General features: G+C 35.5%; 8 protein-coding genes across 8 annotated transcripts; 5 read left to right on the forward strand and 3 right to left on the reverse strand.

The window, feature by feature from the left end:
• Positions 1-1,638: 1,638 nt before the first annotated feature.
• Positions 1,639-36,171, forward strand: LOC124542267. The gene is made up of 10 exons (XM_047120227.1): positions 1,639-1,783; positions 6,480-6,588; positions 7,840-8,013; positions 9,526-9,598; positions 11,151-11,254; positions 26,668-26,734; positions 27,463-27,597; positions 29,169-29,242; positions 30,976-31,021; positions 32,683-36,171. Exons 2-10 carry the CDS (start codon positions 6,482-6,484, stop codon positions 35,911-35,913), a joined length of 4,011 nt encoding a protein of 1,336 aa, XP_046976183.1. The 5' UTR covers positions 1,639-1,783; positions 6,480-6,481; the 3' UTR covers positions 35,914-36,171.
• A 4,357-nt stretch (positions 36,172-40,528) lies between these two features.
• On the forward strand, positions 40,529-60,692 carry LOC124542094. Its single transcript, XM_047120026.1, has 13 exons — positions 40,529-40,728; positions 47,718-47,850; positions 49,597-49,720; positions 50,931-51,129; positions 51,903-52,088; positions 52,492-52,663; positions 52,992-53,024; positions 54,242-54,398; positions 55,605-55,769; positions 56,871-57,005; positions 57,398-57,570; positions 58,886-59,033; positions 60,457-60,692. Exons 1-13 carry the CDS (start codon positions 40,529-40,531, stop codon positions 60,690-60,692), a joined length of 2,061 nt encoding a protein of 686 aa, XP_046975982.1.
• Positions 58,891-67,475, forward strand: LOC124542095 (tudor domain-containing protein 1-like). Its single transcript, XM_047120027.1, has 5 exons — positions 58,891-59,033; positions 60,002-60,620; positions 62,789-62,873; positions 64,474-64,644; positions 67,312-67,475. The coding sequence occupies exons 3-5, from the start codon at positions 62,789-62,791 to the stop codon at positions 67,473-67,475; spliced, it is 420 nt and encodes a 139-aa protein (XP_046975983.1). The 5' UTR covers positions 58,891-59,033; positions 60,002-60,620.
• Positions 67,476-85,886: 18,411 nt separating this feature from the next.
• Positions 85,887-87,643, reverse strand: LOC124542096. Its single transcript, XM_047120028.1, has 2 exons — positions 87,274-87,643; positions 85,887-86,785 (listed from the first exon to the last, which is right to left on the reverse strand). Exons 1-2 carry the CDS (start codon positions 87,641-87,643, stop codon positions 86,154-86,156), a joined length of 1,002 nt encoding a protein of 333 aa, XP_046975984.1. The 3' UTR covers positions 85,887-86,153.
• A 428-nt stretch (positions 87,644-88,071) lies between these two features.
• On the forward strand, positions 88,072-90,797 carry LOC124542288. The gene is made up of 2 exons (XM_047120251.1): positions 88,072-88,269; positions 89,290-90,797. The coding sequence occupies exons 1-2, from the start codon at positions 88,107-88,109 to the stop codon at positions 90,693-90,695; spliced, it is 1,569 nt and encodes a 522-aa protein (XP_046976207.1). The 5' UTR covers positions 88,072-88,106; the 3' UTR covers positions 90,696-90,797.
• Positions 90,798-97,589: 6,792 nt separating this feature from the next.
• Positions 97,590-99,140, reverse strand: LOC124542224. Its single transcript, XM_047120171.1, has one exon. The coding sequence runs from the start codon at positions 99,124-99,126 to the stop codon at positions 97,864-97,866; it is 1,263 nt and encodes a 420-aa protein (XP_046976127.1). The 5' UTR covers positions 99,127-99,140; the 3' UTR covers positions 97,590-97,863.
• Positions 99,141-99,578: 438 nt separating this feature from the next.
• On the forward strand, positions 99,579-104,068 carry LOC124542230. Its single transcript, XM_047120178.1, has 4 exons — positions 99,579-99,827; positions 100,755-100,938; positions 102,627-102,815; positions 103,875-104,068. The coding sequence occupies exons 1-4, from the start codon at positions 99,644-99,646 to the stop codon at positions 104,041-104,043; spliced, it is 726 nt and encodes a 241-aa protein (XP_046976134.1). The 5' UTR covers positions 99,579-99,643; the 3' UTR covers positions 104,044-104,068.
• A 3,259-nt stretch (positions 104,069-107,327) lies between these two features.
• LOC124542352 (L-dopachrome tautomerase yellow-f2-like) lies at positions 107,328-115,807 on the reverse strand. Its single transcript, XM_047120322.1, has 8 exons — positions 115,715-115,807; positions 114,852-115,025; positions 113,085-113,201; positions 111,636-111,809; positions 110,894-111,072; positions 109,998-110,181; positions 109,135-109,237; positions 107,328-107,411 (listed from the first exon to the last, which is right to left on the reverse strand). Exons 1-8 carry the CDS (start codon positions 115,770-115,772, stop codon positions 107,333-107,335), a joined length of 1,068 nt encoding a protein of 355 aa, XP_046976278.1. The 5' UTR covers positions 115,773-115,807; the 3' UTR covers positions 107,328-107,332.
• Between the last annotated feature and the right edge of the window lie 28,372 nt (positions 115,808-144,179).

The raw sequence follows: 144,179 nt of genomic DNA on the forward strand, positions 1-144,179 counted from the left end.
GTAGGGAAACTGCCTTTGGATCTCTATTTCGGGTGCCGCCTATATATGGGTCCATTCCAACGAGATCACAAATATCTAAGTATCGTAAAATTATAATAATGTTATTATTATTTTTTTATTTAACGGAACAATACAAACACGGTCATTGCTACGGTCATAGCCTGTGCTTTTTTATGAGTCTTTAACGCATTTGGCGCTTATATTTTACATTTACAGACACAATATAAGTAGATATTCGCTGGACTTCAGACTAATCGTTTTCTTGGAACATCAGGCCCACACCGACTTTTTTTTATTTTATACATGTACTTTTGTTAAATGATTTCAGCTAAGTCATAATAGGAAAGATGCGATATTTTTATTCTTGTGTTTATTTTAAAGAACTCCATACAGGATAAACCGCAAGTATCATAAAAATTTAAAACACTGTAATTTACTGCAAAAAATGCGGTATCAAAATTTCAATTTCAATTTTCCGACGTCATTGCTATTTGTCACTACCCCTCTGATCGTACATGTCCGCGCTGGCTTAAATACTTTTGTATTTTTTCTCGACATTTGAAATACGTTTTTGTAAAATTTTGAAGCGGATTATCGATAAGAAAGCTTTGCTGACGTATGTTTTGTGCCAATTCGTTAATCTACTTCGATAAAGTTTTCAAATAAATGATTTTTGATTGGACCTTCAGATACAAAACTGAGATAAAAGTGGTTTCAAACTAAAAATAGGAATCTAGAGTCTGTTTTGACCAACCCAACTTCGCAATTAATTTCGTTTCAATGTTAATTTTTTTACAACTACAACCTCAAATAAGTAGTCATAACAGGAGTGACGTCACTGAACGCTATATTACTGCCTGGCCACGGGAAATTCGCCGACGCGACGCGGTGCGAACGGCGAAGCATGTACATTGCTATGCGTTTGTCTCATTCGCAAGACGCTTCGTTTCGCTTCGTAAACGGCATTATTGAAATACGTTCCGTACCACGATACTTTAGTTCGTAAATATTGTTAAAAAACACAATTATATATAAACCTGGCAGTGGCAAATTTTTCATAAATATTATATTTTCATGTTCCTTATACTCTGTCTAACTGTGGAAAATCAATGAATGAGTCACTTTTATTTTTTTAAATTACAATTTAAGAAAGGCTACATACATAATATTTAAAGTTATATAAGAAATTAAGATATAGCACCTACTTCGATAATTGTTTATAATAATACCATACTACCTTTAAAAAGAGAATTATAGCAGAATAAAGAACATTACGAATTAAGAAATTAGAACTAAAAATAAAAGAGAAGAAGAATTTTTTAAAGAAGATTTAGTACGAATCTACGTGGGAATTCTTTAAATATTTACAATAAAATCGAGTTTCATTATTTTCAAATAGGTTTACGATTATATTTAAGTTGTTTAAAACGTAAAACAATATTAAGGTTATTAAGCATATGCCAAATATCATCGTAATTAAAACTGACAATTTTATTTCCATTGGGAAAAATCGAATAAATCGAGATAATCGAGAGATGACATCTCTAATAATTTTGCAGTCCGTTTAGTGCTAAAATATCCTTACTAGTGTATACCATATACTCTTTGGTGTATACTCGTATACTCTATGAACACAATTTGAAAGGACGTGTTTTCGTATTTTCGCTCGGATCCGGTCGGCCGGCGAAGCGTTTTTTATCATAATTTTGATCTATTCTTTTGTGTCAGAGAATATCTTCTCTGTCAGTGTTCCATTGTTTTACGTGTTTTATAAATTTTACTGGTAAGTACAAAAATAATTATTAAATAATTCATTTGTTGTGACGACTTTTAAAGTTATTTCTTATAGAGAATAAATTTTCCACATGTGTTAACGTTTTTGTGAATTCAAAATTTTCAAATGTTTAGGACTTATGGATAAAGCATTGGTTTTTTTTTGGTTTGATGTTATATGTACACTTATTTAATTATGAAGTTGGAGTAATATCAAAGTCACTCTAATAATTTATTATTACCAGTACATACAATAATTACGATAATAAATATTATAGGTTTTGTTTTATATTTTTGTGTTATTATATTACTTATTACTATTATCTCTCACCTATATTAAATGTAGTCTTCGGCAAATATTTAACAAATTAAAAAAAAAAGTTGATTGTTTTTTTTTATTCATAGATTTTTATATTTCCGATACATTTTTAATTTTGATAATCACTATTTCAGTAGGATCTTAACTGGTGATAAAAAAATCATAATTATAAAAGTATTTATATTACTTCTTTTACCAATTTAGTAGCTTCAATCAACTTTAATTACATTAATACATATTTCTAGCTATTATTCATGAATGAGAATTAAATTCTCAAAAGATTAATTAGTGAAGGGTGGAGGGGAACAAGAAAAGGGGTGTGTAAGGAGGATTATGAGAGGGATGAATGTGAATGATCAAATGATGAATCATAGAGGAGAATGGGTAGAAAAATCATGATTTGCCGAACCCAAATAGATTGGGACATGAGCGGGAAATGAACTAATTCCTATTTTTTTTTAAATTAAATTCTTGAATGGCAAATGATGGCTCAAGTTAGGGCTTATCTATCAAGGGTTCCACATTGTGCTTATATTAGTTGTTTGTTTGACATACTTTAGAAGGAGATTCTATATTTCTGTTTGGATGTTTAAATATATCTCATTTGTATTTGTGGACTTTTTTTAAAATTTTTACTTAAAGCATTTAAATTAACTAACTAAACAAACTTTTTAATAAATTCATTTTAATCTAGTATAAAAATTAAATTTTAATAAATATTACTTATATTTATTAAAATTTAATTTTTCAGCCGTCATAATTTCAATACAATTTATTATAATAATGATTTCATTGCTTTTAAATTTAGATATTTTTTTATAAATTAAGATTAAGACATTGCGAATTGATTGCCTTGCAAGTGAATTTTGTAGGTATTCTTATGCTGAGCTTTTTCATGCATCGGTAATCACACTCAATGCCTCATAAATCTTATGTTAGGTGTAAGTAACAAAAAAAATATGACATTATTTGAATATAACGCCCCTGTTTACATCTTAGTAGCATATATGTGTGCACTGATAATTGTTTTAAAATTATATAATTTTCAATATTATTACACTGAGATAATGGCTTTGCATCTTTCTAACATATAATAGTTTTTGATCTATTCTTCTTGTTTATGCAGAAATTAGTTAAATAATGTTGTTGTCTTCTAACATATGTAAAATCCATCATATCAGAAAGAAACACAAGAAATTAACTGAAAAATTTCTGAATAATGCTTATAAGTAAGTTAAATTAATAATATGTAATAATAAATCCCTTTTTTTATTTCCTTAACATACATAAAAAGTAATAAAAATACATAAGAAATTTTCTCTAACAGAAAAATTCTAAATGTGTCTTGAAATTGAATTAAAATTGAAAAGATTTTAATTTAATTAAGTTGCTCGCTTTAGCAATTAGTAATAGATAATGTCAAAACCGAAGGAAAAGGGTACAATGAGACTAACATACGTGTTTTATGCATACATAATATTAATTTTTTACTGTAATTATAGTTGTGCACCAGTGTTGTTGTGTTGTTGTTATGTAATCTAGCAAGCAGAAATAATTGGTACTGCTGGTGTTATACTAAAGACTTGGACAGTGTTTTTATATGCGTGAGAGACATCATTTGTTGTTGTTCATGATTAAAATATTTTGAAAATTTTTAATAGAAAATAATTTTTTTTAATTTTTATTCCTCTTATAACCTGGGTGCCTTCAAACGAGGCGCGAAGAGGCATATTACGGGCCGGCATGGCGAAGGTGACTAGTGCAGCTCATTCTTGTGCGTACTAGTCTTCTTCGCGTTTGGATTCCATTTCCACTTACCATCAGGTGGAGTGGAGTCATATGCCTAACCGGATACTATAAAAAAGAAAAAAATAATAATAATTTATTAATAATAAATGATTTCTTTGGTCAAGTGTAAGCTACTAGGCCAGTAAGGAAACTGATAAGTTGGTGTTGATTCTTCACAAAAAAAGGATATAATTTGAGTTATACTCCAAATATATTTAATCTATAACAGATCATATTAAAATGGAGAAAACTTTTTTTTTCCTTTTATTTAAAATTAAAATATCTTCTCACGTTAAACTTAAATTATGAATGGTCATATGGGTATTGTACAAGAGGGAGGGGATGGGGAGGGGATGGGCTTAGGATGTTTCCCTTAAACCCCTTGTCCAGGTATATGGAGGGTTTACAGCCACCCTCTATTTACCAGTTCATCCTCTTGTTGTTATATATCACCTTTTGGACCTAGGTCAGTTTTCAATATTTTACTTTTTTTCGTTCGTTTCTGATCGGTTAGAGAACTGGATAAGAAAAAAAAAGAAAAAAGCGAGCAAAATTAAACTAAATTGCCGTCGAGAAATTCCAATTTTAACTGAACTAATGGGCATTTCTAATGTTTGACATTAAAAAAGGTTACATCATTTTGGCGCCAAATGTCACTTAGATTTTATAATGATAGCAAAACCTGTCTTAGTGTTTAGCGGGAAACCCACTGTTGATTTAAATTATCATTAAAGTATAATTATCATAAAGAATAGAGAAAACATACTATACACATAAACGGAAATCTCGTATTGGGTAAAAGTATAAGTTAAACGCAGACGTTCAGAAATATGATGAAATTTTCGAAGCAAAAATCAAATCAAATAGATATGTTTAAAATTTTTATAAATAAAAAAAACCGCCTTCAAAAATGAACTAAAAAGAAAAAAATAATCAGTTACATCCATATCCAATTTACGATTTTTTAATCACCTCTCAAAGTCGGTGCCAACATTGCTATATATGCATATAGGTACATAATACATACATACAAAAACTAAATCTATTTATTGTATAGATGACACCATTAGACAAACCTTACTATCGATACAAATTAAATGATTTCAATATACGAATTTATTTACTTTGTTGGCACCGCCTTCAAAAGGTGATTAAAAAATCGTAAATTGGATATGGATGTAACTGATTATTTTTTTCTTTTTAGTTCATTTTTGAAGGCGGTTTTTTTTTATTTATAAAAATTTATTTACTGCTTTTCAGTGTTGTTTTGTTATTTATAATTACAATTGGTCATTTGGGTTTGTCATTCACTTTAATGCCGTTAATCATTGAGGAGTTCTCCTGGTAGTCCACCATCAGCTAGACTTCATCATAGGCATGTTTACTAACATCAATTGCTTGACGACTATCTTAAAGAAATAGAACTTAGCCCATAAAATAGTTACTTACTAATAGGTTCTGATTACTAGTTGTGGTCTTCATCATCAGTTCCACTTCATTAAATGTCACTTTTCGTGAGCATATGACCAAGGGACTTTGAATAAAACCGAAATCACTATAGGTTTGCCTATAAAATTTGAGGAGTTCCCTCGATTTCTCTAGGATCCCATCATCAGATCCTGATCTCCTGACAATGGGACCACCTGTAAAACATGCCCTTTCAAACAAAAAAGGAATTGTCAAAATCGGCCCAGCCGTCTTCGAGTAATTCGGTAACATACATAAAAAATAAAAAAAAAAAAAAAGGCCCCGACGAATTGAGAACCTCCTCCTTTTTTTGAAGTCGGTTAAAAAAAGGGCCTATTTACTGGCTGATAGAGAGTATACTTTTTAATTTTAGTGAGCTCAGGATAGCATGCATACAGCCTAAGCTAAAATTAGAAATACGAGATTAATTGTTTTTTTAACTAACATTCTGACAAATGAGACACGAAATAAAAATAAATATGATGATTTGGCATTAATAAAACAGGCGTACAATTTCGGAAACTAACGCTACATAGCTATCTCTTCCAGGCAACGGAGATATTTGACGTTTTGAATTTAGTCAAAGATAAAGCAAGGAAGTTGAAAAAAACGTTTCTTTTTTTTAAGTTACACTCCTTAAGCGCGTTATGAAAAGATGTTTTTTTTTATTTATAATGTGCGCGCACTGAAAGACATAAAAATTAAGAAAAAAAAAAATCTTTTTCTTTTATTTATTTTATTCAAATAGACTATATATAGCAATGATGTTGTAGTAAACAGATATGTTATTAACACGCAAAAAGTGAAGACTAGAAAACGTCCTAATTGGGACGTTTGCCTTTTGTTGTTTTACGTAGTAATACGTTATAATACATCATAATTACGTAGTAATTAATACGTTTTGAGTAATTAAAACATCTAGTTATCCCTTTTACTTATTGTTTTTATCAAGCTATCCTTTTTTTTTACTTTTAACGAAATGTAAAAATAAACTAAAATAAACGGTCCCCGGCGCGGCACACTTTTTTCTGTTGTTTAGTATGGATATAACATATCTGTTTATTAGAATATCATTGCTATATATAGTATTCTTGAATCGTAGTGTTATTATAAATGTATCTTTTGTTATCAGAGATGTACCAACGCAATCGAAGTCAGAACCATTCCCAGGACTGGGATCCAATGAGGGAAGAATATGAGAATTCGACGTACGCGCCGCAATACCACGACGACGATACAAAGTAAGTGATCTGAATAAAAATATATTTATTTATTTATTTAATACTTTATTGCACACACAATGAAAGGACATACAAATAAAGAGGACAATTACAACAAAGAAAAGAAAATAAGAGCCTGCAAAGGCGGTCTTATTGCTAAAGCAATCTCTAACAGACAACCTTTGGTGAAAGGATTTGCAAAAGCAGAAGCAGGATAGTGCAAAAAATAATACAGGGTTATTGGTAACTCGACGTATATCCGTTAGGAGGTGATATGGGTGACTATTTGCAATATTTTGAACCCCCATATGCATGATCCAAATTTACACTACATAAAACACAAGTGCTTTAGCTGCTTACATTGGGATCAGAGTAATGTATGTGATGTTGTCTGATATTTATTTAAGCTCCATATATAATATTATACTACTTGGTGTTAGGGCTTTGTGCGAGTTCGACTGGGTAGGTACCACCCACTCATCAGTTATTCTACCGCCAAATAACAGTACTCAGTATACTCAGTTGTTCCGGTTTGAAGGGTGAGTGAGCTGTAACTACAGGCACAAGGGACATAGTATCTTAGTTCCCAAGGTTAGTGGCGCATTGACGATGTAAGGTATGGTTAATATTTCTTACAGCGTCATTGTCTATGGGTGTTGGTGATGACTTAGTGGCTGTTCTCACAATCAGACATTATGTGTGGGCGTCATGCGTGTGCGGTTAATTAATAAAAGATCCGTAATCACTCAAACGATTTACTTGAAGACACTTTTAAATTTCAATGATAACGACGAGTCGTAAGACAGTTACCAGACGAGTTGTCTGTACGGCGGCTGGCACTGAAGTGGTGTGTCGCCGACTCGCACAAACCCATCTAGACTCCGTCGAAGCGTTATAAATAAATAAATAAATAAACAAATTGTTTATTGGTTCTCAAATTTCTGTTACAATCATAAGGCAGAGACCTTTTAAGTTTAAAACCTGTGTCAGAAGGACTCGCTCTTCCCATAAACATACAATATTAATTATAAAAATTCAAATTAATAAGATAACAATAAAATAAAATAGAAAAAGAACATGCAAAAAATGCGGAGTGTGTGTGTGTGTGTGTGTGTGTGTGTGTGTGTACGTGCGTGTAAGATTACAATGCAATGCTGACAACGCTTGCGATTCGTCAAATCACCTTCCGTATTATTGACATCTCCGACATATATAGTATCAGCTTTTCTCTGTGATGTGTATCTAACTTAAAAAATCTCTCTGTAATCACAGTACAGATAGCGGCGTACAGCTGGACCATTGCAAGCTGTACGTGACGAACATACCGAAGACTCTGAAACAAGAGGGCCTTCGAAACCTATTCTCGAAATACGGGAATTGTCTCAAGATATTTCTCAGCAACGATCCGTCAAAGAGATATGCCCTAATCTGGTACGAGACACCGAGGTGAGTGGATTGTTTTTTGAAGTTATTTTATCCCACCAAACACATTAAATGTCATAAAATGCCAAGCCTCTCCCTGCAGTCTTTCCATCGTAAGTTTTGAGATCTCATAGAAGCCATACAACAACAACAACAGCCTGTAAATTGACACTGTTGGGCTAAAGGCCTCCTCTCCCTTTGAGGAGAAGGTTTGGAACATATTCCACCACGCTGTTCCAATGCGAGTTGGTGGAATACACATGTGGCAGAATTTCTATGAAATTTGTCAAATGCAGGTTTCCTCGCGATGTTTTCCTTCACCGCAGAGCACGAGATGAATTATAAAGACAAATAAAGCACATGAATCAGCGGTGCTTGCCTGGGTTTGAACCCGCAGTCATCGGTTAAGATGCTCGCGTTCTAATCACTGGGCCATCTCGACTCATAGAAGCCATGTCCTATTCAAATTATTTTGTAGTTATAAATTAACTTTTAGTAATTGTATCAATAGTTTTCTTTGTATTATGATTATTGTGATTTGGCAATGAGAACAAACGGCCGGCCCGTTTTGCTCGAGACTTGGCTGGGGCAATGCCGTGCCCCCAGATACTAGAAGTAGCAGGGGCTGCGCTCGCGTTTCAGGGTGTTAGTTGACATGTGTCAGGCAAAAAAGTAGCCTATGTCCATTCTTTGAGTTCAAGTTTACTTCATGCGAAATTTCGTCAAATTCGGTTCAGCATTTGGTCGTGAAAGTGCGACAGACACACAGTTACTTTCACATTTATAATATTACATATAATATATATTTATTTAGCTGACCTTTTTTTTCTCGCTGGAAAACGCCTTACGCGCTTCCCCACGTGATGGAAAGTGGGGGGGTGTAAGGCTCCCCGGTTCCCTGGACAAGTGCGCCCAAGTACGCCGGGCTAACCCACTAAAAAACCAGCGGGTACCCTCTCCGTCTTTCGACGGGCGCCACGGGATCGCTTAAGCATGCTAACGTGACGTAATTTAGCTAACCCTGGAAATTTGGCGTTTTAAGCTTATCCTTATGATTACGAATAATGATTTTATCACTGATTCCATAAACGTGAAATCAACATCAAAATATGCTTTGTTCAAGTGGGCTTTTACAAGCACTTTTGAATCGTCATTTTACAATTAAGTGAAGCTACCGCCGCGCCGGTTCGGAAAGTAGATTTTACCGAGAAGAACCAGCCGGCAATAGTTAGGATTTAACAACATTTAAAAATACAGTCATGTTGGTTAAATACAATTATATATTATATTACATACATAATATGTATGTAATATATCCTGCTTGGAAGTCAACAGGTATCAAATTTATTATACCTAATATTTTTGTATTTGTAAAGTCGTCTGTTTATTCCGGCTAATCTCTGGAACGGTTGGACCGATTTTGACGGGACTTTCACAGGCAGATAGTATATCTAATAAGAAGTAACTTAGAACAATATCGTCGTCGAAGTCGCGGGCACAGCTAGTTTTATTATAAGTTTATAACAATTGTTACAGTGAAGCTAAGTTGGCAATGATGAAATTAAACAAGACAGACCCCCTCCAGCTGAATATCAACTTAGCGCATAAGGTACGTACAACTACTACTATTCAAGGATATCATACAATAATTAGGGACAAAAAATTATGATAAAACCTCTTTTATTGTTTTTTTTTTAAAGTAGCAACACTGCACAGCTTTGTATGGGTGTAATAAGTTAAAGAAAGCTTCACCGTTTTTTTTTAAAAGTGGCAACACTATCCGTCTTTGCGTGGATGTAATAAGGTTCTACATATATAGAACTAGCGACCGCCCCGGCTTCGCACGGGTGCAATGTGAAACGGTAGAAACATCTAAAATTATCAGTGTTTCTTCACTAAATTGTCCATGTATTATTTTATTTTATTTTGCTTTATTAAGGCACAAATAGTTCACAATACACTTAAATTATAAATAAAATTACAAAAACATACACCAATGAAGCTGCCACAAATAAAATAAAAACAAACAAATAGTTACAATAGTTATAAAAATCAACGAACGTCGCATTGTTATCTTACTTACGGAAAAGGAATACATATTAAGTAATAAATTAGGAAAATTTATTTTTGGGTTTCAAACAACATTTTTTTAAATAACTGTAAGGAAACATTAAACATATCAATATGACTATAACTTTCATTATATTTTATGCAAGCTCTAATGATAAATGAGTTTTGAGCGAAATATGTTTTAACTTTAGGAATATAAAATAATGGAGCAATTCTTCGGGTGGCTATTTTTCGAGGGCAGTTGATATTAATTTTGCTTGTAAGGTAAATTGTGTCAATTCTATTGTTTAAAATCTTAAATACAAAAACGAGATGTAAAGATGAAAGATGGTCCGCTCGAGTGACATCGTGGTAGGGCCTAACGGGCAAGCCGAGGTAGACCACTAACTAGATGGGAAGATGATGGGATGATGGCCCAAACTGGACTGTCTTAGCAAGAGATAGAGATGTATGGGCATCTTTGGAGGTGGCCTACACCCAAAACGGGGTTCTTGCTGACTAAATCTACTAATACTGTAAAAATAACACGATTTCTTTTTGTAAAAGCTAGAAACAAAACTAAACTTTTAAATACTTACTACAATTAGAACTACTAACCAAATACATACATACATTATACTTTTTCTTATATAGATTTAGATACTTTCAAAATTCATTTAAACTTGTAATATTTTATATGAAAGAGCAAGAAATAATAACTTATTATTTTTATTATTATAAAAATAATAAGTTATTATCTCAAAATGTTATTATTATGCAAAAACCTTCATCTCGAATAATTCTATCTACATCTGAGCACACGAAAATAGATCTTAAGGTGACGAACCTATTCTTATCCCGACTGTACAAACATACGACCTCCGTGGTCGAGTGGTGTGTACACCGGTTTTCATGGGTACGCCACTCTGAGGTCCCGGGTTCGATTCCCGGCCGAGTCGATGTAGACTACCATTAGTTTTCTATGTTGTCTTCGGTCTGGGTGTTTGTACCGTCGTTACTTCTGATCTTCCACAACACAAGTGCGTTAGCTACTTACATTGGGATCAGAGTAACGTATGTGATGTTGTCTCATATTTTTAAATTTTAAACAGAAGACTTATCAAGAACCTCAAAACCAGAGGAGCAGCCACAACCAGAAGAGTACGATGAACTACCGTGATGATGGAAGCGTCAGCAGCAAGAGCCGGTACAGCAGGTGAGTTCAGCTTTTGTATACCACCTTCCCAGTATGGGAACAGGGGCAGACCCCTCTTTCCCATTGGGCACTTGCCTTGGGCCCCCCGACCGATGGGGGCCCCAGGCATATAAATAGTGATTGTTGAAAAAATATATAACCTTGTTTATCTACGTTATCTATTCTGAAAAAAATGGTGTTCTGTCAAAGTCATATGGGGCCCCATTGACCTAATATGTCCAGGGCCTCGCATAGGTTACCTCGTGTTAATGTGAAGTTTTATAATCGCTTGTGTAGTTTAGACTGGAAAATGGGACAATCAAAGGAATTAATAAATTTGTCCTTGATTTGACGTTTGGACAGTTTTCTAGATTTAAAATAATAGTTTTTTTTGAGTAAGTTAAAAGATTCTGTGAATGACAATGTAGGTGCTTATCTTCTTGTTGTGAAATATTCTAGAAGATTCTGGAAACATTGTAAGTAAAAAAAAGAAATTAAACTAATAAGTTGTCTATTGTAAATAATAATAGCTATCAGCGGTTTGGAAAGTAGATTCTACTGAGAGGATCCGGCAAGAAGTTCAGTAGTTTACTCTTTTCGACATTTGAAAATACAGTCATGTTAGTTAAATACAATTTTCAACCGACTTCCAAAAGGAGAAGGTTATCAATTCGTCTGTATTTTTTTATTTTTTTTATGTTTGTTACCTCATAACTTTTCACTGGGTGGACCGATTTTGATAATTTTTTTTTTGTTTGAAAGGTAGTGCTTCCCGTGGGGTCCCATTTTTTTTTATTTTTTCCGATGATGGTATCCATATGAAAACGACATAAGTCTTAAATTTGCATTATGTATATGCGCGACAAATAGGTGAATAACTGAAAATCACGTTAACCAATTTTGATAATTCTTTTTTTATTATAAAATTTATACTTCAAGGGTAATTTGGTGAAAGTTTGGTAAGGTTCTGAGCACAGGATCCATGACAAAGTAACGGAACGGAAGAGAACGGAACAATTCTGAGGAGCACGTTAGCGATACTCAGTCGAATCTTTTTTTTATAGGTTATTTGGATATTTGATTCACCTTCCGTAATGTGGTTATGTTTATGTAATTATCATAGTCGAATATTATAATCAACTAGCTACCCACCCCGGCTTCGCACGGGTGCAATACTGATACTAAATATACTACAGAATTTGTTTATTTACGATATCACATCGCAAACTTCTAAAATTATCAGTGTTTCTTTACTATATTGTTCATGTTTTATACACACAAACCTTCCCCTTGAATCACACTATCTTTTAAAAAAAACCGCATCAAAATCCGTTGCGTAGATTTAAAGATATAGGGACAGAGAAAGCGACTTTGTTTTATACTATGTAGTGATGGAACTCCTATACGGCTCGCAGTTAGGGTGCGATATGGGGCAGAATTTCTTACTATCTTTAATCAAATTTTGTGTATGTGATGTGATGTCATATGATATAGGAAATATAGTTGGTCTTTTTCAAAGCTTTTTTGCTGAGTTCGATTACAGCTCTCTCGAGGGATCCTTGTAGTTTACGCCGCGTGACGTATTAAATCCGCGTTTTCGAAAGTCTATTTTTGCTTTATTCGCAAGTTTCCTTTGAAATTGTCCTCGAAGTAGTTTCTGACTCATATAAACGGAACGCTTAATCTATCCATATTAAAAAAAATTACTTAGTCAACATCAGCTTCACTTAAAATCAAAAAATAAATAAAAATTTTTACAAAAAGAAAAACCGACTTCAAACAAAACACTATTTTAAAACAAATGAATATGCACGAAAAAGTAATAAAAATAATTGCGTATTCAACATATTTTTTAGAGTCTTCCTAAGTTAAATGAAATGAAAAATATTAGACTACTTAAAAGTCGATTAACGATTATATCATGTAGTTATAATTATTGTTATATTTGGAGTCGGTGTCAGCCAATAAAACCCTACAGTATATCTATCAAAAAACAATACGAGAATACTTTAACAAATATGTTTTTTACAAATAACCTTTTACACAATAATATACTGGATCAATCAAGGGGCTCGTATCGCTTCTTTCTTTTGATTGTTGGGGCAAAGGCACCGTGGCTGACACCGGCTCCAAATATACCAATAACTATAACTACATGATATAATCGTTAATCGACTTTTAAGTAGTCTAATATTTTTCATTTCATTTAACTTAAGAAGACTCTAAAAAATATGTTGAATACGCAATTATTTTTATTACTTTTTCGTGCATATTCATTTGTTTTAAAATAGTGTTTTGTTTGAAGTCGGTTTTTCTTTTTGTTAAAATTTTTATTTATATATGTATGTAATATATCCTGCCTGGAAGTCAACAGGTATTAAATCCACGCTTTTTTATCATCTACAAAATCTTGTATCGAATAATATGCCTTCTTGACCAATGTATTTTTTGTAAACGATTGGAATTTACGAAACGGCAAAGTTAAAAATGTTTGCGGAATTTTATTATAGAAGCGCATACCTTGCCCCAAGAAGGTCTTATTGACTTTGCGGAGTCGCAAACTTGGCGTTATAAGCTTATCCTAACTCCTAGTGCATATACAATGATTATCACTGATTTTATCAAAGTGATCAATGTTACTATGAATAAACATAATGTTGTTGTAAATCTGTACGTATAAATTCTATACAATGCATATCTTTTTGACATCGGCAATTTTTTCAAACATTCACACTATTTGATGTTCGCTGACGATAAAAAAGTGTACTTTAAAATAAGATCATTCAAGGATTACCTTAAATTACAAGATGATTTAAATACCCTGACAAAATACTACGCGAAAAACAGAATTACAGTAAACGTTAAGAAATGTCATCATATAACTCTGACTCGTAAAAAAACAAAAATTAATTTCGACTATAAAATCAATGACGCGACCATTGCTAAAAAATCTACCGTTACAGATCTAGGTATTAAAATTGACACTAAAGTTTCAATGATTGAACATATTGACGCAGTAACAAATAAGGCGTATAAACAACTTGGTTTTATTAAGCGAGCAACGCAATCATTTAATAATATTGAATGCATAAAAATACTCTACTCTGCATACGTTCGAAGTATCTTGGAATATGCAAGTAGTATATGGTTACCTCTATATAAAAATCATATTCAGAGACTCGAATCTATACAATATAAATTTCTCAAATACTTAGCGTACAAAGATTTTAAAAAATTTGACACTTATGAAGAAGCCTGTATTTATTATAAACTAGATTCGCTAGAGCAAAGACGAAACCAAAAGGATATGCTGTTACTACAAGTAATTTTAACTGGTACGATGGATTGTCCCAGTTTGGTGTCAGCATTCTCTCTAAATGCCTCCTCATTTAGATCGCGTAACCCCCACCTACTAGTTGTTCCAAAATGTAATACAAATTATGCAAAAAGCTCTATAAGTGTACGTCTAGCAAGAATATACAACAAATTATTTTCTCATTTAGACCTGTTTCACTTATCCAAAAAACAATTGAAGAATCAAATAACACTATCTTACCGCCAAAAATAGACACGCACACACACACACACCCACACGCACACACACACCCGCACGCACACACACACCCGCACGCACACATACACACAGAAAAACACACACGCATGCACAATCACACATCCAAATACCCATACACTTGTGAATATTCTCTTGTCACAAACGTCAACAACTTTCTTTAGACCTACTTTCTTTTTGTTATCCACTTTGTTAAATATATTTATTATATTAAACATTTTATATTGTAATCTTTGTGGCCATAGTCTTCATGTAATTTAAAAAAACAGTACAAATATAATCTGTATACACTGTTGATTACAAATAAATAAATAAATAAATAAATAATAAAATTGGAGTGTCTGTTTGTAATAAACCTTTATTACTCAATGCATATGTATACAAAGTATACCAAAATATTTTTTTTTTACAATTTTTGTCTGTCTGTTTGCTCCGGCTAATCTTTGGAACGGCTGGACCGATTTTGACGGGACTTTCAATGGCAGATAGCTGATATATTAAGGAGTAAGGCTGCATTTTTTTTTTGTTAAATTCAAACGCATACAAGGTCGCGGCACGTCTAGTATATTATATATCCTACTTTGTTGAAGTGGTCACCATCACACATAGACAATGACGCTGTAAGAAATATTAACTATTCCTTACATCGTCAATGCGCCACCAACCTTGGGAGCTAAGATGTTATGTCCCTTGTGCCTGTAGTTACACTGGCACAACCTACCCAGAAATATCGAAAGATTTGACAAACGGTTGATTTACATACGAGAGATAAATCAACCCCTGTTGATAGGGTGTAGTTATTAATATACATCAAAGGCCAGACAGCAAAAGGGTGGTGGTACAGGTGGGTGGCACAGAGGGTGGATGCTACAAATCTAAAATCAATAAGTGGCTGTTAGGGGATGCGTTTCATTGTGATATCGTTTATGTAAATTCATATGTTGTACACAGATATGGTATGTTAATTAGTGTTATGTTTTTTACTATATTGTCCATGTGTTATATACAAAAACCTTGCTCTCGAATCACTCTATCTATTAAAACCGCATCAAAATCCGTTGCGCAGTTCTAAAGATTTAAGCATACAAAGTGATATAGGGACAGAGAATGCGACTCTTGTTTTATAGTAGTGTTAATTAAATAAATAAATAAATAAATATGAGACAACATCACATACATTACTCTGATCCCAATGTAAGTAGCTGAAGCACTTGTGTTATGGAAATCAGAAGTAACGACGATACCACAAACACCCAGACCCAAGACAACATAGAAAACTAATGGTAATCTACATCGACTCGGCCGGGAATCGAACCCGGGACCTCAGAGTGGCGTACCCATGAAAACCGGTGTACACACCACTCGACCGTGGAGGTCGTCAAAATTATAACTATATTAATATTATATACAACAACAACAGCCTGTAAATTCCCACTGCTGGGCTAAAGGCCTCCTCTCCCTTTTAGAAGTTTTGGAACATATTCCACCACGCTGTTCCAATGCGGGTTGGTCGCAGAATTTCTATGAAGTTTGTCCCTATGTATGCCTTGTCCCTATGTATGCTTAGATCTTTGAAACTAAAAGAAAGTAGCATGTCTTTTCTTGGAGTTCAAGTTTGCTTCAAATGTTCATTGGTGCCTCCTCTCCCATTAAGGAGACTTAATGGGAGAGGAGGCCTTAGCCCAGCAGTGGGTAATTTCCAGACTGTAACCTATATATCTGAATGAAAAGGTTGGACCGATTTCGATTGTATCTGATATATTTTACGTTACATTACGTTAACGTGTAAATTTCCCACTGCTGGGCTAAGGCCTCCTCTCCCTTTTATTGGAAGCATTGGAACACATTTAACCACGGTATTCCATTCCTGGTTCGTGGAATACACATGTGGCAGAATTTCGATGAAATGAGTCACAATACTCTCCTTCACCGAGCACGAGATGAATTATGAACATAAATTAAGCACATGTTTATTCAGTGGTGCTTGCTTGGGTTTGAAGCAATCGTTGGCTGAATTATTGCAGTTTGAAAATATTGCACTAATATATTATTCGACCAATAGTATGTACACTGGCAGTGACGTAAATAGGGCGGTGCCTAGGCACAGGGCGTAGACTCTCGGGGGCGCAAGAATAGACTGGGCAGGACTATTGTTATTTAGTTTTGCTCTTGTTAAGATTCCGCTGAGCCCCTAATACTCGATTCCAATACAAACGTACTCACATGCTAGTATCATTAAAAACATACATCGCGCTCATATTTTTGGCAGCGCACGCACACACGCACGCACGCACGCACGCACGCACGCACGCACGCACGCATGCATTTAGTGTTTGTCGTTAATGGGCAACGCATTTGCAGTAGTAAACCTGCGTTTAAGTTTTAGTGAGTGAGACGATAAAATAGGCAAAGGGTCTGCTTAAATAGGGCGCAGTTATAGAAGCTCGCACAGGGCGCTGAAAAGGCTATTTACGGCACTGTACACCGGTTCTCATGGGTACGCCACTCTGAGGTCCCGGGTTCGATTGCTGTGTCGATGTAGATTATCATTAGTTGTCTATGTCGTCTCGGGTCTGGGTGTTTGTACCGTCGTTACTTCTGATTTCCCATAACACAAGTGCTTTAGCTACTCACATTGGGATCAGAGTAACGTATGTGATGTTGTCTCATATTTATTTAATTCAAATACGAATGAAATATTCATTAAATGATAGCATTTAAATATGAGACAACATCATGTACATTACTCTGATCCCAATGTAAGTAGCTGAAGCACTTGTGTTGTGGAAGATCAGAAGTAACGACGGTACCACAAACACCCAGACCCAAGACAACATAGAAAACTAATGGTAATCTACATCGACTCGGCCGGGAATCGAACCCGGGACCTCAGAGTGGCGTACCCATGAAAACCGGTGTACACACTCAACCACGGAGGTCGTCAGTCGTCGTCGTCAGTATCTGTCGGGTCAGTTTAAACTAGCTCTTAGTTAGACATGGAATAATTCTAGAATTTCATACATCAATAGAACTCCCACCGTGTTCCCGGTAAAGTTCAACCCTCGTCCCCCACACACGAATCGATATAGGTTGCCTAGGATTCCTGTCATGAGCACTGGAGTCCTTTATTATTGATTTAGTACATCGAATCGCCGCTTGGCGAGATTTACCGTTCGCCCTCATTCATCATCCAGACGTCGAGGGCACACGTCGTGTTTGTTGCCGGAGACTCGCTGAATCAACTATGGCTAAGTGTACGCGAACTGTCGGCTTCGATGGTAAGTTTTATTTACCGTTTCGAATATGTCGTTTGACAGATATCGATCGTGTTTTTTTTATCTGTGGTAATGTTTTAATGGATTACAGATATGATATGATTGAAATTTTTATTTGTTTTTTTTTTTTAAGTTGCTTTGTGCAAGCGTTGTGTGTAGGACAGGCTTTGGGCAATTTCCCGGGTCGATCTGACTCCACCCTAATCTGACCCTGCGTGGGAGATCGTATTAAATAGTACTTACATTATTATTATTTCCGTCGTGTTTTTTTTATCTGTGGTAATGTTTTAATGGATTACAGATTATTTGCGTTTTTTTTTTGTTATTCAAATTTGGAACGATTGAAATTTTTATTTAGATTTTTTTATTTGTTTTTTTTTTTTTAAGTTACGTTGCGCAAGCGTTTTGTGTAGGGCAGGCTTTGGGCAATTGCACGGGTCGAGCTGACTCCCCTAATCAGACCCTACGTTTGACTTTCTTATCTGTGCTAATTTTCAAAATTATTACAGATATGATTTGCAGTTTTTTTTTTAATTTAAATTTGGATTGATTCAATAATTTTTTTGTATCGCGTTGCGCAAGCGTTTTGAGTAGGCTTTGAACAATTGCCCGGCTCGATCTGACTCCACCCTAATCTGACCCTAGATGGGAGATGGTATTAAATGTTACTTAGATTATTATTATTATTTACAATTTTGCAGTATGCGTTTTGATTGATTTTTCTATTGTTTTTTGTACGTGTATGCTATGCGCAAGCGCGAGGCCTTGTAGCCCGGGGCGTGTTCCTGGGAGAAGCTCCGCCCTATAAATGATAGCAATATAAACAGGCCATCATATAAATAGTGGCGGTTTTACAAATTTGCCTCTAGTAGGCTATTAAAGTTTTGCCGCCCCTACTGACTTTTGAAATTCATATTAATTACATTTATTCTGAAATTGCAACATTTATGATTTGTGTTCTATCGTCCTCATTACATCGGCTTTTTCCCGTTATTAGTATGATTATGAACTAGGTGATATTTCTGTCAGTTACTAGATTATTTTTCTCAACCCGCTATGTAGTGACGAGTACATGGATTATGGACGTAATGTGTTTACATATAGTTATAAGTTTTTTTTTAATTCGGACTAAATCTGCCGCCCTAGGCTCCAGTCTACTTAGCCTATTGGTAAATTCGCCATTGCATATAAACCTATTGTATATGAGTTATTCTTGGTTCATTATTATTATTATGTATCAACTCCCCCAATAATCATTATTTTTAAGTGGCAACAAATTATACGATTTGTTGCTTGGGTTTAAGGGTGTCTTATAGTTTATAAAGATCTTAAATGTCAAGATGGTGGAATTATAAACGGTTCATGATTTACGTTTTTAAATTGTCTAAGCACAAGGGTTACCATTGACCGTCTGTCAGAATAGGTCATATTACTAAAAATTAGTGTTGCCATCATTTAAAAACGAAAAATTGTAGTACAGTAGTTTCCGATGTAATTAAGGTAATATCATGATGTGTTTTTTATTAATTGTTTTATGATTAAATAAAGTAATATATCGAAGCGTTCTAAAGCCTGATGTGTAGGCGTTGGGTGTGCGTTTCTATGTAGATATGCCACCATTTTGTTGCACAGTTGATATTATGTAGTTGACCAAAATGGCGGACGAATTGAAGTGTTAGTAAGGTTCTGATTTTTTTGCGACTCATTATTGATGCTAGTTGTGGATTTCTAGAATGGTACTAATGTTGCCATTTTATAATACTGAAATATATTCATAAACTATGAGAATCGTGTTTCTAGAAAATGTCTTCAAGTTGCGCGGGCGTATTCGAGTCGTGGGGCGTAGTGCGCATGCGCCCGCTGTGCACAAGTGCCGCCATTTTGTTTCAGGATTATTCTCGGTTTTCAAGTGTGTCCGTTGCGCAGGCGTCAGCCACGCGATTCTCGAAACTTTATATTCGTCGCCATTTTGTTAATAATTGTCTTACCATATAAAAAAATATTAAATTACTAGTACAATAATATGTGCAAAGTACTAGCAATCTTTAAGCGTATAATCTTCGTAAATTGTCAAAAGACTTTTGAATAGAAAACTTGATTGAAATATTCCTCCATAACATTTCATTTGTCAAATTAATTTGTGAACTGTCTATATTTATTATTATTATTTATTATTATTAAGATACACCATCGACTTATCATAATAACGAACACAATATTATAATGTATTAAATATACAATCCAGTATGATTTGCCTTTACAGGTGTATACAACATTGTTGGCATTTGTTTGTGTGCGATTACATGATGCTATTAAAGTATCAACTAAATAGTATAAAACTAAAACAAAATAAAAATAAAAGCTAGGTGTAAATAAAGTTAATAATTAAACTAATAACAATATTAATCCACTTTATCTAGGTGAGATAGAGAAGTAAAGTGCAACAAATAATTATTAACTATTACTAAAATCATATTTCGTCACAAATAACATCTAAACACTTTCCAACAAATTTGGCACAATCTTGAGGGTGAAAGATATCGATATCACCCTTAGATGAAAATTCGTTATATGTTGCCATGAGTCTGTTCAAAGGATGTATGTTGTGCTTTACAAGCTTCTATTTATTTTGAAAAATGTGTATGAACGCGTGTAGTCTTCTTAGTCTAGAAGCAAATGTCTTGAAATTATGTATACACGTTCAGTTTTAATGACAAATATGTGATGTCGTTCTAAATCCAACATGGCGGCATACCCAATATGGCGGACCAAGTATTTTTAATGTTCTATTTCAATATGATTATCAAAGACTTACTAAGTCCAAAATAACTGTGACCTAACTCTTAATTCAATATGGCGGACTCATCAAGCTTGCAAATCAATTTTGATCAGATATCTTTAAACGATTTTGCTTGAAATTTTTGTATATAATTGTTCTTAAAAAGTTGAAAGTACAGTGTTGCTAGTAGACAAAATTAAAGCCGTATACTCAATCGCTCAGCTCATCAGAAAAGCTAAAGCAATTTGAAATCAGCGTATTTTGATAATTTACTAAATTGTATCATATTAAAATATATCAATAATAAATAAAGTATTGTTATTAATAATATTACAGTTTAAAATTATTAAATTGTCGTTTTCCAATTTTTTGAAAAACATCATAGACAACAAATGTCAAATAAAAAAGTGCATCTCGTATTCTTTTATTTAAAAATACTTTTTAATTACTCTATGGTAAATTTCTATACTAAATGTCGTCTTCAATTTACAGTCTTTGACTTACATTTGATTTTGGAACGTGATTTAACAACTTTTTAAATTAATATCCAATGCGTTAAAAATTTGATACAAATCTTTAAAATCAATGATATTCTAATAAACTTTACTAGAACATCATTGTTTAAAAATCAAAATAAACTTTATTCAAGTGGGCCTTTACAAGCACTTTTGAATCGTCATTTAACAATTAAGTGAAGCTACCACCGGTTCGGAAAGTAGATTCCACCGAGAAGAACCGCCAAGAAACTCAGTAGTTACTCTTTTTCAACATTTAAAAAATACAAAGTCATGTTAGTTAAATACAGTTATTTAAATAAATATATCCTGATTTGAACTCAACAGGTATTAACTCCACGCTTTTTTATCATCTACAAAATCTTGTATCGAATAATATGCCTTTTTTACCAATGTATTTTTATAAACGATTGGAATTTAGGAAACGGCAAACTTAAAAATGTTTGCGGAATTATTGATTTATTGACTAGATGTAGATTTACATAATGTAATAAATCCAATAAACATTAAGTAATAAATCCCCAATTTAATTGTGGGGATTTATTACTTAATGTTGGCATCATTTTATAATATAAATACAATAGGTATCTTGGATTTAACCCTTTACGAACTTTCAAATCTCAGTATGTTATAGTCAGCGTTGTATTGGGTCACGTGGGGTAGCTATCATAGGGCCAGGTGGTGTAGTGCACCGGGGCCCCGGAGTTCAGGGGGCCTTCCAATACTAAACCTTTAGCTTTTGAAGCTAAAAAAACACGACCCTGCACACTAGATTTCTTATTTGGTATCTATAATTTTAAAGTGTTATTTTATTAGTTAAAGAGGCGAGGGCCTGATTGTTTTTCTATGCACCGGGGCCCTTCCTCATCTAGCTACGCCACTGATTGGTTCTTAATGTTGATAGGTACCTAATTAAAAAAATGATGATTACGTATAAAATATATTTGTAATTGAAATATTTTTTTCCTCATATCTTAAAGACTTAATAATTAAGTTAAGTAAAATGTTTATTAGGTTTACGATTTCTATTTTTATCAATACATTCTAAAGTAATAAATTTTATTTATTTAGGTTTATTTTCAATAGATTCAAAAGGTCGAATATTTTTGTGGAAATAACTAACTTATATTTGGCTCCGTACAATGATGTTGTAGTAAACAGATATGTTATTAACGCGCAAAAATTGAAGACTAGAAAACGTCCTAATTGGGACGTTTGTCTGTAGTTGTCAACCGACTTCCAAAAGGAGGAGGTTATCAATTCGTCTGTATTTTTTTTTTTTTTTTATGTTTGTTACCTCATAACTTTTAACTGGGTGGACCGATTTTGATAATTTTTTTTTGTTTGAAAGGTAGTGCTTTCCGTGGGGTCCCATTTTTTTAAAATTTTTTTCCGATGATGGTATCCGTATGAAAACGACATAAGTCTTAAATTTGCATTATGTATATGCGCGACAAATAGGTGAATAACTCAAAATCACGTTAACCAATTTTGATGATTCTTTTTTTATTATAAAGGATATACTTAAAGGGTAGTTTGGTGAAAGTTTGGTAAGATTCTGAGCACAGGATCCATGACAAATTAAGGGAACGGGAGGGAACGGAACAATTCTGAGGAGCACGTTAGCAATACTCGGTCGAATCTTTTATTTATGGGTTACTTGGATATTTGAATCACCTTCCGGAACGTGGTTATGTTCATGTAATTGTCATAATCGAATATTATAATCAACTAGCGACCCGCCCCGACTTCTCACGGGTGCAATACTGATACTAAATATACTAAAGAATTTGTTTATTTACGACATCATATTGCAAACTTCTAAAATTGTCAGTGTTTCTTTACTATATTATTCATTTATTATATACACAAACCTTCCCCTTGAATCACACTATCTATTTAAAAAAACCGCATCAAAATCCGTTGCGTAGTTTTAAAGATATAGGGACAGAGAAAGCGACTTTGTTTTATACTATGTATTGACGGAACTCCTAAACGGCTTACAGTTAGGATGCGATTTGGGGCAGAATTTCTTTCTGTCTTTAATCAAATTTTGTGTATATGATGTGATGTCATATGATTTACGACATAGCATACGAATAGCTCTTTTGCAAAGTTTTTTTACTGAGGTCGATTACAGCTCATTCGAGGGTGGTAGCTTGTAGTTTATGCCGCATGACGTATTAAAGCCGCATTTTCGAAAGTCTATTTTTGCTTTATTCGAAAGTTTCTTTTGAAATTGTCCCTGAAGTAGTTTCTGATTCATATAAACGGCACGCTTAATCTATCCATATTAAGAAAAAAATGTTAGTCTACATCAGCTTCACTTAAAATCAAAAAATAAATAAAATTTTAACAAAAAGAAAAACCGACTTCAAACAAAACAGTATTTTAAAACAAATTAAAATGCACTAAAAAATAATAAAAATAATTGCATATTTAACACATTTTTGAGAGTCCTCCTAGGTAAAATGAAATGAAAAATATTAGACTACTTAAAAGTCGATTTACGATTATATAACGTAGCTATAGTTATTGTTATATTTGGAGCCGGTGTCAGCCACGGGCACACGCTTCATCAATCAAAAGAAAGAGGCGATACGAGCCTCTTGATTGACCCAGTGTAATATCGTATAAAAGGAAATTTGTAAGAAACATTTCTTAAAGTATTCTCGTATTGTTTTTTGATAGGTATAGTATAGGGTTGGCTGACACCGACTCCAAATATAGCAATAATTATAACTACATTATATAATCGTAAATCGACTTTTAAGTAGTCTAATATTTTTCATTTCATTTTACCTAGGAGGACTCTCAAAAATATGTTAAATATGCAATTATTTTTATTATTTTTTAGTGCATTTTAATTTGTTTTAAAATACTGTTTTGTTTGAAGTCGGTTTTTCTTTTTGTTAAAATTTTATTTATTTTACGTAGTAATACGTTATAATACATCATAATTACGTAGTAATTCGTTTTGCGTAATTAAAACATCTTTCCCCTTTATCCTAATCCCTTTTACTTATTGTTTTTGTCAAGCTATCCTTTTTACTTTTAACGAAATATATAGTAAAATAAACGGTCTCCGGCGCGGCACACTTTTTTCTCTTGTTTAGTATGGATATAACATATCTGTTTATTAGAATATCATTGGCTCCGTTATAATGCTCTTAATAACAAAAAAGTATATTTTGACTTGTTAATTCATAACAAACAGACATAATACATCCGTCATCCGTGTTAATATTTATTTATTTATTTATTAAAACAATTCATAATAGTATCATATCACTGTAAGTAATATACATTGTTTCCTATCGACAAACAAATTAAGTACCAACAAAATTACAACAACAAAACTGAAATGGAGCTTAAATAAATAATTATTACGGACCTATAACGAACTCTTTCATATTATCATTATCAAAAAATCGACCAATCATAATGCAATGTTTTATTCATAACACGCTTAAAGCGCTTTACTTTTTATGTTCTGGAATAACCGTTCAATGATTATGTAGCTTCGAAGCACTTAAAGCGCTGAAAATCAACAAGTTTTGCTTACTTTAAAATTTGAAAGAGTTGTCGTTCATGTTTTGCGTTTCGAGAAGTTTATAATTGTTTTAATATAGTTTAGTGATATAAGGAAATAAAATCGTTTTCTTCTGACGAAATAAAAATTGTGTTTGAAGTTAATCGTGAATAGTTTTTACTTCGATATGCTTCTAAACAAATACTTTGCTTCTATGCAAGAAGTAAAAACGTGAGTACTTTTTATTAAACACATTATTAGTAATAAAGTATATAATAGGCGTGTTTTTTTCTAAACTTAAAGTTTGTACGTAAGTTGAAAATAGTTATTACCGTAGTTGTTACATTAAACTTTTTATAATTTGCGAATTCGTAATAATAAATATGGCGGGTATAAGTTAATTTTGTAATTCTCGAATATTTAAGTTGATATTTCTTTTGTTATAACTATATAAGTGTCTTAATCAGTTTTTATATTTACATCTAGAAGTTAACTAAATATATACTTATAAATTTTTTTATTAAATCTTATTGGTTTTGAAGTTTGAAATGCATTTACTTTCACTCTTTACGAAAATTTATCACAATGAAAAATATACATGGACTCTCTTTGGTAGAACTTATAACTATAGAACTAATCTTTCTTACACCCTAAACTCTAAGAAAATACTCTAAAAGAAGTATGTTATAAGGAAATATAACATTACTTACCTTTGAACCATAGATCAACAATTAGAATTAAAATAATTATTATACAGTATAATTATACACTTTGATATTAAAGGTTTATGTAGGCCTTCATTTTTATATGTAATAAATAACATATAACAACAAATAGGCTAGTACTAAGCACTTTATGTGTAATTTTACAAGGTAAATTATATTTAAAGTTAACATTGCTTTGAAATGTAGATATTACCGGAGAAAGCAACATAGTTACACATGATAATTATGAGTACTGTGTAAACCATTCAAAATAATTTTAGATTTTTGTATGATGTGTAATACCTAATTTTAATAAAACATAATGTTGCCTTATGTAAACATTATTTACTCTATGTTAATTGATGTAATACTTCTATGGTACATTTGTTTTTGTTTAAATTCATTTTATTCAATATTAATCTCTTTGACGTTGCCTCCTGTAGTCGAAGGAGCTGGTACATTTTGAAATAGTATTCTATATAATGGACTCGGCAAATGTTTGTATCCTTTGATGGAGGTCCTTAACAAATACATTGATAATTTGAGAGATACTTCAACGTAAAGGTGTACTGTGATTTTGATAACCGGGCTTGTGGAGAATACACTGGATAGATTCACATCGGCAAAATGCAGGTTGCCTTGTTTTGTTTTCTTTTACTTTAGAGATGAGGAAATTGAAAGATGAGATGATAAATATTGTTATATGTTATTATTATTATTACATTTTTACTTGGCAGTAGGGCTTTGTGCAAGCTTGTCTGGGTACCATCCACTCATCAGATATTAGACATTATAACATCAACAATGGTACTCAATACTAACTACAGGCACAAGGGACAGAACATCTTAGTTCCCAAGGTTGGTGGCGCATTGACGATGTAAGGAATAGTTAATATTTCTTACAGCGTCATTGTCTATGGGTGATGGTGACTTACCATCAGGTGTCAAGGTATTTCATAAAAAAAAATACGCTTTCTCACCACTGGGCCGTATTGTTTCTTGTATGTTATAGTACTTTGGACTAATAGATTTTAATATATTGTCGTCCATTGTTGCAGAAAGCTGGAGGAGGTATCGAACGGCGAAAACAACAATGATGATGATATCGTAATCGACGATGACATGGTGAGTTATCAGTATTATACCAATGATGTTGTAGTAAACAGATATGTTATTAACGCGCAAAAAGTGAAGACTAGAAAACGTCCTAATTGGGACGTTTGCCTTTAGTCGTTTTACGTAGTAATACGTTATAATACATCATAATTACGTAGTAATACGTTTTGCGTAATTAAAACATCTAGTTATCGCTTTTACTTATTGTTTTTATCAAGCTATCCTTTTTACTTGTAACGATATGTAAAAATAAACTAACATAAACTGTCCCCGGCGCGGCACACTTTTTTCTGTTGTTTAGTATGGGTATAACATATCTGTTTATTAGAATATCATTGGTTTGAAATATCATATATATATATCAATATCATAAGTATTATATATTAACGATTATTTTGAATAAAACGTCATACTGACGTCGCATGTAAGTGTAAGTGCGGTAAATAAAATCCTTATAAAACTTTTTGACGCTCCAAAAAAACATGGTAAATGTCCCCGTATTAAATAACTAATAATAAAAGTTGTTAACGCTCGGAGTTAACAATAAAAAGGGCGAATTAAATGGTATGCTCTTTACTTCGAAGATGGTTCGTATCGTAATAATCGTTACAATTTTTTTTATTGTTGGAATAGCGTAGAATGAAGGACCAATCGCAGTCGTCGACGTCAGTTTGCGTTTTGTGAATGCTCGAAGTTGAGTTTACTCTTGAACAAAGTTAGTATTCTTTTGTCCACAGGGTCTAATAGACGAAGGTCTCGACACGAATCTCGTGCTGGAGATTGAGGAGTTGAAGCTGAAACACCTGAAGCTCCAAGAGGCTCAGATACAGTGCAAGCAGAGGATGTTGCTACTCAATCGTATCGGGAAGACTGTGAGTATGATATTGATGTATAGACTGACCAATCACGAATCGAGTATTTTGAAATACGTTACGTTTCACGTTAGTTTAATTCGCAATTATTGTTAAAAAAACAAATTATATCAAATATAAGCATTTCAGTGGCATTTTTTTTATGTTTTTTTTAACATTTTAATAGCAAATGTTTCATAAATACTATATGTACATGTTCCCTAGAGTATGATATCCTTGAATAGTAGTAGAAGTCGAGATGGCCCAGTGGTTAGAAAGCGTGCGTCTTAATCGATGTTTGAGGGTGCAAACCTAGGCAAGCACAACTATATATATATGTGTTTAATTTGCGTTTGTAATTCATCTCGTGCTCGGTGAAGGAAAACATCGTGAGGAAACTTGCATGTAATGTTGTCTTAGATTTTCGCGATTATTGCACATTGAAATGAAAATAATTTTTAACGGATTTAAATCGCATAGTCTACCAATCGGGTAGTTAACTCGTGATCACGAACGCTGTAAAGTCCTCGAAACGTTGGGATGATAAAATAATAATAATTAATATACGCGATTCAAATCCGTTATAACTAGTTTTATTTCAATAAACCTGCATGTGTCTAATTCTGTAAAGAGCCATATTGATTTGTATTAAATTTAAGATACATAATTGGATAAGGATTAATGCTGTTACTTAAAAGCCATCAGTGGCGTAGCTATCGTAGGGCCAGGTGGTACAGTGCACCAGGGCCCTCGTGGTCAGGGGGCCCTCTTAACTAAACCTTAAGCTTCTGAAGCTAGAAAATCACAACCATGTTTACAAGATTTCTTATTTGGTATCTATTATAAAAGATAATTATTAGTTAAAGGGGGATGGGAAGGAGGTGAGGGCCCGGTTCTTTTTCTATGCACCGGGGCCCTTCCTCACCTAGCTACGCCACTGATTGGTTTTAATGTTGATAGGTACCTTTTTAAAAAATGATGATTAGGTATAAAATAAATTCGTAATTAAAATAATTTTTTCCTCATATCTTAAAGACTTAATAATTAAGTTAAGTAAAATGTTTATTCAGTTTAAGCCATCATTTCTCGTAAAATGTAAAGGATTAAAAAGAGATAGACATATACCATTAATGACTTTTATACATTGAAGACCTTTTTATGGAATACAATACAGTATTACATTATTTTGATCTATCTCGTATATATCAGCCAGCGTTTGAAATGAAAATATGTGCTTATTTACGACATCACATTGGAAACCTCTCAAATTTGGTCAAAAATACTATCTGTATGATATTTTTTTACAAATCCATTACATATAATAAAATTGGAGTGTCTGTTTGTAATATTAAAATAGCCATTTTTTACTCAATGCATGTGTATGTATACACGGTACATATAAAACAATTAACATTTATTACAATTTTTGTCGGTCTGTTTGTACCGGCTAATCTCTGAAACGCTTGGACCGATTTTCACTGGTATAACTTTGGCTACAATAATATTTTTTTTGCTATATTTAAACGCGTACAAGGTTGCGTGCACAGTTAGTTAAATTATATATGATTTGAATGAATGTCTTTTTGTTACAGACGACCCAGAAACCAGCAGTCAATCGGTGCATGTTGCCTGATGGAAGGATTGTTGTTCGCAACACGAACGATAGGTATGACATTCCTTTTATAATTTGACTAGCTACCTAGGTGTCTAGGTTTTATAGGAGTCAATGGCATGAGAGTTTTTAAAGTGGTAAGTGGTAATCACAACACGTGTGCTCTGTAAGGGATATTAACCATTCCCTACATCGCCTATGCGCCCTTAACCTTGGGAATTAAGATGTTGTCTTTTGTTACTTACTCAGTAAATCTTGAAGTCAACCCAACAGTACTTAGTTACTTAGTTTAGAGGTGAGATATCTGTTGGATAGGATGGATGGGTACCTACTAAAGATCTGCTTTAGAGTACCTGCATATATTGCATGTAGATGCTAAAAGATCTTCGATACCTTGGTGATCGATTACTTGGTGGTAGGGCTTTGTGCAAGCCCGTCTGGGTAGGTACCAACTACTCATCAGTTATTCTACTGCCAAATAACAGTACTCAGTATTGTTGTGTTCCGGTCTGAAGGGTGAGTGAGCCAGTGTAACTACAGACACAAGGGACATAATATCTCAGTTCCCAAGGTTGGTGGCACATTGACGAATTGGAGAATAGTTATATTTCTTACAGCGTCATTGTCTATGGGCGATGGTGACCACTTGATGAGGTGGCCCATATGCTCGCCCGCCAACCTATACCATAAAAAAAAAAAGTTTTTAAAGTGGTAAGTGGTAATCACAACACGTGTGCTCTGTAAGGGATATTAACCGTTCCCTACATCGCCTATGCGCCCTTAACCTTGGGAATTAAGATGTTGTCTCTTGTTACTTACTCAGTAAATCTTGAAGTCAACCCAACAGTACTTAGTTAATTACTTGGTTTAGAGGTGGGATATCTGATGGGTGGGATGGAACCTAAGTAGGTACCCAACCTACTTAAGATCTGCTTTAGAATACTTGCATATATTGCATGTAGACGTTGAAAGATCTTTGATACCATTTGTATCAGATTCCATAGTGGCCTTGTTACTGTACTCGTGTACCCTTTCAGCCAATGCTTTTTGCAATTCGGTCATATGCAAGTTCAATCAATGTACAAAATATTATACTTTTGATTCGGTTTATATAGTGTTAACTACAGGCTGCCTCGCGGGGTAAAGAGTGCCTCGCGCCTCACATCTGAAAATAAATTTGAAAAAGTATGGCCCACCAAATGAATAAGATCACAGCAATGTACGTGATTTTGTCAAAAAAAATGGGCTTTTCAAAATACATTAAGTTTAAATCACCAATAATACACCAATTTTGTTAAGTATATTGCGATTTTGACCTTTACATCAAATCACATCAGCCCGTTTTTGTCCACTGCGCATCCAGCTCCTGCCTGCCGCCTTGCGTATATCGTCACTCCACCGTGCCCGAGGGCGTCCTACACTACGTTTGCCGAGACGCGGTCTCCACTCTAGAACACGTTTTCTCCAGCGGTTGTCGGTTCTGCGACAAATATGGCCAACCCACTGCCACTTCAGCTCACTAATCCGGTGGGCTATGTCGATGACTTTGGTTCTTTGACGGATCACCTCATTTCTGATGCTATCCCTCAAAGAAACTCCGAGCATAGCCCTTTCCATAGCACGCTGAGCGACTTTAAGCTGGTGGACCAGCCTTGCCGTGAGTGTCCACGTTTCGGCTCCGTATGTCATGACGGGTAGGACGCACTGATTGAAGACTTTAGTCTTGAGGCACTGTGGGATCGACGATGTAAAGATTTCGACCTTAATTTTGTCTATTCCTTTCGCAGGACGGAAAACCAGGATGTAGCGTTTAGTTCAGCGGCTGGTGACTCGGTAAGTAAAAATAATGTTCTTTTATTTACTTTTAACCATACTGTATTGTAACACCACAAATATATGCACACTTAAACTTATACCATATCGTGTAAAAGCAATTTCTCTCAAAGAACTTGAGGTCAGGTGAGGCTGCTGAAATTAGCTATATAAACAGTAATTATTACATCAGATTACTTGATGTATGACAGTATTGTCTTACGTTGACCTCGATGAGTGCAGGTGCACTGTTTAATATAGTACGATACAACGTAGATGTAGCATCGGTAAATTCAATAAAACCGATTACTGCCGATTTATACAACCAATAGAAACAGCTCCCAATCGCGCCACTCGATGCTATTCGTCGCTATAGATTCCCGCGTCAGTTCGACCCGAGACAGCGAGTGCGTGTAAAGCGACGCGTCGAATTGACGAATATATTAGGTCGTGTGATATTACAAGTTGTTACGTTTGTGTAAAGATCATATTCACATAAGAAATAGATATTGATAATTTGGGATGGCGTGCTCACTTCGGATGTGATCGGTTTTACGAATTTTGCCGATGCTACGTCTAAATTGTGCGTACTATACCTTAAACTTTGAATTCTTACTCTTAAAAGGAGAGTTTCGTTATAATATTGAATCGTTTGAAATAAGCAAGCAAGACTTGGTATATAGTTGAATATTTTCTTCCAGATGTTGGTAAATAAGGTTGACTTTTGAATCATTAAAATTGTTTTTTTTTCTTAATTTGACACGAAATGACATTTGTAAATGTGTAGTCTATTTTTAAACTTTTAAAACGATTTTTCGATCGCAAGAAACCTTGAGCTCTGACGATAATATGAATGACAATGCGATAAATTAAGTGTTAATTATTGTAATCCGTATATATTATGACTTTAAAAACGGCTAATTACTAACGATAGATGAATATAATATTTTAATTAAAAAATCTATTAATATTTTCTCCATATTATTATTTATTATATTCTTTATTCCATTTCTCCAATGTTTGTCACGTGACACAAAACGCCCCTGATTGGTCGGGTTTATGATGACATCACTTGCTTGTTAAACTCGTTTGCCTTTTATATGTACCACAGATTACAATACAGGCAAGTGGCGTCACCGACCCCATTGCAGCGCCATATTGTCGACGTAGCGTTTTAGCGCGCTATTTGAATATGAATATATTTTTCTTGGGTAAACCACTCAGAGGTCCCGGGTTCGATTCCCGGCCGTGTCTATGTAGATTATCATCAGTTTCTACGTTGTCCTGGGTCGGGGTGTTTGTTATATTTTTTTTTATATCATAGGGAGCAAACGAGCAGGAGGCTCATCTGATGGAAAGTGATCACCACCGCCCATGGACATCTGCAACACAAGGGGTCTCGCAGGTGCGTTGCCGGCCTTTAATGAAGGAGCACGCTCTTTTTTTGAAGGTTCCCAAATCGTATCGGTTCGGTAAAACCTCCGGCGAAAGCTGGTTCCACAGATTGGTTGTTTCTTTTGATTTTCCATAATACAAGTGCTTTAGCTACTTACATCGGGATCATAGTAGTGTATGTGATGTTGTCCAATATTTATAGAGAAAGAAATAAAAAATACAACCTATATTGGGTTCCTTAACCTAAAAACCAGTCAAATAGCCTATAGTAGACGATTTGTCGGCAGAGGGCGATGAGCTGCTCCTGTGAACACAATCCCTGGAACGAACCCGGGACGTCCGAAAGTTCCACGCCCTCTACATGCGTCCTGTGTTCGAACGAAAAGGACAAAAAAGATAAGTCTGATTTGGACTTTGATAGATACGTTAAATCAGTTAATTCAGCCACAAGATCAATAGTCAGTCAGAAAACAGATAAGATGAAAGTGAAGGACGATGCCAAAACAGCTCCAGGCACTGATTGTACTAAGAAAAGTGATCGATCAGATGATAAGAAAGATGTGAAATTAGTCAAAAGAAGCGATTTAACATGTAACATTGTTTGTGATAGTGATGACGATTTCGATGAAACAGATAGACTTATACAGTTGAGGGATTTCGATTATGTAAATATAGTAGACGATAGTATGAGAATAGTTATAGCGTTATCTGGTTATCCTAAGTCGAAAATGCAGCTCAAACAAATGGAAAGGTTCCAGAGATCTCTGAACGATGTTATGGATATGCAGCTTAAAGCTGGTCTCTTGAAGAAGACGCCCACTTTTCTCGACTATTATTTAAATCGTGGAGCGATCGTTTGTATATGTAAGAACGTCGATAGTAGGGATTGGGTGGTGAGGATAATACCCGGTCTACAAGAGCGCATGGGCAGTAATCTGGTATTGTTGAAAGCAAAAGTGAAGAGGTTGTGTCTGGGTGTGATAAAAACTCCCAAGTCCTGTTGGCCGGCAACCGCCCAGGATGCATTTAAACTCTTGCAGTATTTCAATCCGAATTTGAAAACGCATTTGTGGAAGATATACTCGCAGAAAATTATCGACGATGTGGAAAGTACGTCTTTCGTTATAGACAGGGTGTCTGGTGAATTTATACGCGGTCCGAGTTTTAAAAATGTCATCGATTACAATCAAATGGTTTTCGAACTGATGGGTAATACTGAAATTTATTATGACAGCTATCTATCAGATATGAACGAGGATTTGTCGAGTGTAGCGTCTAGGGTTAAACTTTTGCAAGAAATTAAGTCTAACGATTCGACGCCAAGGAATCTTGAAATAAAAGGCGATGACGTTGAGGAGCTAGGAGGTAATGATTATCCGGATGACGCAAGCGATAGGAATGAACAGACGTTCGATATCAAAAGGACATCCGATGATCAGAATAAGGATGTCGATTCGAATAAAGAATTAGATGTAACTGTGACGAAATATACATCGGATAACCAAAGCGCCAATCAAGATGATATTTGGATCACAGACGCTGATAATTTGAATTGTAACAAGACTGGTAATGAGTCTAAAGAGATTGAAGTCATCGATGCCAGTACATCAACTATAGCAATTTCAGAGCAGACTGAATCGTTCGCTGAGAGTTTTGAGAATGTTACAGTTAAGAATAGTAATTTAAACATCGATAGTAGTAGAGGCATTGCGTATAACAGACGTACGAATTATTTACACGTGGAGAATGAACTTAAAATCTCGCTAGTTTTGGACGGCTATCCCCAAAATAAGCTGGAGGGTACCCACATCAGACGATTAAAACATTTATTCAAAGATTACCTCCACAAAGATATGAAATTGCAACGATTTTGCAATATGATCATACCCAAGTTCCATGATGTATATTTGTCCAATGGCGCCGTTATATACATCTGTGATAGTCTGGAAAGTCGTGACTATTTGATGGAACTGTTACCCAAGTTCATAGCATCGACGGGTTTGAAACTGAATTTCCGAGACGTTAACAACTTGGTAAGATACACGAGGATCATAATGAAACTACCCCAAGAGCTCTCCAACGTCGAATCACACGATATACTGTACGCCCTAAAAACTAAGTATCCGAAATTGAATCCGGATGGTTGGAAGTATTATTCCGATGTCGCTGGTAAGCAGAAGAGGCAATTCGGCGTCGATCCGATATCACTGGAGGTTATCAAGTGTCCGAATTTCGATCCGGTGTACGATGGGAAAACGATCGGTTTTCGAATAATCGACAGACAGAAACGCGACAGTACGAAAAGCGACTGTGACCTCAAAGATAATGAATTCGAAAATGACGATACAAAGAAATTGAAGCAGGAATTGCTCCACGCGATGTACTGTCCCATAGAATCTGATATCATGAATGTGTCTTTGACTCGTATTCGGACTAATCACTATTCGGATTTGGTGGCAGACGATTTGAAACTATACGTAGGTCCCGCTAATTATCCCGAGACGCGTATCGATGAAACTGAATTTGGTTCAATAAAAAAAGCAATGGAGAATATTGTGTTTACTAATTTTGATGGACGTTTCGATCTGGTGCCGAGATTTCGTGACATATACCTTTTCGATGGCGTCATATTCATTATATGTCAGAATATGAGCTCGAGACATTGGGTGGAAGAAAATGTAGGTAACATAAATTCTCAGATGCAAATTAATCTGAAAGTAACGGAATTTCGAGGCGCAGTAGGTATTATAAGTATGGTCGTTAAAACTGATAGGGATGCTGATGAGGTGATATCGGTACTGCAACAACAAAATCCAAGATTGAGGACAAAGTTTTGGAGGAAAATCAACACGGTACACACTCGGACGAAACTTGACATTGTCTTGCAGATCGATAAACTATCCGCTCAGATAATAACGGACAAAGATTTCGATGGTACCATCGATGGTAATAGCGTGGAGTTCAAATTGGGACATTTGAAGTCGATGCTCAAACCGAAAATTGGTATTCACGATAACCCCAATAATGTAACACGTAACTCATCTTCGAATCACGTTTTAGCTGAGACTAACCCCAATATCAAAGATGAAAACGTGAATTTGGTGCAGGATAAGTTTAATTCCACGTTCTTCGATAAGGGTAACGAGGAAAATTCCCCGAGATCGATCAGGAATCTCGGCTTCAGGGAGAGCAATGTGTTCTTCTACTCTGACATCGACAGGAATTCGGACAGGGATTCCGGGAAGAGTTTCCGTAGTAACGCCCAAGGTCCGTGCAAGATGGTCCTGAAGGTACCGATGAATATACTTCCCGAATCGAAGGACGGTCTGGAAGTTATCCTCGATCTTTTGGAGGATAAGAATCCGGGACTGAATACGGAAATGTGGAAGGTCGAAAGGATATCACAGAGTAATCGAGGTAAATTTAACATTTTGATTGACAAACATTCGGCGTCTATTATAAAAGGGGAGGGTTTCGATCCGACGATTGGAGGGGAGAGACTGAAGTTCCTACTCTAAGCATGTATATGTCACAGTGTCATATGTTACTTGGGGGGGGGGGGGCGCAATAGTCATCCCTTCTATTACTTCTTAGTTTTAACGATGAATTTATTGTAATGAAGTTTTCTCTTGATTTTGTAAGTTATTGATTCTAATTAGCTTAGGGAATTTAATTAAGGGTGCCATATGATGACGTAGTATTAAATTATCGTCTAATAAAATCCTAGTTAGCTAGTATATTCTTGATAAAACGAAAAGTCATATGTGATAGAAAAGAAGCAAAAAGCGTTTGGGTGTTTGTTATAAGACCTTTTAGCGCCAGACCATAAAGTGGATTCTTTAAAAGAGTCTCAATGTGATATTATTATAATCTAATTATACTATACTGTAATAAATTCGAAAGCAATCACTGGGCAGATTTCGATGAAATTTCCATTAGGCTGTAGGCTTTTCATGTTTGTAGACGCGATCGAAAAAGTGCCCATAAATTTTCTTACATACAAATATTTTTGTTATTTATTTTGACACTCTTTTTAAGCGTATTCTTTCTCTTTCTTTCTATATTCTCTCGCGCTTTCTGTCATTAATCTATTAAATCTGCTTTCTTACTTCTTCTATGATAATTGTGATTTATTTACATTCCATTATATTAATCTATGGTATTTAATCAGTGGTTCCATCACGGGTATACCATAGCTGTTACCAACTAAATGTTTGTTGAGGATTAAATTCAGTACAAATCAACTACTGCATAATACAACATAATACAGATTTCTAGACTACAATATTTATCAATCCAAAATAAATATTCGTTACAAAAAGTCAAAAACCAAAATATACTTTATTCGAGTAGGCTTTTACAAGCACTTTTTAATCGTCATTTAGCAACTATATTACGTGGAGTTACTGGTTCATAATGACACCGACAAGAAATGGTATATAGTTTGGCGGACGAGCATATGGGCCACCTGATGGTTAGTGGTCACAATCACCCATAGACAATGACGCTGTAAGAAATATTAACTATTCCTTGCATCGTCAATGTGCCACCAACCTTGGGAACTAAGATGTTATGTCCCTTGTGCGTGTAGTTACATCGAAGCTAATTAGTTACTCTTTTTAAATTAAAAGTACAGTCATGTTAGTGAAATACAATTATATATGTATGTAATATATCCTGCTTGGAAGTTCACTAGTATTAGGCTGCACGCTTTTGTCATCGTCTGTATAATATTGTATCGAATAATATGCCTTCTTTACCGATGTATTTTATACGAACGATTTGAATTTATGAATCTGTACAGTTGGGTTGTAACCGTAAGGACATCACTGGTAATTAATTATGAATTTGACTTATATTTTATATTATTTTAATTTACGACGCGAATAATTGTTATGAAACTATCGGAAGGCAGGTCCAAATTTTAAGGAAAGTTCTCAATTATGAAGTAATGAGGTCTTATGGGTGTATAAATATATCTTTAATTTGTCTTAATGATCTCCGTTAACGGCTGGACCGATTATGTTTAAACTTCTAAATGTTTTAATAAGCCTAGTAGAGGTTGGGTTAGGTTAGGTTATTTTAAACGAAACAAATTAATAATAATGTAATTACTAATGATCAAATAATTGGTAGGAATCCATGATAATACGTCATGACAATAATGTAACCCCCCCTGCCTTGCTCCCACCAAAACAGTTTACCACCGATACATGACCTACGATAACTTTTTTTTTGTTTATTCAATTTACATTAGTTTCTTAGGTTAAGTTATTTTTATTTATGATTGTCTGCATTTAGTTATATTTATAATGTTATCGATTTGTTGTACCGTGTTAATTTTTAATTATTAATATTGCATGTTATTTTTTTTGAGTATTATTAATAAATAGTTTTTGAGTAATTCGTTTTTCTTTTATTTTTTTTTATTTTGACACGTTTGTGCTATCATCTGGAAGAAAATCTTGCTATGATAAATAAGGCTTATTTCATTTTTCTGTTAATGATATTTTTATTAGTGTCACTGGTTAATGCGTAATTATAGAGTATATGGACACCAACAATGTATACTACGCTAAATCGAGAGTGTGCGCACACTCCGCCTTTAGTGAGCGTTGTATAAAATTTGTAAATCGTTAATTTTGTATTTTTCTTCACGTATAAAATATGTTTTAAGCAACTTTGCATGAGATAATAGTAGTAGTAGTATACAATGTTAGCGATCCTGTGGCGTCCGCCGAAAGACTGAGAGGGTACTGCTGGTTTTTTAGTGGGTAAACCCGGTGGACCTGGGCGCACTCGGCGTCCAGGAAACCGGGGAGTCCCCACACGACCCCCCCACTTTCCATCACATGGGGGAAGAAGTATACAAAGCTGGTGTCGATTTGTCTGTTACACAGGAAAAACCATTCATTGTTATGTAAGCACGACATCTAATCAACTGTTTAATCTTTCTTTCAATATAGTTTAATGTAATTTCAGTAGTTCGGGATGGCCAAAATAATATTGTCGTTTTACAATGATGCCCCAACCTTTTGTTACAATGCCACGCTATCGTCCAATTATTTTCCAATGACAGTTCAATCATATTTAAAATAAGAAATAGTGTTACCAGTATTAAATGCTTTGCCATGTAAAATAATATTCATTACAATTTTACAAATTATTGATCAATTAATCACAATAATAATTGTATATAAAGTAAATTCTGCTGTGCTATATTCATAATATGCAATAGTAATGTGATATAAATTATGATGTAGAATCAATTGTCATAACATCGTATTGAAGGCTAGGGTAACTATAAAAGTATATTCCCAATTATATACACGTAACCGCTTATGTGTAATACTTGTGTTCGCTACGTATTAACGACGTATAGTACGACACAACTTAGATGTCGCATCGGCAAAATTTTTAAAACCGATCACATCCGAATTGAGTACGCTATCCCAAATTATCAATATTTATTTCTCATGCGAATATGATCTTTGCACAATCGTAATAACTTGTATTATCATATGACCTAATATATTCGTCGATTTGACGCGTCGATTTACATGCACTTGCTTTCTCTGACGCGAGAATCTATAGCGACGAATAGCGTCGAATGGCGCGATAGGGAGCTGTTTCTATTGGTTGGGTGAATCGTCAGTAATCGGTTTTATTTTCATTCTATTTCATTTTCCGATGCTACATCTAATTTGTGTCGTACTTTACGTCTCAGCACTGTATACAGGGTTATTGGTAACTCGACGTATATCCGTTAGGAGGTAATAGGGGTAAACTATTTGCAATAATTTTTACCCCCATATGTTTCTAAATTTTATTTTAAATTTATATTAAGTATGTCAGTTTAGTAAGTAAGTTTTTTTCATTGGTTGTTATTTTTAGTTTGAATTTTAAAGAGCGACCTTTAGTACGAATTCGTTCATGTTCGAATACGAATGTCCTTCAGCGTCCTTTCTGGTGATTTTATTTCGATTGATTTGATATAATTTCCTTCTCTTTATACAATTTTGAAAAGCTAAGAAAACGGTAATGTTTTTAAAATAATCTGCAGGCCAAGTTTCATACAGAATTTGAGGCCTTTTTGAGAAAAAAAATTCAAAAAATATTGAAATAAATTCGTTTTCCGTCTCCCATTTTTAAACTTGGACCGATAATTATTATTTAAATATTGACAAATATCCAGTGTTTAATCGTTTTTTTATAAAACAAAAGAAAAAATAGATTTTAATTGAAACTTTTTTAAAAATAAATTTTTGAAGTTTCGTTTTTGACAAATTTAAAAAAAAAACTAAAATACGTGATAACTCAAAATTGGTTCACTTTTGGATTATGCATATGGGGGTTAAAATTACTGCAAATAGTCACCCCTATCACCTAACGGATATACGTCGAGTTACCAATAACCCTGTATATATTATTCACAACAACAAATGACACTAGAAAGACACCACACGTAAACCTCAAAATACTATCCATTAGCTAAATACTTGCTCTCGAAATTTCGTTTTTATTAACATTACATACAACAGCCTGTAAATTTCTGACTGCTGGTCTAAGGCCTCTCCTTTGAAGATACGGTTCGGAACTGATTCCACCACGTTGTTCCATTGCGGGTTGGAATACAGATTTGTCTATGAAATTAGACATATGCAGGTGAAGGGTATATTTGAAGGGTGTGCCAGTGTAACTACAGGCACAAGGGACATAGCATCGCATTGACGATGTAAGGAATACTTAATATTTCTTGCAGCGTCATTGTCTATGGGTGATGTTGACCGCTTACCACCAGGTGGCCCGTCAACCTATACCATAAAAAAAAAGGTTTCGCCACGATGTTTTTCTTCACCGCCGTAAACACAAATTAGGCACATGATTATTCAGTGATTTGTACCCGTAATCATCGGTTTTGTCTTTATAATTCATCTCGTGCTCAGCGGTGAAGGAAAACATCGTGAGGAAACCTGCACGTGACAAAATTTTATAGAAATTCTGCCACATGTGTATATGTTCCAAACCTTCGCCACAAAGGGAGAGGAGGCCTTTAGCCCAGCAGTGGGAATTTACGGGCTGTTATTGTTGTTGTTTCTAACCACTGGGCCATCTCGGCTCCACCAACATGACATGACACGCTATACATGGGTCGCTGCGTCGCAGTTAACGCTTCCCGCGCTGCAGCGTGTCTCGTCGCGCGCGTGCCTCTCGTGCGGCCAGCCCGCTGACTCGTACTGCTCACGCTGCGGCCTGGCGCCGTACTGCGGCCTTCGATGCCAGACCGTCGACTGGGTACGTCGTCATCGTTCGGTCTGCCATAATTTGGCACGGTGAGTACATTTATTTATTCATTAAATAATTCTAATTCAGCTGTTCTTCTCAGGCCAGGGTGTTTTCTTTTCCGAACCGGTGGTAGTACAGATAGATAGATAAATAGGAAAACGACTAAACACGGTTACGTTTCGATTCCGTTACGACATAGTTAGACTTTTTTGATAGAATTGGTCCTAATCTAAATCATATATCATAAACTTTCTTCAGGTGGGCTTTTACAAGCACTTTTGAATCGTCATGTTACAATTTAGCGAAGCTACCATCGATTCGGAAAGTAGACTCTACCGAGAAGAACCGTTAAGAAACTCAGTAGTTGCTCTTTTTCATCATTTAAAAAAATACAGTTGTGCTTGTTAATACGATTATTTAAATTGATATATCCTGCCTGGAAGTCACTAGGAGATGATCTAGGGAGCTAGTTTGTGTCCTGTAGTTTTCACGAAAGCTTGTCACGAAAGATGTATTACCAACAAAAAAAGTGACACGTTACGTTATGTTTTAATTATTGCTTTTAATGTTTTGTTTAGTAGTGCCTTTTGTATTTATTTTTTTTTTATTTGCAATGTTATTTGTTTTTTTTTTTAGTTTAAACGAAAGTACAGACAACGCGAAAGACGTAGAAGTTGAACCAGTGTGAGTATCTTTATTTATTTTATTTTTTATATTATTTTTTGGAAAAGACTTTCATAGGGATTCCTTGTGTAGCAAGAAACAAATGAAACTCAAGTGATGTTCTGCTAAGGTTTCACGTCATAGGGCTTTGTACAGTCGGGGTAAGAAAAGGTTCGTCCTTAAGATCTATTTTCGTGTGCTCAGTATGAGCGATAATCTGCTTTACCGATCGAGTGACATATTGCGTCGCGTCGTGATGTTTAGATTCAAAAGGTACTAAGAGTTTAAGACTTGATTATACAATAATATATACATAATTAGATAAACATATAAAATGATTATTAAAACATCAAATAAGAACGATCACAAAAATATTTACAACTTAATTTTATTACGCTCAATATATTTACATAAAAATTTACAAAGTGGACTAAACACACACATTAACAAACATTCAACATTAATAGGGCGAGGAACTTTGGGAGGGAGAACGTCGTATACAGGATGGAGGAGTTTGGGGCAAGAAAACAGTATATGGGATAAGGAACCTTCGTCAAGGCCACATTCACACAAAGAGTGATCTCTTACTCTAATTTTACAAAGATGAACGGGCGTACATGCATGTCCAAGGCGTAAACGGCAGATAGTTGTGGTGACCCAACGATTAGCTTGCCTGTGATGAGAAAACCAAGGACGCCTTGGAATACCTGGTTGTAGAGTTGCGTAAAATCTACCTTTAGATTTTGATGATACTTCCCAATCAGAGTTCCAGGATTTAAGAAGATGAGTTTTCGCTAGAGCACACAAGTCTTGAGTTGAATTTTTAAAGTGATCAAGTGAGCCAGTTGTTATAGCAGATTTAGCAAACGAATCTGCAGTATCGTTGTCGGGAATACCAGAATGGCTTGGTATCCAGACAAGCGATAAATCTAGCCCTTTTTGATGACAAGAAAACAATGCTTCCCTGATCTTAAGGATGATGAAAAACTTTCGTTTACTACGAAACGGGTTTTCCTTAATAGCCAACAGACAACTCAAAGAGTCTGTCAAAATTAACGTGTGTTTGAGGTCATGGGAGTGGGCAAAAAGGATGGCTTCTAAAATTGCAATTGCTTCACCAGAAAAGATGGATGTTTCGGGAGGGGATTTAAATTGAAGAACAATTTTGAATTTGGGTATCCAACAGGCTGAGCCGACACAGCTGTCAGGGGATAGTTTAGAGGCATCAGTAAATATAAGTAAATGATTTGACCAATTTTGATGAAGAAATCTTTGAAATTTAGAGTTTGAATTAGGGGCCCCTTTAACAAGACCAAGATCTGTAATAATAGATGGATTATAGACTAGAGATCTGAATGGAGTAGAAAAAAGAGGATTTGACTGGAACCTTAAGATAGGGTGTGGGAGTGTTGTAAATTTTAAGAAACTATCTAATAATAAGGAAGGACTTCTAGAGCGAACGCAGAGTTGGGACAGTTCGCTTAGACGGGACCAAAGAGGATGAGAGGATAACTGTAAAGATTTTACTACAAAACGGTCGCATAAAAATTGTCTTCTCAGTTGAAGCGGAGGATCAACACATTCAACTTGCAGAGCGTTAGTGGGAGTAGTTTTCATAGCTCCTATGACTATTCTGAGGCATTTGTATTGAATTTTGTTGAGTTTTTCAGACACGGATTTACTTAGGGGTTCTAAGACAAACAGTCCGTAGTCTAAATGACTACGAACTATTGCATTGTACAGTAGTTTGAGAGAATAGGGGTGAGCTCCCCACCAGACTCCTGAGACTGCTCTAAGGACGTTAATAGCCTTTTCACATTTTTTAATAATATGCTCAGAGTGAAAAATTCCATTCAGTTTGTTATCGAGAATAATGCCTAGAAATTTCGTCTTGTTGACAAAGTTGATACGTTGATCCCCACAAAACAAGTCGAAGACCGGAATTTGTCTTTTTCTAGTGAAAACAACTGCCTGAGTCTTTTCAATAGACAAAGACAAGCCATGGTCAGAGAGCCATAGGTCAAGATAATGTAAAGCAGAGTTTAGATGCAAAGTTAAATTTTGAACAGATGAAGATTTAAAATACAAAACAATGTCATCAGCATATTGAAGTATGTTACAAAAGTTATTCACTGACAATTCGAGATCATGGGTATAAATGCTATAAAGCAGAGGGCTTAGAACTGATCCTTGCGGGAGACCTTTCCAGACAAACCTGGGGGGAAGAATACGATTTTGATGTTTAATGGAAATTGATCTGCAAAATAGCAGACTGCATATGAAATGAGTTATCCTCGGAGGGATACTCAGCTGTTGCAGCTTCTGCCTGAGTACCGGAAGAAGAACATTATCATATGCCGAAGAAATATCTAGAAAAACACCCACGAGGTACTCTCCGCTAGAGAAGGCTATTCGAATGTCTGTCGTGAGAATGCCGAGACTATCAAGAGTACTCAAACCCTTTCGAAAGCCGAATTGAGAGGGCGAGAGAATATTCCTGCTTTCCATTATCCATTCCAAACGATTTTTTATAAGATGTTCTGTAACTTTCACTAATGTAGACGATAAAGCAATGGGTCTATAAGAATTGGGGTCCAAAGGGCTTTTTTCTGGTTTGAGTATGGGGATAATAATTTGGGACTTCCAAGATTCCGGGACGATTCCTGCTGAGAAAAAAGCATTAATTATATTCAGATAGACGCATTTAGCTTTATCGCTGAGGTTTGTTATAAAAGAGTAGGGCACGCCATCTTCCCCTGGTGACGAGTCCTTCAGTCCGTTCAGAGCTGTGTGTAGCTCTGAGATAGTAAACGGACTATCCATATCATCTGAGGTAGATGATTGAGTAAAATTTATAAAACTATCCTGGCATGGAACAAAGGGGGGTGCAAGTTTGGTAGTAAAATCATTAAGCCATACGGACGGATTATAGGCGTTTGGGTTATCAGAATCAAGGGAGCGACGAAATCTCTTAAGATTTCTCCAAACTGTTTGAGGGGGAGACCGAGGACTAAGGGATTCACAGAAATTGGTCCAACCCTGTTTTTTCTTTCTGGAAAATAGTTTTTTAATTTTGGCATCTATATGCTGATATTTGATAAAATTTTGTGGAGTCATAGATACATTATATGACTCTTCGGCTTCAGATCTCTGTTGGACTAAGGAATAACACTCTTCATCCCACCAAGGCGGAGAGATGCAAAATTTTTTATTAAGATTTTTTTGTGGGAAATGGGAATCAGCGGAGGATTTAATAATATTAAGAAAAAGCTCGTAGTAAGCAAGAGCATTTTCACCATTCACAAAATCAGGGAGAGAGCTTAACATGACATCAATAGAGTTAGAGTATCCTAACCAGTTAGCATTATTAAGCCTATATTTTAGAAGTGGGGATAATTTGGATGGAGCAATGGATCTGTTGTTTAATGAAAGAAGGATAGGGAAATGGTCACTACCAAACGTAGATGGGAGGATATTCCAAGATATTTGAGAGGAAAGGGATGGGGAGGCTATGGATAAATCAATAGCAGAATTAGGATTCTGATTAGGATAAACCCTACGAGTCGGCGAACCATCATTGAGAATGCAAAAATTTACATCATCAACGATGTCCACCAACAAGGGGGCAAATCCATCACAGAAATAGGAACCCCATAATGTATGGTGGGCATTAAAATCCCCCATAACAAGAACAGGGCTTGGGAGGGAAGAAAAAATGGAGTGTAATTCAGGAGTAAGTGAAGGACTAGGATGAGGAATGTAAATAGACAAAAAGGAGATGTTGAAGGCTTTGATAGCTACAGCATTGATGAGCTGGCTAAAAGGAGGTAAGGGAATTTGGGAGATGGGAATGGAGTGCCTGATCAAGATGGCACAACCAGCATACCCATCATTTCTGTCATCCCTCAAACAGGAGAAACCCGGTACCCGAAAACGAGAGCCAGGAATCAACCATGTCTCAGAGATGGCAATAATGACAGGTTTATATGAATTGATAAGTGAGAGGAGTTCAGGTTTCTTAGGACGGATGCTTTGACAATTCCATTGAAGGAATCTGATTGGGGCCATTTTGAAGGATGGTAAATAATTGGGATAAATCATTGGCAACGTTGGACGGTAATGGGACATCATTGCATGTACTGAGGATATTTAGGAGAATTTTGGTGAGTAGTTCCAATAAATTTGGATTATTATTAGGTGGGGAGGGATGAGGAACATTTAGAGCGCAACCATTAGGGGAGGAGGAGGGGCAGTTGCCAACTATGGCCTGATGGGCATGTTTATCATACCCCTTTCCTTGCGGAAGTCTAGGGGAGGGAGCGCGGACAATGGTTTGTCTATAAGATATAGTAGGATTGGAGGTGGACTTTGAAGGACCAGGGAAGGGTGGGACGTATTTAGGAGCAGAGAACAACTCTTTTGCTACTTCAGCATAGGATTTACGGACATTGGGGAAGCGAGAGGCAGCTTCCATGTATGAAACATTATCTTGCGACATTACAATTTTAATTGATTGCTGACGAGAATACTCAGGGCAATCCTTGTCTGTGGCAAAGTGTTTGCCAGAGCAATGTAAACATGTAGCCTTGTCTTTAGTAACCTCACACGAATCACCTGTATGAGATTGAGAACATTTAAAGCACCTGGGAGTAGATCTACACTGAGTCCGAACATGGCCATAACGACAGCAGTTTAGGCATATTATTGTGGGGAGATTGTATGTTTCAACGGGAAGCGATGTATGGAATGAGTATATTTTGCCAGGGAGGATTTGACCTTTAAAAGTTATGACTACCGATTGAGTTGGGATCCAAGACACAACTCCCTCGTTAATAGTCTTCCGGTTAAGACGCCTCAATTTTATTACTTCCCCACATCCATGAGGAAGCTCAATTGATTCAATGAGATCCTCCATAGACCAGTCCACTGGGATGCCTTTTATTAGTCCCATTCTGGTAATGTTATAAGTAGGAAGGCTAGCCGTATACTTACACAATGCTAAGACTGGGTTCTTTAAAAAACTATTTGCAGCTTGTGCTGAAGCAAACTGAATTTCTATTTTGTTCCTTCCAACATTTTTGACACCATCATTCATAATAGAACCAATCTTGTGCTTATGAAGAAATTGTCCGAATTTAATGGCTCTAATTGAATTGCCTGCAGCTGGATCAGCTACTTCCCGAGAGACGTGGACAATGAAGGGACCTTTGTCGTCATCCGTGTAACTTTTTGGGCCATCAATATACGAAGGATTAACGTAAACATTCTGGATAGAGGGACTAGCGGTAGATGGGTGGATTACTGTTTTCTTTGAAGAGTCAGGTGAGCAAGAAGACTTATCGCCGGAGCGTTTGCGAGAAGAGGATGTTGAAGGATCAGATTGTAATTCCGAACCCCCGGGATCAGGCGGTTCGGGAGGCGGATCGACATCCATTATACACTAACTACTGTAACTTAACTAATATACTATATCTATAATCAAAAGAAAAATAACACTTACCGAAACCGAATTATGTTAGTAAAACCCATAAACCATAAAATGAAACTATTTGCACTGAAAATTCACAAAATAGATACAAAGAATTGATATAAAAACACAGATATCTCACTAACACGTGTGTCAACCAAAGCTAACGCAAGCGAAAAAAAGGAAGGTTTTCTTACTGTACAAGCTAGTCTGTATACGCCCACACATCAGATATTCTACCGTTAAACAGCAAATCTAAGTATCGTCGTGTTCCGGTTTGAAGAGTCAGTGTAACTACAGGCACAAGGGACATCAAGGGACATTATAATCGTATCTCGTGTTAGATTATAATCTATCTTAATTTTCACACGATGTGATGAAAGAATGATTTCTTTGATATCTTGTTCTATAGTGAGTATTGAAAGAATTTCAATGAAATTAGACACTTGCAGGTTTCCTCACGATTTTTCCTTCACCGCCGAGCACCAGATGAATTTGTGTACTAATGAAGCAGTGGTGCTTGTTTGGGTTTGAACCCGCAATCATCGGTTAAACTAAACGCGTTCTTACCACTGGATCATTTTGGCTTTTAATTATGGATATAAATGTATGTAAATATGGGGGACAAGCATATGGGCCACCTGATGGAAAGTGGTCACCATCGCCCATAGACAATGACGCTGTACGGAATATTAACTATTCCTTACATAGTCAATGTGCCACTAACCTTGGGAACTAAGATGTTTTGTCCCTTGTGCCTGTAGTTACACTGGCTCTAGAATAACTGATGAGTAGGTGGTACCTACCCAGACGGGCTTACACAAAGCCCTACCACCAAGTAAGGCTCTTGTTCATGTTCTGTTTAAGAGTTTTCCTGCTGTTTCTAAAATGTCGATATTTCCACAGCGTCACACCGGCGGTTCAAACGTTAGTGCCGCAAGCGACGCCCCTACGTCGCCCGCACTCTCCAGCGCAGGTCGGACACGCAAGGCGTCTAGAAAAACGCGAAGAACCGACGACGAATGACAGGATGAATAGAGTGAGTTATTTCTTCACAAAGGCTTATTATAGTACGACACAACTTAGATGTCGCATCGGCAAAATTCGTAAAACCGATCACATCCGAATTGAGTACGCTATCCCAAATTATCAATATTTATTTCTCATGCGAATATGATCTTTGCACAAACGTAATAACTTGTAATATCATATGGCCTAATATATTCGTCAATTTGACGCGTCGATTTACATGCACTTGCTTTCTCTGACGCGGGAATCTATAGCGACGAATAGCGTCGAGTGGCGCGATAGGGAGCTGTTTCTGTTGGTTGTGAATCGGCAGTGATCGTTTTTATTTTCATTCCATTGCATTTTCCGATGCTACATCTAATTTGTGTCGTACTATACTTGATTCATCTAGCATGGAGATTCGACGTTATTATCAGTTTTTTTATGTGTGTAATGCATGTGTAATCTGATTCGTGATGACATCGCCCAACTGTGTCATCTATCCTAACGCGCACAAATTTGGCAACTCTTTCTCCTGATTCTCCTGATACAGGTATTTTGATACTTACTAGGAGATCTCAAAACCACTTTTAACTAGCTCATTAAGAAACGAAATAAAGATTATTATTATTATTATTATATTATAACTCTTTTCTTTGTCGCAACGTCAAAAAATTGAGCTGGTAAAGACCAGCACACGTATTCTTCTCCTCTCTTAACCTGGGTGCCTTCAAACGAAGCGTGAAGAGGCATCTCGCTGACATGGTGAGGGAGACTAGTGCAGCTCATTCCTGCCGTGCATACTAGTCGTCTTCGCATATGGACTCCACTTCCACTTACCATCAGGTGGAGTGGAGTCTGCCTACCCGGATGATATAAAAAATATCGTCTAAATATCATTAGTTTTAATATATGTTTTTTTTAAATTTACTATTGTTTTTTTTAGGACAAACCATCTAACTATGATATGTCTTGATTTAAGTAAGAATAGATCTATTCTGTAATAATAGTGACGTCGATAACCTCTTATACCGTCGTATAGTATGACAAAACATAGATGTAGTATCGGCAAACCGATTACTACCGATTTAATAGAAACAGCACCCTATCGCGCCATTCGACGCTATTCGTCGCTATAGATTCCCGCGTCAGTTCGACCCGAGACAGCGAGTGCGTGTAAAGCGACGCGTCGCATTGACGAATATATTAGGTCGTGTGATATTACACGTTACTGCGTTTGTGTAAAGATCATATTCACACAAGAAATAAATATTGATAATTTGGGATGTGAATTATTGTAATCACTGTATATTATGAGTTTAAAAATGGTTATGTACTAACGAAACTTAAAAAAATTACTTAATTTATTCAAAAATCCATAAATAAAAATGCATTTTTCAAACGAAAACTGGTTATTGATTAACAAAAGTTGAAAATAATACTTAATTTCTTCAAAAATCCATAAACAAAATTGCAATATTTTTAAACCTTTGTCACGTGACACTAATGACCGGGCTTATGATGAAGTCACTTTCTTGTCAACCTTGCTTTTCTACTCGTGTACCACAGATTGAAATACAGCAAAGTGACGTCACCGACCCCATTGCAGCGCCATATTGTTCAAGTAGCGTTTTCGCGCGTTATTTAAGTATGGAATTTTTCGGCAAATATGTACTAGAAATAAAAAAAATCAACTTTTACTGAGTTCCTTAACCTCTACTAAATAATATAGAATGGATTTTAAAAACCAGTCAAATAGCCTATTGTGTATTCACAGAACGCTGGTCAAAGCAAGTCGTACCGCGGTAACATGAGCTTGAAAAATCGTAACATGAGGCGTCCGATGCAGCACAACGCTAACACGACCGTTCCAGCTGACGAGGAGAGCTTCGAACCGAGAGGTGAGACTTGTATTCCCACAGCTGGGCTAAGGCCTCTGATAATGTTAGCTGATTCCGAAGCGGGTTGGTGGATGCATGGGATAAAGCTGTTGACTTCCAGGCAGGATATATTAATTTAAATAATTGTATCAACTCACATGACTGTATTTTTTTTAAATGTTGAAAAAGAGTAACTACTGAGTTTCTTGCCGGTTCTTCTCGGTAGAATCTACTTTTCGAACCGGTGGTAGCTTCACTTAATTGTAAAATGACGATTCAAAAGTGCTTGTAAAAGCCCACTTGAATAAAGTATATTTTGATTTTTGAAAGGAAATACTTGTTGGTAGACAGTCTTAGTAGATACTATCCACTCATCAGATGTTCTGCAAAGTATTGTTGTGTGTGAGGGTGGGTGAGCCAGTGTAAATACAGGCACAAGGGATATAACGTCTTATTTGGGTATATCTTACAGCGCCATTGTCTATGAGCTGTGGTGACCATTTACCATAAACAACAATAACAGCCTATAAATTTTCTCACTGCTGTGCTAAAGGCCTCCTCTCCCTTTGACGAGAAGGTTTGGTACATAATTCACCACGCTGTTCCAATCCAGTTTGTTCGAATACACATGTGGCAGAATTTCTATTAAATTAGACACATGCAGGTGTCCTCACGATGTTGAACGAGATTAATTATAAACATAAATTAAGCACATGAATATTCAGTCGTGTTTGCGTGTGAACCCGCAATCGTCGGTTAAGATGCACGCGTTCTAACCACTGGGTCATCTCGGCACTTTCCATCAGTTTGCCCATATGCCAACCTGTGTCAAAATAGGGAACCCTCAGCCCAAATGTGAAAGTTGTCTAAGATAGTACTACCACTTGGTGGTAGGGCTTTGTGCAAGCCCGTCTGGGTATGTACCACCCACTCATCAGTTATTCTACCGCCAAACAACAGTACTCAGTATTGTTGTGTTCCAGTTTGAAGGGTGAGTGAGTCAGTGTAACTACAGGCACAAGGGACATAGCATCTTAGTTCCCAAGGTTGGTGGCACATTGGCGATGTAAGGAATAGTTAATATTTCTTACAGCGTCATTGTCTATGGGTGATGGTGACCACTTACCATCAGGTGGCCTATATGCTCGTCCACCAATCTATAAAACAAAAAAAAAAAGAAAGTACTGACTAATAAATGTATTTATTACTCTCGATACGATTCCAAAAGAACAAACAACGAAGACGCTTCCAAAACAACCTTCGCCGGCGAAATCGTCAACCAAGGAGCAGTTGAAGCTCCCAGTCCATAAGAAACCAGTCGCCGTTGAACCGGAAGTGCCCAAACCGATAAAGGAACGAGAGGTCAAGACGATGGCCAAAGCGCTCACCGTTGCCGATACGACTCCGATTAGGAAAATCGTTCCCAAGAAGTAAGTTGTATTGTTTAAATATAGATTTAGGACCTCCGTGGTCGAGTGTGTATTGGTTTCCATGGTTACGTCACTCAGAGTCGATGTAGATTACCATTAGTTGTCTACGTCGTCTCGGGTCTGGGTGTTTGTGTCGTCGTTACTTCTGATCTTCCACAACACAAGTGCGTTAGCTACTCACATGGGGATTGTATGTGAACTCTTACCATTATCATAAAAAAAGATTCAGTATAAGATTAATATGGTTAATTTTATTGCTAAAGGTGTTAGTTTCGAGATATTTACAATGTTTTTTATTTTTGTTCGGTGAAGCTCGATATTTCGACACTATCTCGTGTACAAGACATTCGTAGATAACGTATATCCCGAAATTAATAACTTTAGTAATAAAAAGATTCAGATCTGACCTGATCTGATCTTTGATACATCTGGTGAAAGAAAATTTGTAAGAGAAATGTTTTTGCATACAAAAATCATCTCGATAAATTCATATAAACCAAGAGGTTGATTTTAGGGCTTAGAAAAGCTTATCTTGGAATTGTCGATTTTGGTTTCATACATTATACATTCACGAAACATTAGCTTGATATTAAATAATTGCAAAAATGGACCGTGGCTCCTACACACACGCACACGCGCACACGCATACGCACACGCACACGCACACGCACACGCACACGCACACGCACACACGCACGCACACACACACACGCTCACACGCACACACACACAGAGACAAAATGTGTGATAATGATAAATGAATGTATTTCCAGTTACGTTGTGGAGACGCTCTCGATCGGCGACACGGCGCTTCTGTCGGTTGACGCGCGCGCAGCCGACTGCAAGAGCGGGACCGACGGATACATCTGTCTCTCTCTGCACGAGGCGAGCGAGCGCGACTACCAGCTGCTGTGCGGCGACTACTCGGCCGATTGCGAGGCTCAAACGACCCCGTATAAGTAAGTTTTCTTGTAATGTATGCTTTGTTAAGGATACAGGGTGTTCAGATGTTGACCCCTTCCCATTACTCCCCCCTCCAAGTCCATGTAGTACAGTATAGTAACAGCCTATAAATTTCCCACTGCTGAGATAAGGACTCCTCTTCCATTAAGGAGAGGGTTTGGAACACATTCCACCACGCTGTTCCAATGCGGATTGGTGGAATGCACATGTGGCAGAATTTCGATGAAATTAGACACATGCAGGTTTCCTCACGATGTTTTCCTTATAGTTTGTGTTTACAAACTAAGCACATATATATAGTGGCGCTTGCCTGGGCTTGAACCAGAAATCATCGGTTAAAATGCACAAGTAAATATACTCTAGTACTGGATTTAAGTTCATTGACCTTTTTTTCCACAGACCGAATCCCGGCGAAGTGTTCTCCTATTGCAACCCAGAGGACGGCGCCTGGTATCGAGCTAAGCTGCTCAACGCGACCCAAGCTGCTCTGATCGATTCGAGCAAGCTGGTCGCGCTGTCGCCGAGCGACCGCTGTCGCAAGATGACGCCGGAGTACGAGAGCATTCCGGAGTTTTGTTGCGCGCTCGACGCGAAGGATTTAGAGGTGATTCTGAATCGCGCTTACGTTTCGTTCACGCGTTTGTATATATAGGGTTATAGGTAACTCGACGTATATCCCCACCCGGTGACGCTTTTTAGCTTTTTCAAAATTTGTCAAAAATGCAACTTCAAAATTTTTTTAAAAAAAAGACCTTTTTTAAAATTCAAATAAAATCTTTTATTTTCCGTTGTTTTTTAAAAATGATTAAACACTGGATATTTTTCAATATTTAAACAATAATTATCGGTCCAAATTTTAAAATGCGAGACGGAAAAGGAGGTACGAGAACATTCCGAAGTTTTGCTGCGCGCTCGACGCGAAGGGCTTGGAGGTGATATGTGATTCTGAATCGCGCTTACGTTTCGTTCACGCGTTTGTATATATAGGGTTATTGGTAACTCGACGTATATCCGTTAGGTGATAGGGGTGACTATGGTCGAGTGGTGTGTACACCGGTTTTCATGGGTACGCCACTCCGAGGTCCCGGGTTCGATTACCGGCCGAGTCGATGTAGATTACCATTAGTTTTCTATGTTGCCTTGGGTCTGGGTGTTTGTGGTACCGTCGTTACTTCTGATTTTCCATAACACAAGTGCTTCAGCTACTTACATTGGGATCAGAGTAATGTATGTGTTGTCTCATATTTATTATTATTATTATTAATTTTAATCCCCCTATGCATGATCCAAATGTGAACCGTTTTTGAGTAATCACGTTTTTTAGCTTTTTTCAAAATTTTTAAGAAATGCAACTTCAAAAATCAAAAAAAAAAGTATCAAATAAAATCTTTTTTTTCCTTTGTTTTTTAAAAATGATTAAACACTGGACCTTGCTTGGAAGTCAACAGGTATTAACTCCACGCTTTTTTATCATCTATAAAATCATGTATTGAATAATATGCCTTTTTTACCAATGTATTTATTATAAACGATTTGAATTTACGAAACGGCAAAGTAAAAAATGTCTACGGAATTTTATTATAGAAACGGATACCTTGCCCCAAGAAGGATTTGTTGACTTTGCGGAGTCGGAGTTTTATGATGAATCATTCATTCATTTTCTCTGAGTTACATTATATTTAGGTGCAATTGTACGATTTAAAATTTATAACTAAAACTATTTAAGTCAAGTCTTACCATGACTAACTAAATGAAGCCAAAAGCTCAAAATTATGTTTCTTTTATCCAGAATTTCTTATTTAATTCGAATAGTCTCTTACCAAAATCAAAATCTTCTGTCGGAGCAAGAATATTTGTTTGAAGTAGATCAAACTAGCATTTTTAAACTTAATAGACAAAGTCACGCAAACTAAGAAAATCTATTGAATTCGAAATCTATATTAACATTATCAATGTAACTCTGTCTGTCTCTCTTTCACGACCTAACCGCTGAACCGTACTCGATGAAATTTGGTATGGAAGCAAGCTTGAGTTCCAAGAAAGGCTTACTTATTTGCCTGACACGTGACAACCAACACTCTAAAATGAGCGAAGCTGCGTGCCACCACTAGTGCATATATAAATAAAATAATTCTAAATTTATTTCTAGATCGGCATCAGTCTGAAATGCACTCTGATCTCCAAAACCGGCGATGGCTTCAAAGTGCAATTGGAGAACGCGGAAACAGGGGCTTCGGTCGGCGAGGGCGTAGTCTCCAGATGGAAGCCACAAGTAGACTACGCTGCGCCTAGTAATGGAACACCAGGTAAGTCTACAAAACAGACTTTTCTAATTGTTATAAATAACGTTAAACAATGCACAAACAAATTTTCTTTTTTTTTTATCAAATATTATGTAGCTTCTAACGGTACTGACACGTGTCAAGTGACGTCATACATACATTTTAATCGGCCCTTTTGCTAGTCCGAATGTGACAATGTTGTGGAACTTGGCTACGTATAGTAGGACACAATTTAGATGTACCATCGGTCAAATTCGTAAAACCGATCACATCCGAAGTAAGTACGCCATCCCAAATTATCAATATCTATTTCTTATGTGAATATGATCTTTGCACAAACGTATAACTTGAAATATCACAAAACCAAATATATTCGTCAATTTGCGTCGCTTTACACGCACTCGCTGTCTCGGGTCGAACTGACGCGGGAATCTATAGCGACGAATAGCGTCGAATGGCGCGATAGGGAGCTGTTTCTATTGGTTGTGTAATCGGCAGTGATTGGTTTGGCGATACTACATCTAAGTTGTGTCGTACTATACATGTCTCTATTGACGGCAATTTGACGCGACGTCATTTGTACTGACATGACTCAGCAATCAGTGGATTGCTGTGTTGTTTAGCTAGGGAGACACGCTGGTATTCAGACGGATTTAGGGAAGGGCAACCGGGGCAACTGTCCTGGGGCCTCCACATAAGTGGGGGCCACAAAAGTTTTCAGTGAGTTTACAAATACCGAGATGTAGTCAAATTATATTTTAATACTTGATATTTTAAAAGTAAGGCAGGGCCTCCACTGCTTTGTTTTTTTTTTTCTTTTTTTTTTATTATGTTATATGTTGGCGGACCAGCATATGGGCCACCTGATGTAAGTGGTCACCATCGCCATAGACATTAACGCTGTAAGAATTATTAACTATTCCTTACATCGTCAATGTTCCACTAACCTTGGGAACTAAGATGTTATGTCCCTTGTGTGTAGTTACACTGGCTCGGTCGACCTTCAGACCGGAACACAACAATACTGAGTACTGTTGTTTGGCGGTAGAATAACTGATGAGTGGGTGGTACCTACCCAGGCGGGCTTGCACAAAGCCCTACCAACAAGTGAAGTTTGTGGCCCCAGGGCCTCCAGACCTTTAAATCTGACTATGCGCTTACGAAGCAGTCGTCACCATAATCCCACCCATAACTCAAGTAATCTCCAACACCATTATATAAAACTTTCAGCTGTGGTAATACCGGTCGTGAAACGTCCCGACCTCGTGAATAATTCGTCGGTGTTTCTCGTCGACGCGACCGCCGCGGACGCGATCTTCGTGCGGCCCGGCGATAAGGACTCCCTCAGACGATACGACGGTATCCTACAAGACGTACTGCAGTACGGCATGACGGGTACGTGTTTTATTTGTGATTTGTTTCATGTGTATAACACATATACAACTCGTACGAATTAACTGTGCACCTAGCTCTGTGACGTCATTAGAACGATACCGCTTGCAAAAAGAATGAAAATTATATAAATTATAATTTTTTTTATGTTGATAAAGGGTCGTTTTTATGATAAGGCGTCATAATACTACGAAGTCTTCCAATTAAATAGATACATATGGACCGATATGATATTACAGCTTAACAATAATAAACGGCAAGTGGACGCTAGATTTTTAATTGCGGTGACATTTTTCATGGTCTAAGATCATTTTTGTATTTATTAACAAAGATGCTATCGCTACTGAGTGCTTACGGCGAATGCGGGGCGCCGCGCGGGGTAGCGTTTTCCAGAGAAGTGCACAGTTGACGAGTTGTATATATATATATATATATATACAACTCGTCTGCCAACCTATACCATAAAAAAATACATAACTCTGACCCCAATGTGAGTAGCTAACGCACTTGTGTTGTGGAAGATCAGAAGTAACGACGGCACAAACACCCAGACCCGAGACGACGTAGACAACTAATGGTAATCTACATCGACCCGGGACCTCGGAGTGGGGTACCCATGAAAGCCGGTGTACACACCACTCGACCACGGAGGTCGTCATCACAAAAGATCATTATCATTATTACACAGTATAAAACAACACTCACCGCTGTCTGTATCTATGTATGCTTAAATCTTTGAAATTACGCAACGGATTTGGATAAAGTATATTGTTTTCGATTTAGAGTAGAGAGATTCAACAGTCTTATAGGGCGTCCCAAGTCACATATTTAGTATTTATGAGTATATTTGAATAACCCGCTAGGTGGTACCACGATCGTGTACAAGTCTAATATTACAATATATTCGAACTAACAGCTATAATCATAGATATGTGTTATACGATTGATAAATGACGATTCAAAAGTGCTTGTAAAAGCCTACTTGAATAAAGTTTATTTTGATTTTGATTGATTTTGCACAAAGCCCTACCACCAAGTAGAATATAAAATAATACAACTTAGTATGTGATGTTGTCTCATATGTATTTATTTATTTCGTTTCAGCCACACCGATCGAGAGTCCACCGCTGAAGGGTCAGGTTGTAATCGGAAAGTTCACAGACGGCAACTGCTACAGGGCGCTCTGTAAACGCACAAACGTCAGCCAGAATAAATATTTGCTGGAGTATATTGAATTTGGTGAGGTTCCATTAGAATAATAATAACTCCAGCTTAAAGTCGCTCAGCGTGCTATGGAAAGGGATATGCTCGGAGTTTCTTTAAAGGATCGCATCAGAAATTATGTGATCCGTGGTGACGTCACCGACCCCATTGCAGCGCCATATTGTCCAAGTAGCGTTTTCGCGCGCTATTTAAATATGGAATTTTTAATATGATGTTAAATATGTACAAGAAATAAAAAAATCAACTTTTACTGGGTTCCTCAACCTCTACTAAATAATATAGAATGGATTTTAAAAACCAGTCAAATAGCCTATTACAAAAAATTACGGCATAAAACTTGTTTATTTTGCCGATACACTGTAGAATTTCGTATTGTAATTTTATTAATAAATTTCCAATGTGAACAGGCAACACCGAGATCAACACGAGGGAGACAATATACGCGTGTCCGCCGCAGCTGGGCTTAGAGGCGCACCCGACAGTCGTGTCACAGGCGCGCCTGCGTGGGAGCGCCGCCCTCACGCCGCCCGCACTGCAGTACCTCGACGGAGTCAAAGATGGCGCCTCTGAGCTCACGCTGGTGAGACACACTGAATTAACTTTATTCAAGTGGGCTTTTACAGGCACTATTGAATCGTTATATAACAATTAAGTGAAGCTACCGCCGTTTCGGAAAGTAGATTCCACCGAGATGAATAGGCGAGAAATTCAGTAGCTTTTTTTTCAATATTTACAAAATACAGTCATATTAGTTAATGACAGTTATGTATGTATGTTATGTATCCTGTCTGGAAGTTACGGGTATCAATATATTCTTTATACAGTAGAACCTCCTTAAGTCGAACCTCGAAAAGTTTAATACCTCCAAATCTCAAAAAAATATTTTATTCCCTTCCCTCCAATCACCAAAGCCTCCGTTACTCGAAATCTCAAACCTCTCTTAGGTGAAATAATCAGTGAGACCGTCCAAGACATTTTGGTACATAATATTATCCCTCACTAGCTTGGAATAAAAAAGTTACCGGCTTTTATCAACGCCATATTTTTGTATAAAATTATTTAATCTCTAAGTCGATAATTCTATAACTCGAAATGTTTGGCGTCTCCTTTGATGTTCTACTTATAAGGGTTCTACTGTATAATATAAGAGTCCATCCTTGTATTACGTAAGACTATATTAACTAGTTATTTACCCCTTCCTTAATTATAAGAGCAAGTGAGAATAGGACGACCCCCCCTGTATAATATTAATTACATATAAATCTAAAGGAAAAAATGATAAATGGTTGGTTTATTTTAAATTTTTTTATGGTATTACATATAAATCTAATGGAAAAATGATAAATGTTTGGTTTATTTTAAATTTTTTTATGGTATTACATATAAATCTAATGGAAAAATGATAAGTGTTTGGTTTATTTTAAATTTTTTTTATGGTATAAGTTGGCGGACGATATGGCCCACCTGATTGTAAGTGGTCACCATCACCCATAGACAATGACGCTGTGAGAAATATTAACTATTCCTTGCATCGTCAATGCGCCACCAACCTTGGGAATTAAGATGTCATGTCCCTTGTGCTCGCATAACTGATGTTATTATTATGTTAACACTGGTCTGGTTCCCAGAGATTCCTTAGGTGGCGGAGGCTGTGTACTTTTCTTTATTTATTTTACAACATCCACAACCTCGCAGATGCCCGTGCCTTTTTTACATTTTATTTTAATCATTTTGCCGTTTTATATTTTATACTAAACAACAGCAGTTTTTTTTTAATATTTTTAAATAATATATACATAATATAAAATATAATTTATTATAGATTATTAGCTGTGTACTGCTCAACATAACTAGGTACCGTTTAATAATCGTTTTTTTTTTTTGTTTTGTTTTAGACGCTTTCCGATGGCTCCAAGTCGGCACCGAGCGGCGCTGAGGTTGACTTAGTCATAACTAAGAGTAAAGAGTCTCTGAACCAGAAAGTAGAGGAACTCTGCACGCCCGAATGGAAGAAAATCGAGAAAAGTGGAGGGGATGTTATACGTGAGTTGTTATATAGGTTTTTTTTTATGGTATAGGTTGGCGGACGAGCATATGGGCCACCTGATGGTAAGTGGTCACCATCACCCATAGACAATGACGCTGTAAGAATTATTAACTATTCCTTACATCGTCAATGCGCCACCAACCTTGGGAACTAAGATGTTATGTCCCCTTGTGCGTGTAGTTACACTGGCTCACTCGACCTTCAGACCGGAACACAACAATACTGAGTACTGTTTGGCGGTAGAATAACTGATGAGTGGGTGGTACCTACCCAGACTGGCTTGCACAGAGCCCTACCACCAAGACCAAGATCAAAATATACTTTATTCAAGTAGGCTTTCACAAGCACTGATTCGACTTTTAACTAGATTGTATATAACTGTTACAGTTTCAAACCCAGGCAAGCATGCTGAGTTTTCATGTGTTAATTTGTGTTTATGATTCTTCTCGTGCTCGGCGGTTAAGGAAAACATCGTGAGGAAACCTGCATGTGCCTAATCTCAACGAAATTCTGGTACATTTGTATTCCACCAACCCACTATGGAACAGTGTGGTGAAATAAGTTTCAAAGCCTTCCCCTCAAAGGGAGAGGAGGCCTTAGTCCTTAGGCCCAGCGGTGGGAAATTTACAGGCTGTTAATGTATTTATAATATATGTAGATAACAGGGATTCTTAGTTTAACTCGTGTTAAATATAGACTTTTTTTTTAATATAAATATTATATAAATATGAGACAACATCACATACATTACTCTAATCCCAATGTGAGTAGCTAACGCACTTGCGTTGTGGAAGATCAGAAGTAACGACGGCACAAACACGCAGACCCGAGACGACGTAGACAACTAATGGTAATCTACATCGACTCGTGACGTAACCGTGGAAACCGGTGTACACACTCGACCACGGAGGTTGCAGGACTTAAGACAGGACCAATAATCAAATTGTCTGTGTGTATATTACAGAGTCACCGACGCTGACGTTACTTAAGACAGGACCAATAATCAAATTGTCTGTGTGTACATTACAGAGTCACCGACGCTGACGTTACTTAAGACAGGACCAATAATCAAATTGTCTGTGTGTACATTACAGAGTCACCGACGCTGACGTTACTTAAGACAGGACCAATAATCAAATTGTCTGTGTGTACATTACAGAGTCACCGACGCTGACGTTACTTAAGACAGGACCAATAATCAAATTGTCTGTGTGTACATTACAGAGTCACCGACGCTGACGTTACTTAAGACAGGACCAATAATCAAATTGTCTGTGTGTACATTACAGAGTCACCGACGCTGACGTTACTTAAGACAGGACCAATAATCAAATTGTCTGTGTGTACATTACAGAGTCACCGACGCTGACGTTACTTAAGACAGGACCAATAATCAAATTGTCTGTGTGTACATTACAGAGTCACCGACGCTGACGTTTGCGGATTTGGAGCATCTCGACTTGCCTGAGGAGGGCTGCGTTCTCGATATACTCGACATATCGGTACTGAGCTTCGGTTCTGTGAATGCCTGCCTGAAAGACTTGCCCTACGCTAAGGAAGTCTTCACAACTCTCACCGAGCAGGTAACATTCACAAATATTGCCTTACAGACGAGACTGTACCCATTGGTTGGTGTTGACTGTACTGATGGGTAGATGTAAAAAAGTAAAAAGTAACGGCCTGTAAATTCCCACTGCTGGGCTAAAGGCCTCCTCTCCCTTTAAGGAGAAGGTTTGGAACATATTCCACCACGCTGTTCCAATGCGGGTTGGTGGAATACACATGTGGCAGAATTTGTATGAAATTTGTCACATGCAGGTTTCCTCACGATGTTTTCCTTCACCGCTGAGCACGAGATGCATTATAAAGACAAATTAAGCACATGAATCAGCGGTGCTTGCCTGGGTTTGCACCCGCAATCATCGGTTAAGATGCACGCGTTCTAACCACTGGGCCATCTCTGCTCTATGTAGGGTATGATGGGTAGATGTGTTGACTAATAATAATATATATATGTCGGATCGACAGCGACGTCAGTACGATCGTCAGGTATCATAGGGGCGTATTACTGGGGTGATCGAGTAAAGAGGAAACCGCGAATACAGACACACGTTTATTCTACGTTTAAAGTACTTAATACACGAATTCAGTATCACACTTTCGACGACCTCCGTGGTCGAGTGGTGTGTACACCGGTTTTCATGGTACGCCACTTTGAGGTCCCGGGTTCGATTCCCGGCCGAGTCGATGTAGATTACTATTAGTTTTCTATGTTGTCTCGGGTCTGGGTGTTTGTGGTACCGTCGTTACTTCTGATTTCCATAACACAAGTGCTTCAGCTACTTACATTGGGATCAGAGTAATGTATGTGATGTTGTCTCATAATAATATTTAGCTTCCGACTCGTCGCTCTCAAAAAGAATTAATAGAAAGCGACAGTTGTCCCTTCAAACGATTCCGATCACGTGACTAATATCACGGCGTTCACACGTCACAGATACAACAAAATCATTTTAATCATTCGTAATCGACGACATACATATATATGTCGGAGACGGTCATGAATTCCTTAGCGTAACGAAGCGCGGCACGAATACCGCGAGGCGGCAGCACTATCGTGACGTCACGACGCGACAGCACTGCCGTGACGTCACGACGCGATTAACTTCGTGCTAAGACGGAGCCTACCCGGTGGAGGCGCTCAGAGACGACTCACTTACGATTCCACTCTCGTGAAGACCAGTACCTCCATCCTAGGAACTGTCATTCGCTTCGTTGCCAAGTGTGATACTGTGTTTTTTTTTTTTTTAAATATGAGACAACATCACATACATTACTCTGATCCCAATGTAAGTAGCTGAAGCACTTGTGTTATGGAAATCAGAAGTAACGACGGTACCACAAACACCCAGACCCGAGACAACATAGAAAATTAATGATGATATGATGATGATAATCTACATCGACTCGGCCGGGAATCGAACCCGGGACCTCGGAGTGGGGTACCCATGAAAACCGGTGTACACGCCACTCGACCACGGAGGTCGTTATTAGAAGGAGAGATACAGTTCGGGCCTTTCAAACGGGATTAACGGTTCACGCAACTGTGATAATTACTGCTAAAATGATATACCTACTTTAGAATTTGTTACTGAATATAATACAGGAATTGTCATAATTGTCATACTGTGTTGTACTAAATTGCCTGAGACCTACGCCCTGAATTCTGTACCAGAATATCCTACTGATGACAAGCCTGCCACTGATCTGTCGCAGCCGCCGTCATATACATATGTAAAGCTGGATTAACTAGTACTTAACTTAGTGGTGTATCACACCGTACAATAATATATTTATTGCTTTTTCTTAATATTTTGCGAATGCTGATGGTGTTTCGGAAACTATAAATAAATAAAGTAAAGTAACAGCCTGTACATTTCCCACTGCTGAGATAAGGCCTCCTCTTCCATTAAAGAGAGGGTTTGGAACATATTCCACCACGCTGTTTCATGCGGGTTGGTGGAATGCACATGTGGCAGAATTTCGATGAAATTAGACACATGCAGGTTTCCTCACGATGTTTTCCTTCACCGCCGAGCGCGAGATGAATTATAAACACAAATTAAGCACATATATATAGTGGTGCTTGCTTAGGTTTGAACCCGCAATCATCGGTTAAGATGCACGCGTTCTAACCACTGGGCCATCTCAGCTCTATATAAATAAATGCAATATGTGTATTGTTTTTCAGATGGCCGAGTACTGCAACAGTGAGATCGGTCGTGAGCCGTACTTGCCGAATTTGGAGGAGCTTTGTATCGCACAGTGTCCGCCATGTAAGCTTTCTCTCGCAAATAGAATACAGTCAGAAAATATACTAAAAATTACGTAGTTTACAATTTTGAGTTAGATTATATTCCTAAGTATGTGTAAATGGTGTGCTCAAACAATCAAAAATGTATAACAGTAAATATGTGTAATATGTAAAACAGTAAATATATAAATTAAATCAGAATGAAATAGGCTATTTCACAATGCAATAAATAAAGTGTTAATTATTGTAATCAGTATGTATTATGAGTTTAAAAACGGTAATTTGCTAAGGTAAGTTGAAAATAATAATCTATTCAAAAATACATGAATAAAAATGCATTAACTTTGGCCGGGCTTATTATGACGTCACTTGCTCGTTAACCTTGCTTGTCTACTATGTGTACCGCAGATTAAAATACAGGTAAGTGACGTCACCGACTCGCCATAGTGCAGCATCATATTGTCCAAGTAGCGTATTTGCTCGCTATTTAAATATTGATTTTTTTTATATGATAACTCTCGGCAAATATGTACTGGAAATATAAAAATCAACTTTTACTAGGAACTCAGTTCCTTAACCTCTACTAAATAATATAATTTTGATTTTAAAAACCAGTCAAATAGCCTATTGTGATTTGTCACTATTGCTTAATTTATCTAAATAACATTGAATATTTATAACTATTATACATACATATACAAAATACCCTTTATTAGACACCAATAAATATATAATTTAAACACGATTGAGAAAGGTTTTGGGGGTTGGATGTCAGGCAAAAAACATAGCCTATGTCCTTCTTGGAGTTCAAAGTGTTGGTTGTGTTATCGGCAGTAATCGGTTTTATTGAATTTTGCCGATGCTGCGTCTGAGTTGTGTCGCACTGTAAAGGCTCGCACACACTATAGCCGCGGCCGGCCTCATTGCAAAATTGCGCCAAAGCATATAGCAGACGCATCGGGCCGCACCGCGACCCAATATCTTATAGTAAAGTAAAAAGTAAAGTAACAGCCTGTAAATTTCCCACTGCTGGGCTAAAAGCCTCCTCTCCCTTTGAGGAGAAGGTTTGGAACATATTCCACCACGCTGTTCCAATGCGGGTTGGTGGAATGCACATGTGGCAGAATTTCTATGAAATTTGTCACATGCAGGTTTCCTCACGGTGTTTTCCTTCACCGCTGAGCACGAGATGAATTATGAAGACAAATTAAGCACATGAATCAGCGGTGCTTGCGTGTGAACCCGCAATCATCGGTTAAGATGCACGCGTTCTAACCACGCGGCCATCTCGACATGTATGAAACTGATTGAGGATTTTTTTTTTTTAAATGTATAGGCTAGCGCTTGACTGTATCACACCTGATGGAAAGTGGGATACAGTCTAAGATGGAGCGCGCTTGCCTAGAAGGTGCCTATTCACTCGGGACTTGAAGGTACCCATATTGTAGGTGGTGGGGAAAACGGAGGTCGGGAGGGTATTCCAGAGCTTGGCGGTGCGTATCAGAAACGAGGAAGCAAAACGTTTCGTACGTGTCTTAAATACGTCAACGTCAACAACGTACGGGTGAAGATCGTTAATTAAAGATTAATTAAAGATTGAGGATCGTTTTTGTTATGAGCAGACCCGCAGTGGTTCCGCGGCGTGGTGTGCGAGGGCGCGGCGGGCGGCGCTCTGCGCGTGTGCTACGTGGACTACGGCAACGTGGGCGACGCTCGCCTGCCGCAGCTGCGCAAGATGGTTCCCGACTTCGTGCGCGCGCGACCCGCGCTCGCCACGCACGTCGAGCTGCGAGGTGAGTGACCCACCACCCCCCCCACTCCAACACCCCCGCAACTGCTTTAGGGAGCGTTCAAGTAATATTTGTGCCCCCCCCCCCCCCCCGACGCCCCCGCGACTGCTTTAGGGAGCGTTCAAGTAATATTTTTGCCCCCCCCCCAACGCCTCCGCATCTGCTTTAGGGAGCGTTCAAGTATTGCATAACCAGGTTTGCCAATGCCTATTCACCTAATTCCCCAAAAAGCTTAGCGAAATTCCCCAAATTGGAAAAAAAAACATGTTCCAATTCCCCACACAGAAATAAAGGAAAAAAAAATCATGTTATTGTATGTTTTTTTTTTCATTTTCTAACAATAAAATCAAATTGTCGAGTTAATTTTCCTTTTTTTTGGTTGGTTTGGTTGGACTACTCATGGTTAATGTCTATATATAGTGTGTTTTTGCTACCATGCTAACTATTAATCGACTACAATTTCAATTTTTATACTAATTAAAAAACGAGCAAACAATCAATTACCGATCGTTTTGGTATAAAACACATATGTATAAATTCCCCTCATTTTCCCCCACATGTGACAATCCCCACACCAATCCCCGATCGACTTGCGATTCCCCGCAATTTGGGGAATTCCCCACACATTGGCAACGCTGTGCATAACGCAGTTTGACGACCTCCGTGGTCGAGTGTGTACACCGGTTTCCATGGTTACGGCACTCCGAGGTCCCGGGTTCGTCCGGCCGAGTCGATGTAGATTACCATTAGTTGTCTACGTCGTCTCGGGTCTGGGTGTTTGTGCCGTCGTTACTTCTGATCTTCCACAACACAAGTGCGTCAGCTACTCACATTGAGATCAGAGTAATGTATGTGATGTTGTCTTATATTTATATTTAATTTTTGAATATTTTTTAACGATTTTCTGTATCATGCAAGAAACAACACCGCCCCTCCCCCCCTCCAAACGTTACGTAACACTCAAGTGTCCTAACATCCTGAACTTGTCCTTGCCCTAATGTCGCAAAAAGTTGTGTTATAGTTCTTATCTTTAATATAGTTTTAATTGACTTTGCGGTAATAGTACTAAATAATTCAAAATATTTTTAAGTACACAGCACGTCCGTATTTTTTTTAACAAATTAAAAACAACAAACAATACAACATTACGTGTTGTGAGAAAGACCCCTCCCGCCCCTATAACGCATCATAACGTTTTACAAGACACCCCCTCCCCCAAATTGCGTTACGTAGTACTCGAACGCCCTCTTACAGTGGTACGCCAGTATATACATGTATCCTAGAAATATTATAACTATACCTGTTTATAATTTTGTTGATTCTCTATGTAAGAAGTCAGAAAATAATATAACTCGACAAAATAAATACGTTTTCTTTACATTAAATAAAATTTTAAACCAATGTTACGTCACCAAAATGCTGTCAATCGTTTTGGTGACGTAATATTGATAAAAACAACAAGAGCGATTGACCTTTGCCTATCTGACGTCACACCGTGGCTCGTTTTATAGATTACATGACAGGCAGACTAAAAATTAAGACTTCATTTTGATAAATAAAATAAGATTATCCCTTTATGACTGAAAATCAAAATATTTTAGTATGTTTCTATATATATTTTAATTATTTTTATTATTGGAGGATTAGCATATGAGCCACCTACTGGTGATCACCGACCATAGACAAGGGCGCTGTAAGAAATATTAACCATTCCTTTCATCGCCAATGCGTCGAACCTTGAGAACTAAAATGTTATGCCCCTTATGCCTCAGTTACCCGGAACACAACAGTACCAAGAACTGTTGTTTGGCGATAGAATATGTGATGAGTGGGTGATACCTACCCAGGTGGGCTTGCACAAAGCCCTACCAACAAGTGAATTATTTTTACTCCAATTGACAAAATTATTTTTTATTAAAACACGGTGTGAGGTCGTTCACAGACTAAATTTTTCTTAATGCAGAGTAAATAGACAAATATCAAGAGATGCAAATAGTTGTTAACAGATGGCATTATTAGTATATAAAATAAAAGGAATGTTATGTAATCTCAGTAGTTCGGGATGGCCAAAATAATATTATCGTTTTACAATGATGCTCCAATCTCTCTATCTTTTGTTATAATGCCCGCTATCGTCCAATTGTTTTATAATGACAGCTCAATCATATTTAAAATAAGAAATAGTGTTACATGCCAGCATTAAATGCTATGCCATATAAAATAACATTAATTACAGTTTTACAAATTATTGATCAATTAATTACAATAATAATTGTATATAATAAAGTAAATTCAATGGCTCCTGATATATTAGTAATATGCAATAGTAATGTGATATAAATTATGATATAGAATGAAATGTCATGAAACCGTATTGAAGGCTAAGGTTACTCTCGTAACAGTTACAATATTAAATTACGTGTTGTGAGAAAGACCCCTCCCACCCCTGTAAAAGATCATATCGTTGTTCACAGACTAAACTTTATTTTTCTTAATGCAGAGTAAATAGACAAATATCAAGAGATGCAAATAGTTGTTAACAGATGGCATTATTAGTATATAAAATAAAAGGAATATTATTTTGATAGTAATTTTAACATTTTTCACTACCGAATATTATTGTATAGCTATTAAAATTAATCCTTAGTAAAACTAACAATTGTTCGACAGGTTTCCCGGAGAATCCGTCCGAGGAGATGTTGGCCAAGGCTCTGGTGCATATGAAGGTGAACGACGAGGGTCGTGGCGAGTTGAAGGTGACCAGGTGCGAGAAGATCGAACCGGGTCTCTACATCGTGGACGCTCCAGACCTGCTGAGAGCTATGGGCGTGTAGACACCAAGACTGCTGATATCCCGGCCTGGTGCTGGGAAGGTGATACCAAGTTGGGATGAAGCCGCTTTCGCTGTATATTATGTGTTATATAACAGACGCAATTACATAAGTGTGTGTGAGAAAGAGAAGGAAGATTTTGGGGGAGGCGGGGGGGTTTTGTTAGTTGTGACAGGTTTTCTCTGAAGCAGTTGACTCTAGTGTATGTGTTAAAGACCTTTAAAGAAGTTTCTGTGCTTTGAAACAATTTTTGTCTTATATAAAACTATGTATATGTTACATATATATGATGATTTGATTGATTGATTTGGTTGATTTCAATTTAACATAAGTTTGCTTTATATTACTTTAGAATAAGACTTAGTGTAAGGTAACATGTGATTATATTAGAAGCAAGTGTTACATCTGAATCTTCTAGGATTTGTAATGTCGATATAAATCGTTTTCGTTACCGTTTAATTTTTTAAATGTTATTTTATTGTGCTATATGTTATAGCTCTTCGCATAGAACATATAGTTATATCTCTATATGTTTGTAATTTCCAAATGACATACTGACGTTCTGTATTTTCTTGTGTTGATTTAATATTTTATGTCTAAGAGAGTTAAGTCGGATTAAAAATGGTTGGAATATTGTCATACTACGTTGAAAAGATGAAAAAAAAATTGATTAACTAAATGTTTGTATGTAAGTTGATATATATTATCATAACATAGTATATAACAAAGTCGCTTATCCTATGTATGCTTAGATCTTTGAAATTACTCAGCGGATTTTGATGCGGTTTTTTTTATAGATAGAGTGATTCGGAAGGAAGGTTTTGTATGTATAATACAGTAAAGAAATACGGATAATTTTAGTTTAGTGTCTAATGTGAAGTGAGTGATTGAAAAACTGTGGACATTGTAAGACATTCTGTAGTATATTTAGTATCAGCATTGCATTCGTGGCCGGGTCGGGTCGCCAGTATCTCATAAATTCGAAACAAATAATTAAAGTAACTGTAAATTACCCACTGCTGGGCTAAGGCCTCCTCTCCCATTGAGGATAGGGGTTTGGAACATATTCCACTACGCTATTCCTATACGGGTTGGTGGAATGCACATGTGAAGAATTTTGAAGTTAGACACATGAAGGTTTCCTCACGATGTTTTTGAACCCGCAATCATCGGTTAGGATGCTCTCGTCTTAACCACTGGGCCATCTCGGCTCTTGCTCATAATAAAAAATTTTGTAGTCAATGGCTTTATATATATACCAAGGCAAGTTTAAGTGTGCTATTATGTGTGTGCTTATATAAGCAGTGTGTAGAGTAGTTAAGTTTTATTGTTGATAAATTCTCAATAACTTCCCTCTTTTGAGTCTGGTTTGGACTCCCATGCCTCGTATAGCATGTGAAGTCGTTTGTCATGCGTCTGGATTATACGGTCTTAGGGATATGTTGTCCCATGGGTTCGTGAGAGTGTATATAGTTGGCTGGTCTCGACCGAAGTATTTCAAGATGATATATCAATAGTGATAGCTTGTAACATATATATAGGAATCCATTAGGTTATATGAGATTTCATATAAAGAAAGGCAATTTTCTTTGTGGTAGGTCTTTGTGCAAGCCTGTCTGGGTACCATCCACTCATCAGATATTCTGCCGCCAAATAACAGTACGCAGTATTGTTTGTTCCAGTTTGAATGATGAGTCAGTGTAACTACAGGCACAAGGGACACAACATCTTAGTTCCCAAGGTTGGTGGCGCATTGACGATGTAAGGAATAGTTATTATTTCTTACAAAGTCATTGTCTATGGGTAATGGTGATCACTTACCATCAGGTGGTCTATATGCTCGTCTGCCAACCTATACCATAAAAAATGTAGGTATAGAAACATGATTATTCTCTTGTCGTCATTGTGATAGTAACTCGTTCATGATGATGATTTAGTGATGTCTATAACATTATAGATATTGATAACCACTTAGGGGAGGGGGTGGGGTTTGGTGATAAGGTTTTCATAAGCGTTCACCTTCCTAACTCACTCGTTTACGTCGATATGCATTCATTTATTTCCTAGTTTTTTAATCAGTGATTAAACAGGCTTTCTCTCACAGGCAAAACTATTTTCTCTCACAGGCAAGTAGAATATGAGGTGGGTGGTGCTCAAAATCAAAGTAAACTTTATTCAAGTAGGCATAAGCACTTTTGAATCGTCATTTAACAATTAAGTGAAGCTACCACCGGTTCGGATAGTAGATTCTGCTGAGAGGAACCGGCTAGAAACTCAGTAGAAGTAACTCTTTTTCAACATTTAAAAATGTCATTTTAATATGACAGTCATAATATATCCTGCCTGGAAGTCAACAGGTATTAACTCGACGATTTTTTATCATCTATAAAATCTTTACAACCTATTTGAATTTAGGAAACGGCAAAGTTAAAAATGTCTGCGGAATTTTATTATAGAAACGGACACTGCCCCAAGAAGGATTTATTGATTTAAGTCTGAAAAGATTAATACTTTTACACGTCTTGTGCTTATTCAGTGTTAGACTTTGATTTGGGAGCGGTAACTCGTCTGAATTAGACATGTATCTGAAATGCCATTGGTACGAACGACAGGAACGCAAGGGGTAAGGGGGGGTCGTACATACATGTCATACAAGGGTCTGGATATGTCGTGCGTATTGTACATACTGGCCCTTAATTTGTAAGAATATTTTGACAGTGTTCGAAGTATGAGCGTTGTAAGATACCAACTTAATACGTCTGTGTGTGTTTTAAGACATGAATTACTTGATTCAGTGAGTTGATTATAGTAAGTAATAGTGCCCGCCCTATTTGTTTGGTTTTGGGGTTTGATTACTGGGATGTATTCTCATAGCGTCGCCTTTCAGATGAATTGGGTATCTGAATGGTCAATGACTGTAGGTCCAATGTTTGACCTCTTAATCAAACCTTTTTTAATTTCACTGTATGTTATTATACTGAAGTATACTTTCGATTCGCTCGTTACTGTGTTCGAACTAAGCAGTTGCTAAACAGACATCTTTGTAGTGTCGTTTTATTCCGGTTGTATTTAATATCCAGACTTTTTCTATTCCTGTAAAGTTTCTATGGGAATACTTTGAAGAGTATTTTCACAATATGGATTTCTAGATTTGTCTCATACGAAGCAAATCTATTTGATTTTAAGCCCAAAGTATGTCTCTCGCTTCGAATGACGCGATATCATTGACAGGTGTGGTGGATGGTTAATGGTCTGATTTGAAGGACATTGCATCTTTTCATCTCGCTCTACCGTATAGGTTTTTCTCTCTCCCACGATTAAGTTTCACGTACAACCCGTTGAATTTATTTACAGATTATAGCGATATTTAATTTTGTAAACGGTTTTCCATTTTTAAAACGAGATGTCGTTATTGCTTCCGTATTGTGCGTTGCTCAATTCGAATTCCGAGTCTGGTTCTAGTCCAGTTCGTAAAGCGCCATCTCGTTCTAGCGTTTGTTGTCTCTGTCTCACAGTTTAATTTTCGCGCTATCTACAAATCCGTTGAATATCTCTATAGATTATTGTGACATTTTAATGACGTTGTGTATAAGTAACATCAATAAATAGAAAGATAGATTATCTGTTCTTTAACTATAGACAATTTTTGATCTGAATCATCTATAGTCTATGGTAAATGAGCTTATGCCATTATGGCTACTCCGCCGCGATTCGGCACACACTTGTGTCTATGGCGTAAAGGCGTTTTTATATATTTAAAAAAAAAGTATGAGTTAGTTCTTTCATCAATATGTACAGATTTCAATGTTGGGCATCTTGTGACAGCTATTTTATTATAGAAACGAATACCTCATAATATAATGCTTATGCGCATATTATAATGCGTTTCTTTCTCATAAACATAAATTTCAAAATACTTCAGTATAGTACAGTAATAGTAAATTTTCCAGTGTTGGGCTAAAGCCCTCTTGAGTAGAAGGCTAGCATATTTCTGCACCAATTCGGGTTGGTGGATGCACCATCCATCCTCCTGCCCTTGTCCCAATTTTACTTGGGGTCGGCTCAGCATGTCTCCTTCGATACTTCTCTATCAGACGTCATCTCACAATAACACTCCTCACATTAACATCACAATTAAAACAAAAAATACTTTCATCACCTCTAACTCGCACTAATGAGCTGGTCTCGTGAAGTTAGATTCTAACCTGACAGAACAGCATCTCCTAAGCGAGTGTATGGTAGCTCGGTTTAGCTACCCCCCCCCCCCTCTTCTCCTTCTAGATGCTTCCAATCATTGGTAGGTTTTCTATATACAGTGACTGTCACTACATGTTATAAAACAAAGTCCCCCAGCCGTGTTTGTCTGTCTGTATGTTCGCGATTAAACTCCACAATTACTAAACAGATTTTCATGCGGCTTTCACTAATAGATAGAGCGATTTACAAGGAAGATTTCTGTGTATAATTTATTACGGTTTTTGTGTGAATTAGTTGAAATATAACGACAATTTTTTAAAAATGGAAAATAACAACAAAAATATATAAATAAATCCGTGCGAAGCCGGCACGGGCTGCTAGTTTTAAAATACTTATTTTTTCAGAATAATTGGAATATTAATGACGATAAAGGAAGGATTTTTTTACTTACTAGTTTAAGTTGGAAGTTTTTGTGTTTTTTTTTTATTTTGATTAATGTTTTGTATTATGTTGACATTACTATAATTGTCTTTTGTTTTTCTTTTTTATGTAATAAATGTTTTTTTTTTCTTTATTTATGTTATTTGTGTTACAAAGACCCCCAAATGATGCTGTTAGTATTGGAAGTCACGTTATTGATATACTGGCCCTTGGACGTTGGCCGGTCAGAGCTTTCCACACGCTCTTTTTATTTCGAATGTTGGAGAGATCCTTTACTTTTAAATCTGTATCAATACGACGTAATCACTGAACCGAATTTGATGAAATTTGGTACGCAAGTTCGCATAGACATGGAATTGGACGTTGGCCTTTTATGCCTATTTTAAACCCAAAACGCAAGCGTAACCGTGGGACGCAACTGTCTATAACTGTTAGTCTGGATTCAATTTCAAATGCTATTATTAACATTCCCGTCAATATGCTATTTGACTGGTTTTTAAAATCAATTTTATATTATTTAGTAGAGGTTAAGGTTAAAACTTTTACCCGGTAAAAGTTGTTTTTTTTTATTTCTAGTACATATTTGCCGGAAAATATCATAATAAAAATTCCATATTTAAATAGCGCGCGAAAACACTACTTGGACAATATGGCGCTGCAATGGGGTCGGAGACGTCACTGGCTTTTATTTAAATCTGTGGTGCATATAGTAGGCAAGCAAGGTTAACAAGCAAGTCAATCAGGAGCGTCTTGTGTCACAAAGGTTTAAAATAATGCAATTTTGTTTATGGAATTTTAAATAAATTAAATATTACTTTCAACTTTCTTTAGTAAATGACCATTTCTAAACTCATAATATACACTGACTACAATAATTCACAAATAGCCTATAATTGCATCAGCATTTACGCACTGCGCGCACTGGTAACTTTTGTCACGGTGACTGTTTCGTTACTCTTGTCGAGTCCATGAATATATATGTAGGTGCGCGCACGTTACGACGTGACATTTGTGTCTGCATCTGTACATATTCACGGGTTTGACAAGAGAGACAAAACAGTCACCGTGACAAAAGTTACCAGTGCGTGCTAGTTGTAAAGGGATCAGCGGGAGTCTAAATTCAAAATGGCGACCATAACCGACGCCGACTCAGCCGCCATTTTGATTTCAGCGGAAGTAATATTTAATTTTAACGTTTATAACGTACCTATTTTTGAGAGCAAATAATTCGCGATTTAGTTGTCATCGTTACACATACACATCGTTACACAAACATCACGACCGTTGAATATCTTACCTTTATCAACTTCTTAAATTGTCGACGAGAAAATTTCTGAACGACTCCCGATATGAACATTTGCGAGAGGTAATCTTGAAGTAAAAAACCCTCACATGTCATTTGTGCAACATTTTCTAGTGATTCATGTAATTATACCACTAATTTTGAAGTTTGAGTTGTTTCTTTTAAGGTAAAATTTTCCCAGAAGAGCATTTAGGAAGAATGAATATCTGTGGAATACCATTTAATAACTTATCAAAATAAAACTTTCCAGTCCATCATCTCTAAGCAACAGAACTCTGCGTGGAACTACAATATGAGTAGTATTTTCTCAACAAATATTTCAATTTTTCAATAGTAAACCGTTGTGTGTATCGATAATATTATAGGTGAAAGATTCCTTATGTGCATTTATTTGCACAATATCAGGACCGTTGAATATCTGACTTTTTCAACTTTCTGAATTGTCGACGAGATCATTTCTGAACGATTCCCGATGTGAACATTTGCGAGAGGTAATTTTGAAGTAAAAAACCCTCACATATCATCTGAGCTATATTTTCTTGAGAATATATATTTGATACATTCACAAAATCGCACTAACAAATTTGAAGTTTTGGGTTTTTAAGATCAATTTTTCCTACAGAATTAATATCTGTGATGATATGTTATTCACACAAATAACGTTGTGAAACTTTAAAATCTATTAAATCTCTATCGACATTACTGTGGGTGAAAGATTCCCCGTATGCTCTGTTTTCCCAAATTGTGATTTTAAAATATTCGTTGCATTTTTCCAAGATTTTTCTCAGTTTCTATCTCAACACTTTGCTCTCAGACAAAGTATTGACGAATGTTTATTATTCCTCTGGGTCGATACATTGTAAAACATCTCGCCCGTTGAATATCTTTCTTTCTCAATCCCCTTAATTGTTGATGAAGTTAATTCTGAACGACTCCCGACGTGAACATTTGAGAGAGCTAATCTTGAAGTAAAAAACCCTCACATATCATCTGAGAAACATTCTCAAATGATTCATTGTGTTCTAAATTTTCACTACTAATTTTGAAGTTTGTGTGAATTCTATTCGATAAAAAATTTCTCACAGAATCGGTATCCGCAGGAGAGCATTTGGGTACTTATCAAAATGAACTTTTCATCTTTTTATTTCTAAGTAACAGAACTCTGTGTGAAACTGCAATATAAGTGGTACCTTCTCAAAAAATATTTCAATTTCTCCACACTAATGCGTTGTGTGTGTTTCTATAACATTATCGACGAATGATTCCTCAAATGTATGTCTTTGCACAATATCAAGACCGTTGAATGTCTTACATTTTTCAACTTCCTGAATTGTTGACGCGATAATTTCTGAACGACTCCCGACGTGAACACTTGCGAGAGGTAATCTTGAAGTACAAAACCCTCACATGTCATTTGCGCAACATTTTCTAGTCCTAACTATTGCATTTCAAGTCGTGTGTCGTTGTGTTTTTTTTTTGTTTGAAATATTGTGCTTTCCATGTGGTTCCATTGATGTGGTTAGTCTTCGTCAAAGACTCGAATACCCTGATACTTGTAGACAGAACCGAGTTAACACAACAATTGATATCAAAACCGCTGGATTACAATCTTCCCAATGCTTGTATCTGTTCTCAAACAGGTGTTGTCTTTCACAAAAGCGAAGGCCTTTTCTAAACTTTTCCGCTCCAGTGTGACGTGTTACATAATACTGAACACTTGACTCTTTGCACCGACATTACTGTCGTTAAGAGACTTTCAGTTTGCATTTCTTCGCACATCACGACCGTTGAATATCTTACTTTTTCCAACTTTCCGAATTGTCGACGAGATAATTTCTGAACGACTCCCGACGTGAACATTTGAGAGAGGTAATCTTGAAGTAAGAAACCCTCACATGTCATTTGTGCAACATTTTCCAATGATTCGCTGTGTTCACGAAAACGAACCAATATTTTTGAATTTTAGGGTTGTTTCCCTTAAGATAGTTTTTTAAACTGAATGAATGTCTGTAGAGTAGCGTTTGGATGTATATCAAAATGAAGTTTTCCAGCTGACAATCTAAATGACGTAACATGTCGACTCTAATTGTGGGACTAAAACATAAGTTGTATTTCTCAACGAATATTTCAGGGTTGTATTGAATTATTGACACTTATGTTCCTTGGTCCAACATCAGGACCGTTGAAAATCTTACCTTTATCAGCTTCTTAAATTGTCGACGGTATAATTTCTGAACGACTCCCGATGTGAACATTTGCGAGAGGTAATCTTGAAGTGCAACACTCTCAAAATTCATCTGAGCAACATTTTCTAAAAAGTAAAAATTCGCTATGTTCACGAAATCGCACGAAAAATTTAAAGTTTTGGGTCTTATAATATTAAATTTTTCACAGAATTTGTATCTGTCAATTTATTTCACGTTATTCGCATACAAAACTTCGTTAGAGATAAGATGGTACATATATACAAGCGGAAATATCAATGACTAAATAAGGTAATGTTTATTAAGGGAAGCATGTTTTACGAAGCGGTATCTTAACTTGTATAAACAATATTGTTTTGCGAGACTTTTATGTAAAATACGGTCTCTCTTGTAATGACACCAGAACCGTCGAATTTCTGTCCCCTCAATGGACGGATACATTAATTTGTAACCAAGTTCAAAAAGCAGGCGGTTTTCAATTCATCTGTATATTTTTTGTTTGTTACCTCATAACTTTTTACTGGATTAACCGATTTTGATATTTTGTTTTGTTTGAAAGCGTTCTCATATGCGCTGTTTGGTACAACATCAGGACCATTGAATATCTTTCTTTCTAAATCTCCTTAATTGTCGATGAAGTTAATTCTGAACGACTCCCGACGTGAACAGTTGCGAGAGGTAATCTTGAAGTAAAAAACCCTCACATGTCATGTCAGCGATATTTTCAAATGATTCGTTGTGTTCTGAACTTTCACTACTAATTTTGAAGTTTGAGTGAATTCTATTCGATAAAAAATTTCTCACAGAATCGGTATCCGCATTTGGGTACTTATCGAAATGAACTTTTCAGCTTTTTATTTCTAAGTAACAGAACTCTATGTGAAACTACAATATAAGTGGTATTTTCTCAATAAATATTTCAAATTTTCCACACCAATACGTTGTGTGTGTTTCAATAATATTATCGACGAAAGATTCCCCATATGCGTTGTTTGGTATAACATCACGACCGTTGAATATCTTACTTTTTTTAACATTCTGAATTGTCAACGAGATAATTTCTGAACGACTCCCGACGTGAACATTTGCGAGCGGTAATCTTGAAGTAAAAAACCCTCACATGTCATTTGCGCAACGTTTTTCTAAAGATTTTGAACTCTTTGTGCCCATTGAATTCAGAATCGTTGTTGCTGTTTTATCAATGATTAACTCATACACAAACATTTCGTTTGAAAGCTAGTCCTTTTGTCCTAATCGAAATACAGTAATTCGGTTCGTTTTCTACGATCAGAGTATCGTTGTTGGACAGGGTAATATCTGGTCGGTGCCGAGGGTAGCGAACAAACTTTGTTGATAATAACATTGCCGCATATTGTATTAACCGCACCGCATATATGTACTGTATATGTACGTATGGTATAGGTATACAGATTGTAATTCAAATTTTTATTTTCAATACATATTATTTGTAATATTAAAACTAAAGTTACATTATTTCTAAATTACATACCATAGCGCCAAAAAGTCTTTTCTTAGTATTTTCTTGAGGAATATTGCACGATTTTCATCTCAACATATAACGTCGCAGTGGAACATACACAACAACTAATCTCTGTATCAATATGACAGAACATTTCTCATATGCTACACGTGACGTGAACATTTGCGAGAGGTAATCTTTGAGTACAATACCCTCACATGTCATCTGAGCAACATTTTCTAGATCTAATAATATATTCTCTGGGAACACGAAATCGCACAAAATAGTTTGAAGTTTTGGCTGTTTAAGATCAAATTTTCTCTGTGTGATGATTCGTTATCCACATAAGTAACGTTGTGAAATTTGCAAATCAATGAAATATGTATTCACATTACTGTAGATAAAAGATTCCTAGTATGTTTTACCAAATTATGCATTTCAAATATTCGTAGCATTTGTCCAACATTTTTGACAGTTTCTATCTCAACAATTTGCTCACAGACAAGGTATTGACGAATGTTTATTATTCGTCTGGGTTGATTCTTTGTAAAACATCACGACCGTTGAAAATCTCACCTTTATATTTGCGAGAGGTAATCTTGAAGTACAAAACCCTCACATGTCATCTGAGCAACATTTTCCAATGATTCATGTAGTTATACCACTAATTTTGAAGTTTGAGTTGTTTCTTTTAAGGTATTTTTTTCCTACTGATTGCATATCTGTGGAATACCATTTAATTATTTATCAAAATAAAACTTTCCAGTCCATCATCTCTGAGCAACACAACTCTGCGTGAAACTACAATATAAGTAGTATTTTCTCAACAAATATTTAACTTTCTCCACACCAAAACGTTGTGTGTGTATCGACAACATTACCGACAAAAGATTCCTCACATGCGTTCCTTGGAACAACAACAGGACCGTTGACTGTATCTTACTTTATTCAACTTTCTGAATTGTTTACCCAATATCTTCTGAACGACTCCCGATATGAACATTTGCAAGGAATAATATTGATACCCTCGCATGTCATTTGTACAACATATTCCAATGATTCGTTATGTTCATGGTATTGCAGGACTAATTTTGAAGTTTTAACTGCCTTTTAAGATCAAATTTTCTCACAGAATCTCTCTGTGAGATAATAATTTAACCTTAATTAATCTGTAGAGTACTATTCACGTACTTATCCGAATAAAGTTTTCCAAACCAAAACATAGTAACTCTAATGGTGTCACTAAAATATAAGTTGTATTTTGTCAACTAATATTTCAGATAATATTATAGATGAAAGAAACTATTCAATTTTAATTCGTGTGTCGTTGTATGTTTTTTTTTTGTTTGAAATATTGTTCTTCCCATGTGGTCCCATTTATGTGGTTATTCTTCGTCAAAGACGCGAATACCCTGATACTTGGAGACGGAACCGAGTTAACACAACAATTGACATCGAAACCGCTGGATTACAATCTTCCCAATGCCTGTATCTGTTCTCAAACAGGTGTTGTCTTTCTTAAAAGCGAAGGTCTTCTCTTAACTTTTCCGCTCCAGTGTGACGTGTTACATAATACTGAACACTTGACTCTTTGCACAAACTTTACTGTCGTTAAGAGACTTTCAATTTGCATTTCTTCGCACATCACGACCGTTGAATATCTTACCTTTATCAACTTCTTAAATTGTCGACGAGAAAATTTCTGAACGACTCCCGACGTGAACATTTGAGAGAGGTAATCTTGAAGTAAAAAACCCTCACATATGATTTGTGCAACATTTTCCAGTGATTCGTGTAATTATACCACTAATTTTAAGTTTAAATTGTTTCTTTTAAGGTAAAATTTTCCCACAGATTGAATATCTGTGGAATATCATTTAATAACTTATCAAAATAATACTTTCCAGTCTATCATCTCTAAGCAACAGAACTCTGTGTGATACTATAATACAATATAAGTAGTATTTTCTCAACTAATATTTAAATTTTTCTATAGTAAAACGTTGTGTGTGTATCAATAATATTACAGGCGAAAGATTCCTTATATGCATTAATTTGCACAATATCAGGACCGTTGAATATCTGACTTTTTCTATTTTTCTGAATTGTTGACGAGATCATTTCTGAACGACTCCCGATGTGAACATTTGCGAGAGGTAATCTTGATACCCTCACATGTCATTTGTACAACATTTTCCAATGATTCTTTGCATTCATGGAATCACACTAATAATTTGAAGTTTTGGGGCTTATAACAAAAAAATTTCTCACGGAATAAATATCTGTTAGAATACATTTCAAGACATTTACATAAACAACATTGTTGTGAAACTTGTAGATAAACCAAATCGACTTTTATTTCACTATATTTTCAATATTTCACGTTTTCTACACCAAAACGTTGTGTGTGTATCGATAATATAATCGATGAAAGATTAATCAAATGCATTTCTTTTACAACATCAGGACCGTTGAATATCTTGCCTTTTCAACTATCTGAATTGTTGACGAGATAATTTCTGAACGACTCCCGGTGTGAACATTTGCGAGAGGTAATCTTGAAGTACAAAACCCTCACATGTCATCTGAACAACATTTTCAAATGATTCGTTGTGTTCTAAAGTTTCACTACTAATTTTGAAGTTTGTGTGAACTCTATTCTATAAAAAAATTCTCACAGAATCGGTATCCGTAGAAGAGCATTTGGGTACTTATCGAAATGAACTTTTCAGGTTTTTATTTCTAAGTAACAGAACTCTGTATGAAACTACAATATAAGTGGTTTTCTCAATAAATATTTAAATTTTTCCACATCAATACGTTGTGTGTGTTTCAATAATATTATCGACGAAAGATTCCCCATATATTGTTTGATATAACATCACGACCGTTGAATATCTTACTTTTTTTATCTTTCTGAATTGTTGACGAGATAATTTCTGAACGACTCCCGACGTGAACATTTGCGAGAGGTAATCTTGAAGTAAAAAACCCTCACATGTCATTTGCGCAACATTTTTCTTAAGATTATGAACTCTTTGTGCCCATTGAATTCAGAATCGTTTTTGCTGTTTCATCAATGATTAACTCATACACAAACATTTCGTTTGAAAGCTAGTCCTTTTGTCCTAATCGAAATACAGTAATTCGGTTCGTTTTCTACGATCAGAGTATCGTTGTTGGACAGGGTAATATCTGGTCGGTGCCGAGGGTAGCGAACAAACTTTGTTGATAATAACATTGCCACATATTGTATTAACCGCACCGCATATATGTACTGTATATGTACGTATGGTAGAGGTATACAGATTGTTATTAAAGTTTTTTTTTTCAATAAATTTTATTTGTGATATTAAAACTAAAGTATTGCAATAAAGTTACATTATTTCTAAATTACATACCTTGGCGACAAAAAGCCTTATCTTAGTATTTTTGGAGAAATATTGCACGTTTTTCATCTCAACAAATAACGTCGTAGCGGAACATACACAACAACTTATCTCCGTATCGATATTACCAATACTTCTCGAATGCTTTGTTTCCACAACACGATGACGGTTGAAAACCTTACTTTACTACCTGAACGACTCCCATCATGAACGTTGCGAGAGTAATGTCTCGAACATCTTTTGTTTAAAAGTGAAAAGTTGTTTACGATTGTCGTATTTGAATTACCAATGGAAGGATTAATGTACTCTTTAAGATTTTCACCAGTACCGTCTAACTCGCAAAAGATTATTACTGGAAACAATATCGTTGAATATCGCAGCAAGATCGGAAGGAATATTTTTAAGCATTTATGAATTTGGACTCTTTAATTCAGAACTGCAAATTCCTAGACTTCCTAAATAGGTGACGAAATACATTCTAAAAGATTCCTAACGTGAACAGACTGAATACCTGTAGAATATAATTTAAATATTTATCAAAATAAAACTTTCCAGCCCGTTAACACAAAGTTGTGTGTATATCGATAATATTATTAACACAAGCATTTATGTGCACAACATCACGACCGTTGAATATCTTACTTTTTTCAACTTTCTGAATTGTTGACGAGATAATTTCTGAACGACTCCCGATGTGAACAGTTGCGAGAGGTAATCTTGAAGTAAAAAACCCTCACATGTCATTTGTGCAACATATTCCAACGATTCGTTATGATTATGGAACCGCTTAAATAAATTTGAAGTTTGCGATAAATTTTTTCACAGGATGAATCTGTAAATAATCTTCTATTGCTTATCATTGTTCTTGTTTTTACGATTGTCATTTGATAATTGTACCAAAGTCCTCTTAAACATGCAATGAGGATACTAATCTTCGCTAACAGCTAATAGTTCTTAACTGGAAACAAAATCGTTGAATATCTTGGCAAACTTGAAAGCCATATCATTTAAGCATTTATGGGTTTGGACTTAAGCCCAATAAATGTCTTCGTAAATTGGTGACGAAATATTCTGTGAACGACTCCAAATATTAACGTTATCAAGATTAATATCTCTTGGACATTCTAATAGATGTTTCAAATTAAAATTGCATAAAACCTTCACGGTGTCCTAAATCATTTATTAAACCTTTCATCTCAATATTTATGCGTTGTACACAAATAAACGTGTTATAGAAAATCCTATACAAATATATCGTTTGAGGAATTAAATTAATGATTATTTGTTGGGTGTGTAGAATATTTTTGGAGTAAATCCTAAACCATTTTAACTCGCTACTCCTGACAGCAAAACCGTTGAATCCCTGACTTTCATCTGGATGTATGTGACGAGTATTTGTTCTTAATCAAGTGTAAAAGATACAACCAACTCACCGAAATAGGTAATTTGGTAAATTTAATTTTTCCAAAATTTCATATTTCTCTGATCTCAAATTGATTGTTTTGACTCTGTGCAGTAACCTCTATTGATGACAGACTTTTGTGCAATTCTTTATAGAACATCAAGACCGTTGGAAATCTTACCTTATTTAACATGCTGAATCGTGTAATAAGGATAATTTATTTATAATTAATATATAATTTTATTATCTTAAGATTTTTTTTTATGGTATAGGTTGGTGGACGAGCAGATGGGCCACCTGATGGTAAGTAGTTACCATCACCCATAGACAATGACGCTGTAAGAAATATTAACTATTCCTTACATCGTCAATGTGTCACCAACCTTGGGAACTAAGATGTTATGTCCTTTGTGCCCGTAGTTACACTAGCTCACTCACCCTTCAAACCGGAACACAACAATACTGAGTACTGTTATTTGGCGGTAGAGTAACGGATGAGTGGGTGGTACCTACCCAGACGGGCTTGCTCAAAGCTCTACCACAAAGTAAGTACTTGTTGACTTCCATACAGGATAGATTATACACACATAGTAGATAGATTTACTTTTTAAATGATGACTAAGATTAACTACTGCATTTCTTGCTCTTGTATTCTCGACAGAACTGTTGATAATTTTATTTAATATAGTTCGTAAAATGACGTTTCAAAAGTGCTCGTAAAAGCCTACTTGAATAAAGTTTATTTTGATTTTGATAAAATTTATTGCTGTATCGATGGTAAGTGGTCATCACCGCCTATAGACAAAAGCATTTTCACTCACTTGTTTCCATACTTTTCACTCATTCATGTTTCAAATCACGCATTAGAAAAAAAATACCTACAGTTATTTTTTGATATCTTGAATAGTTTCAGAAATAATTTTACGGTCTTATAATCGATAAAATCAAAATCAAAATAAACTTTATTCAAGTAGGCTTTTACAAGCACTTTTGAATCGTCATTTTACAATTAAGTGAAGCTACCACCGGTTCAGAAAGTAGATTCTACCGAGAAGAACCGGCAAGAAACTCAGTAGTTACTCTTTTTCAACATTTAAAAATTACAGTCATATTAAAAAAGTTATATAGGTTACACTTTTACCGCGTTTTTTGTTCATAGTTGAGTTTGAGTTTAGGTAGAACTCAAACTCAAACTCAAAACTCAAACTCAAACTCAAATTCCTTTATTCAATATAAAAGCATTACACTTACTTATTGATTGTCAAATAAACACTACCACCGGTTCGGAAAAAGGAACACCCTGACCTGAGAAGAACCGGCGAAAGAAACTCAGCGGGTCTTTTTTTTCTGTTATTTTTTTTTGTCAAATTTATAAGGTACATAGTAGTATATGATAAGAAATAGCCAGGAGGCGATCGTTTCATTCCCAAGGTGTGCTATCAAACATAAACTCGCTAATTGTATAGTAACCTTTTGCACACAAGCGTTCCTTAACAATTTTTTTAAATTTGGCAACAGAAGCATTTTGAACGCTTTCTGGGATCCTGTTGTAGAAGCGTATACATTGCCCCACAAAAGAGTTACTGACTCTATGCAGTCGAGTAACAGGAGTAACAAGATTGTGTTTGTTCCTTGTACCAATGTTATGAGAATCACATTTTCTCATAAAAACATTAATATTTTTCCGTACATACCAAACATTACAAAATATGTATTGAGAAGCAACAGTCAATATCTTAATTTCTTTAAATCTATACCTTAATGATTCCTTGGCTCCTAGGTTATAGATTGCGCGAATAGCCCTCTTCTGCAGCACAAATATAGTTTGGATAGCGGCTGCGTTACCCCAAAGCATAATACCGTAGGACATTATACTATGAAAGTAACTAAAATATACTAGTCGAGCCGTATCTTTATCAGTAAGTAATCTAATTTTTTTGACCGCAAATGCCGCAGAACTCAGTCTACCCGCCAATCCGTTTATGTGGGGGAGCCACTGTAACTTGGCATCAAGAGTAAGGCCAAGAAATTCAGTTGTTTCAACTGGATCCATCGATTCCCCATTGATAAGTACATCGGGTTTTACATTTTGCACATTTGGTGTGCTAAATTTTACAATTTTAGTTTTTTTATTATTCATTCAATAGATTAAGGCAGACCTGAGATGGCCCAGTGGTTAGAACGCGTGCATCTTAATCGATGATTTCGGGTCCAAACCCAGGTAAATACCACTATATATATGTGCTTAATTTGTGTTTATAATTCATATCGGGCTCGGCGTTGAAGGAAAACATCGCAAAGAAACCTGCATGTGTCTAATTCCATCGAAATTCTGCCACATGTGCATTCCACTAACCCGTTTGGAACAGCGTGGTGGAATATGTTCCGAACCCTACTTAATGGAAGAGGAGGCCTTAGCCCAGCAGTGGGTAATTTACAAGCTGTTACTATAAAGGCATTATATATCACGGCAGTTCGGTCCAGCCGTTCCAGAGATTATCTATCTTGTCAGATTGTAAATAGGCTATTATACAATGCGAAAAATTAATTGTGAATTATTGTAATCAGTGTAGATTATGAGTTTAAAAACGAAAGTTGAAAATAATACTTAATTTATTCAAAAATCAATAAATAAAAATGTATTTTTTCAAATGTTTGTCACGTGACACAAAACGCTCTTGATTAGCCGAGCTTATGATGAAGTCACTTTCTTGTAAACCTTGCTTTTCTACTATATGTACCACAGATTAAAATACAGCAAAGTGACGTCACCGACCCCATTGCGGCGCCATATAGTCCAAGTAGCGTTTTCGCGCGTTATTTAAATATGGAATTTTTAATATGATATTTTTCGGCAAATATGTACTAGAAATAAAAAAAAACAACTACTGGCTTCCTTAACCTCTACTAAACAATATAAAATGGATTTTAAAAACCAGTCAAATAGCCTATTGTCGAAATATTGTGAACCGTGAAATATGATTCCAATTTAAAGCATTATTTTTCGCTATATTGTAATCTATCGATGGGAAACGGTCAAATTGTGAACTGGTGTCGAACGGAATGCATCTCGCGCGCTGATTGGTTGAACGTTATTGGCACCCCGCTTCCCCGGCATCCGCCATATGACGCCATATTGCCAGTGGCGGATTTACAAATCTGCCGCTAGTAGGCTAGCCTAGGCTATTCAATTTTTGCCACCCCTACTTTTTTTTCAACATTTATGATTTGTGTTCTATCGTCCTCATTACATCGGTTTTTTCCGTTATTAGTATGATTATAAACTAGCTGATATTTCTGTCAGTTACTAGATTATTTTTCCAACCCGCTATGCAGTGACGAGTATTACGAATTACGGACGTAATGCGTATACACATGATTATAAGTTTTTTTTTTTTTTAATTTCTGTAAGATAATAACAAATTTTGGCCAAATTTGCCGCCTCTAAGCCTACTTAGCCTATTCGCAAATCCACCACTGTTGTAATCTAACGAATTTTGTAATCTTACGAATATATACAAATAAAAACATTTTTAAATAACAATGTTTTATTTAATATTCTAAAATAAACCCAATGTTTTCAAGCACCAATTTTATGAATAAGATTTATAATCGAACTAAATCTAATGTACAGTAAATTTATTCATTAGAAGGCTTGTTCAGAATTAAAAGTGAAACTGACATTTTAAAGTATCTACATCTGTTAAATTTATTGACAAAAAACCTTCTTGGTTTGACGTGATATAAAAGCAGGACCTTCTTCAATCTTAAAAAAATAACTATTATCTTTTGATATATAAAAAAACTAGCTGTGCCAGCAACCTTATACACGTTTGAATTTACAAAGAAAATATATATTATTGTAGCCTAAGTTACTCCCTATTATATTAGCTATCTTCCAGTGAAAATCGTCAAAATCAGTCTAGTCGTTCCAGAGATTAGCCGGAACAGACAGGCAGACAGACAAAAATTGTAAAAGATGTTAATTTGGTATAGGTACGAGTATACATATGCATTGAGTAAAAAAGGGCTATTTTAATATTACATACAGACACTCCAATTTTATTATATGTATAGATAGATTATGAATAGAAATTGAATTAAACGATGTACTTTTTAAATTTCCTAGCAAACGCATTAACTGTTTATTAAGACATCAAATCCCACAGACGATAAAGCAACGGTACGAATACTTTTCACGTCAAAGATCTTGGGCGATTATGCCCAAAAATAAAAAAGAGTTCCTATATATTTAACAGAATTATTTATCTGTGGTTGACACGAATCCTTCCAGTGAAGCGTTCGTCTGTGAAATTCTCGTAAATCAAGTCAGGACTAAACGAGCCATCTTCCAGACTCTTCTGAAACGTCTTCCAAATTTTCTTCTTTTCCAAATACGTTTCGTCCTTTTTATTACAAATCGCTGACAGCGTTGTGTTTATCCAAGCCTCGTAATACGGCCTTGTGTGGTCTGTGATCGTATTCGGCGCCCATTTCGCTATTTCCGTTGGCGGTGAAACGCCGTATCTTTCGCGAATAGGCGACACTATTTCCCTTCTATGCTTGATTTTCTTATCAAATTTACTATTTCGTTTACTGTTCACGTTCTCATCGAAATTATTCCTTGTATCCATTTTGTTTCTCTGATGTCTGTTGATTAATTTCGGTATATTTGTTTTTCTTACATTATTTACAACTGGTATTTTTATTTTAATTGCTTTCTGTGGTTTTCTTTCAGTGAATGTAACGGCTTTGTACGTTTTCGTAGCATCGTTTGTATCTGTTATCGTTTTGATCAGAGGTCTTTTGTTTGCCGGATGTGACGTGTTATCCATTTTGACATTTGGCTTAGATTCGCGTGATATGTTCTTAACATCCACCCGTGCCTTGGAATGATCTGTAATGTTTGTAAATATGGTTTTAATAATTTTGTGGAGAGAGGGATCTTATCCACCAATGGGATAAAGGTGATGATCATCATCCTTTTTTTTGTGGTATAGGTTGGCGGACAAGCATATGGGCTTGCACAAAACCCTACCACCAAGTAAAATGCTGGTAATAAAATAATGATACAACTATAAATATCACTTTTTAGTTTTTTTTTAATTAATAATTAACATTGCATCATATATATTAAAAGCTTGTAAATTTCCCATTGCTGGGCTAACGCGTCCCCTTCCTTTGAGGACAAAGTTTGGAGCATAGCGGCTTGGTGGATACACCGAATTTCGATCAAATTAATCACATGCAGGTTTCCTCACGATGTATTCCTTTACCGCTCGAGATGATTTTAACACATATAGCACATGAAAATTAAGTGGTGCTTGCCTTGGTTTGAATCCGTTACCATTATTAACCACCTCGTCTCAAAAGAATTCTATTTACCTTTATTGAGTTCATCTTTTATATCAAATATATTCCTAGATTTGGTTTCGTATCTCCTATCAAGTAAATTCTTTGTTTTACTATTTTTATCGTTGTCTCTTTTCTTCTCGGTGTCTTGTGTATTTGCGTCCCTTTTTTCAATTTTTGAAGGCAAGCTGAAGTGCGGTAGTCTCGAGTTTAAGTTTTGTATTTTGCTTTCAATTTTCTCCTTACTGTTTAATTGATATGAGTCTCCCCGATCTTTGCTGAATCTGATATCTTTGTTACTTATCTTTTTGTTATTGTAATTAGTTTTGTTCAAATCTGCGACCTTATCTTTTGTAAAGGTTTTGTAAATTCGTTTGCTATCTATTGCGTTAATTTTATCCATTGTAGAGTTAAAACACTTTAAATTTTAATTATATTGTATTTCACTAGTAATTTTAATTTATTTTTATGTCAAATTTTAAATGTCATGACCATCTGGATTAGGTTATATCTTCAAGGAGTTTTATATATGTCATCAATAAATAACAAACAACCATAAATAAATCTTTAAAAAACTTTAAAATAGCTTTTTTGTCTTGATAGATATTTATAAAGGTCGAAAAAAGTAAATCAAAATTGTTAAAACAAAAATCAACAATATGCAAACGAAATGTTATTTTTAATCTGTTACTTAGTTCTATAAATTAAAAAAAAAACAACAAACGACATTGTCAAAATTGAAAAAATAAAAATCATGAAAATCTAAAAAAATATCGTATCTCCTCGTGATATGCTCCTTCTTATATTTCAACCAATTATTCGATAGACGCACAGACATTTAATATATATATAAAAACATCTATGAAATGGATAAGGTTGTGAAATCCAAGTCTTCAAACAATGGTATACCTCTTAAACCCAAGAAGAACAAGAAAAGTATCAGTGATGGCGATTTTGCACCCAATTTAGTAAAAAAGCAAGGAGTATATATGGACAGGAAACTATTTAAGTCACCCTTGTACACTCAAGGTAATCCATTAACTAGTGACTACCCCCGTCTTCGCACGGGTGCAATGCTACTAAATATACCAAATTATCTTGTTTCTCTGCTATTTTGTCCATGTATTTATGGCTAGAGGTTTGTGCATGGTTAGAACGCGTGCATCTTAGCCGATGATTGCTTCAGGCAAGCACCGGGTGCTATCAGGCTCGGCGAAAGAAAACTTCGTGAGGAAACCTGCATGTGTCTAATTTAAACGAAATTCTGACATATGTGCATTCAACCAACCCGCATTGGAACAGCGTGGTGGAATATGTTATAAACCCTCTCCCTAATGGAAGAGGAGGCCTTATCCCAGCAGTGGGAAGTTTATAGACTGTTACTTTACATTACTTTAAGCATACATAACGACAGACAGCTGTAAGTGACTTTGTTTTATACTATGTAATCATCAAACTCTTACTAATAAATAATAAGATTATTTATATATCTAGCTGTGCCCAAAACTAGGTGCACGTTTGAATTAAACAAAAAATATTTTAGTAAGTTACTCCTTATAACAACAGCTGCCAGTGAAAGTATCGTCAAAATCGATCGAGCTGTTCCAGAGATTAGCCGCAACAAACAGGTTGACAGATAAAAATTTAATAAAACCTGTTTTGGTATACTAGCAATGGCCGCGTCTTCGTGCGAGTTTCATTCTAACAATAAAATTATTGTTCTCAAGTTATTGACAGTACAAGTACTGTCAATAACTTGACAGTACTTGTACTGTCAATAACTGTCCAAGGACATTGCGGTGTGACTCTATTATTATTTTATAGATAATTCTAAAATAAAAGCAGCCTAAGTTACTCCTACTACATCAGCTATCAAATTAAAAACGGTGCAACTGTTCCCGATCAGTCGGAACAGACAGACAGACAAAAATTGTAAAATATGTTATTTTCCTATAGATACAAATACAATTAGTAAAAGGCAGTTGTTTTCATATTACGAACAGACACTCCATCATAATTACATATTATAAAAGTTGTATTAACTTTCAGAGGCACATGACTTCGAAAATAGCAGGCGACCACCGCCAAGACCGAGACCGGGCCGGAAGAAGTTTCTAGCCTCAGTTCTGAGAATACTATCGAAATCAACAACCGGTACACAATACCCTGATCTCGAAGATAAAACAAACACACATAAAAAAACTAGAGTGCGATCTAGACACGAAATAGACACAAGAAACGAAAAACCTAATAAACGAGCTAAATACAAATCAAGAATACTAAATAAAAACATCAACAATGATGACGATCAATTCATAATACTACAATCAACAAAGCAAATAGCCCAAACACCGTCGAATTACTCCGAAGCAAACGCCTTAAGTCTACACGAAGATAAGACGAAAATAAGATCGATCAGAGACATTCTGTTGAACAATACGTACAGTGGATTAGCAGAAAGTATAGCCAGAGATCTCTTAGATGATAAACCAGCAAGGAAAGATAAGAAGATAAGGATCAAAGATGAACCGACAACCATCGCATCTGAATTGAAGAAGGAAGGGGAAAAGAAGATTTATAATTTATTCGTCGATTTATTGGAAAGTACGTTCAATACTTACAATCTTAAAGACGAGTCACCGTGTGAATCTAAAGTCGCTCTAGAAATAAACGAATCGATAGCCAATAAATTGACAATTAAAAGTAAGTTAGAATCGAATGAAGTAACGACAAATGCAGCTAAGAACTCTCCGGTGACAACGAGGAAAAGCATCGATAATCCCATTAGTATAAGACTCTCCAGTCCGAAGCCTCATAAACGCGTCGTTCCTAGAGTAACAGTGAAATCTTGTGATTATACAACAGCTAATGCACCAGAATCACGCAGCTTTCCGAGTAAGAGGAGATCTATCAGAAACAAGAGAAAGAAGAAGTTGATAAGTGTCTTCAAAGAGGAATTACAGCTGAAGCCGACGTTCGAAGAACCGAATAATTTATTTCAAGCTTTGAAAGTGATGGCGAAAAATAAACAAAAGAATAACGTGTACGAGAAAGCGAAGCGTTTCAGGAATACATCAGTGGACGACATAGATCAACGTGAATGCGTTTTTAAGAGACGTAAAATTATATCAATTAAGCCGAAGAAAATTTCGAAGATTGTAAACCGCGATGTTATCGGGCAGAGATATTCGGAATACAATACGAGGGTCAAAAAGAGGGAAAGGAACTCTGTTATACCATCGCAGCATTCGATTAAAGTGTACGGATACAACTACGAAGATGTCGTTGAGAGGAAGAGTGTACAGTACCCGAAAAGCCATGAGAAATTGCCTCAGAATGATACCAAAAATCGCGGACTTTCGTTGACGTCATCACCCTTTACTATGGAATCGAATTTGGACTTTTATACTTTGCTGAAGTTCCCCGATCGATCCTCTTGTGATTTTACATACTGATTAATTAACGATTCATTTTTTAATTAACCTTAAATGCCTTTTACAAAACCCTAGTTTTTCCAATTACAAGATTTAGAGCAAGACAAATAAAGAATTTTGACACATAATTGACATATTATTGGTTGAGATCCTAATCTTTTTATTACTTATAGTCGCTTATGGATTAGCTCTTGTTTTTAAAAATAAAAGTAGTCTATGCCACATAGCTAGCCACCCTCTCCAACTTTGCACGGGTACAATAGTGATAATAAATATTCTACAGAATGTCTTAGAACGTTCACAGTTATTTTTTTGTGATAAAAACATATATATTTACATTTCGTAAGCCTCTAAAACTATCTGTGTTTACTATATTGAGCAACAACAATAACAACAACAGCCTGTAAATTCCCACTGCTGGGCTAAAGGCCTCCTATCCCTTTTAATAGAAGGTTTGGAATATATTCCACCACGCTGTTCCAATGCGGGTTTGTGGAATACACATGTGGCAGAATTTCTATGAAATTTGTCACATACAGGTTTCCTCACGATGTTTTCCTTCACCGCTGAGCATGAGATGAATTATAAAGACAAATTAAGCACATATGTATAGTGGTGCCTGCCTGGGTTTGAACCCGCAATCATCGGTTAAGATGCATGTGTTCTAACCACTGGGCCATCTCGACTCGCTCGGCCATCTCGACTCTATATTGAGCATTTACTTATAAACCTCACTCTTGAATCAATCTATCTTTAAAAAAAACCACATCAAAACCGTTGTGTTATTTTAAAGACAGACAGACGGTCAGTCTGTCTGTTCCTATGTATGCTTAGATCTTTAAAACTACGTAACATTTTTGGTGCGTTTTTCATTTAATAGAGTGAATCAAGAGAAAGGTTTATATGTATAATACATGCAAGATGCAAAAGAAACGCTGATAATTTTAGAGGTTTCTAATGTGATGTCGTAAATAAAAACATTTGGCGCTTACATTGCAAACGCTGACTGAACCCTACGACATAGATCAAAATAATGTACAACAGTACTGTACACTTTTTTTATTGTATAGGTTGGCCTCCTGATGGTAAATGGTCACCATCACCCATAGACAATGACGCTGTAAGAAATATTAACTATTCCATAAATCGTCAATGCGCCACCAACCTTGGGAACCTTGGGAACTAAGATATTATGTCCCTTGTGCCTGTAGTTACACTGACTCACCCTTCAAACCGGAACGCAACAACACTGAGTACTGTTATTTGGCGGTATGATAACTGATGAGTGGGTGGTACCCAGATGGGCTTGCACGAAGCCCTACCATCAAGTCACTCTTTAGACAGCCAAGTCACACTTTAAAAATGTCTACAAAATAGTCTACGATATATCTCTTAGGGATAACACACAACCATTTTTCATCCTTTACTTACGAGAAATATCGGCTTATTTTTTAAGCGATTTTGGGCAATACAACATTAATTCTTATCCAATTAAGTAACTTAAATAGACCAATATGTAATTTTCGAATATATCACAGATTTAAAATGCAGGGACATAGCTGTTTGTATTGTCTAATGACAAAATGCTGTGGAAGTTGTAAGACATTCTGTAGTACATTTAGTATCAGCAATTCATCTCTGCGTGCGGGTTTGATCATTACATATTTTAAAATTGGTATATATGTAGTTAAAATTTGTTACTGTTGTATATTTTAAATTGAAATACTTATCGATGCATGTGACATTGTCTACGTTTTTTTCTTATTTGGTGTAAAATATATTGTCAATCTTTTTTAGATAAGTCTAGAATTTCAATTTTCTATGCAGAGCAAAAACATTGGTACTGCCCTTTTGGGATCTAAATTATGGTATGTAGTTTATTGTGTAAACCGCGGTTGGTATCTAGTATTCTTATATACTATATGACGACCACTGGCGGATTTACCAATAGGCTAAGTAGGCTGGCGCCTAGGGCGGCAGATTTAGAGGGGCGGCAAATTTAGCCAAATATTTTTTTAATTACAGAAATAAAAAAAAATATAAGTATACACATTACATCCGTAATCCGTGTACTCGTCACATCATAACGGCTTGCAAAAATAATCCAGTAACTAACAGCAGTATTATCTAGTTTACAGTCACAAAAAGATGGAAAACAGATGGAACAAAAATACACTTTCAATTTCAGAATAAACGTAGTTAATATGTACAATAACTAACGTATTGATTTCCAAAGTCAGTTGGGGCGGCAAAAATTAAAAAGCCTACTAGCGACAAATTTGTAAATTCGCCACTGATGACGACCTCTGTGGTCGAGTAGTGTGTAGGTACCTACTTTCATGGATGCGCCACGCTGAGGTCCCGGTTCCGTCCGGCCGAGTCGATGTAGAAAAAGTTCATTAGTTTCTATGTTGTCTTGGATCTGGGTGTTTGTACCGTCGTTACTTCTGATTTTCCATAACACGAGTGCTTTAGATACTCACATTAAGAACAGAGTAATGTATGTGATATTTTCCAATATTCATATTTATTTTATTAATACAAAAGGAATATTAAAATCAAAGACAATTTATTTAATCAATTATATTTATTCAGATTTATAGTAAAGCACTTTGACACACTACATTCACTAACAATTCGTAAATGATTACAATTAAAAAGATTTGTCTTAAAGCTAAAGCGTTAGAAGCTAGAAATAATTAACAAAAAATACATATATTAATTATTAAATTTAAATATCACAAATCATTGACAATATTTTTTTATCAATTTCTACTAATTATTGCTAATGTGAAGAGAGCCTTATTTAATTTTTTTTTTATGCAAACGTCAAATGCAGATATGTGCACACAACATACAGGTACGCACTTTCAATTTTTTCATAATACGATCGGGCGTTTTCAACGACGCAACCGAAAATTTTAATGACTTTAATTTAAAATATAAATGAATTGTTATCGTTTATAAACAGAAATGTTGTAGCACCACCCACACACGTATGCATTTATGCGAGTTTTTTCTTAAAGCAATACAATACGTTTGACATCAAATATTTAAAAAAAAACCAAAAGAGCCCAATTCTAATATAACGAAAATACAGGCGCTTATCACTTTTCTATATTACGATTGTTTTCAATGGGGGAATACCCGGTTGCTTCTAACTGAATATTTATATATAAGAACACTATATAACACTATTAATTGTGCGAGAAATAAGCTAAGAGGTGAGATGTATTTCAGTAAATCAACGGTAAAGGCGTTAAAACGTTAAAGTGTATGTTTTAAGATGACGCTATTTAACTATATTCCAACTATAACAGGAAAAAAGTTAAATAAACAACATTTGACCGCAAATTGAAGCCATATCATTGATCGAGAGCTGGATTAATCAACTATATTCACAGTGGATTTTCAAATAAACCGCGTTTCGAACCTCAGAGTAACTGTTATGAATAAGCAAAATTAAAATAAGTTGTATTAAATAATAAGGGTAATTATGTTGTATTATAAACAAATACATATTAATCATAAACTCTTAGTAGGGCACAATATAGAGTTATTAGCGAATCGCATGAAATACGTTAATTACGGTTTGTTTATCTTTTTTCCTACTTCAATTGGAATAGGCTATACCGGATGCGGATTAAAGGAACACACTACATACATAATTCTAGGGAAAATATACAAAAAGCAGTATGCGTCCTCTGCCATCACGTGGCCGAGCTATCTATGTTAATAAGCCCTCTCTATAAACATTTCAACTAACCCATATTAAATATAAAAACTGCCAAATATATGCTAATATTATAAAGGCGAGCAAATAGCCCACATGATGGTAAGTAGTCACCACTGCTCATAGACAATAGCTGTAGAAAAAATTAACAATTCCTTACATCACCAATGCACAAGCAAATCTGGAAACTAAGATGTTATGTGCCTGTTACACTGGCTCACTAACTCTGAGTTTGATGTTTGGCGGTAGAATATCTGATGGGTAGGTGGTACCTACACAGAGCCATATCACCAAATAAAAGCACGTTTTCCGTACGTCTGTTGCGCTATCACAGCCTCACATCTAATCTAATGTATATTGACACTAAGCTTTATCTCCAAGAGTTTACATAAGACGCCTTCCTAAGCTTAATTCTAATTAACGATGTTTATTAGAAAATGATTATTCAAGACAATTCTAAACTTTACAATATATAAAAAAAAAAAAAAAAAAACAAAACAAAAACATGACTAATGATTATTTATTTAATACCTTCGCAATGGCCTATAGTTGCATCTACGTGTAGCGCAGGCGTTATGCAAAATTTCATAAAAAAAAAAACATGTATTTAAGACCGAAAATTTTATATAATATTTAAATAACAACACTGAGCTCTCTTAATAGACACGGGAGACTTTTTATCTCAATAATTTGTTTGATTATACGCTTCAATGAATGCATTAATATATTTTTTATTACACATTGAAGCACATAGTACAAAACAAATATTGATTGAACTTTTTTTTGGCTTTTATTTGAGCCAATAGGGCACATATTATTTCGCCAATGCCACGAGCGAATTGGAAAGGCCAATCCTTAAGAGAACCCAGCTGATGAGAGATTATAATCTGACAGATGGGTATGACTTGTGACAGGTCTGGCAAATCTGCAGAATTTCAGAAGTGACTTAACGGTGGAAGAAATATCAAGATGGCGCTGCGATCGAGTCCGTTAACATAATACAATTTTCAAATGATGTATTAAGTAAAGTAACAGCCTGTAAATTTCCCACTGCTGGGATAAGGCCTCGTCTTCCATTAAGGAGAAGGTTTGGAACATATACCACTGCGCTGTTCCAATGCGGTTTGGAATGCACATGTGGCAGAATTTCGATGAAATTAGACACATGGAGGTTTCCTCACGATGTTTTCCTTAACCGAGCACGAGATGAATTATAAACACAAATTAAGCACATGTATATAGTGGTGCTTGCGTGTGAACCCGCAATAATCGGTTAATATGCACGCGTCCTAACCGCTGGGCCATAACTGAACACAAATGATGTATAAGAGGATTTAATGTTTTTAAACGCCTGTGCATATATCGACATCTATCGATCGTAGCGACGCCATCTTGCCACGTTAAGACCCAAAAAAAAACCAAGTATCAAAATTTATTTGCAAGACCGTTGATATATTACATATATTTGTAATTTGATCAGTTGAAATTCAGAGGGTCCACTTCTTGGCGTTTCTGAACTTGATTATTATAGTACGACACAACTTAGATGTAACATCGGCAAAATATAAAACCGAACACATCCGAATTGAGTACGCTATCCCAAATTATCAATATCTATTTCTTATGCGAATATGATATTTACACAAAAGCAGTAACTTGTAATATTATATGACCTAATATACTCGTCATTTAAATGCAGTCGATGTCTCGGGTTAAACTGACGCGGGAATCTATAGCGACGAATAGCGTCGAATGTCGCGATAGGGAGCTGTTTCTGTTGGTTGTGCAAATTTGCCGATGCTACATCTAATTTGTGCCGTATTACATACATATTAATAAACACTTATATCAACCGTATTCTCCAGCTAAAGACACCCTAATTTGAATTCAGTAGGTACAATTCGGGTGAGCTATACTACCGTAATACTCCATAGGTAACAACTTAGATTATTTATATATCTAGATAGAGTATAGCAATTTTTTTTTTGTGCCAAAAAGGCACAGATTATTTCGAGAGTATCGCAGTACTAAAAAAAATAATCGCGCCAAATTTATTGTCCTTGACAGCTGTCACGCAGACAGCTGATTTGAAACGTCAATCGTCAAACTGTTTTACTTGGTGTGTGTACTTGGTGGACAGTTAAGCAAATCACACAATGAAAAAATAAGAGATAAGGAATAAGGAATAGCGGAATACAGCGATGGCAGCACCGTTAATCAATTCATAATAGGCTATTTGACTGGTTTTTAAAATCCATTTTATATATTTTTAGAAGAAGTTAAGTTAAGTAACCCAGTAAAAGTTGTGTTTTTTTTTATTACTACTTATTTCCCTAAAAATATCATATTTAAATAGCGCGCAAAAACGCTACTTGGACAATATGGCGCTGCAATGGGGTCGGTGTCGTCACTTTCCTGTAGCCTGTGAAAAGCAAAGTTTACGAAAGTTACGAAGTTTAGTTTAAGAAAGTGATTTCATCATAAGCCCGGCCAATCAGGAGCGTTTTGTGTCACGTGACAAACGTTTGAAAAAATGCATTTTCATTTATAGATTTTTGAATAAATTTAATTTCAACTTTCTTTAGTAAATAACCATTTTTAAACTCATAATATACACTGATTACAATCATTTAAAATTTATTTTTCGCATTGTCAAATAGCCTATTCAAAAATAAGGAATAATAAATAAGAATAAAATTTCCGTCGAATTGGGAATTTGTTTCTTATTTCTTATAGCCAGCCAACCGGGCATTTTTTCAACGAAGTGTCGTAAAACTGACAGCAGCACGTAACTAGTAGCAGGTATTCATCCGCTGTGATTGGTTGAATATTGTAGCTTATCGCCTATTGTGTTTTGGTTGCTGTGCTATTCCTTATTTCTTATACCTTATTTTTTTCATTGTGTAAATTTTACTTTACTTTTTTTTTTTAATTTTCACCTGTTTTCTATATAGACATATAAATAATCATTAATAATTTTTAGGAAATTAAATTTTATAATTGATTTTAAATAATCATAATAGAACTACTCTTTTATTTGAACAAAATAAATTCTCTAACTTAAAATAATTATAAATTAACAAAAAAAAAAAATAGCTGTTTTGTGCATGTTCTATAAAGCTAATAGGTGGAAAAAATACTTAATATTCATAATTATTTCTATTCAGCTAATTAAAATTTTTAATAATCTTTTTTTTTTTAAATATTAGGCTTTTTGCAAAGGCTGTAGCAGCAACATCTTTTTTTTTAATTATTGTAATTATCTTTTTTTTATCTCACAATACTTGTTATTAAAAGGTACAAAAGTGAAAAATATTATAAAAATTGTAATGAGATATTTAGGAATGTTAAAATTGTGTAAATTTCGTTTTAAATCTATTACAAGAATAATTAAGATTATATAACTTTTTTTAAATATGACAACATTGAGAAAAATATATAATGTTTGTCACAGCATCACTCAGAAATATTAAGTATTTTAATTTTGTGTACTTCCTGATATGGCAACATTGGCCCCGCTGTTGTTTCTTTAAAACTATGACTATATGTTATAACTGCTATTTTCTTTGGCATGGCGATTAGAATCCTATGGCTATCCTCACCTTCAATAACATCTATTCTTATTATTGGGCACATCGACAACACAGGGCAATCACAACGCTCCATAAAATTAAACTGTTTTATCGGTTTCGAATTAAACAGATCAAATTCGTCGTTATGATATGGAGCATAGTATATACGAAATACACCCCAATTGGAACCGACAAACACGGCTTCTCCGTATGTTTTAATAATAATAATATCACGCAGAGGCCCTTCGGGAACTGTATGTTTCAAAACGTACATCCATTGAAAGTATACTCGCCAATCCAAATTCTCGAGGAAATTGTACTTTTTTAATTCATGTAACAAGTTGGTTGACGTATCCAATGTGCTTTGATATATCAGTTCATTGCCGACAATTGTAAATATATCTCGTTGGAATGTAAGTAAGTTAATATTTCCCTTGTGATAACCAACGGACATTATACTACTATTCGCTTGGTTAAGTAGCACGGATTTTAATTGATCATCCTGTAACTTACATAGATAAACCTCATCGGTCAACGTTATATAGAACAGATCATCGTCGGCTAACAGAAATGTCTTTACGTTCCCGAATGTAACATCTGTTTCGTGATGTGCATTCGTTACAAGTTTTCGAACGACGAATAAATTTAAATTGTAACCTAGTATTATTATTGTATCGTCGTTTTCAACGTAACGTAGATAGTTACCTGTTATTGAAGTTCTTCTGGATAGTTTAAGTGTGTCCAAGTCGTAATAATTAATAGCCCCACGAGTATGAACGCCGATTAATCCGTGTCTTAAGACTTGGAAGTCTCTTATCTCATCCATACAGCCAGTTGCAGATGCGAATTCATCCATGGATTCATCTGCCTTATTTAACTGCGACCAGAGCGTTAAAGATCTGTAGATATGAAACCAACTCACACCCGGTACCCGCTTGTAATAAGCCACTGCGTATATATCATTAAAATCGTTCTTGCAGTGCTTAAGCCATAACCCTTCGTTGTTGGATAGATTATCGACGATTCGCTTCCATCTCCAGCAGACTTGACAGCATTTTGCTCGTTCCTTCGGTGAGAGAAATGTGAAAATGTAAATTAAAATCTCCGTCGGCGAAGATTCCATGTAGTAGGTTTCGTTTTCGTTCATTTTTACGAGTTTTATATGAGGCAGGCTAAGGCCACAGGTCAGTGGTGTTCATGAGATATTTACTCCATTATATTGTTGCAGATTTATTTATATTAGCTAAGATATCGTTACATTCATGTTTGTTGTGAATTTTTATCACATAAATTTTGACAATTATAGTCATAAGTATATTGACGTTTGTACGACAAGCAGATTAGGTTGGTGTCTACACTATCAACAAAATTCTATGAAATATAATATTCATATTATTAATTAGCATATTTTTAAGATCTATTCTTGATTAATTGTTAATGATTTTGTTAAATTAAATAATAATAATTCAACTAGAATGTGAATATATATGTTTGTAAGATGTAATAAAACACAATTTCATTTCTAAACTGATGTAAGTTGTTTTGACATTAGAGATAAAAAAAATTCAAAACATTGTATTTTTTAACGGAAGTAGCTATAGATATTGTGATTATATTTCATTTAAAAATAATAAAACAATCATTATAAATAATATTTAGTACAAATGTCGGCATTTAAAGCTCTACGCGATGTCAGTAATAAATTTGAAAACGAACTACGAAAATTATCAACAGAATTATTCTCTGCAAAAATAGATGATTCCTTCGAGGATATTATTACTAAGAAAATGCGAGACCTTGCTCTCTTTAATTCAAAATTAAGATTATTACAAGCGAAGCCGTTAGCCGGTGAGTGTTTATAGATATTCATTAGTTTTTTCATCACCAATTAAATTGCTATAAATATAATACAATATGCCGATTTTTTTATGCGCTTGTGCAACGGCTAAATCTATGTATACTTACATAAACATATCTAGTAGTAGGAGTAATAATACTTATACTTCTTTGTTAATCATCTCTAAAGTCATATATCATTATTTTATTAAAGATATGTATATTTATTTTATTTATTTATTTTTGTTTTATGGTATAGGTTGGCGAACGAGCATATGGTCCACCTGATGGTAAGTGGTCACCATCACCCATAGACATTGAAGCTGTAAGAAATATTAACTTAATACATATTTACATAATATATTATTAACATTGTCAATGTGTCACCAACCTTGGCATTTGGGAACTAAGATGTTATGTCCCTTGTGCTTGTAGTTATACTGGCTCACTCACCTTTCAAACTAGAACACAACAATACTGAGTACTGTTGTTTAGCGGTAGAATAACTGATGAGTGGGTGGTAACTACCCAGAGGCTTGCACAAAGACCTACCACCAAGTAAACACATTTGTGCTCATAAAAATAAGTTAATCAATTTTTACTACTACAGTAAATGAATAATGACTTTTTTAAACCTTTGGTAATGTTTGCCTTCAGGCTCTTTATTGATGGGGCTGGTCTAGACTTACAAAAATATAAATATACAGAAAAACCTGTTGTATAACATAGTAGCCCAGATAGTCTTAAAAATGAGAAAATTCAAAATGGAAAACCAATTCATTGTGTCAAGAAATTTATAAAATATTTATAGGTAGATAGATAATAACTTTCCCGTGAAATCAAACTTATTCAAAATCAATTTAGAGGTTTAAGCATGAAAAGGTAACAGATAAATAATATTAGTATTGATTTAATAATGTTTAAAATATATGATTTCAGTGACACCACAAGTTACGGAGATACCAAAGAACGAACAAACGACAATCAGTGACTATACAGACACAGTGACGTGGAAGATAATTGAACAACAAGTTGTTAAAACTCTAACTCAGACGCACGCCGTGAAGAACTTGATTACGACGCCAAGTCGGGACTTAGATCCTGAGTTAGTTGAAAGAAAAGAGTATGTATATTAATTGTGTCTATATTAATATTATATAATAATACTTGATTGTCTGCTTGTAGCGCTTTTATGAGATATCCACTGGATTGAACTTGATTAAATTTAGTATGAAGGACACTTGAACCCTCTTTTATAAACAAACGCCCTTCCTCACTGACTGAATAAACATCAACATTATTTGTTTAGTGGCTAGCATTAAGTTGAAAAAGAGTAACTACTGAGTTTCTTGCTGGTTCTTCTCGGTAGAATCTACTTTCCAAACCGGTGGTAGCTTCACTTAATATAATTGTTAAATGACGATTCAAAAGTGCTTGTAAAAGCCTACTTGAATATAGTATGTTTTTATTTCAATATTTTAAGGCTGAACAGCAGTAAGTCCATGAATCAATTTCCTAGTTTTGTTATTATAAAGTAACTTAATTTTATTGTCAAGGAATTCTCAATAACAGCTACGATCCTGGAAGTTTAAACATATCTCCGAAAGTGTGTAAAGCCCTTTTTCTTATGTCCGAGCTCATTCCAGTTGAATTTAATGAGTCATTATCCTGTGTTTGTGCATATATCTGTGTATTATACGTCCCCCAGTTCATTAGTTTCCCTTGTAAGTAGCTACTAGCGGATATACCATCTTTAGCCTATTCCAATAGAAGTGGGAATAAAGATAAACAAACCGTATTTTATGTATTTTGTACGATTTCGCAAATAACTCAGCTATACATACAGCTACAGCAGCTATAGCAGCTAAGCTACTACGTACTAAGCTAAACAAAGCTATGAGTCTGTATGGCGCACGCCACGGGGTCGGCGACAATCGCGGCGAATAGGCCGTATTTGACAATGCGAAAAATAAATTGTGAATTATTGTAATCAGTGTATATTATGAGTTTAAAAATGGTTATTTACTAACGAAAGTTGAAAATAATACTTAATTTATTCAAAAATCCATAAATAACAATGCATTTTTTCAATCGTTTGTCACGTGACACAAAACGCTCCTAATTGACCGGGCTTATGATGAAGTCACTTTCTTGTAAACCTTGATTTTCTACTATATGTACCACAGATTAATATACAGGAAAGTGACGTCAGCGACCCCATTGCAGCGCCATATTTTCCAAATAGGGGGCCTATTTAAATATAAAATTTTTACTATGATATTTTTCGGCAAATATGTACTTGAAATAAAAAAACAAATCTTTTACTGGGTTCTTTAACGTCTACTAAATAACATAATTTTAAAAACCAGTCAAATAGCCTATTGGTGCCATGATCAAACGAGTTTAGTTGTTTTCGCAGCGAAAAATGACTTTCATTGTTGAAATACTAGTCTGGTCATAAGCGGCATAAATTTAAGCATATAGTAAAGAGATTGTAGGAAGAAAGAATAAGTAATTTTACGTCGATTTTTATTTAAATCATGCACTCCACAATCCCTTTCAAATATTAGGTCTTGTAACAAAAAACGATTACTTTTTAAGTCGGTTCACCGTTCGCACCGCAGTTCGCGCCGCCGATCCCCGTGGCCAGGCCGTAAGAGTTTATGCTTAATATATCTTTCTTTATGGTAACAATTGTAGCACTGTTACACTTAACTACTTATATTCACTATGAGAGAGAGAGAGAGAGATAAGAAGAAAGGGATGGCAGTAATTGTATGCCAGTTCTACAAAATATAAATTTACTTACAGGAAAATCATTGAACAACTACAAAAGTACAGAGAACATGAATCACAACTCCGACACTTAGAAGCAGTGCTTCAAGAAAAGGAAGATGAGCTTTTGCATGCTAGACAGACATGGGATGAATCGTTAAGCAAGTTGAAAGACAGCCAAAAGTTGCCGCAAAGTGAAGAAATTGCTACTGGGCCCTTGTATAAGTAAGTTGATTAGGAAATTAGAAAGCCTAGTTTTTTTTTTTTATTGTATAGGTTGGCGGACGAGCATATGGGCCACCTGATGGTAAGTGGTCACCATCACCCACAGACAATGACGCTGTACGGAATATTAACTATTCCTTACATCATCAATGTGCCTTGGGAACTAAGATGTTATGCCCCTTGTGCCTGTAGTTACACTGGCTCACTCACCCTTCAGACCGGAACACAACAATACTGAGTATTGTTATTTGGCGGTAGAATAACTGATGAGTGGGTGGTACCTACCCAGACGGGCTTGTATGCATGCATATGCATATGTTTAATTTCATAGAAATTCTGCCACATTTGTACCACATACCCACATTGGAAGTGTGGTGGAATATGTTCCAAACCTTCTCCTCAAAGGGAGAGGAGGTCTTAACTCAGCTGTAAGAAATTTATAGGCTTTTGTTTCGTTGTTGTTACAGAATTTCTATGAAATTAGACACATGCAGGTTTCCTTACAATCTTCACCGAGCACAAGATGAATTATAAAGACAAATTAAGCACATGAATATTCAGCGGCGCTTCCCTGGGTTTGAACCCGCAATTATGGGCTAAAATGCACGCGGTCTGACCACTGAGCCATCATGGTTGATGAGGTTTTTGTATATGTACATGGACAATATAGTAAAGAAACACTGATGATTTTAGAAGTTTGCAATGTGATGTCGTAAATAAACAAATTCTGTAGTATATTTAGTATCAGTATTGCACCCATTACCCACTCATCAGATATCCTACCGCTAAACAACATTACGCAGTATTGTTGTGTTCCGGTTTGAAGAGCCAGTGTAACTACAGACACAATGGACATAACATCTTAGTTCCCAAAGTTGGTGGCACATTGACGATGTAAGGAATAGTTAATATTTCTTGCAGCGTCATTGTCTATGGGTGATGGTGACCACTTACTATCAGGTGGCCCATATGCTCGTCCGCCAAACAATCCATAAAAAAAACCCGTTTATAAAGGGATATGAAATTTAATATGTACTGTTTTTTTTTTTTTTATTTCAGAAAACTCCAAGTATTGATCAGTAAGATGGAATTGATGCGTTGGCTCATTGCGAAACTGGTGACGTCACGAACGGGAGGCTACGACTGGGCCACAGATCCCCACAAACGATTGAATGCCTTGGCATTGGCAAGGCAGCACCACACTATACAGGATTACACTGAAAGTTGATTTGGATTAAATGTTTTTTGTATTATTTGTTGTTTTATTAACCAACTAGCTGCGAATTTGTAAAACTAATTTAACAAAATAGTTGTTGTGTAGCCTATGTTACTCTTTGTTTTATTAGCTATCTGCCAGTGAAATTCTCGTTAAAATCGGTCCAACTTTTCCAGAGATTAGTGGGAACAAACCGACAGACCGAATAAAATGTTATTTTGGTATATGTACCGTGTATACATACATATGCATTGAGTAACAAAGGGCTATTTTAATACAACAAACAGACACTACAATTTTATTATATTCATAGCATACAGAAGTGGAATAGATGAAAAAAGACAAGAACATAAATAACTTTAATCAGGATATAAACAACTTTAATCATTTACAAATAAACCAAAATAGTTCTAACTTCGATAATATCTTAACATAAATAAATCACCAAACCATACATATTGAAGTAAATTACTTACTCAGTTGAGCTTGCAAGTCGAAATAAGACACAAATAACACTTATAGGCACCGTGCTCAATGTCAGTAATTCTACTGTCAAACCACGAAAATAAATTCTGAATTTTCGTGTTAATTTGATCTATATAAAATTTTACTGTCACTCCTTTATCATAACCCAGTAATTGTCAGAACGTTGGTTTGCCCCATTCTTGTGCATAATTAGTTTTCGATTCTGCACTTTCTGTAGAATTCACGAATTAGACTAAGGCAAAGACGTGCTTACATTGTCCTGATAGACCTGCTTTGCATTGACAAATTGCAACTTTGATGTTCTTATTGCAATCAAGCTGAAAAGACAGGGATAAGATTAAAAATAGAAATAATGGTTTTCTAAAGATATTGTACTAACAATTAATTATTAATTATTCTCGCCTCATTGCCTCCACTGGTGACAGGAGGGCTGGTTCGTTTTTTGCCCAGAGGATCGGAATTGCGATTCAACGGGGAAATGCTGCTAGCATTCTTGCCACCATTGCACGCGGTCAAGATTTATACAGTAACTAGTTTTAGTTCATATTTGTATATATATATTTAAGCATTTAATGTTGTTAATTCTTATGTTAATAAATATATACTATTACAATAAAAAAAAAACAATTAATTAAAAAAAATACTTATATCAAATACATTTGAAATTTGAAATTTTTGAATAGCTTTTGGCTTTTGATACATTTTGACCACGCTGCCGATCGTTGTTTATTGGTAAAAAACCATGTTTTATAATTTTAATCATTGTAAAATCATATTTACAGACTTGACAGCTGCCAGCCTGCACTAATATGTCTGGGAAGTTTCTTTTTTTACTCGCACGGTGTCTTTAATGTCGGGATTATAACGCCCTCTATTGTTTCTTCACGGTGCCTATAACAAATTACAAGTCGCGCCAATATTTACCTTACTGTTCGCGCCCAAAAAGAAGGAATAATGACGGCTTGATACGGTTTCGCGCGCTTTTGTTTTTTTTTTAATTTTTTTCAGCCAGTTGCATAGTTAAAGGAATCTCCTAAACATATGTATAGATTGGACCTCCAAACAGCAGTACTTAATATTGTTGAGCCAGTGTCTATGGGCATGTATAATTTGTATGTATTTTTGTTTTTACAACTCATCTTAAAGTTGTACTGTAAGTTGAGTTGTAAAATCAATCAATTAAATTAGTTTTATTTTTGGCTTTCCGACTGTAGCTAAGGTGACAAATATTTCGATCACAATATTTAAAACTTCAAATATAGAACTAAAATTTTGTCGTGAATCGCACTAAATATTAGTTAATTTCACGGATTCCAAGCGCGTTCTCAGTCGTAGTATGATACACATACGAAAACTTCTGTAGATATGATAATAAATTAAGCAGATAATATTAATCACATAACATTAATTTGTCACTATATTAATTTACCAATCGATAAATATATTATTTATCTGGTTATTGTATATAATTATATCCTTTGACGGCCCATCCACGAATCTGGCTTTCTTCCGCCCTGCCCGTTCAAAATCAACCGCCTTTTGTTTTTCTCGTGCCAGGCAGTACCAGTCGCCACACCACGCCACGAGAGGAAGTGACGGGAGTCCCACAATACGGTGTCGATAGCCGAATCAATGATCATACTAATAAATGTTATTTGAAGTAAAAACGTATTTACAAAATAAAGCCGTACTAAATATTATTATTTCAATTCAAATTATATAGTAAGTACATATAAGCAATGATGTTGTAGTAAACAGATATGTTATTAACGCGCAAAAAGTGAAGACTAGAAAACGTCCTAATTGGGACGTTTGCCTTTAGTTGTTTTACGTATACGTTATAATACATCATAATTACGTAGTAATACGTTTTGCGTAATTAAAACATCCCTTTAGTTATCCCTTTTACTTACTGTTTTTATCAAGCTATCCATTTTACTTTTAACGAAATGTAAAAATAAACTAAAATAAACGGTCCCCGGCGCGGCACACTTTTTTCTGTTGTTTAGTATGGATATAACATATCTGTTTATTAGAAATTAGAATATCATTGACATATAAGTATACTTAAAAAATCATGACAATCGTTGTAAACATTTTTTTATTGTTATAAAACAGTTATATTTCGTTCAAAAAAAAAACAATATAATATGTAGTTTAAATTGTTTTTTTTATTGTACATTTTTATGCGCTGGTGATGATCAAGTAAATAAATACACAGTTATGATTTCGATTTATGTATTTTATTTGTCATAATAAAATTCGTAACTAAAGTATAAAATTAAACATAACATATTTTGCATTAAATTACTATTATTAATATTTGACAGCTGCGAGAATGTGCTCCTGACAGTTCCGTCATTGAATGAAGTAATTTTTGACAGTTAAGAATAAAATAATTTAAGCAATGATGTTGTAGTACACAGATATGTTATTAACGCGCAAAAAGTGAAGACTAGAAAACATCCTAATTGGGACGTTTGCCATTAGTTGTTTTAGGTAGTAATACGTTATAATACATCATAATTATGTAGTAATACGTTTTGCGTAATTAAAACATCTAGTTAACCCTTTTACTATTGTTTTTATCAAGCTATCCTTTTTACTTTTAACGAAATGTAAAAATAAACTAAAATAAACGGTCCCCGGCGCGGCACACTTTTTTCTGTTGTTTAGTATGGATATAACATATCTGTTTATTAGAATATCATTGAATTTAACGTTCTATAATGTAATACAAGGATATTTTAACTTTTTTTGTCAAATGTCATAACCAACTGAAAATTATCAGGAACGCGTTCTTTAATTTCTTTGTTCATTCATTTTTTTTAAAGTCGAAATACGTAGGTGGGGCTGCGCACACTGTATCCGCGATCAATTCGTTGACATTACCACTGAAAGAAAAACAAAATTATATAAAAAAATACTTCATCATAACAACTAGACAATATAACCTGTTAACTTCCAGGCAGGATACATTACATACAAATATAATTGTATTTAACTAATATGACTGTATTTTTTAAATGTTGAAAAAAATTACTACTGAGTTTCTTGCCGGTTCTTCTCGGTAGAATCTACTTTCCGAAGCGGTGGTAGCTTCACATAAACTTCACTTCACGCTTGTAAAAGCCTTATTGAATAAAGTTCATTTTGATTTAGATTTTTGACAAAAAGATTCAATATGTAGGTATTGTATAAAACTGCAGTTATTTATACATTTAAGAGGACTACCACCCCAGAATCAACGATACCAACTCTTACAGAATATTCGCCCTAAAACCCTTAAACTATATATTTGTGAAAGGTAATTTAAAATTTTAATTACGTTAGTGTAAGGTCGCTGTTGTATTTATGTATGCTCATTTTATTTACGTATAGCCTGTTCCTATGAAAGCTATGAAAAATTAAACAGAACTTAAATGTACTTTTTTCACTTAACTACAATATCAAATTACTTTTTTATTCCATTTGCTGTCGAAACGCTTGGCCCTTGGAGTAGTGCAAAAAGTTTCATTAAAAGTATAACACCTCTCATTGCCTCCACTGGTGACAGGAGGGTTCGTTTGCCCAGAGGATCGGAATTGCGATTCAACGGGGAATACTGCTAGCAATCTTGCCACCATTGCACGCGGTCAAGATTTATACAGTAACTAGTTTTAGTTCATATTTGTATAAGTTGATATATATGGTATATATAGTTGTAGTAATATTATAGTGGTAATTAAAGATTTTTAAACTTTTATTTTAAGCTAATATTCATATAAATTATGTATTGACCGGCTAAATAAAATTTTTGGATTCTGTATTCAATTAAAATTTTTGTGTTTAAACAGGAAATTGTGTTATAATGAATATAGTTGTAATTACCTATAATAATTATTATTTTTTATTAAGAGTGTATCAACCCTAATTATGATGACTCATGGTTTGTTTACTAAAATTCCAGATCGAATGTGGCTGGAGTATAGTTGCAAAATTCGGATAGCGGTTTCATCGAGGTTAAAAATGTAATTTTTCGCAAATCCTCGGTAAAAAAATTAAATATAGCTTTGAGCTCCACAGAAGAAAAATAAAAAACATGGTAACTATCCCGAAATTAATACCTTTAGTAATAAAAATAACCATTTTAATTTAAAATCTTATAAAAAAATAAAAATCTTATATAACAGAATATAGATTAAACAATGACATCGTGTCGATTCGCTGTCAGATGTTGTTTGTTTGGCTTTTCTCCTCTTTGTTTGGAATAGATTATACGTTAATTAGTGACCTAATAATAATTATAACATTATTTCTAAACTTTGCTAATGAGCTCATACACATATTAATTCCCTCTCAATGTGGAACAAAAACCTTTAGCTGTCATAACTTTGACAGATGACATTTAAAATAAAAAGTATTAGTCACTGTATAAATCTTGACCGCGTGCAATGGTGACGAGAATGCTAGCATCATTTCCCCGTTGAATCTCAATTCCGATCCTCTGGGCAAGCGAACCCTCCTGTCACCAGTGGAGGCAATGAGGCAAAGTGTTATACTTTTTTTTACTCTGATGTTTGTAAAATTAAAAATTTATGAAATGACATAAGCAGGCACAGATAATAAAAAAAATACCTGTAAATATAGAAGTTGTACTCGTTGGTGTTAAGTCTCGAATAACCGAACCTGGGTAGCGTATTCGCCATCACCCATACCTCATCATCAGTGACGTGAAGATCTGGAATATAATTACAACAATTATAATCTTGTATATTGACTAGCATACATACATACTACTACGGGTGCTTCAGAAAGGACCATCCTAGAGCACAGCCTCAAGACATCTATACATAAACGCGACATCAGAGTCGCCGAGGCCGTGCTCTCTCAGATCAAGCGCGGACCAGGATCCGCTGGATTGTAGTAATTCGAATTACACATATACTGCTACATATTTTTGTTATATATTATTTGCTATAGATTATCTATATATTATTTTAAAATATTAAAAAAAAAATGTGAGTGTGGGTCACGTCTCCCAAGAAGACGACAAGAATTAAATCTTGCGAAGATCTGCTGATGTTTAGTATAAAATATAAAACGCCAAAATATAAAATGTAAAAAAAGGCACGGGCATTTGCGAGCCTGTGGATGTTGTAAAATAAATAAATAAATAAAACATACTACTACTCATGCGTATTAAATATACTACAAAATATGTTTTAACTGAGAAAATTTGACGATTGGGATGATTGGGTACCTACTTAGACAGCCTGGCTAAAATTTTGGGCTCTATTCCAGTCTGCCTTATTTCAAAATAACTTTAAAAAAAAACAACAAATTTCTACTACGATAAAAAACTCAAACTAAAAAATTATCGTGATGTGTCAGAAAGTCGTAAGCGCCATTGGCTGTAATAAAAATTCTCAAAAGAAATGACGTTTCAAAAGTGAGATGCGAGATGACTTCTATAGATGAGTTTTAGATTCATAACACACCTGATGGGTAACTCATTCTTTGTCTGTCTTGTGCTAATATCGCAATATTTGACGGATTTAACATTTTCCCTGAATTCCAACAGGACACAGCATCTCTTCCGATCTCAGCGAAGAAGATGGTACCACTTTTCTGATGGTAGTCGTGCATGGTCGACTGACTGCTGTCACCACGCCTGCCGACGTACTGTGAAAAATTGGAATACATTTATAACTAGACTAGCATTTTTAACTTGGCCGTTTCGTAAATTCAAATCGTTTGTAAAAACTATATTGGTAAAAAAGGCATATTATTCGATACAAGATTTTGTAGATGATAAAAAGCGTGGAGTTAATACCTGTTGACTTCCAGGTAGGATACATTACATACATATATAATTGTATTTAACTAATATGATTGTATTTTTTAAATGTTGAAAAAGAGTAACTACTAAGTTTCTTGCGGGTTCTTCTCGATAGAACTTTCCAAACCGGGGGTAGCTTCACTTGTTTGTAAAATGACGATTCAAAAGTGCTTGTAAAAGCCTACTTGAATAAAGTATATTTTGATTTTTGATTTTATTATACCTTTGTTTAGAGTCCCACTGAATTTGATTGTACAGTCGGGGTAAGAAAAGGTTCGTCACCTTAAGATCTATTCGTGTACTCAGTACGAGCGATAACCTGCTTTACCGATCGAGAATGACATATTGCGTCGCGTCGTGATGTTTAGATTCAAAAGGTACTAAGAGCTTAAGACTTGATAAAGGAATGAATTTGAAAACTGACGAAGGTTTTCTTACTCTGCTTGTACTAGGGCGCACTCAGCGTCCAACACATCTACGTGGAGGAAATGATTTTCCAGCGTATCCAAAAAAAAACCGACTAGTTTCATACTTAATCCTAATCATAACACTCACCGAATATAAACTGAAATAATTCCGATTGCTCCGTATAGCACGATTCTTTAAAACGCAAGTTGATATGGAGAATTCCTCCGTGCTTATCAGAGGATGGAAGTATGCTGTCCTGCAGCCGTCAGCTTGGGGTTCAGTCAACGTAATGCTGAAGACTCCATCGCTCCATTGGAAACTTTCACCTAAAAAAAGTAAAGTAACAGCCTGTAAATTTCCCACTGGACAAAGGCCTCCTCTCCAATTAATGAGAGGGTTTGGAATATATTCCACGCTGTTCCAATGCGGGTTGGTGGAATGCACGTGTGGCAGAATTTCGATGAAATTAGACACTTTGAAAAGGGCTTCGCAAACTCTTGGCCACATTAAGATTCGATCTTGCGCCGTCATTAGAACCATAGTTCATTATGTCAGCTTTTTATAAAAAAATATAAGGTGCCTAAAGTCTGATATTAAAAATCTGATATTGTTTGTAAAAGATTGCTATTTCTTGCAATTGTACAAACTTTTATTCCAATCTGTAACGATTTCCAAAGAAGAAAAATCTACACATAAACCCAATAACCTCATTTAATATATTTCTGTGTCATGAAACTATTTAAACAATTTCAAAAATGCGATTAAAATAACGCAATTGCGAATTTCTAAGTACCATTAGCGCAAAAAAGTGCTTAGCATGATCGTTCCTTTGCAGCACTTGATGGGGAAATGTGCAGCTATGGTAAATTTATGGGTTGCTTTTGCTCACCTGCAATATTCAAATTCGCTGCTATAGGGTTGAAATGGAGGTATGCGTGTGTATGTCTCCAGCTGTCGTTTTCTTTTAGGGAATACACAATAATTCCGAACGTCGTCAAATCCACAACATATGCATACGCGTCACTGCAGTCATCATTTATGTCAACTGTTATAGAGGCTAGGCCTGAAATCAAAGCAAATTGATTATGTTCGCGCCCACGATATTTATTTTAATAATATCTAAATTAATTTAATTTTAGTTAACATTATTTCATCACATATAAAACCTTTTTATTTTACAATATTCGAAAAGAAAAAGTAATGCGTAAAATCGAATGTGATGATCTTCTTTTGTTTTTTTGTTATACACTTACTAACTATTAATGACAACGTAACAATGTATAATATTGCAATTATATCAAGATTAAACTAGTTTAAAGCGAATTTTTGTTTGAGTTCGGATTTTTTGAGTTCGGACTTCAGTGTCTTAGTAGTTAGACAGAGTATTTGTTACGACAAGGAAGGCCCAGTTTTGGTAATGTCAATCTTAACTTGTATAAGCTTTATTCTCATGATATAGGGAGGATTATTCATATGGATTAATAACAAAATTAATAGTCTAAGACCTCCTCTCCCTTTAAGGAATTTGAGGAGTTACGGTTTGAATTGAAGGTTCCAATGCGGGTTGGTGACTTGTGATACAATTTTTTTTGTAATTAGTCACGACGATTTCACCGCTGAGCACGAGATGAATTGTAAACACAAATTAAGCATATTCAATGGTGCTTGCCTGGGTTTGAACCCGCAATCATCTGTTAATATGCACGCTTTCTAACCACTGGGCCATCTCGGCTCCCTAGTGTATAAATAAAATGCCTAAAAATATTCCACGTCTACTGTTGACTTGACTCCTCTCATGACATAGGAACTAAAATTCCCACCACGCGATTATGTACGACGGTATGTTCCAAACCTTCTCATCAAAGGCAGAGGAGGCCTTAGCATTGGGAAATTTAAAGGCTATATATTGATTATTGTACCACACTCATCAGTTATTGTATCACCAAAGGGCCATACTTTGTATTGTTCTTTTCTGGTTTGAACAATCAGTGAGTCAGTTTAGTTACAGGCATAAGATATCTTCTGATTGTTGGTGTAGGTATTGGTAAAGTAAGGAATGGTTAATATTTTATTCACCATCAATGTCTGCGTTGGTGGTTTACAACAACAGCCTTTAAATTCCCACTGCTGGGCTAAAGGCCTCTTCTCCCTTTGAGGAGAAGGTTTGGAACATATTCCATCACGCTGTTCCAATGCGGGTTGTTGAAATTTGTCACATGCAGGTTTCCTCACGATGTTTGCATGTTGATGCACGCGTTCTAACCACTGGGTCATCTCGACTCTGTTGGTGGTTTACCATCAGGTAATACCACGGCATAAAATAAAGAACAATAATCACCTGTGGGCGTGTTTTCCGCTGGTATGTCAGAACTCTTGAATGGATATCTTAAGATCTGCTTGTCAGTTTTCAAATCGAATATAACGATCGCTGGAGTTTGTAACTGTCTGGGGTTATCTGAAATAATAAATATAAATTAGCTTCATCATCATCATCAAAGATAGCCTTTTTTCGTCCACTGCTGGACATGCCTCTCCAATAGCACGCCACTGTGATCGATCTTCGTCTACTCGCATTCAGCTCCTGGCTGCTAGCTGCTAGGAGCTAGAAAATAGCTTGGATGATCTTAAAACTAAAATCTGCAAGATTTTGCTCATATTTCTGATCTGATCTTGATGTTTTGGTATATTGAAGAGTTTCATTTAATGTTTCCGGTTTCCAAAGGAGACTTTATATATAAGTATAAATATTGCACAACATAACATACATTACTTTGATCCTAATGTAAGTAGCTAAAGTACTTGTGTTGTGGAAGATCAGAAGTAAGGACGGCACAAACACCCAGATACGAGATAACTTAGAAATCTAATGATAATCTACATCGACTCAGCCGCACGAACCCGTGACCTCGGAGTGACAAACCCATCAAAATCGGTGTACACACCACTCGACCACGGTCACCATTTTCTGATATTCCGACTGTACAATACATAATATGTAACAATCTAAACTAATATTATAAATGTGAAAGTAACTCTGTGTGTTGCTCTTTCACGACCAAACAACAACAACAACAGCCTGTAAATTTCCAATGCGGGTAGGTGGAATACACATGTGGCAGAATTTCTATGAAATTTTTTCACATGCAGGTTTCCTCATGATGTTTTCCTTCACCTCTAAGCACGAGATGAATTATAAAGACAAATTAAGCACATGAAACAGCGGTGCTTGCCTGGGTTTGAACCCGCAATCATTGGTTAAGATGCACGTGTTCTAACCACTGGGCCATCTCGACTCTTCTTCAGAACAGCTGAACTGAATTTGAAATGAAATTTGGTATGAAGCAAGCTTAAAGTCCAAGGAAGGACATAGACTATTTGCCTAACATCACATCACAGTCAATACTCTAAAATGCGAGCGCAGCTGCGGGCTACCACTAGTAAATAAATAGATAGGGTGGGTATCAATGATGCGTTCAAGGGTGGAGACCGCGTCTCGGCAAACGTAGTGTAGGACGTCCTCAGGCACGGTGGAGTGACGATATACGCAAGGCGGCAGGCAGGAGCTGGATGCGAGTAGCCGGAGAAAGACCACAGCGTGCACTTGGAGAGGCCTATGTCCAGCAGTGGACGCATACGGGCTGATGATGATGTTGATGGGTATCAATGAAAATCAGCATTTGATTTTTGGAATCCAGCTTAGAAGCTTAATGGTACCTATTTGAGGTACGATTATTATCGTTGCTAACCAAATTTAATTCCTATTTTGTTGTGTGTTTTGAACATTAAGTTACTACTTAGACAATATTAGTAAACATAGCTTTCTTTCAACTTCAGTAAGGAAGCTTTTCACCAATTATATACGTGGAAATTTAGTGGTTCTTGCTTGGACTTGAACCCGTAATCATCGGTTAAGATGCAAGAGTTCTAACGAATGGGCCTCGACCTGGCATCTTTTTCAGGTCAAAAAAGAAAACTTCCTTAACAAAACACATTTGTCATCCAACATTATCTGTGGATTATATCAGCTCTCCGTGATATCTCGTCAATTAAAGATCAATGACTATTCTCCTTACTCTTGTGATTTGATAGATTGATGTATACAAACCTGGTATTTCCAAGAGCCCAGTGTCAACCATCCAGAGCCTTCCACATTTGTCAGCTCTAGTTCGGTACACTGATGTCAAAGACCTCGCTTGCCAGAGATCCGGGTACGGACGCAGTGATGGTGATCTGCTCTTTGCGTCATTCAGATCGATGTAGTTCAGCGTCGATGGTATACCTAACGGATATTAAGAGATGTGTAGTTAGTTCCATTTTTGAAATTCGAACGGATAAAAAAAAGTTCCATTTTTGAAATAGGATTAAATATTTAAATTTTGATTTTCGAATTAAATAAAATCCATTTGCTCCAAGCGGACAAAATTTTAGGCGTATATTTTATTTTATAAATTAGCGGTTTTTTTGGAACGAAAATATTTTACGCGTTAGAGAGAAATGGCAACATATCCAGGTGATCTTTCCTTCTTTTTCTATTATAATTATATAAATCCTAGAACCTATGAACCTGCTAGATGATAAAAAAGCTTGGAAGTAATACCTGTTGACTTCCAGGCAGGATACATAACATACATATATAATTGTATTTAAATAATATGATTGTATTATATAAATGTTGAAAAAAGTAACTACTGAGTTTCTTGCCGGTTCTTCTCGGTAGAATCTACTTTCCGAACCGGTGGTAGCTTCACTTAATTGTAAAATGACGAAAGTGCTTGTAAAAGCCCACTCGTATAAAGTTTATTTTGATATTGATTTTGCGGCTTTATTAAGACTAAATTAATAAATAAATCTTGTTATTCATTGAAAGGGTGCTTTTTAGAAAAAAAAACGTCTGGAGTTCCAAAAGGGCTCTCGTGACACGTTTTTTTGGAAATTTGTGATGGTTTACATATAAAAAATTGAACTCACCATAACGACGTCTCGGTACCGTTATGAATAATCTTTCGCCGACTCTTTCAACGCCCATTGGCACATTATTATATTGAATGAAAAACCTCCCAATCTCGCCTGTGAAGTAACATTAGAATTAAAAACAAAGTATTTATTCAAAATGTATTTATTAATCTATACATTTAATAAAATTCGACGACCTACATGGTCGAGTGGTGTGTACACTGGTTTTCATGGGTACGCATGAGGTCCCGGGTTCGATTCCCGGCCGAGTCGATGTAGATTACCATTAGTTTTCTATGTTGTCTTGGGTCTGGGTGTTTGTGGTACCGTCATTACTTCTGATTTCCATAACACAAGTGCTTCAGCTACTTAAGTAAAGTACTACTGAAAGTTTGTATAATGAGTTAGTTATACCTGCCCCTGACTCCAATACCACCTTACAGGAGTCTAAAATTAAACATACACCCATGAGTTCACATAATAAGATAAAAAAATATATAAAGTTAAATAAATTCAGCCGTAAAACAAAAAAAAACATTAATAACTATCAATACATATGCAAAATGAGAAAAGACCGGTCACATTTAATTAATAAAGTAAAATCATCAAATAATAAATTGCAGAATAATAAAATAATATATGAAAATGACATTGAACAACTGCAATTAGAAATTTCTAGCCTACAAAGATCTTTAGATTTTGTTAATAAAAAATATGAATTGGCTCAAAAACAGATAGAGGAACACATACACACAGCCAACAATCTTCTTGAGCTATGCACCTCTAACTTAGAAAAATTTGAATCCTTATCGAATAAATGTAACTGTATGCATACTCAGGAAAATGAGTTGGTTCCTCCTAATAATACCAAAGTATCACCTATCAAATTGAGTCAATGTGCACCAGGGATCCATAACCATAATAAACTGGGGTTAGAAGTAAATAAAGATGTTATTGTAGTATCGGATAAGTTAGGACAGGGCTTTGGCTCAATAATTAAAAGTGAAATAAAAAATGTATTTAACACATGCTCACCCGGGGCAACCTATCAATACCAAATAAATAAAATAAATTCTATGCATCTGGGTTCTAATAATGTAGTAGTATTAATGCATGGTGACAGTTTGTCTCTAAACAAAAAGAGTTTAATTAAGGATATTAAATTATTAATTGAAATCCAAAATCAAAAGAAATGCAAATTTATAATTAGTTTATTTCCATATTCACATACCTTGACAGATGAACAGAATTTACATATTTATGACTTAAACCTATGTCTATATAATTTGACTCGACATTGCAGTAATGATTTAATGTTATTTGACATTAATAAATTAATTCATAGATTTAAGTGGACAGAGGATACTATGTACCTACCAATGAAATCAAAAAGACAAATTGGTAACCTAATTGCCTACAATATCAAAAATTATTTTACAAGTAATGCTACCAAGGATCATATGTATAATAAAAATAATAATTTAATTTATATTAACACCGACAAAATTAAAAATACTCAAATTAATAGTTTAAACTAAATAAAACGACAACATCTGCGCCCTCTTACTTAAATATTATACATCAAAATATACAGGGCATAGGTGGCAAAGATCATGAAATAGAATTATTTTCGGAGTGTTATAAAATACATGTATTTTGTTTCACAGAACATTGGGTTAAAAAATTTGACATATTTAATATTTCAAACTTTAAACTGTCAAGTGCGTTCGTAAGAGGGAGTGCTATTCGTGGTGGCTCATTAATATTAGTACGGAATGATATCGTTTGTAAATCTCGAAAAGATATTGTGGCCCTCTCTATCGAACGTACTATCGAACTATCCTGCGTGGAATTTCCACAGTACATTATAGTCTGCGTGTACCGGCCCCCATCGGGAGATTATTATTTGTTTGAAACCACTATGGAGGACATTCTTAAAAAGCTATGTAAAACTAATAAATATATAATTGTATGTGGGGACTTTAACGTCGACTTACTTAAAGAAACTACGTTAAGTGTTCGGTTGCTCGCCTTATTTATGTCATTTAATTTAACTCATAGAGTTAATGAACCGACGCGAATAACCGACGGCACTTCTACGTGAATTGATAATGTATTCTGTGACTGTGAAATATATGAAGTATCAATTATAAATAATTTAACTTCTGACCATTGTGGTCAGAAGTTTTCATTAAAACACAAAGAAATAAATCATTTAAAAAAAATAACATACAGGCCAATAACGGCTAACAAATTACATTGTTTTAAAGATATTGTGGCGTATAAATTGTCTAATCTAGATCTTACGACACAGGATCCAAATGAGCTTTATAATTCATTTTTTGAAGTAATACTAAAAGAATTTAACAATATATTTAAAATGAAATCATGTTATAGTAACACAAAATTAAAGTTTAGTGACTGGGCTACTGTTGGTATTTATAAAAGTAGAAATAAATTATACGACTTATATGATATGAGGCGGTGGAATCGAAGCGTAGCCTTTTTAGAATACGTCATTAAATATTCCAAAATTTTTAAAACAGTATGCATTTCTGCTAAGTCCTTATATTTAAAGAAAAAAATCCTGGATTCTGATAATAGAATTAAAGCCACATGGGATGTTATTAGTAGTGTTAGTGGAAAACCCAAAAAGGAAATAATACCAATAGAATTGAACACAGGTAGTAGATACACGAGTTCTGAATTAGAGGTTGCTAATTTATTTGAATCATTTTTGATAAAGTACCCCATAAAATAACATTTCATTTAAAATCATCTACATCAAATGCAGCTAGGTTATTAAATAATAGTGTTTCTAAATGCGTTATTGATTTTTCATTTGAAACGGTTTCTGCAATAGATGTCATAAAAGTATTTAAAACTATAAATATTAAAAAAACTAACGACATATGGGGCATTTCGGTAAAATTTTTTAATAACATCATATACGATATTGCTCCGTATATAGCAGTAATTTTTAACAAGAGTTTGGACACGGGTTCATTTCCTAACTTGTTAAAATGTAGTAAAGTTTTACCACTTTTTAAAACTGGAAACAGAAGCGATCCCGGTAATTACAGGCCTATTTCAATACTCCCATCCTTAAGTAAAATTTTCGAAAAAAATATTTTAAATCAACTTCTCGTCCATTTCGGTACAAATGCTATTTTTCATGGTGAGCAATTCGGTTTTAGAAGAGGTCGCTCGACAACTGATGCGGGAATTGCGCTTCTCAAACATATTTACGATGCTTGGGAGAAATCACAGAACGCTATTGGAGTATTCTGTGATTTATCTAAAGCATTCGATTGTGTAGAACACGAAACGCTTCTTTATAAGCTCAAATATTACGGTGTTAAAGGTAAAGCTCTTGATCTCATCGCTTCATATTTAAGTCAAAGAATCCAGCAATTTTTCATTAATGGAATAAAGTCTTCTGGATCTACGTTAAAAATGGGAGTTCCACCAGGTTCAATTTTGGGTCCCTTTCTATTCCTAGTATATATAAATGATCTTCCTTTCTATGTTAAGGGTATTTGTGATATAGTGTTGTTTGCTGACGATACTTCGCTGATTTTTAAGGTTGACAGGAAAAAAAATGACTATGACGATGTGAACGGTGCATTATCACAGATACACAATTGGTTTACAGTAAATAATTTAGTTTTGAATGCTCAAAAAACAAAATGTGTAGTTTTTACCCTACCTAATGTTAGCAAGCAAAATTATAATATATCTTTAAATGGTGACCGTCTTGAAGTAGCTGATACTACGGTGTTTTTAGGAATAGAATTGGATTCCAGACTTCAGTGGACTTCTCATTTATCATCCCTAACAGGAAGACTCAGCTCCGCAACATACGCGGTTAGAAAAGTTAGACAACTAACTGATATTGATACCGCTCGTTTAGTTTATTTTGGTTATTTTCACAGTATTATGTCATATGGCATATTACTTTGGGGTAACGCTGCAGATATTGAATCTGTCTTTATTTTACAAAAGAGAGCAATTCGGTTTATTTATAATCTTGGAGCTAGAGACTCTCTTCGGGATGTTTTTAACAGAGTAGGAATACTTACTGTTGCGTCGCAATATATTTACAACAATATCATGTATATTCACAGTAACATTGATCACTTTGATAAAATCAGTGATAATCATTGTATATGCACTAGAAGTAAGGATAAACTTATAACGCCAAGTTTCCGACTCCGCAAAGTCAATGGATCCTTCTTGGGGCAAGGTATCCGTTTCTATAATAAAATTCCGCAGAAATTTTTAACTTTGCCGTTTAGTAAATTCAAATCGTTTGTTAAAAATACATTGGTAGAAAAAGCATACTATTCGATACAAGATTTTGTAGATGATAAAAAAGCGTGGAGTTAATACCTGTTGACTTCCAAGCAGGATACATTAATTGAAATAATTGTATTTAATTAACATGACGTTGTATTTTTTAAATGTTAAAAAAGAGTAACTACTGAGTTTCTTGCCGGTTCTTCTCGGTAGAATCTACTTTCCGAAAGTGCTTATAAAAGCCTACTTGAATAAAGTTTATTTTGATTTTTTTTGATTTTACATTGGGATCAGAGTAATGTATGTGATGTTGTCTCATATTTATTATTATTATTAAATTGGAGTGTCAGTTTGTAATATTAAAATAGCCCTTTTTACTCTATTCATATGTACGTGTACACGGCATATATACCAAAATAACATTTTTTACAATTTTTGTCTGTTATTTGTTCCAGTTTATCTCTGATACGGCTGGACCAATTTTGACGGGTCTTTCACTGGCAGATAACTGGTATAATAGGGAGTAACTTAGGCTACAATAATATTTGTTTTGTTATATTCAGAAGCGTACAAGGTCGAGAACACAGCTAGTTTTAATATATAATCTAGACGGCTAAAAGATACTAAAGTTTCAACCCCAATGCTGTATCAAGACTTAATATCGATAACGCTAGTTCTATCACGCCGTTCCAATGCGAATAGTTGAAAAAAAAAGGAGGACATACTATATTAAATAATAAGATCTCTGAATATGAATAAAAAGCAAGCTCAAGTGATATTAATACTCAGGGAAGCATACATTGACGCAAAAGTTCAACGTTTGTTTGTAGATGTACGTATAAAAACCGCAATGGAACTGCGAGTGGAATAATATGTAAAGAAACCGCTTTCTGAGTAGTGGGGTTTACAAACTTCAAGTTTATTTGAATACCCTTACTACGTGATGAAGGATTATAAATGATACTCACTGCTGGGATCCGTTGTAGTCGTGTCATTGGTCACATTCTCTGGAGCTGTAATGTTATGGAAAGATAAGTAACAGTCGATTTTTTATATGATCACTTCGATAGAGTAGGTGATAATCATTGTATGTGCACGGGACTTATAACGCCAAGTTTCCGAATTCGTGAATATCTTCGTGAATGTCAATAAATCCTTCTTGGTGCATTTTTAACTTTGCCTTATCAAAAAATTCAACATATGTATAAAATACATTGGTATAGAAGGCATATTATTCAATACATGATTATACAGACGACAAGAGAGCACTTCTCGAATCCAAAATGTCAAAAATCAAAAATGTAAATATACTTTATTCAAGTGGGCTTTTACAAGCACTTTTGAATCGTCAATTAACAATTAAGTGAAGCTACCACCGGTTCGGAAAGTAGATTCTACCGAGAAGAACCGGCAAAAAACTCAGTAGGTACTCTTTTTCAACATTCAAAAAATACAGTCATGTTAGTTAATACAGTTATTTAAATTAATATATCCTGCCTGGATGTCAACAGGTATTAACTCCACGCTTTTTTATCATCTACAAAATCTTGTATCGAATAATATGAAGACGGAAGGATATTGTTCAAGACTCTTGGTCGAGGGCCCTGTTACTAAACTATACTCTTGATATAAGGCCACATATCCCAAGATTCCTGTTACAAGCCCCAAGTTGAGCTGACATAAAATATTAAGTTTTTCTGTCGAAAACAATCTCGTTGACTATCCGAAGTCTGGAATTTAGAAGCGTACACTCTCGCGCCTTGCAAAATATGTTAAGCTGTTGGTTCTGTGCTTGAACTCTTTTCGATAGTGTCAGATTTGTCAACCCATGTTATTATGAGTGTGAAGAAGTAGAAATTGCATCTGTGTTATAATTGTGCAAAATAGTATGTGAAATACAATAATGGACTATATTATGTTCTGTTCTTTTTTTATATGGAATAGGTTGGCGGCAAACATATGGGCCACCTGATGGTAAGTGGTCACCATCACCCATAGACAATGACGCTGTAAGAAATATTAATTCCTTGCATCGCCAATGCGCTACCAACCTTGGGAATTAAGATGCTATGTCCCTTGTGCCTGTAGTTACATTAGCTCACTTACTCTTCAATCCGGAACACAACAATACTGCTTACTGTTGTTTAGCGGTGAAATATCTGATGGGTGGGTGCTACCTACTCAGTCGCATGCACAAAGCGCTACCACCAAGTAAATTCTGTGTAATTGGTATCCCATGAATTTGATCAACGTGACCAAAATCGGTTCGAAAACATCCCCTACTCCATACCAGCAGCATCCTACATCTTAAAAGAGTCCTACCACTGATCTTCCCATGGAGCCTTCCTTGTGGAGATCTACCACGAGTGAACATTAGAAATGAAAAATCGTTACGTATAGGCCCTAAGATGTTTTCCTTCGATGAATTATAAACACAAATTAAGCACATGAATATTCAGTGGTGCCTGCCTGGGTTTGAACCCGTAATCTTTTAAGATGCACGCGTTCTAACAGATACTATCACGGTTCTTCAGGACTTACGTTCATTCCAATCTCTGTCTCCAGATTCCTGTTTGTCATTCTGGAAAACTATGGTGCCTGCTTCACGTTTCTGGCGATCGTCTTCAATTTCGCCGAATCTGTCTTGAAGTACTGTAAACAAGTTTAGTAATATTAAAGCAAATGACTCCAAAAAACAATAATAAGATTGGGATTTTTGGAAGGTTTGTGCAAGTTCATCTAACTGACTAACAAAACGAAATAGCCTGTAAATTCGCCACTGCTGGGCTAAGGCCTGATCTGCCATTAAGGAGAGGGTTTTGAACATATTTTACCAAGCTGTTCCAGTGCTGGTTGGTGGTGTGCACATGTGGCAGAATTTCGATGAAATTAGACACATGCAATTACTCTCGATGTTTTCCTTCACCGCCTAGCACGAGATGAATTATAAACACAAATTAAGCACATATATATAGTGGTGCTTGCGTGTGAAGCAATCATCGGTTAAGATGCACGCGTTCTACCCACTGGGCCACACACAGGCCAAAAAAATTACTCAGTGGTATGGGGGCCATTGGTAACTGTCGGAAAAGTATGGTAAGGTGATTTTCGCGAATGGCTACTCGACGATTATTAGCTATGCAAAAATTAGCCTGGCACAAATGGTTGAATTGTTTTATTTAAATTAATGTATTCGCGTCGTTATGGCGGGCTGTAAGCCACACCCGAGAAGTATGGCATTACGCTACCGCCTCCTTTTTTTTTTTCGACTACCTATATATCTATAGAGCCGAGATGGTCCAGTGGTTAGAACGCGTGCATCTTAACTGATGATAGCGACGAATAGCGTCGAGTGGCGCGACAGGGAGCTGTTATTGTTGGTTGTGTAAATCGGTATTGATCGGTTTTATGAATTTTGCCGATGCTATGCGATCTAATTTGTGTCGTACTATACGCTGCAACGATTAATCTTTATATCATCAAATCAAACTTCGAAAACACAGCGCTTTATCGCTTGTAGTAATTCCTCGCGACCAAAATGTTGTAAGCGCCTGAAATTTCGCGGGGCTTACGAGGTTTTTTGTTTAGAATAAATTGCTTGAAACCTTCAAAAGTTTAGTTTTAAGAACACATTCTGTATTAACATGACCTTTTCTTTATTTTGACATGACACTTCAATTATTGCTTCGAAACGTAACTCAATAAAGAATAATAAATGTCGGATGCAGTATTTTTGTTAAATTTTTTGCTCCAACTATGACGCCATTTTGAAAAAAATATTGCTTGTCATTATATTTTTGTATTGTTTTGATGTTATATATATTTTTAGAACCAGAAGTAGGAAGTAGGTTAACCTCTAAAACAATTATCTAATTTAATTTAAAATAGCAATCAATCTATCACAATAGAAAAACATTTAGTCTATAACACAAATAACCATCAACAATCACATTACACCGTAATAATTATAATTGCAATTGTCAATGTGTCAACGTGTCAACTACAAATCCCCGCCTTTTTTTTTTAAAGGGAAGTTGTATGACTTGACGCTGATGTTGCTTGTTTATTCCAACAATATATATACGGGGTTATTGGTAATTCGACGTATTTGCGTTAGGGGGTGATAGGGGTGACTATTTGCAATAATTCCTTATTTTTATACATTTTTGGAAAGTTAAAAAAACGGTTATGTTTTTAAAATTATGTGCAGGCCAAGTTTCATAATGATTTTTTTAGTTTTTAAGGTACATTTGAGGCAAAAATATCAAAAAATATATTAAAATAAATTCGTTTTCCGTCTCGCATTTTTAAATTTGGATCGATATTTATTATTGTTTAAATATTGACATATATCCAGTGTTTAATCGTTTTTATAAAACAAAAGAAAAAAAATAATTTGATAATTTTTTTTAAATAAATTTTTGAAGTTGCATTTTTGACAAATTTTGAAAAGAGCTAAAAAACATGATAACTCAAAAATGGTTCACTTTTGCACTATAAACATGGGGGTTAAAATTATCGCAAATAGTCACGCCTATCACCTCCTAACGCCCTGTATATAGTGGCGCTTGCCTGGGTTTGAAGCAATCATCGGTTAAGATGCACGCGTTCTAACCACTGAGCCACCTCAGCTCTTACTACTGCTATTATATATATGTTATATATGTTTGAATGTTCGATCAACAGACATAATATCGATAAATCTTGCGGAAGGATTACTAGCTCACGACGTTTTCTCAGAATCATTTTATTATGTGAAAACGTGACGCGTTTTGTAATAAAATATAGTCTTCATATGAATGCTTATGACGTGCTATTATTAATAATATTAATAACAAAATTACTTTTAATAAATCTATGACAATAATATCATAGTATTAAACAAAGTCGCTTATTGTCTGTGCCTATGTTTGCTTATATCTTTGAAATTACGCAACGGATTTTAATGCGTTTTTTATAGTATAGGTTGACGGAAGAGCATATGGGCCACCTGATGGTAAGTGGTCACCATCACCCATAAACAATGACGTTGTAAGAAATATTAAATATTCCTTACATCGTCAATATACCACTAATCTTGGGAACTAAGATGTTATGTCCCTTGTGCCTGTAGTTACACAGGCTCACTCACTCTTCAAACCGGAACACAACAATACTGAGTACTGTTATTTTGCGGTAGAATAACTGATGAGTGGGTGGTAACTACCCAGACGGGCACAAAGCCCTACCACCAAGAGATTGTATAAAAAACATGGACAATATAGTATAGAAACACTGATAATTTTAGAAGTTTATAATGTGTTGTAAATAAACAAATTCTGTAGTATATTTGGTTTCAATATTGCAAACGTGTGAAGCCGAGGCGGTTCGCTAGTTTAAATATGATATCTAATTTATCTCATTGATAAATCATGATGAGTGGATAATAGCCAACCCAGACGGGTTTGCACAAAGCTCTACCCAGAAATTACTGTGTAAATAATATTTTTTTTGTATGTTACATCAATTCTTAGTCAAACAAAAAAAACCATTAGTCATATTTAAGCGGTTTTCCTTAATATATTGTACTTGTTAAAAGGAGGTTCTAATTGTTAAAGCCTCCTTGAATAAAGTATATTTAGATTTTTGATTTTTTAGTACACACATATCATAGCAGAGACAAAAGGCCACTTTTATGATGAGTACTTTGCGAGACAACAAAACGGTTTGAAAAAGTTTAATTACAAAATGTAAGAGCTGAACTAGCTTTTCTTTCATCAGTAAAACTGATGATGAAATAAAATATTTTAATTTATAATATAAATGTTCCGTATTTTACAAAACACTGCAAACTGAATAGAAGTTTCAGAATGCTATAAATATTAGGTTGGGGAAAAAGTCTTTTCGCATATAGTATGTATGAACTTGTAATAAAATCTCTTTGGCTATACCATTTGTATCTGGCTGGTTTTGGTATCATTAAAAAGTTTTAATTTTAAAGAAGGCACTTCCAAATTCAAATTAGGAATTTGTGTGATTTTCATTTGTTTTTGTTGTTGTTAAAATGAGTGAATCTAAAGAAGAAATTCGATACATTTTAAAATTTTACTATAAAAAAGGTAAAAATGCAACTCAAGCCGCGAAAAAAATTTGTGATGTTTATGGACATAATGCAGTATCTGTGAGAGTAGCGCAAGATTGGTTTAAGCGTTTTCAAGCCGGAAATTTTGATATCAAAGATGCATCTCGCTCTGGTCGCCCTGTTACGGACAAAATTGATGCCATTTTTGAAAAAGTGGAGCAAGATCGGCATATTAGTAGTTACGATGTAGCTGAAGAACTGGCAATTGACCACAAAACGGTTTTGACTCATTTGAATAAAGCTGGGTACACAAAAAAGCTCGATATATGGGTGCCCCATGAACTCACTGAAAGAAACCTAATGAACCGTGTACTCATTTGTGATTCTTTATTACGACGTAATGAAACCGAACCATTTTTGAAGAAGCTGATAACTGGTGATGAAAAGTGGATCACATACGACAAGAACGTGCGAAAAAGATCGTGGTCAAAGGCCGGTCAAGCTTCACAGACTGTGGCAAAACCCGGATTAACTCGCAACAAGGTAATGCTGTGTGTATGGTGGGATTGGAAGGGCATCATTCATTATGAGCTGTTACCGCCCGGCAGGACCATCGATTCAGAACTGTATTGCGAACAATTGATGAGATTGAAGCAAGAAATTGAGAGAAAGCGGCCAGAATTGATCAACAGAAGGGCTGTGGTTTTTCACCATGACAACGCTAGACCTCACACATCTTTAGCCACTCAACAAAAATTACGAGAGTTTGGCTGGGAGGTATTAATGCATCCGCCGTATAGTCCTGTCCTGTCTAGACCTTCAGATTTTCATCTGTTTCGGTCTCTGCAGAATTCCTTAGGCAGTGTCAGGTTAACATTACGAGAGGACTGCCAAAACCACTTGTCGCAGTTTTTCGATCAGAAGCCCCAAAATTTTTACAGCAATGGGATCATGTCACTACCAACAAGATGGCAAAAAGTTATGGAACAAAATGGCACCTACATACTTTAGTCAAATGTAAATAAACTATAAAAAAAACTTTTTGAATTTTCATATAAAATACGAAGAAACTTTTTCCCCAATCTATTATGATATGTGCAAATTTGCAGTGTTTTACTAATTTTTTTTAACAATGGTATTAACAAGAAACGATTTTCATCCCTTTCCAACCCTTTCCGTTCAACCCACAACGCTGCAAAATCACATGGTAAGTTATTTTACCTTTCTTAATAAAATCCACAAAATATCGCCGTGTTACGAATTTGTTAGGGATTTTGGGCTTTATTGACTGGACTAAGTGGCGAATTTGCCAATAGGCTAAGTATGCTGGAGCCTAGTGCGGCAGATTAAGGGAGGCGGCAAATTTAGCCCAAATTGTTAATAATTTACAGAAAAAAAAACTTATAATTATATGTATACACTGTTACATTAAAAATTATTTTCCTAATTTTTACTTTTTTTATAATTATATAAAACGTCAAAAAAGTGTCAATTCGCTAAATTCCGTGCCATTGACCCATTTCCCACTTAGTTTATGTCGGTGTTGCTAGTATAACGCTTCGACTTGGCATTTTCTAAAATTTTAAGTAATAAAATAAATTACATTTATTTTAAAGATGCATTAAAACAATTATTAAAATAAGATTTTAATCATCGAATTCGTTTGTTGAATTTTATTAGAGGTCATTTCACATCGTTTCAGATTAATTTAATAGCTGTCTTCCAGTTTAAAGGTTAGTTCTTCGATGTAGGTGTCGCAGTCTAGTTATGATAAATTTACTTTGCCTCATATTTGGCTTTTTCTTAATTTTAATAATTATTCCATAATTATTTCCTTGATTTAAATATGGATATAATTCCTTTTTCATTAAGGGTATTTTGGTAGTGATACTGGTCACACTCGCTAACCTTTCAAAGGTTCGTGAACTTTCGATTTCGTTCTTTTTGAATTTTGGAACTATCGGCTTCACACCGAATCCAAACTTCTAATTCGATATACTGAATATATCGGTGAGTTGTCTTAATAATTGAGTTTCTTAATTTGTGGTTGTTTAGTATTCAGTGCTTTAATAGCAGTTATCTTTTCAGAATTTATATTAACAATGAAGTTTTGAAGTTTGACAGAACTTTATATCATGTTTACCGACTCGTAAGAAATTGTAAGTCTTTAATTCTTGTTTTTATTAAATGCATTGGTATACAATTCGAAAAGTCGTAGTCATGTGTAATTGTGGTTTCCAGTGACCCTTTGAAATGGTTCTCCGGAGTTGAGATCGTCAATTTGTGTAAGCAGGACTTTGAACCTCCAGAAGGTAAATTCGGCTTACATCTCTCGTTAAAGGTATTTATCGTATGCTTATTTGCTTAACTTATTGAACCTGTATATTTCGTATTACAGGAGGTTTTTTTTTTTAATCGGATTTACCCACCACGTGGACTTCTCGAATGGAAATATTAAGAGTGAACAGCTCCAGGTTCCTGGTTGAGTGTGCCCAGATAACGGCTGGTGCAACTCCAAGGACGGCAGGCCTGTTCCCCAAGACGTTGTCGGTATCCACGTGTAGCTGGAAACTTTGGTGATGTACCCCCTTTCAATTATATTATAAATTTCGTTTACACCGGTCTGGCGAACGGTGTATTCTTTCAAACCACATCAACTAATTTAATCGTCAGTGGCGCCTAATTTTCAACCTTAAATTTTGGTTTAGTTAACATTGAATTTTCAAGCTTGCCTTTTATCCCAAGTGACCCACGCTGAGTCTAGCTGGCATAATTTTATATAATAGTCATTATAAGAAGTAACATAAGTAACTAACAAATTAAGTAATTGATTGTTTATAATACTATGTTACTGTGCATTAAAAATTTTATAACCTAATATTGTTTCTTTACACCCTCACCACCAGAAAGGTAACAACACATTACGTTCGTAATCCGTATACTCGTCACTACATAGCGGGTTGGAAAAATAATCTAGTAACTGACAGAAATATCACCTAGTTTATAATCATACTAATAACGGGAAAAAGCCGATGTAATGAGGACGATAGAACACAAATCATAAATGTTGCAAAAAAAGTAGGGGCGGCAAAAATTGAATAGCCTCCTAGCCTACTAGCGGCAGATTTATAAATCCGCCACTGAGCATAGAATAGTCGATAGTTTTTCCTAGCCGAAAAATAATAAGAGATTTTCTTTTTATGTTTATGCTGAGATCTAGAACTCGTTACCCTTATCGCATTTGTGTAGAGTCAGGTAACTAGTCTGCTATATTTAAAAGTAACTATATATATATATATTACATGTGTTTTATATATGAGAACTCCTGTTACATACAGAGAAATAATGATTATTTTAGAGGATTCTAAAATGATGTCGTAAATGAACATATTTTCTTCATTGGCCTACGAGATTATATTCTACACTATTTTTAAGAGACATAATGGGTTATTTTCGAAGCGATACAGCATTAATCTTTACCAAATTATGTATCTTAAATACGAAGTAAAAGCTTGTAAATTACAGACTGCTGGGCTTAGGCCTCCTCTCCCATTAAGGAGAGGGTTTGCAGGTTTCTTCACGATATTTTCCTTCACCGCTGAGCACGAGATGAATTATGAAGACAAATTAAGTATATATAGTGGCGCTTGCCTGGATTTGAACTCGAAATCATCGGTTAAGATGCACGCGTTCTAACCACTGGGCCATCTCAGCTCACTTCAATACATTGTGCATTTAATATAGATCAATATGGTCCTTACAGCATGTTATTTAAATGAATAATTTCGAAGATATCACAGATTTAAAACGCAGGGACGTAGCGGTTTGTATTGTCTAATGACAAAAAGCTGTGAACATTGTAAGACATTCTGTAGTATATTTAGTATCAGCATTGTAGCCGTGGGAAGCTGTAAATTTATAACAACAACAGCTTGTAAATTTCTTACTGATGGACTAAGGCTTCTCCCTTTGGGGAGAAGGTTTGGAACATATTCCATTGGTTGTTCATCAAACATGTTCCAGTGAGGGTTGGTGAATACACATGTGGCAGAATTTCGTTGAAATTAGACACATTGAGGTTTCCTCACGATGTTTTCCTTCACCGAGCACGAGATGAATTATAAACACAAATTAAGCACATATATATGTATAGTGGTGCCTGGGTTTTAAAATCAAAATCAAAATAAACTTTATTCAAGTGAGCTTTTATAAGCACTTTTGAATCGTTATTTAACAATTAAGTGAAACTACCGCCGGTTCGGAAGGTACTATACCGAGAAGAACCGCCAAGAAACTCAGTTGTTACACTTTATTGACATTTAAAAAATACAAAGTCATGTTAGTTATACAATTATTTAAATTAATATATCCTTGGAAGTCAACAGGTATTTGCTCCAAGCTTGTTTGAAGCAATCATCGGTTAAGATGCACGCGTTTCGTGCCGTACTTACATGTATTTCCATTGATGTTGTATGTTAACTGCTTCCAGGCGAAAATTTCCCTGAATTTTCCGAGTCGCCGTGTCTGCTGTAAGCTCGCTTGTGTTAGAAACAATAACACAACAATGTGTACTGTTTTGAAGAACATTTTCTTTTGTGTGGAATCTTTTGCCTGTAACCAAAGAGTTGTTGATTTAGTGAAGATTTCAAAAGTTACAGTTCAATCCCTACCCAATAGACTATTGAAGTTTACCCTTTATTACTTATTAGTAGTCGCCGAGGCTTCTGTCGCGTTTTAGGGGGAAAAGTAGCCTTTGTCCTATCTTGGAGTTCAAGTATGTTTCATACCAAATTAGTAAATTTTGATGACCTCTGTGGTCGAGTGTGTACACCGGTTTTCATGGGTACGCCACTCCGAGGTCCCGGGTTCGTCCGGCCGAGTCGATGTAGATTACCATTAGTTTTCTATGTTGTCTTGGGTCTGGGTATTTGTGGTGCCGTCGTTACTTCTGATTTTCCACAACACAAGTGCTTTAGCTATTTACATTGGGATCAGAGTAATGTACATGTGTTGTAAAATGTATGTGATATGTTGTAAAAAAAAAATAAATAAAAAAAAAAATCATCAAATTCGGATCACTTTGGTCGTAAAAGAACGACAGACAGACAAAGTTACCTATAACATTAATATAAATATAAGATAATTTATATGATGCTATGAAGAATCAACTTATTAAAACAAAACCCTTAATAAATGACACACTTCAACCTTTCTCATTAATTCTTCTGTGTATTAGTGAAAACCTTATAAAAATCTGTTCACTAGTTTTGGAGTTTACCACCAACATACAGACAACAACAACAACAACAACAACAACAGCCTGTAAATTCCCACTGCTGGGCTAAAGGCCTCCTCTCCCTTTGAGGAGAAGGTTTGGAACATATTCCACCACGCTGTTCCAATGCGGGTTGGTGGAAATCGCATGTAGCATAATTTCTATGAAATTTGTCACTGAGCACGAGATGAATTATAAAGACAAACTAAGCACATGAAACAGCGGTGCTTGCCTGGGTTTGAACCCGCTATCATCGGTTAAGATGCACGCGTTCTAACCACTGGGCCATCTCGACTCTCAACATACAGAGAGATAGACTTTTATTATATGTTGTGATTGTTGACGTGAATTTGAATTTTTAGAGATTATAAAAATACGTTAAACAAAATTTGTAGATCGTAAAATTATGTACACAAAATGTATCAAAACTTATTCCCTATCTATTATATAATATATATGCTCTTCTAATCGTTCTATCTCAGAAACGTTTCTGAGATAGAACGATTTAATAGTTATAAGTTCTTAACGTCAAAATATGCACTCGTTTCCATGCTTATTTGAGGTAGTGTACCTCAAAGGTAGTTTGACCTGGAGTATTTTTTTCGGACACGAATTTTGGGGAATTTCAAAATGTTATTTAAAATTATACTAGCTGCGCTCGCGACCTTGTATGCGTTTGAATTTAACAAAAAATTGTAGACTACTCCCTATTATATCAGTTATCAGCCAGTGAAAGTCCCGTCAAAATCGGTCCAGTCGTTCCAGAGATTAGACGGAACAAAAAGACAGTAAGAAAGTTAGACAATTGTAAATGTTATTTTGGTATATGTAACGTGTACATACATATGCATTGAGTAAAAAAGGGCTATTTTAATATTATAAACACACTCCAATTTTGTTATATGTATAGATTTCGAACAATTTTACTAATTATCAGCTTGGTGTAAATTTATGTGTCACCAAATGTCTAGATTGACCGAACTACTTCGGATGGAAAAGATTATTCCCCGAAAAGGGGGGGGGGGGGGGGGCTTTTAAAAAAAGAAAGAAAGAAGAAAAGAAAAAAAGTAAAGTAACAGCGTGTAATTTCCCACTACTGGGATAAGGCCTGCTCTTCTATTAAGGAGAGGGTTTGGAACATATTTTACCACGCTGTTACACGGTTGGTGGAATACACATGTGGCAATTTCTATGAAATTAGACACATGCAGGTTTCCTCACGATGTTTTCCTAGAGCACGAGATGAATTATAAACACAAATTAAGCCCATATATATAGCGGTGTTTGCCTGGGATTGAACCCACAATCATCGGTTAAGAAGCACGCGTTCTAACCACTGGGCCATATCGGCTCAAAAAATTTAACTAGTCACCTTCCTCAGACATTGATGCCGTAAGAAATATAAAACAAACTTTTGAAAATCTCAAAGGAATGAAATTGTGCTAAGTAAATTATTTACTTTATTGATTACATAGAGTAAAATTACCTGAAATAACGCACAATATATTACAAAAGAGGCCTTAGCCCAGCAGTGGGAAATTGACAGTCTGTTTTTGTGTTGTTGTCGTCCATCCCCAAATAACATATTGTATTGTTGTGTTCCGGTTTGAAGGGTGAGCCAGTGTAACTACAGGCACAAGGGACATTGCATCTTAGTTCCCAAGGTTGGTGGCGCATTGACGATGTAAGGAATAGTTAATATTTCTTACAGCTTCATTGTCTATGGGTGATGGTGACCACTTACCATCAGGTGGCCTATATGCTCGTCCGCCAACCTATACCATAAAAAATGACGTTTTAAACGTCGAAATTGTCATCGGAATTTTGTTAGTAAAATTAAAGTGTATATTATGTCGTACTTATGTGTAATAGTGTTGTATTATAAATCTTTACATACAATAAAATTGGAGTGTCTGTTTGTAATATTAAAACAGCCCTTTTTTAGGCAATGCATATGTATGTATACATACACGGCACATACACCAAAATAACATTTTTTACAATTTTTGTGGGTCTGTCTGTTTGTTCGGGCTAATCTTTGGAACGGCTGGACCGATTTTGACGGGACTTTCACTGGCAGATAGCTGATGTAATGAGTAACTTAGGCTACAGCAATAACTTGTTTTTTTAATTCAAACGCGCGAAGTCGCGCGCACAGCTGGTCTATACTTATATTAAAAATTCGAAAGTATATTAACCCCACAATCACTATCAAAACCACTGCGCTTAATTTGGTATCAAAAATCAAAATCTAAATAAACTTTATTCAAGTAGGCTTATACAAGCATTTTTGAATCGTCATTTAACAATTAAGTGAAGCTACCACTGGTTCTGAATGTAGATTCTATTGAGAAGAATCGTCAAGAAACTCAGTAGTTCTATTTCAATATTTGATAAATAAAAATTATAACAAATTTTAAAACCGATTTGAAAAAAAAACACTATTTTAAAACAAATGAATAGGTACTAAAAAGTAATAAAATAATTGCGTATTCAACATATTTTTTAGAGTTTGTGGAGTAAGTAAAATTAAACGAAAAATATTAGACTACTTAAAAGTCGATTTACGATTATATAACGTAGTTACAGTTATTGTTATATTGTAAAAATAGTAACTCTTAAAATCGTTCGAATTGAGAATACTCCTTTTTTGAAGTCGCTTAAAAATATCAAGTCATGTAATACATCCTGCCTGGAAGTCAACGGGTACTAATTCCTTTTTTATCGTCTGTATAATCTTGCATTGAATAATATGCCTTCATTACCAATGTATTTTATACAAATGATTTAAATTTATTAAACGGCAGAGTTAAAAATATCTGCGTAATTAATTATAGAAACGAGTCCCTTGCACTGAGAAGGATTTATTTATGAAGCAAGTTTGAACTTCAAGAATGAGGACAGGTTACTTTTTATTTACAACTAGTATCTGCCCGCGGCTTCAGACTGTAGATTTCGGATTTGTGACAGAATTTCGTATCTCAAGAGAAAAAAATGCCTCTGTTGCCAAATTAAAAAATTTTACGAAGGAACGCTTGTGTGCAAAAGGTTACTATACAATTAATGAGTTTATGATCGATAGCACACCTTGGGAATGAAACAATCTCCTGGCTATTTCATCTCATTTCAAATTGTTTATATATGAGACAAACAAAAAAAAACCCGCTGAGTTTCTTTCGCCGGTTCTTCTCAGGTCAGGGTATTTTCTTTTCCGAACCGCTGGCAGTGTTTCAATTGACCATCAATCAAAATCAAAAAAATCAAAATCAAAGTATACTTTATTCAAGTGGGCTTTTGACAAGCACTTTTGAATCGTCATTTTACAATTAAGTGAAGCTACCACCGGTTCGGAAAGTAGATTCTACCGAGAAGAACCGGCAAAATTCAGTAGTTACTCTTTTTCAACATTTAAAAAATACAATCATATTAGTTAAATACAATTATATATTATGTATGTAATGTATGCCTGGAAGTCAACAGGCATTAACTCCACGCTTTTTGAGCATCTACAAAATCTTGTATCGAATAATATGTCTTTTTTACCAATGTATTTTTTATAAAAGATTTTAAAGTGGATGATGTAGCTTTCGAATGGTGAAAGAATTTTTGTAGTTTTTGAGTTTTTTCATTACAAACAAACGAACAAAGTTTTCCTCTTTATAATATTAGTATACATACCTGTTGAGTTATACGCCCTAGCGCCTGACAACCAATGAATCGCAGATGAAGCCGTATTAGTAATATTGGTTTTGAGTGGAACGCTATGATAAACAAGCGTCCCACCCCGACTTCGCACGAGGCAATACTGATACTAAATATACTACAAACAACAACAGCCTGTTATTTCCCACTGCTGGGCTAAAGCCTCCTCTCCAATTTAGGAGAAGGTTTGGAACATATTCCACCACGCTGTTTCAATGCGAGTTGGTGGAAAGCACATGTGGCAGAATTTCTATGAAATTTGTCACATGCAGGTTTCCTCACGATGTTTTCTTTCACCGCTGAGCACGAGATGAATTATAAACACAAATTAAGCACGTGAATATTCAGCGGTGCTCGCCTGGGTTTGAACTCGCAATCATCGGTTAAGATGCACGCATTCTAACCACTGGGCCATCTCGACTCTCAAATATACTACAGATTTTGTTAATTTACATCTCTTCAGAAACTTTTAAGATTATCAGTGTTTCTTTACTACATATATTGTCCATGTATTATATACAAAAACTTTCTTATCGAATCACTCTATCTATTAAAAAAAACCGCATCAAAATCCGTTGCGTAATTTCAAAGATCTAAGCATACATAAGGTCAGACAGCCGTAAGCGACTTTGTTTTATACTGGGTCCTATAGTAAGATGGCAATGGAAATATAGAAATTTCTATTTGACATCTGCCCTAATGTAGGTTTTTGATGGTAACGACGATTAGGACTATACTACCATCCGTACCGTTTATACACATCCAGGTAAGTACCACCCACTCATCAGCTATTTTACCACCAAACAGTACTCAGTATTGTTGTGTTCTGGTTTGAAGAGCCAGTGCAACTACAGGCACAAGGGACATATCTTAGTTCCCAAGTTTGGCGCGATGTAAGGCATGGTTGCAAATATATCTTACTGCGTTATTTTCTATGAAAATAAAATCCACAACAGCGCGATTTCTTAGACATTTTCTGCCTCGCACAACCACTTTGTGGAACCAGCTTTTGCAGGCTGTTTTCCCGAACCGATACGACATGGGAACCTTCAAGAAAAGAGCGTACTCCTACAAAGGCTGGTAACGCACCTGCAAGCCCCCTGGTGTTGCAGATGTCCATGGGCGGTGGTAGTCACTTTCCATCAGGTGAGCCTCATGCTCGTTTGCCACCTATCACATAAAAAAAATGTGGTGACCACTTACCACAATGTCCATTAATACGTCCTCCATCCTATATCATAAAAAAGCCTTCTGAATGTGAACAATATGAAGAGAAGCACCTCTAAGTCTCTCAGACCTTGACCTCTAAGGTCAATATAATTAACATAAAAACCGAGGTTACCTTACCGGAATAAAGGTAAACAAATCTTATATTTGCCTAAGTCACGCTATTTGTTAACACGTTCGCTGCTGCATCATTTTTTTTTCCATTTCAGCGATACGGGCAATGATGTTGTAGTAAACGGATATGTCATTAACGCGCAAAAAGTGAAGACTAGAAAACGTCCTAATTGGGACGTTTGCCTTTAGTTGTTTTACGTAGTAATACGTTATAATACATCATAATTACGTAGTAATACGTTTTGCGTAATTAAAACATCTAGTTATCCCTTTTACTTATTGTTTTTATCAAGCTATCCTTTTTTACTTTTAACGATATGTAAAAATAAACTAAAATAAACGGTCCCCGGCGCGGCACACTTTTTTCCGTTGTTTAGTAAGGATATAACATATCTGTTTATTAGAATATCATTGGATACGAGGCTTTTACGACCTCATAACAAAACTATAAACATAATATCGATACGGGGCTTATTAGACTGTAACGTTTAAGAAACTAAAGCTCCATGTGATGTGATCGAATTATATTTCTTCAGTTCGGTACGGGGTAAAAGAGACCCCGTATTAAAGTATAGCACCATAGCACTCTGCTTTCAATAGGCATCATATAAATATATTTATCTCTTTCCTACGATATATCAAATAGACGTTACGGCCTTCGTCTTAGAAATCTATGTTTTTCTTAGAAACACACATACGAGGTGTATTAGACCTCGTTCCGCATTGAAAGTATTAGTTCGACTACATTGTACACTACTGGCTGATTACTACGAGATAGATCAAAATTATGTACAGTATTGTACGCCTTAAAAATATCAATAAAAAAGTCTCCGATTGTATATGTCTATCTCTTAGGGATAACCCACAATAACCATTTTTAATCCATTACATTTTACGAGAATCTACTTGGTGGTAGTGCTTTGTGCAAGCCCGTCTGGGTAGGTAGCACCCTCTCATCAGATATTCTACCGCCAAACAACAGTACTCAGTATTGTTGTGTTCCGGTTTGAAGGGTGAGTGAGCCAGTGTAACTTCAGGCACAAGTGACATAGCATCTTAGTTCCCAAGGTTGGTGGCACATTGACGATGTAAGGAATAGTTAATATTTCTTACAGCGTCATTGTCTATGGGTGATGGTGACCACTTACCATCAGGTGCCCCATATGCTAATAGACGCAACGGATTTTGATGCGGTTTTTTTAATAGATAGAGTGATTAAGGTTTATATGTATAATACATGCACAATATAGTAAAGAAACACTGATAATTTTATAGGTTTATAATGTGATGTCGTAAATAAACAAATTTATTTGCAAATCCTACGTGATAATGTAAACATTATAATAGGAAATTATGTGGTACATTTTGTTTTAGCATTGCACCAGTGCGAAGCCGGATCGGGTCGCTAGTATATGTATACAGTGGCGTATCTATCGTAGGGCAGGTGCATTGCACCAGGGCCCCGGAAATCAGGGGGCCTTCTTAACTAAACCTTAAGCTTCTGAAGCTAGAAAATCACGACACTGCACAAGATTTCTTATTTGGTATCTATTATAAAGGGTAATTATTAGTTAAAGAAGGATGAGAAAGAGGGGGTGAGGGCCCTATTCTTTTACTATGCACCGGGGCCCTTCCTCACTCATAAAAAATATATGTGATTAAATTTTATTGAATAAATAGTTTGCTAATTACTAATACTATTTAGGAAAATAACTGAGGGTAGTTATTAATAATGTTTTAGAGGTATTATTAATTATATGTTTTACATTCTTTAATATTTTTGGAATATACCAAAGAAGGCATATTATTCAATACAATATTATACAGACGATACAAAATCGTGGAATTAATGCTTGTGAATTCTAGCTAGGATATATTATATACATATATAATTGTATTTAACTAACATGACTGTATTTTTAAATGTTGAAAAGAGTACTGAGTTTCTTGCCGGTTCTTCTCGGTAGAATCTACATTCCGAACCGGTGGTAGCTTCACTTAATTGTTAAACGACGATTCAAAAGTGCTTATAAAATTGTACTTAAATTAAGTATATTTTGATTGATTGATTTATTGATAGGAATTAAATAAATAATAATGACTTCCGAATTTAGCTAATTAACCCAAAATAATGTTTATCAACAATTAAATAAACTAAAACCAGTAAAAATAAAGTTAATATAAATACAAATAAATTCAGAACCTTTTTTTAAATTCGTAAATAGTGTTATGTAAACTATATAATCGTTAAGGTAAGCTAAATAGTAACCTTCGTCATTAAAAACAAAATTAAAAAAAAAAGAAACACAATTTAAATAATTTAAAAATCGAATATTAATTTGAAAAACCTTACCTTAATTTGTAATCATCTGTCCAAGGATTTAATGGATGTTTTTTTTTTAATAACAGTACACACTAACGTCAAAGATGTAAGTTGAACTAATACTGATGACATACAGATATGTTCGCCTTGTTTAGAAAAACCATTAAGATGCCGCTAGATCTGATAAGAACAGTTAAGGTGCGGACATACTTACTTATTGATACTTTACTAAAAAAAATTTTTTATTTATATATTTTTTTGTTGTTTTTAAATGTAGTATTTTTTATGGTATAGGTTGGCGGACGAGCATATGAGCCACCTGATGGTAAGTGGTCACCATCACCCATAGACAATGACGCTGTAAGAAATATCTACTATTCCTTACATCATCAATGCCAACCATGGGAACTAAGATTTTATGTCCCTTGTGCCTGTAGTTACACTGGCTCACTCACCCTTCAAACCGGAACACAACAACACTGAGTACTGTTGTTTGGCGGTAGAATAACAGATGAGTGGGTGGTACCTACCCAGACGGGCTTGCACAAAGCCCTACCAAGTAGTACCACATTTTTTATTTATACTTAGACACCGAATTTGTTCATCTTAATTAACCTTAAGATATAGAGATTAATTTTTTTAATCTTTATCCAAATAAATTTCCAATCCAACAAAATTTTGACGACCTCCGTGGTCGAGTGTGTACACCGGTTTCATGGGTACGCCACTCCGAGGTCCCGGGTTCGTTCGCCGAGTCGATGTAGATTATCATTAGTTGTCTACGTCGTCTCGGGTCTGAGTGTTTGTACCGTCGTTACTTCTGATCTTCCACAATACAAGTGCTTTAGCTACTCACATCGGGATCAGAGTAATGAATGTGATGTTGTCTCATATTTATTATTATTATTATATTTATATTTAAATCATATTGATTTCAAGACGGTTTAAATGAATAAAGATTATTTTTTATATTTCTAAAATCGTCTATTGCATTCAATAAATATAACGAATTTAATAAGTCACATAAATAGAAAAATAATCTCTCTCCCTTAAGATAAAACAACAGACAACAACAGCCTGTAAATTTCCCATGCTGGGTCCACTCCTCTCCATTTGAGAAGGTTCGGAACATTTTCCACAACGCTGTTCCACGGTTTGTGAAATACACATGTGGCAATCTCTATGAAATTAGACACATGCAGGTTTCCACACGATGTTATGTGCACATGAATATTCAGTTGTGCTTGGATGTGAACCAGCAATCATCGGTAAGATGCACGCGTTCTAACCACTGGGTCATCTCTCTGTAACAGCCGCGGGAAATCGGGTCGATCAGCTACTTGATATATCAGTTGATATATATATCAAGTATCATAGTAAGAAAGCGTAAATATAAACAAATAAGATATATTTATGCCTATATGTCAATATCTTATATACTAGTGATGCGCCCCGGCTTCGCACGGCCACTATCTTGATACTAAATATAGTACAATTTTTTTCTTGTATCTTTACTAGGTATATTGTCCATGTATTGAGTCGAGATGGCCCAGTGCTTAGAACGCGTGCATCTTAACCGAGGATTGCATGTTCAAACCCAGGCAAGCACCGCTGATTCATGTGCTTAATTTGTCTTTATAATTCATCTCGTGCTCAGCGGTGAAGGAAAACATCGTGAGGAAACCTGCATGTGACAAATTTCATAGAAATTCTGCCACATGTGCATACCACCAACCCGCATTGGAACAGCGTAGTGGAATATGTTCCAAACCTTCTCCTCAAAGGGAGAGGAGGCCTGTAGCCCAGCAGTTGGAATTTACAGGCTGTTGTTGTTGTTGTTGTATACAAAAACCTTTCTATCGAAACACTCGATCTATTAAATAAAACCGCATCAAAATCCGTTGCGTAATTTCAAAGATCTAAGCGTATATACACGAAATGAGAATAAAATTGTAACCCCCAGTTTCCGTTTGCATACGGTAAAGAGAACGCTTTTGGGCAATGATATACGTATAATAAGATACCGGGAAATATAATCAATTTACCATTTTTCAAAATTTAAAAAGATTACTAAGACTAAATAAATAAATAAATAATATTATTCATTAAAAGAGTACTTAGAAAGAAACGCCTGGAGTTAGGCTCGGGTTCCATCATAGGACACTAATTACTGTAAATAACAGCATTGTAAATTTGTTTATATGAAAAGAGCAACTATGCGAGTTTCTTGTCGTTTCTTCTCGCTAGAAGCTGCTTTACGAAACGGTGGTAGTGTTTAATTGTTGACGATTCAAAAACGCTTCATTGTAAAGTTTACTTGAATAAAATTGATTTGATTTGACAAACAGCGGTAAGCGACTTTGTTTTATAGTATGTAATGATAACCTATGAACGATTAGTGATTAATAATTACTATGTATAATACAATACTGGGTCAATAACTATTATTGTACAAATATTTACAAAATGACAATTTCATTGCAACGCAAAATTTTTGCTAATCCATAGTGAATACAACACGAAGTCTTACTAGTTATATTGATTTTGAGTAAAACGCTATGATAAAATACAAACGACCCCCTGCTTTTAAGCGACTTTATATATTTACATTTCAATATATTACGGTAGAATAGAATACTTAAATAAATCTTAAACTATATCCTACAATATTGTAGTGTAAGGATCAGAAGTGGTTAAAGATTAAAAAAAAATAACAAATATGACAAACACTATATTTCTATTTCTTACAATTTATTTTAAGGAAACAAAATGTCAATCAACACTTTAACAAAAACAGACAGCAATTTGATAATAGAAATAAACGTAAACAAGAGAGTAATTGAAGGGCTCACGTGACCAGCGTTCCGACCTCTCGGACTGTCGACAAGGAAATGTTGCTACAAACATCTGTTACCGCTCTTTTATAAGATTCGGGTAGCAGCAAAAAAATTGTTTGTCCGATTTTATAGAAGCTTAGCTTATACGGCCTCTCCTGACTGTAGGTCGCCCTCGACCGTAGTGCTACAGCCAGCAACCTCGGTATTTGATGTTCCTGCCTTCAGATTTTCATCCACGGGTAGTTCGGATGAAGTATCGACCGAACTCGCCTGGTTGGAGTTTTCATTTTCGCCTAAAAACAGAATTAAAGAATTAGAACTAATTGCTCAGAGAGTGCATTATTTCCATTCAATCTCGAGTATGCCCCTTTCACACAACAGTCACTTAATTCATTCGTCACTCACTAAACCTCTGACATTACTAAGCTTTCATACATCACAACCTATAGAGACGTCTCTCTTTTTGCACTTAAAATTTGGTGTATTCAAATGTTCTAATACATGGCTGGGATCTGGATTTGTTGCAGAAAATTGCCACCTGCAACAGTGTCGCAAACAACGCGACTGCCCGCCTAGCAAACATGCTACGGGCCCCTGGCGACTTGACAATAAAATTGCCAACGCCAATGCGACTTGACAACAATATGTCAACGCATGAGGCGACTCGACACCAAAGCGGTCGACGCCAGTGCGACTCGAGAATGATAATACTCGACGCACAAGGCGACTTGACATGTGTAGACGTTTACCAACGACTTTGTAAACACAGTCAACGCCATAGTACCCTGGTTAATAAAAACCAGAACTCGTGGACGCCTTGATTAGCAAAACCAACGCCCGAGGACGCCTTGGTTAACAGAACCAACGCCCGAGGATGCCGTGATGAGGAAGACTGTATTAGCTTCCTTATCAGACCATCTGCATCTGTGACTCATAAGCAAACTTAATGATGTGTTTCATTGTCAGCTGCTTGAGCTATTTGTGCCCAGTTGCGAGGCCTAGAAATATAATTGACAGTACCGGCTGGATTACGACTCAAGTAGTCCACGTGAGGCAACATTTCTCCCTTGCGATACTCAATGGAGAAATCGAAGTCCTGAAGATATATCCACCAGCGCGCTACACGAGGCACAAGATCTTTCTTCTTTTCTGTGGATTTTAAAGCGTTACAGTCGGTAACAACTACAAATTTGATGCCAACTAAATAGTGTCGGAAGTGTTGAAGCCCTTTAACAACAGCAAGCGTCTCAAGCTCATATGAATGGTACTTACACTCAGCACCTTGGGTCACCTTGCTGAAATATGACACTACATGTTTCTTACCATCCGGATGGGTTTGTAATAGCACTGCTCCATAGCCAACACTGCTCGCATCTGTATGTACTTCAGTTGGAAGCTGAGGATTGAAAATTGTGAGCACTGGTTCTGAAGTCAAATGAGTAATTAATTCTTGACGAATTGCTTCGCACTCGACACTCCATTGAAAGTCAATACCCTTTCTTGTCAGGCGTGCTATAGGAGCAGTTTTAATGGCGTATCCCTTTATGTACCTGCGGAAGTAACCGGCAAGCCCAAGAAGTTGTCGAACCTGCTTCACATTTTTAGGCGGTGATGTATTCAAGAGAGCATCTATTTTTCTAGGGCTCGGTCTCACCTGACCTTGGCTAATAAGACTGCCTAAATACTCTACCTCGGTTACTAAAAAGGAACATTTTTTAAGGTTAATGGAAAAACCGGCCTGTGTAAGTGTGTACAGTACTTTACGAAGTAACTGTATACCTTCTGATACCGAATTACTCAAAAGGAGTACATCATCCACGTAAACCAATACGTTTCCTTCGTTAATACAGTCACGTAAGGTATCGTTGATGATACGCTGATAGACTATAGGTGAATTGGCTAAACCAAATGGCATTTTGACATATTCAAAATGGTCTTCCGGTGTCACAAACCCCGTTAAATGGATGCATTCTTTTTTTATGGGTATCCGGTGAAAACCAGTGGCCATGTCAAGGCTAGAGAAGTATTTGTGATTCCCTAACCTATCAATGTGATCGTCGATTAGGGGTAATGGGTATCGATCTTTAACCGTGATTCGGTTGAGAGCTCTAAAATCCACGCATAATCGATCCGAACCGTCTCGCTTTTTAACTAAAATAATTGGACTTGCGTATTCGGATTTAGATCTTCGAATTATACCCTTGTTCAAAAGATCATTTGTAATCTCTCTAACCTTCAATTTTTCCGCGTAAGAGAGTTTGTATGGACGATATACTACAGGGGTAGTGCTTGTAAGTTTGATTTCCATTTCCCCTGTTTTTACAGTAGTCGCGGCAGTACCGGAAATTAAATATTCAGAAAACTCGGCAATTACGGAATGCAAGGCAATACGGTCAGAACCCTGAAGGGGTGTATTTATTTGATCGAGGTTTTCAACTGTGATTGTATTTATGCAAGATGATGGTTTATCTGAACGCGTGAGAAACTGTTCGTCTTTTGTGCGTATGTATGTCACCCCGTCACGGTTAAGAACATCAGTCCCGATAATGATGGGCGTATTCATATAAATGGAAGGCACTACAACCAGATCCACTTCAATGCTAATGTCTCTAAATTCAACTGTGACCGTAACAAACGAAGTG

This window comes from Vanessa cardui, chromosome 30 (genome assembly GCF_905220365.1).
Source record: "Vanessa cardui chromosome 30, ilVanCard2.1, whole genome shotgun sequence".
In the NCBI taxonomy this organism is placed as follows: Eukaryota; Metazoa; Arthropoda; class Insecta; order Lepidoptera; family Nymphalidae; genus Vanessa; species Vanessa cardui.

Coding starts and splice junctions, on each gene's coding strand:
- LOC124542094 (XM_047120026.1), top strand. CDS start 40,529: ATGACACGCTATACATGGGTCGCTGCGTCGCAGTTAACGCTTCCCGCG. Junction 52,664..52,991: donor AGTACGAGAGCATTCCGGAG/TTTTGTTGCGCG, acceptor AACATTCCGAAG/TTTTGCTGCGCGCTCGACGC. Junction 53,025..54,241: donor TCGACGCGAAGGGCTTGGAG/GTGATATGTGAT, acceptor ATTTATTTCTAG/ATCGGCATCAGTCTGAAATG.
- LOC124542267 (XM_047120227.1), top strand. CDS start 6,482: ATGTACCAACGCAATCGAAGTCAGAACCATTCCCAGGACTGGGATCCA. Junction 29,243..30,975: donor GTTCGCAACACGAACGATAG/GTATGACATTCC, acceptor TTCCTTTCGCAG/GACGGAAAACCAGGATGTAG. Junction 31,022..32,682: donor GTTCAGCGGCTGGTGACTCG/GTAAGTAAAAAT, acceptor ATTTGTCGGCAG/AGGGCGATGAGCTGCTCCTG.
- LOC124542352 (XM_047120322.1), bottom strand. CDS start 115,772: ATGGGCGTTGAAAGAGTCGGCGAAAGATTATTCATAACGGTACCGAGA. Junction 113,202..114,851: donor TGGGCTCTTGGAAATACCAG/GTTTGTATACAT, acceptor TTATTATTTCAG/ATAACCCCAGACAGTTACAA. Junction 111,810..113,084: donor AGCGGAAAACACGCCCACAG/GTGATTATTGTT, acceptor CTTTGATTTCAG/GCCTAGCCTCTATAACAGTT.
- LOC124542224 (XM_047120171.1), bottom strand. CDS start 99,126: ATGAACGAAAACGAAACCTACTACATGGAATCTTCGCCGACGGAGATT.
- LOC124542096 (XM_047120028.1), bottom strand. CDS start 87,643: ATGGATAAAATTAACGCAATAGATAGCAAACGAATTTACAAAACCTTT. Junction 86,786..87,273: donor AAAAGATGAACTCAATAAAG/GTAAATAGAATT, acceptor CAAACATTACAG/ATCATTCCAAGGCACGGGTG.
- LOC124542095 (XM_047120027.1), top strand. CDS start 62,789: ATGGCCGAGTACTGCAACAGTGAGATCGGTCGTGAGCCGTACTTGCCG. Junction 62,874..64,473: donor TATCGCACAGTGTCCGCCAT/GTAAGCTTTCTC, acceptor TGTTATGAGCAG/ACCCGCAGTGGTTCCGCGGC. Junction 64,645..67,311: donor CACGCACGTCGAGCTGCGAG/GTGAGTGACCCA, acceptor ATTGTTCGACAG/GTTTCCCGGAGAATCCGTCC.
- LOC124542288 (XM_047120251.1), top strand. CDS start 88,107: ATGGATAAGGTTGTGAAATCCAAGTCTTCAAACAATGGTATACCTCTT. Junction 88,270..89,289: donor GTCACCCTTGTACACTCAAG/GTAATCCATTAA, acceptor ATTAACTTTCAG/AGGCACATGACTTCGAAAAT.
- LOC124542230 (XM_047120178.1), top strand. CDS start 99,644: ATGTCGGCATTTAAAGCTCTACGCGATGTCAGTAATAAATTTGAAAAC. Junction 99,828..100,754: donor ACAAGCGAAGCCGTTAGCCG/GTGAGTGTTTAT, acceptor ATATGATTTCAG/TGACACCACAAGTTACGGAG. Junction 102,816..103,874: donor GCTACTGGGCCCTTGTATAA/GTAAGTTGATTA, acceptor TTTTTATTTCAG/AAAACTCCAAGTATTGATCA.